This window comes from Microtus oregoni, unplaced genomic scaffold, assembly GCF_018167655.1.
Source record: "Microtus oregoni isolate MIOR12 unplaced genomic scaffold, Mior012 000036F_ref0000092, whole genome shotgun sequence".
NCBI lineage: Eukaryota > Metazoa > Chordata > Mammalia > Rodentia > Cricetidae > Microtus > Microtus oregoni.
The window spans coordinates 2,202,435-2,345,926 of NW_024543095.1; the positions used below are offsets into that span (position 1 = coordinate 2,202,435).

Here is a 143,492-nt window from a genome sequence, read left to right on the forward strand (position 1 = left end):
ATCCTTCACAGTGGTTTTCCAGCCTTTCTTCTATGAGGTAGAACCACCTTCGGTGAGTGAGCCATGCGGGGCATCGCGAGTATGGATACTAGATGGTGAGGAAGCCTGGGCCGCACACCTGCCCCTGCCTTCTCCCAGCCCCCTTTCCTCCACAGCCTTCCCTGAATACCGGGTGTGCAGTCTCCGGAACAATGCCACCATAGTCTCTCACCCTTTCCCATGCGGTTCCCTCATGGGGTTGCAGAGTCCCGTGAGGCAGATTCTGAGAGGCAGGGCCTTGAGGCTGATAGCCTGGCCTAAAGCCCTGTGTTGGGAGTGGGCCTACTGTGTGACCTCATACAAAGAGTTTGACTTCCCCATGCCTTGGTTTCACACCTGTAAAACAAGGACTGTTATTAATATCCCATCCATCTGGAGTGGGTGTCAGGACTCCACAAGCTAGCATGTGGAAGATTTCGGGGCCTGGGGCTTGAGGAGCCCTGGGTACCCCCTCCCACCTTTGTGATTACAGAGGTTGCTGTTTTCCAGACCATTCCCTCTAGCTTTTCCTTCTGTGTGCTCCTCTACCTCCATCCCTGGAGAGAGGCATTTGCGTCTTCCTCCCCAAGGGAGGAGGATTGTATAGCTCTGAGAGACGGGCATGCCTGCCTAACGGGGTCTCTGTAGCCCCTGAGCCTTCAGGGCTATGTGGAGGAACAGCTGCCAGCTCCTACCTGTTGGCCTCCCTGTGCCACCTCCAAGACTTACTTGCTGTTTGAAGTCACGGTTCATAGTGGAAAGGACTCCCTGCCCGTGCCTCCCTGCCCCAGTGGAGTCACCTCCCAGTCACCTGCTCCTGGTCTGCGTACAGTTTTGAAGGCTCTATAACAATACAGAGAAACCAGAGACTCACCCTGTTCCTGCCAGCCCTGACCTCCAAACCCTAACCCCAGACAGCACTCCTATAAGTGTACTGCTCCTTGAGGAAGGGCTAGAGGACAGAGCTGGATGGGCCAAGGCCCTGTCCACATAGGTGTACAGTATCATATCCTTGGGGTGGGGGTGGGGTGACAGTCCTTTCTTACCTCATTATCCTCCAGGAGAGGTCCTCGCCCCAGGATCCCAGCACGCTCGCCCTCAGGATCTGGAACAACATGGTGAGTGTGGAGATGTGTGGCCCGTGCCAGCCTGTGGGCTGGTTCACAGAGGGACAGCCTTGACTTACCAATGGCGAGCTGGTACAGAGCTCCATCCTGCTTTCCCCAGAGGCAGGGCGGGGCCCCTAGAGTTGGGTAAGTTGACTGGCTTCAGGTTGCATTCAGGGCACAGGCTCCCTGAGGTTCCTACTCGTTTTCCTCTCTGAAGTGGCACCATGCAGGTTTAAAAGGTGTAGGTGGTACCTGGAGCCATCACAGTCGTCAGAGAGATGGCCTGGGCTCGAATTAGATCCTGCCTTTCATGCCTGCATCAATTCAGGTATCAACCCCCCACACAGGAAACACATCACCCCTGACCCCACGCGTTCAGTGATTCTCACCCTCCATGTCTTAGATTGTGTTACTCTCCCTAACAATGATGGGCTTTCCCGGGTCCCCAAAGGTTTCCCAGGGCCTTTGGGAGGTACCCCAAAACTTGGTGCCCTTTCAGGGTGCTTCTTTTGCCATTGTTTGCCCATCCTTGCTGCCGTATCCTTAGAATCCCAGCAATATGCATTGGGTTTTCTTCTTCCTTGGATTAGAAGCATCTCATTCTTTTCCTCCAGCTGGTGAGCTGCATGGAGTATACTGAGTTTCAGTTATTCCAAGGTGACCCGTGGAGATTGGATCAGGGAGGTTAGGGGACGGTGGTAGTGACCCCATGTGTGAAACACTTTGACCTTTGGCAGTGAAACCCAAGGCCTTTTCCAAAGGCACTTGCTGGTGAGGCAGGCACTTGGGTGGCATAACCCCTAACCAGTGGTTCTCAACCTTCCTAATGCTGTGGCCCTTTAATACAGCTCCTCATGTTGTGGTGACCCCCAACTATAAGATTATTTTTGTTGCTACTTCATAACTGTAATTTTGCTGCTGCTATTAATTGTAATGTAAATGTGGGTTTTTTTTTTTTTTTGATTTTTGGAGGTAGAGCTTTGCTAAAGGGATTGTGATCCACATGTTGAGACCTTTTATTCCATTAAGGGCAGAAAACAGACCCCGGGCTTCATGACCTCCTGTGACCTCCCAAGGAGACAGGGTTGACTGTACCAGCTCAGCCTCAGGCCTCTGCCACACCATGCTTCCTCGGCCAACAAGTGTCTGACTTTGCTCTGCCCTGCCTCGTGCTAGAGGGTACAGGAGGACCAAGTGTAGCCCCTGTCTTCATGGAGCTCAAGTTATAGCTGGGAGGGTACCAGTCGTTAGAACAGGGCACAAGTGTCCTGGCCGGCAGGGCTGGGCTGGCAGATCCTCAAACCCAGTATGGACCATGAGGTCAGGAGGGGCCCTGAAGACGGAATTTGAGGTGAGTTTGAAGTGATATACAGGAGGAGGGCAGGGCAGGCACCCTTGGCACCAGGGCCTCTCAGCAAAGGGTGTGGGGATAATGAGCCAAGTGCATCGCCGAGTGGCAGGAGGGAGGCTGGCCTATCTGAGAGGCAGTATGGGGATGATGGGACTCAGAGTGCCGACAGACAAGACCTAGAACTCAGGAACAGCTGAAGAGAGCACAGCAGGGCGGGACCCTTTCCCTTTCTCATCTCCTCAGCGTTGGTGGCAGTAGTGACGACATCCACTTTTTATCAGGCGGTCCAGTGGCATTCCTGGGCTGCTGACCCAATTTCCTCTGGCCTGCTCAAGGGTCACAAGGAGCGAGTGCCCAGAGGGAGATAAGAGTTTGGGGTACAGCAAGTGCCAGGAGGACTTCCCAGAGTAAGTGACAGTTGTCCTAAGTGGCAGTCACTGACCTCTCTCCAGTCCAACACCGGCAAACCCACTAAGTTTCCCATTAAGTCCTTCCAGGCACCTACAGCCCAGAAAGGGAGAAAGGAGTGTTTCAGTTCCCCCGTTTCCCCACTGGCAAAATACCAGGCCACCCACCACTCTGCTGGAACCCACCCACAGCTCCTGCAGGCTTGAATCTGCCCATGAAGGATCTGGAATGTGACAGGTTAGGGCGAGGCAGAGGGTGTCAGAAAGTGGTTTTGGCTCCAGTCCCACATCTGGCTGCTTCTTGACAGAGTCATGTTATTCTCTCCCCTGCCAAGAGAGTACAATGACCTTCAGCTAGGGGAGCCTGTGGGCTCCCTTCATGTCTTTCAGTTCTGTGGTCCCTTAGAGTATGGGGAGGCTGGAGCCCTTGGTTTGTATGTTTATCTTACCCCAAACCATGGAGGCCATACCCAGGGTTACATGTTCTATGCCACATTCAAACACAGAGCCTCAGGGGGAGGGCTTTCCTCCTAGATAGGTAGCGGCGGGTGTGGGGGTGGTCAGAAGTGCTATAATCTCAGGGACCTTCACCTGCCTTTCTCCTGACTACCAATCTATGTTGAAAGGGATCTCTGCAGCCCACAGAGCCATGTGTGACTACACACGGGCCACATCAGCATCTGTCTTCTGTGCCCTCAGAGGGCAGGTGTGAGCTCTAAGCGCTGCACATATGCAGAGGTGGTGAGTGGTTTTGTCTGCGCACACCCGGACTAGAACTCTGCTAGGTTCCTGATCTCCCTGGTCCCAGCCCTGGCTGCAGCTTGCGCCCCCTCTACTAAGCTGAAGATTTGTGTTTGGGCAGAACTCATTCTCTCTGGGTCCTTTCTGCTTCTTCTTCAGCAGTTTCTGGAAATTCTTGTACTGAAGGGACACACCCTTGGGGACATTCAATCCCAGGTCCTCCCAGTAATCTCAACTCTAAGCTGAGTCTAGCGGCGAGATGCTAGCGCTACCAGGCAGGAGGGGAAACGTGGGAAGTAGTCATACTTCAGAGGAACTCATTCCAGATCCGATTTCTAAAAAGTTATTTATCGAGGGAGGGGTGCACTGAGCTACGGTGTGCGTGCCGAGGCCAGAGGACTGCCCGCCACACTCGCATCAGGCTTGGCGGCCAGTGCTGAGCCATTTAACCAACCCCCAGAGATGATTTTCTTACGATCACCCTCATCCGTCCCCATGTAAGCTAATTTCACAGTGGCAGAGCAGAGTGAAGGAGACCAATGAAGAGAGTGGAAGATGAAGCAAAAGCAAAGGATGAGATCAGGGACAGATGTTGGGGGGAGGGGAAGGGAGCCGGTGCCTGTGGGTACAGCAGCCCCGGGGGGTAGAAGAAGGAAGGAAGAGGGGCTATTTGAAGTAATCAGGTTTTCTCTCTTCTCTGAGGATTCAGAGTTAGAACCAGTGTAAGAAAACTGTATGACTGATATGGGAACATTTAACGTGAGGCTTGCTGTGGCCTTGGCCTTGGCCTTGAGACATGATCTCAGTCTGTAGCCAGGCTGACCTCAAATTTAAGCAGTCCTCCTGCCTTGGCTTCCCAAATGTTGAGATTACGAGTGTGTACCGTCATGCTCATTTAAGATGAGGTTCTAAACAAAAGCAGGTTTAGTGGGCAAACCTATAAACTGCCCTTCTCTGGAGCCCTTGAAATGGTTTGCAGGGTTTTGTTGAATTCAGCCGTCAGGATAGATACAGTTTCTTTCCAGATTCTCTCTGGATTCTGACATTCTTGAAAGCCTGAGGGAAAAATGCAGAGCAGTTGACCCAGCCCTTAGCCAGGTCCCATGAGCGCTCCCTTTTTCCTAGGATGGGCCAGCATCAAAATAAAACTGAAAGGAGTTTGAGAGCCCATTTCTTCCCTGCCACTCCTCCAGAACTGACTGTAATTGTGTCCCTTTATCTGCCTCCTCCCACCAGATCAGAACAAGCCACAAGTCCTGAACGTTCTTCTGGCTTCCGGGTATCTGGGGCACAAATGCAGAATTACTAGATCTTGAGGGGCATCTGAATCATTGTGGTTTATCTGTGTGACAGCTAGAGGGGGTGTCCAAGCCAGTAACCAACCACATCCCTGTCAAAGTCCTTGTCAGGGGGGTGAGGGACAAAACTGCTACCAGGGCCTAGCACTGTGGTGCGGCAGGGCTGAGAGCAAAGCAGAAGGCTCCCAAACAGGAGGGAAAGGCATGGGCCGAAGACCCTTCAACCACTGCAGCAGGTTTTTAAGTTCCCGGCTTCCTCCCTCCCCTCCCTCCCTCTTTCCCTCTCAACTCTGAACTCTTCCTCTTTCTCTTCCTCCTTCCTTCCCTCCCTCCCTCCCTTCCTCTCCCTCTGTGTCTGTCTCTATATCTCTCTCATCTCTGTCTCTCTCTCTCGATCTCTCTCTCATATCCAGGATCTCACGTAGCCCAAGCTGGCCTTGAACTTGCTACTTAAGAACGACCTGGAGTTTCTGATCCTCCACCTCTGCCTTCACAGTACTGGATCACAGGCATGCATGACCACACTAGGTCTTTATTCAGGGCTGGGGATCAAACCAGGACTCAAGCACTCTTCTGAGATACATTCCCCAGTCCATAAAAAGAAGTTTTAAAAACAATCGCCCACCTTGGGTTGGGGATGTGGCTCAGTAGTCGAGCATCTGCCTGGCATGTAGAGGGCCCCGTTCTTGACACCCAGCACTGAAGAAAACCTAAACAAAACCCTTCATCTCGTTCTTCAGTGGCCTTCATCCCCCTTTCTCGGGTGCTTTTGCTGCAGTTCTGAGCTGTTGGCTCCACCTGCTGCTCTCAGTACCATCTGTCTGCTGTCAGGTGGCCTCTGTGATGGTGGTACCGATGCCATCAATTCTCAAGTTGCTAGCCAGTCTGTTGTCTGCGAGTGTGGAGGCCAAGCTGCATTCCCTGTCACTCCATCTGTGTGGCCCAGCCAAACACTGGGGCCTGTTTGACTTCATAGGCAGCTGTGTAAACTTCAATCCAGACTTGTTGGTTGTTTTTTTTTTTTTAATTGAACCTGGGTTTGTGTACATGTAGATTGATGATTCTCAACCAGTGGGTTACAACCCCTTGGGGGGGGGCACATTTCAGATATCCTGTATGTCAGATATTTACATTACAATTCATAACAGTAGCAGAAATACAGTTATGAAGAAGTAATGAAAATAACCTTATGACTGGGGGCCACCACAGCATGGGGAACTGGATTAAAGGGCCACAGCATTAAGGAGGATGAGAACCACGCTGTAGATTATAGCCTCAAGAAGGGGAAAACTGGGGCAAAAGATACAGGCTTTTCCCACACTGCTTGGGCTTGTCCTTCCTCCCTATCTCTACTGTCCTTGACATGGAAATCTTTATCAGCGTCCAGCCAACTGGACACTGAGGGGAGGACACAATGCCAAGTATGGTAACCACCCTAGGGAAACCACGTGACCCGCTGTGATAATCTGGTTGGACTCCGAATAACAATGTTTGTCTGCCTTGGATACCTGCTCCAAACCATGTTCAGTTTCTCCTACTGCACTCCTGGGGAGGTGGGCTAGGAAGTCCCATCAAAAGCCACCAAAACCCACCAATCTCACACCATGGTCTTCAAACGAGAGTACTACCACATCCCTAGGAAGATGTAGGCCACACTTCCCTGAGAGTTGAGCTGCTCACCCCTCGGTCTAGGACGAAGCTGGAAATGCCCACAAGGGCTACTGACCCAAGAGTCAGACTCGGAGAGCTCCCTGGCTGGAGGAACCCATCTCAGGAGTGCCACGGAGGGCTGCTACCTACACAAGGCCTCTGTTTCAGCTGTCACCTTCTCTTCTAGATGAAGCCAGTGGGTCACAAAGATGAACTGTTTGATGCAACGGAGAGAGAGAGGCTGGAATGTCCGTCTCAGGTAGGAGACACTGGGCTGGGTGAGGTGAGGTGTGGGTGACAACGTGGACTTCACTGAAAAGTGGGGTGTTACTGAGACTTTAGCCCCGAGAGTCTTGGGCCTGCTGTTCTGGACCTGAGCACAGGTTGTCCTAAAACTGATTCCTGTGCACTGTGAGAGCAGAGTGAAGACCCTTCATACCTGTGGGCATCATAGGAACAAGGCCACAGCTCACCTGGCCTCCAGTTATGGTCCCGCTAGCCTTCTTGGGGCCCCAGGTGCCACATCAATGCCTTCCTATACCTCAGGAGGCAGAGCTGATGAGGTCCTAAGGAGTCTTGAAGGCTGTATCCTAAATATGTGCCCCAAATGTAATAAATCTATAGATAATCTTTCCAAAGACATGGATGAGGAAATAACCAAACATCAATGACTGAAATTCCTTCTCTCGTGGAAGGCAGGTGGATTTGGGGGGAGGGTTGCTTTCTTGATAGCAGAATTAGTAAGTTTATTGTGATTAGGCAAACCTCCTTTCCTCTTTGTTCTGACTTCTGAAGCCTAAAATGAGGTCCTCTTCTGTCTGAGATTCCTGTGTTTAGCTGGGTAATACAGACCACTGAGACAGAGAAGGAGAAAGTATCAGAGATGACTAGCTTGCAAGTGGGCCATTTCAAAGCCCCAGGGACTTTCTTCAGGAGGCCATCAGGCAACAGGAAGAGAAGGGGCAGGGAAAGGTCTGGATTCATGGAGAGGATATGTGTGAAAACTCAGTGTTAGAATCCAGCCACTGCCCAGGCCACAACACCCTCGGCAGCCTTTTCCCAGTCACAGAAACTGACAGATATCTACCGAGTCCCTGGCTAACAGACCCCTGGGGCCAGGGTCTCTGCACTGGAAAGAGAATTTATATCCAAGGGGGTGGGGATATTATCACATACCTTCTTCCCCAGCCCTTTCCCTGGCTCATGTCCAGTTCACAGACTTCTACTGTGAAACCAACCCCCAATCTCATTCTGCACCCAGGCTCTGTACAACTGTTCAGAGACCCCACCAGGCTGCCTCTCTCTGGGCTCTGTGCTGTCCTTGGAGCCCTCACCATGTATGTTTTATCTTTCTGCTTGTCTGTGACACTCCTAACTTTAAAAAAAAAAATAAACTCCTTACTCCCCAACACCCCTCCTCAGTGTCTCTCTTGAACTCTGCCCCCACCTGAAACCTTACATCATGAACGTTTCAGTTAACCATATCAACGATGATGGGCTTGATTACTATGGGATTGAGAGCTCTGGGTCATGGCTATATGCTACCTTTCTCTGCAGGAGAGCCCCTATCTGTTCACCTACAGAAATAGCAACTACCAGGCCAAACAGCTGAAACCCATAGGAAGGCTTCAGGTAAGGAAAGGACAGACGTGAGTCTTTGTAACCTTCCACATGGTTCTCTGTGTCCTGAAAACTCCACTGGCCTCTGGGCACACCGAGAGCTGTGGAGTTCTGGAAACTGCAACAGGTACCCGAAATTTAGCCAGGGCAGACTGGGGGGTAAAGGACCTCAAGTGTGTGTGTGTGGCTTGCTCTTGGTGGCCCAGATCAACACCATCTTAGACCTGACTCCGTGTAGCTCTCAGAGCTACATGAGGTAGTTGGGGTTCCACGGCACTGTGGCAGTTTGACAAGAGACCTCGGATCCTCCACAAATCTTTGGCTAGTCCTTGAGCCTTTAATCTGAGAAGGAAGAAGATAGAATTGTCAGGGTAGAGGGAGAAGGGAGCTGAGGTCTGGAACCAGGTAGTTTGGGGACCAGATAGCCTTAAAGTCCAACCTGACCTGCACTGTACACATCTGGATTGTGGCTTATCATCTCAGAGTCACCTGGATTCTTCCCGCTGAGATTAGATAGGGCACTTTGCACTCCTCAGGGCTCAAACACCGAAAGACTGACGTCTTTGCTCTCAGAGAACCAGGACAAAGGTGGATAAAGATGACTTGGTCCTTCCCTTCCCATGGGAGCATTCGCTCCAAGTGGTAGAGTGAGCTTCTACTCTTAAGAAATGCAATGAGAAAGATTCCTGAGTCACCAACGGGCCCCATATTTTCTAATTTTTACACCTAGAAGAAAGCAGGCACAGCGAAATGAAGCCACTGGTTCTACCTTCAAATCCAGAGTCTTCCAGATCCTGGCTATGTGTGGATAAGAAAGGCCCTCAACCTCCCCGCGCCTTTGGTTTACATTTGGGAAGTTGTAACTGTGATAGTCTCACCATATGGAGTTACAAAGTGTGTTAAGAAAGAGAAAGCATTTATTCCAGTGTCTGGAATGTAGGGAATCCTATCAAAGCGTTGCTATTTGTTTCTATATATTGCTGTTTTCCCTTGGATGCATTATTAAGTCTCTCCTATACCTCTAGAACGGAAGCTCAGAGGGGCAAGGACTCGGGGCCAGGGCCGAGTCGTGACTGTGAGCTGATGAAGAAGATGTATAGGTGAATCCTAGACATGAGATTTTAAAACATGAATAAAGCACACTGCTAGTCCAAAAGGACACAGTTTGGTAGAGAAATGGACACACCAGCCAGCAATTACAAACACTATAGTAACTGGAATTAAAATTTTGTGTTGGGTCTTCTGGGACTACAGAGGAAGAAAAACCAACTCAGAAAGTTAAAGATAACTTTCCTAAAGATGATCTCAATTTTGAAGGATGACTAGGGGTGAACCTGAGAGGCAGAAGGGTAAGAAAATGGAGAAGGAAAGAGTTGGAGGAATGTCTTAAGCAAAGGCTCAGAGGTATGGGAGGGTATCAAGACTTTGGTCAAGGACAGACTAGAGTTGGGAAATGTTAGGATCGATGGATTTTATGCTGAGGTTGGTATATGGCAGCAATTTTTTTGTCCAATCAACGAATAGTATTTCCTAGATGCTTGGCACCATTGTCATCTTGGAGGACACAACAATAGACAGCATAGACAGAAGGGCCTGGCTTGGCTGAGAATCTAGGCAGGGGAAGGTCACAGTTACATCTTCCTGAGAGAGAGAGAGAGAGAGAGAGAGACCCCATTGTGAAGGGAGAGGAGGGGACCTCCAGCCTAAAGGAGGTGACACTGTTGAGGACCTGCAACACTGTAGACAGGACTATTAACGGCTTGAGCTCAGGTGAAGGAGAAGGAGGAGGAGACAGATCGGAGCAATGTGTTATGGACAGTGAGCTATGAGGTTGAAAGAGAGAGAGATCTTAACAGACATAGTTCTGTTCTGTTTTAATTGTGAGTGGTCGTTTCCAGTATATAGGGCCAACCCCCAATCCTCTGCCCCCAAGTTCTAGTCCAGTTGGTGAGTTTATTCATCCCCTGCGTGTCTCATTTCAGGTGAGAGAAGGCACAGAATTTAACTGCTTGGACAAAGACCCCTCGAACACAGTACCCACCACAGGTACATGGTTATTTGTTGGTGGGTTTTCCCCTCACTGGAGGGCTGGAATTCAAGTCAGAGCAACTTTAAGATAGCAAGGACTCTCCCAAGATCAGGGTGAAGGTGGGTGAGAAGGTCCAGGACAGGTGTTTATGGCCCTGCCCGAGGCCAGGAGGTCATGTTTATGCATGATTATTATTTAACTAAAATAATAGCATCCTTATCAGAAAGCTTTGACTGAGCATTGACCCCATGTCAAGCCATGTTATGTAAGGAGCCTAAGGGTTGCTGAATGCATTGTTCCTATCTTATAATCTTGATGGGTGAATTTGTTCTTTAAAAAAATTACTTGTAAACAGAAAGCAAATTAGCCAGTCCATACTTCTTACCCAAGGAATGTGCAGAATGTGTTCAAAGTCCACACAGAATGGGGATGCCCAGCAGATTAAAAAAATTGTCATTGCTCTCTATGTTTCCTTTCCCTTTCTTTCTCTTTCCCTATCTCTGTCTTTCTCTCACTCTCTCGCTCTTTCTCTCTCTCCTTCATTCCTGCCTTCCTCCCTATCTTCCTATTTCCATTTCTCTCAAGACAGTGTTTTATCTGTATAGCTCTGACTATCTTAGAACTCACTCTGTAGACCAGGCTGACCTCAAACTCAGAGAGCCACCTGCCCCTGCCTCCCAAGTACTGGTGTCAAAGGTGTGCGGCATCACTCCTGACTTCACTATATTTCTGAAATGCTGCTGGACTCTGAATAGGAGCCTCACAGAATGTTCTAGGCAGTCATTAACATCTTCCTGAAGAGGAAGCTACTTAAGCACTGCAGGTTTTTCCGCGGGTGAAGCAGCTTGGGAACCGATGCCCATACATATGGGAAGTCACGTGACGGTATTAGTGGTACCCTTGTGACTCAGAACCTTAGCTAAGACATTAGTGCTGTAAGCTCTCATGCTGGCCATTGGAGGATAATTAGATATGCTCATTTCTCAGTCTGCTTGCTTGTTGATTTGTTGGTGAATTGTTGGGTAGCTCCTGTAAGCCGTTCAGGAGTATCTATCCTGGCTGATCTAATTTAACGTCTGACCTGGATTACTGAAAAGGGAAAATTGAATTTGGAGAAGTCACAATACCTACAAGGAATCTTACATCTGTTGTAACATTGTCTCCTTGTGTTATGAGCAGAGCAAGTCAGGACCATGGCTTAACTTGCCTTTTCCGAGCATCTTGCCTTTTCACAGGCAGATTAAGACATATAATTGTCAATAAAAAAACAGAGCCTGGATACAAAACATATTCTTTTTCAAAGCTGTAATGTAACAGAATAGGCGTTCGTGTTTATTCTGGTATCTGAAGTACAAAGTACCTGAAGCCAGGACCTTAAGAAGAAATCTATTTAGCCCATGGTTTTAGAGCCTGAATACCCAACATTAGATGGCCTGTCTCTTTGGCTATGCCCCTTGTGGCAAAGTTAAAACATGGTACAGAGATGGGAAGAGAATTGATAAAATGAGTCATGTGTTGGGGTCACCTTCATTTGTAACTGCCCACTCTCATGAGAACTCATTCACCTTGCAAGGCAAGCATTAACCTTGTCCAAGGGCAGTCCCCAGCCCCCAGGGACATAATTACTTTGCATTAAACTCAGCTCTTCAGTTTCTACCTCTTCCCCATCACTATATTGAGAACCAAGCCTCCAGAACTTGAGTCTTTGGGAGACCAAACCACACCCAAGCCCCCACATTAGTGGTGCAGATCTTACATGAAGATGTTTAGTCTTTAGACTTCTTGCTCCTATGTCTGATGGCCCTGCATTCCTATTGATTTACTTGCTGGGTGGACTTTAACAGCAGAAATAATCATCTTTATATGTGTACCCTCCCATGGTAAAAACCCTTAGTCTAAGACATAGATAGAGGTATATGTATCGAGATATGCATATATCTAAATAGAGATAGAATATCAATTTGAAGGTTCTAATAGCTGTGTTTTAATCTTATCACTCTGAAAGGATGTTCTGTAAAGCATCTTGCAATCTCCCTGAATTGTGTTTCTGTCATGGCAACCGTCCATCAGAGCCTATCTCTACATCTAGAAACCAGATAGACAGTCTCTTCCTTGCTCCCTGACCCTAGTGACCATTGTGTTTATGAGTGCTTGAAGGAGTCAAGAGCAGGAGATCTCAAGACTTTACAATCTGAGATACCTTAGTGATAGGCACTGTTTAAGTACACAGATCCAAGCCTCCAGTGAGCTACCCCAATGACGTAGGACTGAACCATGGACGCTCGTCAGTGAAATTCATGCTCATTTAAGAGTGTCAGGCTAGACCTCCGAGTCTAGGGAAACAAGATAAGTGGGCAAGAAGAAAAACACACTTCGTTTTTGTTTCACTTGCCTGTGAGCATTCTAATCATATTCATGACGGAAGTATTTTCATGTTTTAAAAAAAAGGAAAACCTCAGCAAAAGACCACACTACTATTTTCCTTTGATTGTTACCATGTTTCTGGAAAGTTCTTCCCCCCTCTTCTGGAGACCATGATTGCTGATTGAAATGAGAGCATATGATACACCCCCACTGGCTTAGCAAATGGGAGGAGCCACTAAATACTTACCGAGCAACTCTGAATGGCTGAGAATTTTAAATTCATCCAATGAATTCGCAGAGTCAGCCAGGCCACAGTACCACCACTCGCACATTGTCTCTAAGAATGTGGTGTAAAATAACTATTTTGCCTCTCAGAGTATTTTCGAACTCCTTTTTGTAGTCACAGATGCACAGATGAAAACTGATGTTACACAAGAGGACAGTGCTTGTCTTCTCAGGCCGTGGTCCCTGGTGCCTAGGTGCCTAGTCTTACCTGCCAGAGCTCGTGGGTGATAGACTGCCTCAGCTGATCTATGGGGCTTCAGGGGTGAGAGGCAGAAACTTGGTGCAAGTCACTTTTAGAACCAATCAGCATTTGGAATTCAGTGATCAAGGCCTGCCTGTACACCTGTAGGGTTTACAAAGCACTATGGTTTTATAAACACTGATACTCTGATATTTACTGCCCCTTCCTCTCATATAGCCTGGATGAATTAAATATCTATCTAGGGGTCTGCTGGTGACTTAAGTTTTTTCCAAAAATAAGCGGCATTGAGGAGTGCGAGGGGACGTGGCTCCCTGGCTGTCCGTCGAAGACTAGCTGCTAATTCTGATTTCATTCAGCAGCAACAACCACAGAAGGCATCCATGCGGTGCTGCCTGTGTGTGGCTGCGACCAGCCGTGTGAAACAGAAAAGGACATTCACTCAAGTCACTGATTCTTAGCTCCCCAGACATTTGTTTACCCCAGTTGGCTACACTGAACTCTCCTAGAGCTAAGGTGAGAGATGACCATGTTCCAGCAGTAGGCAGTCGGTCACAGACCCAACAACCAGTGCTCAGTGAGGCTCTGAAGCCACCTACCTGTTCTCGGGACTTAGTGTGGCCTGCCATCAGCAAGCAGTGTTGCCCCCTTGGGACTAAGAGTCTGCCTGTCCCTCAGTACATCCAGCCTAGGAAGCAAATTCAAGTTCTCCCAGAGAGGCTCCTTTAAGTATTTTCCTCCCCCAATGTTATTTAAAAAAAAAATACATTTAGTGTTTTAAAACAAATTGAGGATTTGATGAAGGAACCACCAAAATGCTGAGGAATTGAGTGCAACTTTGAAATATGAAAATAGGACCATGAAAATTGGGACCCTAATTAACGTGGGAAAATAGTCATTGAAATTGGGACCCCTGTTGATATGTAAACAGCACAGACAGAAAGGGTAGAAAATGGAATTAGTGAACTGGAGGGTAGCTAAGAGGACATCATCTGGAAGTCAGCATTCACTGAGGTCTAATAATTGTAGGAATGAGGACTAACAGATAAGTCAGTGGAGTTAGCCTTCTATAGCCACAGTTTCCACGTCAGCAGATTCAAACAATAATGGTTCAAAGATGTTAGTCTTCTCTAGCCACAGTTTCCACATCCGCAGATTCAAACAATAATGGCTCAAAGATGTTTAGTGGGGAAAAAGTCCCAAATTACAGGCTTTGTTTTTATTATTTCCTAAATAACCCATTATCATTTTTTCTTTTCTTTTGAGATAATTACTTCATTTCTCCTTTCTCTTTTTCTCCCTTCAAACCCTCCCATATATCCTTCTTTGGTCTCCAAGTTTCTTATTTAAACTTTTGAGATCTGTAAAATCACCATCACATAACCTTTCATTCAATCTAATATGTTTTATTAATATACTTATAGCAAATACATAGTAATCATCCACACTTTTGCAGTGCAATGTGGCCTTTAAATACACAAATACAACATATAACAATCAAATCTGGAAACCCAGCATATACATCACATCAGATCTTATCATTTCTTAGTGAAATTAATATATTTCTCTCACTTCTCGTGTGTGTAAGGTACCCATTTATCCTATATATGTAGATTAAAATCTCCAAAGGCAGAAATGGGGTTTTATTCTAATGTCAGTAAATTACCATCATTGTAGAAATCTTTTTATAAAAATCCCTAAAATTGCAGAACAAATGAATTGAGAAGCCCAAGCTAACAAAGAGAGTAAATTGATTTTTTTTTTTAAGATTGTAGCATCGAGTGGTTCAAGTTGTTGGGCTACACAAGAATAAAACACCAAACTGTTAATCGCTACTCCTGAGTATGGCTTTTCGTGGGCAGAGGCCATTTCTCCATGTTTACTTGTGTAGGCTGCTCGCTGCTCATAATACCGCCCAAAGCTTGGATGGCCTTCTGATAAAGACTCTCTGTAGAAACATCCATAAATTAATCATGAGTGTCAAACTTCTCTCAAGGCAGTGAACAGTGTGTTCCAGATAATATTTATCTAATCAGGCCACATAAATTTAATCTTATCTTGAAATAGTTGCCTTTCCAAAGGGAGCAATTGCTAAAGTGTTTTTATTAAATTTCTGATTCTTTATCAGTGTGATGGTATTAATAAATCTCCAGCCAAGGTCTACAGAATATTAAACCAAAGAAGTGTATGCGCCGTAACATGACAGTAGAGTGCCCGATAAGCCAACTCCCAGCAGGCCTCGTTTCATACGGCCTGGCCTCTCTGGCTGAGAATACAGAGCGGCAAACTAGAGAAACCACTCCAGAAGCAAACTGTGTGCATGTGTGCACACATGGACACACGCACACATGAACACACACATGCACACATGGACACACACACGCACACATGGACACACACAGGGACACACACATGGACACATGGACACACGCACACAGGGACACACATGGACACACACATGCACACATGGACACACGCATGAATACACACATGAACACATGGACACACACACATGGACACCCACATGCACACATGGACACACACAGGGACGGACACACAAAGGGACACACACACACAGGGACACGCACACATGGACACATGCACACGTGGACACACATACACACATGGACAACACACATGGACACACATGCAAACATGGACAACACACATGGACACACGTGCACACATGGACACACATGCACATGTGGACACATGCACACATGTGGACATACACACAGGGACACACACATGCACACACACAGTAGAGGAACAGAGGATATATATATATATGTGCATATATTCTGTCTCATTTCTATCCACCAAATTTAAGAGGTAATTATGGTCTGTTTGAGTTGCTTTTTACATTTTTTAAATTTTACATTCACATAAAAATAAATAAATGTAGGTGGGTGTGCTTGTGCCATGGAGCATGTGAGGAGGTCAGAGGCCACCTTACAGGAATTCTCTTTCCACCCTGTGAAATCTGGGAACAAAACTCGGGTCTTTTGGCATGGTGGCAGGAGCTTTTTACCCACTAAGCCATCTGGACTTTTCTCAGCCTATAATAAATGTAGGAACTGTGGAGGCAAATCTGCCCATCGCCTTCACAAAGTCTTACCCTAACCTTCGCATACCAGTTGGCATTCAGAGAATTCACTATTATGGCCCTGAGAATATAGTAATTGACTGTCGTCAACACAAGCTAAAATAAACCACTTTGGAGTTGAGGGAATGGGTCTCATTTTCTGGTGTGCTTTCCCCCCCTCCTTACCCTCTATAGCCTGATTTCTTTGGGAAAAGGTCATTTTAAAGTTTCCATGCTTAGCCCTGTAGGCGTGTGTTAATGTGTGCAGCTGGGTTTGTGATTTGATATTGTTCTGCTAACCACGCAGAGTAGCTGTGGAAGGCTGGGAAAGACCACGTAGGCTGTAATCACGTAAAAGGGAATGTGTGCGTGTGTGCGGTGAATTCAAGGCATGATGATGAGGGAAGGAAGACTCTAAAGATACTTAAGTGACTCTAGGGTCTCAAAACAAGACGTCAAAGCCACCGTCAGGCTTTGTAATGGCAGCCACAGTCGTGGGAGCCAATTTGTACCTAGACCTGGAAGGAAACAGTTATGGTCTCTACTACAAATGCAGAAATGGACCCCTGCCCATGGCTTCAAAACAAAAAGCTATTTCTCAAAATGTGGTACCCAGACAGACACCAGGCCACGGTGCCTGAGGATTAAACATGCAAATTCTTAGACTCACTAAAGACCTACTGAATCCGAAGCTCTAGGGAGTGTGTGTGTGTGTGTTGGGGGGGTCATGTGTGATTTAACAAGTTCTCCAGGTGATTCTCGTGCACAACCCAGTTGAAGGACCGCTAATCTGTATACTCTCACAGCCTACATTCATGACCATACATGTGTTAGTTTACATCCTAGGAAACATCAGGGCCTTTTCCTTCCCAGTACAAGTCCTTAGTGGGAGTGGCAGCTGCCACTCTGCCAGAAGCATGGAAGTGGTAGAGGTATTTCCGTGGAAGGGGAGCTGAGATGGCTCTGCAAATCCTGTCCAATTTCTCAGTCACTGAGTTGGCTGCTGGTGGCAGCAAGGTATGCCATGGTGAAAGCTAAGTTTCCCAGCCACTTTCCTGAGGCACAGGGAACCAGGTCCAGAACCTTCCTGAAATCCCCATTCTCCGTTCACCCGAGATTTGCTTTTTAGTTCACAGGCTGAGGCCGGCTGACATCAAGGTGATTGGAGCCCTGGGTGACTCTCTCACGGTAGGTGACCTCAACTGGAGAAGGAATAGGAGATTTCGGTTTTGCATTTTGTTTGTTTGGTTGGTTTGGTTTTGCGAGACAGGGTTTCTCTGCATAACAGTCTTGACTGTCCTGGAACTCACTCTGGAGACCAGGCTGGCCTCAGACTTACATAGATCCACCTGCCTCTGACTCCTGAGTGCTAGGATTAAAGCCATGTGCCACCACTGCCTGAATTTGTTTATGCTTTTTAGACCAGGATTCATGTAGTTCAGACTGACCTCAATTCATTATGTAGCTGAGGTTAGCTTTGAACTACTGGTCTTCCTGGGTCTACCCCCCAAGTGCTGGGGTTACAGTTGTGAGCTACTGTATCCAGCTGGGAGAGGAGATTTTAGTGAACATGAAAATATGGATCTGAAAATTGAGATTTTAATCCTAACCTGTTTCTGGTCCTAATCTCCAAGCCCACCACATCTCCCCTCCGTGCCCAATATCTAGCGAGTCTTATACAGTGTGATATTCACTCCAATCTCTGCATTCTTTGCCAATGGGGGAAAAGTGGAAGGACCCTGAGGGCACATGTCTGTGGTGAGGCAGCATCTCCTGCCATGAGTATCGCCAAAGATTCAGTCAGTCTAGAAGACTACTACTACTCAGGCAGGCAAAAGAGATGATGACCTAGGAGCTAGGACTGATGGGTATGGAGGTAGGAGTGAGAAGTGAGGGTCAGTAGAAGACGTAGAAGTTCCAAAGATGAACAAACCTGCCTCTGGAACTGTCCCATAGTGATACCCCAAACAAACTACCTGTTTAAAAACAAAACAAACAAACAAAAAACCCCAATCCCATAGAGAGCCTCAGGGGTGGTCCCCAGAGGATCACTCCTGGTGGAGTTCAACTGTCGTCTCCAGCTTCTGTCCCCTGGATCAATTAGAAGGCAACATCTCCAGGTTTGAACTCTCCAAGGACAATTGTGTTTTAGCTCGCTCTGCAGCCCCATGATAAAAGTCCTATGAGGGATGGCGTTCCTCACGTTCGATGCAGTGAGTACCCAGTTGCTCAGCTGCTGGCTCTAAAAGCCCTAGGATTCAGAATATTAGTTATCCCTATAGCAACCTCCGCTGTGAGACCCCAGCAGGTGCTTGTCCCAAAGGTCTTACTGTGTGTAACCCTTGGGAGAAACTGGCAGGATGGTCCTTGGCATCTTACTAGCTGTGTGTCTTAGTCATTTCCTGCTGAGGGAGGCCTTGATCTCACCCAACCCCCTACCCTCCTCCGTGGTCTCCTAGAAGATGCCCTCAGGACAGAGAGCCATAGAGAATCACACAGGTGCTAGGGACTTCTAGGGGAGGCAGCAAGTGTGCCATGGTGGCAGATAGAAAAGGGAATTTGGTACCAAACTGTAGTAAGCATAACCTGGGGATTCCACCTGGAGTTCAGAAATACGTGCTTCAGGGGAGCAGATACCCCCAAGTACATTTTACGCCATGTCTCACCTGCACATGCGTAGATGTGATGAGGCTAGGCTTAGCAAATGCTTCGTTTGATTATATGTTTCACAACTTTTAAAAGTGGACACAGTACCTTCAAGCATGTGCTTTTGCAAAAATATATGCTATCAGCCTGTGCATCTCTCAGTTGCAGTCTAGACAGGGTTTCCCGGAGGAGGGATTAGCTGTGGTTGGCACCAGGCTCTCCCAGTGGGAGCGCACACTAATCCCAGAAAGGACGGGAGAGGTATCCATAGCAGGTTCCATCTGGATTCGAGAACTTTCCAAGGCATCCTGCCCAGGCTAAGGGCCTGGACATCAATAGGTGGACAGCTGTGGTACCCTGAGAAAAAGCAGTGGTGCCCACCCGCCATTTGCTTTCTCTTTCAGGCAGCCAATGGGGCCGGGTCCAAAACTGGGAATGTCTTGGATGTCTTAACTCAGTACCGAGGCCTGTCCTGGAGGTGAGCAAGGCAAAGGCCTCCGAGCCTCCTAGAAAAACAGATCATCAAGTGAGGGTTGGGCTATCTTGTTCTTTTTATATCAAACTTCTATATTCAATTTATCGACCTCTCCAAAAAAACTATAATCCCTAGAACAGGAGGTGTGGACAGGAGTTTGGTGGGAGGTGGGGGGTGGGGGGAGGGATGTTGGCAGGGTGGGCGGGGTGGTGGGGGGATGGGAGTGGCGGGGTGGTGGGGGCAGTGAAAGCGCACAAATGTTTTGTTCATAGAAGTCGGTGCTATTTCGAGACTTTGGTGGCTTGGATCGGGAGACCCTGACAAGGGTGCCCTTTCAAAAACAGCTTTTCCAAGCTAATCAGGAACAGAAAGACCAGAGTAAGCTAGTGACAGTAATGGAGAATCTGCTTGGCACTGGGCTGGCCACAAAAGAATTCCTCTGGATTGGGAAAGGCAGTGAGAGAGACCAACTCCATTCTCCCTGCTCCAGCATGAGAGGGACTCAAAGCTAAAACTATAGGAGCCGCTGCAGCAGCGACAGTTTAAGTTCTCATGTCTGTTTGTTTGCTCTGGTGTCCAGGGAAAGAGGAAAAGAGTTGCGTCCTGATTTGGTTTTTAGTTTTCGTGAAGAAATTATGGGTGTTTTGAGTCCCTGGAGCTGTGATTCCGGAGGGAAATCTGTTTTGTTTAGGCTTGGCTGGCCCTTTAAACCTTCATTTTCTTTCTCCCTTCTCACCAACAGCATAGGAGGAGATGAGAACATCAGGACGGTGACCACCCTGGCCAGTGAGTTCCTTGGTGTTTTGGGGGCGGGGTGGCTACGCCTAAGCTCACTGCGCCCCCTACTGGCGGCCGCCAGCTTCGCAAGGCAGCAGGACGCAGCTGCGTGCAGTAGGGGGCACTGCTTCCCCGTGGCTGCCATCTAGGCTCGGTTCCTGAGCTAATCAAAGCCTTGGAGGGTTTTGTCAGCTTTTTAGTGCTTTTCAACAGGAAGTCGTCTTTATCCAATAAACGAGTAAGAAAAGGAAAGAGAGCTTAGACCAAATCTTAGGACAATCATTTAAAAGTGATCCGATAAAGAAGGGTTGGACCGCGGTTCTGGACTCAGAGCCTATCTGGGGAGCTCTCCACCTAGGCCTGGGAGGCGTGGGCATCTCTGTTCACAAGGACCTTGCTGTATGAACCCGTAGTAATTGCAGCATTGAGAGATGAAGTTACCTTGCTCAGGCTCATATTTGGGGCTCAACATTTTCCTTAAGGCTTTGCCAACAACCCACTCAGATTATTTTTTTTAAAGCCTGGCTACAATTTTCCGAGAGGGGGGTCTACCTTTAATCTTTTGGGCTGTGGCTATGGGCAGTGCTTTCCATTATGCTACTTGATTCATTATCTTTAGTGCTGCCCACCCCAGTGTTTATACTTAAAGTGCACTTTCTTTTAATAAGGCATTAGACGATATTTATAGTGAATTATTTTCTTCTTAGATACCCCTAAGAATTTTGCCCGAGGAGGGGGGTTAGGGGTTGGTTGGTTTCATTCTTACTACTTTTTCAGGTACGTATCCCTTTGGTATATCTTGAGCTAAGACACTGAGTTTTAAGCTAGCAAGGCTAGACAGTAGGGATACTTAAAGCCAGACTGGCATGCCTGATTCGACTTCATGCCTATTATCTATTTTAGTTCCTGGAAAACCGTGCTGAATTTAAATAAGTACAGTTCCGTGTCATGAGTACTTCCTGTCCCCTGTTGCTAGGAGGTGACTTAGGCTGCTTCTGAGAGTGTAATGATCTTGGCTTTGAGGTGGCCTGGCAAGACGTCATATTGTTCCAAGAACATCCACCAAAGTGCTTTACAAATGACTGAGACCGTGTCACCTCTCAGGCGGCCTCCCCTGATGCACTTAGCTTATCTGTTCAGCCTTCTTTCCTAGCGGGAGGAGATTCGGGGTAAATGGGTGTGTGGAATTGACTTCCTGTGCAAGGTCAGGACGTACCCCCATCCAGTGCAAGGTCAGGACGTACCCCCATCCAGTGCCCGGCTCGAGTTAACCCAGCAGGTGCTCCAGTACAGGGTGTGGGGGAGACACAACTCTGCCCCCATGGCATCTGCCACTCTTCAGCGCAGGGCATGCCACCCTAAAGACAGACGCAAGCACTGATGATCAGCAAGCATGGATGAACAGGTCCGCAATGTGGGGGGAAGTCAGCAAGGACGTTGAGACGTGGGGGAACCAGAAATCAGAAGGGAGAGTCTCGGTGAAATCAGGTTCCGTAAAGCAAGTGATGCCAATAGCTATAACCATAAAGAATATAAGGGATGGAGGACGAGGTTGATGAAATCTTTGATCAAATAGCAATAAAAAAAAACAATATGACCATACTGTCTAGGAACTCTAGGATATGATCAAGAGGCCAAACCTAAGAACAGATAAAATAAGCTGGATGAGCCAGGCAGTGGTGGCACACACCATTAATCCCAGCACTTGGGTGGCAGAGGCAGGCAGATCTCTGTGAGTTCGAGGCCAGCCTGCTGTACAGAGTGTGAGTTTGAGATCAGCCTGGTCTATAGAGTGGATTCCAGGAGAGCTAGGGCTGTTATACAGAAAAACCCTATCTCGAGAAACAAAATAGAAAGAAAGAAAGAAAGAAAGAAGGAAAGAAGGAAGGAAGGAAAGAAGGAAAGAAAGAGAATGGATAAGATAGGAGAGATAAATACTAAAGGAATACAGAATAATCCAATCTAATTAATAGCATAAGGTTTCTCAAATCTAGAGAAAAATACTCAAGGATGAGACATTTAGAATCCAAAATCCACCTGACCCAAGAACCACAATGTATTATAGACAGCATATCAAAAGTTAGAAAGTAAAGAAACAATATTAGCAGCTGTAAGGGGGACATGAAAACTTGCTCACAAAGGGAAATACATCAGAATAATAACAGGTCTCATTAGCCACCATAAAAATCAGAAGAATGTGGAATTATATATTTTGAGCCCTGAAAGTAAAGGACTGCTGATCAAAATTGCTATTTCCAGCAAAACACTCTCAAAATTGATGGAAAAGGGCATTTGAAGAAGAAAACGAGGAAATTAACTTTTAGGTGAAGAGAAAAGCCAGAATGGGACAGACTGACTGACTTCTACCAGACCTTTGAGGAAGAGCTAACAGTGGTCTTCTAACCATTCCATAAAGCAGGAACGCCTCCTACCTCACACTACACGGCAAGCATTGTCCCCACACCAACCCTGCTGAACACAGAGGAGCATAAAAAAGACCCATTTCCTTTGTGATTATAGATGCAAAAATTTTCAATTCTTGCAAATTAAATTCAGGAACACATTGAGACCATATGCAAGTCAGTTTGATTCCAGAGATACAAGGTTGCATTGACATATACAAATTAGTAAGGACAGAAATCACATGATCATCTCAATAGATGCAGGAAAAGACATCAACAGCCTTTCATGATAAAAAAAAAAAATCCCTAAAGAAACAAGGACCTGATGGGAAAATCTTCAGTGCTGCGCCTGATAACGCAGAGGTTCTCAACCTGTGGGTCGTAACCCCTGTGGGAGTTGAAGGACATTTCACAGGGGTCACCTAAAACCTTCCTGCATGTCAACTCTCTACATTATGGTTCATAATAGTAGCAAATTTACAGTTATGAAGTAGCACCGAAAATAATGGTATGGTAGGGGTCAGCACAGCATGAGACATTCAAGGGTCACAGCATTAGGGAGCTGAGGACCACTGCTGTAAAGTCTGGGGCACCCAACATTCTGTTCCGTGCTGGGCTGTGGTGCCGAGGCTATGCTCTGTCCTCCACAGAGTGGCCAAAGGAACTTGACAGTTGGCCATGTCATCCCAGCGCTCAACAGGCTTCTGTAGGAAAATCACCAGTTCAAGGATAGCCTGGGCTATACCTAGGTGACCCTGTCACAAAGCAGTAAGAAAGGGGCTTGGGAAGATTGCTTTGGGACCATTGGTAAACATGTCCCTTGTCTTTCCAGACATCCTCCGGGAATTCAACCCCTCCTTGAAGGGCTTCTCTGTTGGCACCGGGAGAGAAACCTCGGCCAATGCATTCTTCAACCAGGCCGTGGCAGGAGCCAAAGCAGAGTGAGCCTGAGTGTCTTGGGGGGGCGGGGAGTGCACGGTGGGGAGGGCAGAAGCAGGGTGCCTGGCAGAGCTTGCCTTGGCCTGGATTTTAGTGTAGGTGGAGAGTCTTGATCTGGGTAAAGAGTCAGGGTGAACAGCTGGAACGGGCTGTCTTAGGAGTGTCCTTTGCTGTCAGACACACGAATCTAGCCGTGGACACTCAACCCTGCTCTAGGAACCAAGAGAATTCCTCTGATGCCCTGCATGTATTTCACGTAGATCCCCTGGCCTCGTCTGTCACCTGATTCCCTCACTAAGCAGTGACTGTAAATGGGCCCACGGGGAGTTCCCATTGTTCGCTTGCTACTATTGCTTTTGAGTCTTCTGCTCCAGGCCTTCCTTAGGGGTTCATGTTGGGCTCTGCACTCTCGAGGCTTTCCTGTGTCATAGGAAAAACATTGACACGGGAAGCAAAGCCCTGAGTGTCCGCCACATTTTTTACTTGGTATCTACAAGAAACAAGACTATTGGAGGCCTCTTTTTCACAAACCATGGAGCTTGTGAGGTTGACACCATCTTGGAAGCAAAAGCTCTAAAGAGCTGTGCCCTTGCATGGATTGGATGAGGATGGTGGTCTCAGCACTAATTCAGCCTGGCTGCTGGGCTCCCCTGAGGGAAGGTGTAGGGACTCGGAGATCATGGTGCTGCTGACCTGACGATCCCTAACTAACAGATCAGTGTCCCTGGTCTTCCCCACCCCCATCCCTGCTTGCACACTATTCAAAGACTTGAGTGTTCCTTGGGGTCCTTTTCCTAGCCAATAACACACAAACACCGCATCCAATTAGGGAAATGTGTGAAAAGACATTTTCTATTTTACCACAGTTTTTCTCCCAGATTCAGCACACACCACACTTCTTCACATGGGTCTGAAGATTTTTATTTATTTATTTTTTTTGTAGTTGCATCCCGAGATTCCCTGGTGATTTCCTAGCTCTCAAGGCTCTCCTGGAGCTGTCGGCCTCCTCTGAGTAACTTTCGCATTTATTCCCCATAGGAAAGACAGCTCATGCCAAGCCTAACAGGTTTGAGAATGACTTTGAAGGCCGCTTCTTTCTTTGCTGGCCATAGGGTGAAAGGCTAGTGACCTGCCACTTCCAAGCCCAAACTGGCTTTAACATTTACAGAATTTCTCTTCAGCTGGTAGCGCCAGATGAAAGGCAGTTCTACCATGATTAGATCACGGAGACATGCAAGAGTGGACGGTCAGAGTCAAGGACCTGAGTGACCGCAGTAAGTGTGGCTCACACGGCCTTGAGTCTGTGGCCTCAAGAAAGACATTGGGTGGCAGAGAAAAGCAGGCGCAGGGAAGCTGTTCCCATATTATACACTTGAAACTACAGCACAAAAATATCTAGCCTGAACAGGTACAGCAAACTGACCCCAGGATCTGGCCCTGGGTCATACAGGCCTCATTTTCAGCTTGCTCACACCCTTTCCTGTACTCACAGCAGTGCCCACGTTACAGAATATCTTCATGGCTGGTATCCTTGTGTCCCACGCAGTAGCTCTTAAGATGGACAACATGGGAATTATTGCCTGTGTTTTTACCAGTGACTCAAAGCTAAGCCTGAGCCCTTGGAGTACCCATTCCAAACTCGGGTTCAAAGACAGAGGGGCTGCCCTGATAGCATCACATCCACAGATGAGAAGCAGGTTGAGTGACTGACTCCAAGGCCCCTCCCAGGTCTCTGACACCCAGTGTTCTGGGGCCAGGATCAGAACAATTGGGCCAGTAGTTAAGGCAGAGGGAGGACAGCGCATACTGCCTGGAGCATGGTGCTGGAGGACCTTTGCAGGTGGTGAATGTGCTAGTGACAATGGAAATTACTCTAAGGACGCTTGCTTTGTGTTAGGCACTAAATTCTTTATGTGACCCTCATTTGATCTCTCAATGCCTGTAGAAGGCAAGGCACTGATTAGTTGTATAAAGGAAAGTACTGCGTTTGTCAGGTAAATATTTCAGAGAAGTGGTCATGGTTAGACCTGGGAGTCCAACCCATGCTATCCAGCAGAATAGTAGCTCGTATTCAAGGGGCTACTGGAGTCTTATTTGCACCCGCAATGACTTTCCATAAGCAAGGTTGATCTCCGTGTTACAGTTTTTCTTTTACAGTGAGGAGGAGACTGAGGCTAAGGCTGTTCATGCTAAGCAAACACTCGGCCACTGAGCTTATTCCCAGCTCTGTCATCATTTTAAACTGAGATCACCTTGTCGGGAGGGAGGGCCATAGGCTTGAGTTGAGCGGCACATGACGTAAAACATTTACATGAGACCTATCTGCCTTGAACAAGCCTAGCTGGGAAGAGAAACTGGAAGTCTATCATTAAATACACCGACCTGATAAATAAACGTGCAAGCGTCTGTCCTTCTCAGCCGTCAGTCCTCCCCAGCGGAGCCTGGGTCGAGAAGGAGCTCTGTATGGTGGGGCTGCCCTGCCGACCCCCAAAGTTGACTGCCAGGTGTTACTGTCTGCTATGTTGCCCTCAGTCTCTGGTCCTCATTCAGCTCCTTACTGTGTGTTCCCACAGGGACTTAACTACCCAGGCCCAAAAGCTGGTGAGCCTGATGAGGGCAGACACGGTGAGTCTGGGCACATCGGGTGGGACTCCCTAGAGCAGGAGGGTGGATCCACAGACACTGGGAAGTCAGTAGTAGGGTGAGAGGAGACGCATAGGATCCAGGTTTCTAGCAGATCTGAACCCTGTACCTCTGTTCCTTGGCAAATAGGGTTCCTGTTCACTATATTAGCCGGCTGTACACAGTAAACTTGTATTACCGGCCAAGGTCTGTAGATGCGTGAGGACAGTACAACACAGTCCCATCCTCCAGGAGTTCTTAAGAGGAAACAAACATTGAAGGATCAAGATCATGAAACAGCTGACTTGTGCTTTGTAAAGATAGTTACGTATTACAGAGCAGAGGAGGGGATGACGGGAACAGGTCCCCTGCTTGGGAGAATTCAGAAGGGAGGCAGGTGTTTGAGCTGGGTTCTAAGAGATGAGTGTAAGATCCTCTCTCGGATAAGAGAGGGGCACAGGCTCCGTGCAGACCTGCTTAGGGAGGTGGTCTCAGGTGGATAAAATAACAAAAAGGGGGTCAAGATTGGTTATTTTTATGTGATGTAATGTACCCCCAAAATTCCATCATCGGGAGAGTTTCAGAATGTGTCTCTTCTCAAGCTTCCCTGCATCTTATCTCTCCCCTCCCATCGTTCTTCTTCCTCCTCATTTGGAAGCAGAAGCCAGAGAAGTGGAGCATGTGTGGGCCAGAGGCAATGTCAGAGGCTGTGAGTGCCGCAGCCACCTTTGGGCCGTGGTATGTGGAGTGTATGTGCCCACATGCCGTCAAACACGTCTCTAGCTCTCCTGCAGGAGGGTTGAGTCTAGAGGCGGCAAACTCTCCCGGTCATGTTCTTGAACCGCCGTGTTGCTCTGACCAGCTATTAGCTGGGACTTTTCTTTCTTTCTTCCTTTTTTCCTTCCTTCCTTTCTTTTCTTTTTTTCTGTTTTGGTCTCTCACAACAGGGTTTCTCTATGTAGCTCTGGCTGTCATGGAAAACTCTATAGCCCAGGCTGCCCTCAGACTCAGAGATCCACCTCCCTCTGCTTCCCCAGCACTGGGACTAAATAAAGGCATGGACCACTATGTCCAGTCCTAGCTGGAATTTTCACAGGTGCCTTAACTTTAATCTATATGAATTAAGAATGTTTCTTCTTAATGGAAGATGGTCTGTCTTCTGTGAAGCCAGTTGAAAACCGCAGAGTTTTAGAAGATTTAGAGCAACCTTCCCTTCCCAGGGCCAGGACCTATTTTCCTGTCTCCCACCTACTTCCTTGCCATGCTGAAGACTGAGAGCAAAACTCAGGGAGCTCGGCTACTAGGGCAGTGGAAAACAGACCTACATCCTAGTGTGCGAACAAAAAGTCTGAGCTCTCTGCTGCATGGCGGAGCTGCCCCTTTGAGAGTTTCCAACTGGACCCTGTTTGTTTTCTATTCATTTCAGACAATAGACTTTGAGAAGGACTGGAAGATAATCACTGTCTTCATAGGAGGCAATGACCTCTGTGCTTCTTGCAATGACCTGGTAAGTCCCCGGCCCCGACCCTTGGGAAGGATTTCTGTAGTTGGCCACTGCCTCCTGGAACAGCATAGCTAGGTAAGGACTCCGTTCATGGCTTGGCAGGGATCCAGTGAGGATTCATTAACACTGAGACCCATAGGACGTTCACCTGGAAGACTGAGGGAGCCTGCAAGAAAAGCTTTTGTTGTTTGGGAAACTCTTACTTGTTTTCATAGCTAATTATGGGCCCTCCACAGCACTTCCGGCCTTGCCAATGCCACCTCTATCCGTCTCTAGAAAAAGTGTTTTCCCACAGAGGTGATAAGGCAAGGTTCAGGTCTGTGCCTCTTGGGGCTGAGAAAACTCACAACGGAGGCTGTTGATCTTCGGTTGCCACGTAATCCAGAAAGCCCCCTGCAGGAGACCCCTTAGACCATACCATACCACCTGTGAGTCTCACACCCACACCTGTGCCCAGTGGTGAGCAGTGGCAAATGAGATACAAACTCTGCCCTTGGGGTCTCCCTGAGCCAGGGGCCAGAAACCAGCAACTCTTCATACCACAAGAGACATCACCGTAGGGCTCTGACGATATGTAAGAGAGTCCACAACCAAAGTAGGCTTGGTGTATGGAGAACAGGGAGGTTCTCGGCACATACTGCAGGAGACCTGCAGCTGGGATGCAGAGGTGCAGCCTGGGTTAGGGAGTCAGGGACCTGAGGTAGCAGGAGGGGATGACCTGCACCTTACCCTTTCCTGGCGTCAGAGTCACCAAAGGCTAGGAACTTTAAAGCTGAGGTTTAAGGGGCCCCTCAGGAGCACCGACAGGCTGCTGGGGACAGGTAAGGCTTGGATCTTGGTACCCCTCCCAACTTCCTCCCAGGGATCACAGCTTTACCCTGTTGTAAAGTGGGGTTCTCACATTTCATCCAGAAAAAGGGGTTCTACTTCCTTGCTCTGAAAATGAGCTTAGAGAGATGGCCCAGCCAGTAAAATGTCATCATGCAAGCATGAAGGCCTGAGGTTGAATCTCTAACACCCACAGAAGAAGTTAACTGTGTCTGTGCACGCCTGTAACCCCGGTGTGCCCGTCTCTGTGTACGCCTGTAACCACAGTGTGCCCGTGTCTGTGCACGCCTGTAACCCTGGTGTGCCCGAGTCCGTGCACGCCTGTAACCCTGGTGTGCCCGAGTCCGTGCACGCCTGTAACCCCTGTGTGCCCATGTCTGCCCCTGTGTGCCCATGTCTGCGCACGCCTGTAACCCCGGTGTGCCCGTGTCCGTGCACGCCTGTAACCCCTGTGTGCCCATGTCTGTGCACGCCTGTAATCCCCGTGTGCCCGTGTCTGCGCACGCCTGTAACCCCCGTGTGCCCGGGTCCATGCACACCTGTAACCCCGGTGTACCCTGGTTCGTGCACGCCTGTAACCACAGTGTGTCCGGGTCTGTGCACGCCTGTAACCCTGGTGTACCCATGTCTGTGCACGCCTGTAACCCTGGTGCTCGAGACAGACAAAGGTATTCCTGGGGCTTGCTAGCCTACCAGTCTAGTGAAGGTCCAGATTCAGTCGAAGACCCTGTCCCAAATGACAAGGTAGAGCCACTGAGGAAGATACCTGATGCCAGCCTCTGGCCTGTGTATGTATATACATGGATGCCCACCTGTATATATTCATTCTATCCCTCCCCACACACAATTCTAAAACCACAGATATAAAAATCAAAGTGTATTTATGTTTTGGGGCTCCACAAGCCCTTCTTTCCCCTCTCTGTATCCTTGAGGCAAAGCTTAGATGTGACCTATGCTACAGCCTAGGCTCTCTCTGTGACCACACAAGAAAAGGACAGACAGTAGAACCGGAGAGTATTTTACGTTGCAGAGCTGAGGTCAGCATCTGCCCCAACACCCCCATTTCTGAGGGGTTCAGAGAAGAGACATGGTGTAGCTAAGGCTCTACCCCTAATCACTACTAAATCAATTCCGAGTTTCCCCTGGCTCTGGGCAAAAGAAAGGACCCTTTCCTGAGAGCCATGGTGAGCTCAAGCGTTGTAGCGAGGGCCCCCAAAGACAAACCCCGTGTTTCAATTTTGCCAACTCTGACTGAAATACAGAAAGAGGAGAAGCCAGAATAAGACACAATCCTGCTTAGTAGGGAGGAGATGGGGTGGCTCATGGGCCTCAGGAGATTCTCCCTCTGCCTGCAGGATCACTATTCACCCCAAAACTTCACAGACAACATCAAGGCGGCCTTGGACATTCTCCATGCAGAGGTACGGAGCTTAAACCACCCGGGGCCTCTGAGTAGCTCCGTCATAGCCATCTCCTGTGGCCTCAGAGAAGCCTAGACACAGCTCTGGCTTCATTCTGAGACCTCCTTGGTCAAGCCTTTGTGCACTTGGCTCCTTGGAGAGCAGACGTGAAAGAGAAAGGAGCTGGGTGGGGCCAGGAAGAAGTCACATGATCTGAGCTCCACCCCGCCCCCATGTAAGCAGCTGATGCTGACCTACTCTGTTGACGTGGTGGCTGATTCTGTGTTTCTGCAGGTTCCCCGGGCCTTTGTGAACATGGTGAAGGTGCTTGAGATCATCGGCCTGAGGGACCTCTACAAAGAAACTAAAGTCAGCTGCCCGCGGCTTATCCTCAGGTCTGCTGGATGCTTCTCCCTTGTTCTGAAAGGGTTGTGGGGCCTAGCATATTCTTTAGAAAATTCCAGGGTAGAGTGTGGGGGTTGTTAGAACCACCCTACATTTTAACCTCACGGGGGACATCTCAGGATATTTGTTTTAATCAGTATCAGGCCTCAACAATCTCTCTGAGGAAGCACATGTGGCGTCTCTTCCTGTTTTTGTTGCCATGGCAGCCTCAGGAAGGGAAAAGAGGATGCTAGGAATGGGGTCAGGTCATAGGTAAGACTTGGGGAGCACTCAGCCCACTACTAAGACCTATCTCACAGAATAGCCAGAGCGTAGAGACCACCTCCCAGAAGCCTCCCCCCAGGACAGTGTTTCTGACTGGCATATGTGTGCTCCAGGTGGAACAGACACAGCTGTAGTCACCCCTTAGAAGAGAAAGAAGGGAGATCAGAATCCACAGGGTTCCGAGAACAGTCTCCTTCTTTCAGAAGGATGCTTCTAAGAGGCTCTCTTCAGCCTCCAGAACCACCCAAAGATGGCCTCTCTCTTGCTCCGTTTTAAGTGCATGCTTTGGAAGGAAGCTGTTCTTCTAACTGAAGCATGACCATTCCCCACAGATTCTGCCCTGAAAGCCTCCTCTGCACCCTTTGGCCAAGTCACAGGGGCTGTGCAAACCTCCCTCCCCTGCCCTCGGGCTCTGTCCTGACCATGGCCCTGAGCATACCTGAGCATACCACGTGGTCATTAGTCACCGCCTTGTGGTGATTCTCCCCCACAGCCTGTGAGCACTGAGTCACAGCCGGCACGGGGGAGGGGCTCAGGAGCCGTTTGCTGAATAACTGAAAGAATAATTCACAAGGGCCAGCCTTGTTCTTGGAAATTTAGGGGGCATACTGACTGATCCCTGGAGAACTCTGCCAACCGTTCCCTAGGGGAGTACGGGTAGACAGCACAGGTTCCCTGGAGAAGGCTTCAGGGTGCCACGGAGCAGAAGCAGGCTGCCTGCCAGGGCGGTGTCTATTAGCACAGCTATTTTCAGCTGCTGATTCATCCAAGGCTCCCACTTTCTCTACTCACTGGGACATGCGGGGATTCAGAACGTATATTCTCTCCACGCCAGAGCAGTGTCCCCCAAAGCCCCCTACTACCAATCGCTGTAAAGATTTGCAGGCCACCAAAACTCAATGTTCGGAAAAGGCATTGGCCAAGCCCGTTTGGAGAGGACACTGTCAGTGTTGACAAAATCAAGGGCTTCCTTGTCTTGTGACCACATCCTGCACCTCTCTCTGCTGTTCTGTCTCAGTGGCCAGGCTTCCTCTGTGGTGCGACATCTATGTTGAACCACCCCGACTAGTATTACCTTATCCCCCAGGTGAAAAGTCCAGATTTTCTGGGTGGTAAGCCAGAGGGGAGCTGCAGACTGACAGAGGCAGATTAGTTCAGAGACGGAGTTAAAAGTTCCTGCTGCAGTTGCCTCAGCTGTGTGACCTTGAGAACGTTACTTAAACTTGGTCGCCTCTCTATTCCACCCCCTTGGTAAACTCAGGACCGTGATTGTACTAGGGAAGTCCACTACCACTGAACTATACCCCTAGCCCTTTTTACACTTATTTGTTTGTTTGTTTGTTTGTTAATTTTTGGACAACATCCTGCGTATCCCAGGCTGGCTTCAAGCTTTCTCTACAACTGAGAATGACCTTAAACTTCTGATTCTCCTGCCTCCACCTCCCAGAGTGCTAGGATTACAGGCAGGGACCATCACACCCAGTTTGGGGGTGTGCGGGACAGAACCCAAGGTCTTATGCATGCTAGACAGGGACTCTACCAACTGTGCCACATCCCACACCCCGCTTTTCTTTTCTCGTTGAGAACAGTATCTTGTTAAGTTGCCCAGACTGTCTTCAAACTCGTGGTCATCTTCCTCAGCCTCTGAAATCACTAGGGTGGCGAGCCTGTAAAACAAGGTCAATAATGATTTCTGGAACAGCCGGGAGATTTAAACATATTAATGCATGGCGCTTGGCACCGTGACCATGCAGTGTGTACGAGCTGTTATTGCTCTGGTCACTGTTGCTGTTTAGGAGGAGCTGTGTCTCTCTGCATATCTTCACACAACCATCAGGTGACTCGGTTCCGTAAGACCTCTCCTCCAGACCTCAGGGAGAAGCGTCTGTTTCCAAGAGCAAGTCCATGGATGTCTGCTGTGGCTTGCTTTGACCCAGACTGAGATTCCTGATGCCTTCAACTGAAAAAGAAATACATCGAATCCCAAGCCAGAGCTTCTGAATGGCTCATTCAGGATGATGACCCTGGGCATCTTTTTGACTTTGTTGGCAGGTCTCTGTGTCCTTGTGTCCTGAAGTTTGATGATAACTCAACAGAATTTGCCGCCCTGGTTGAAAGGAACAGGCAGTATCAGGTAAGCCGGAGGAGGGTTCTGCCCCTGCATGGGGTTCTGGGAGGTCTGTGCCAGGCAGAGTTATTGATGCTAAGTAGCTTGTTGAGTGAGTGAATGGTGACAAGGACTGTGCCAATAGGACACAGTCGAGGGCGCGAGGGACCACAGGGAAGCTTCTTTGAAGCTACAGAATGAGGTCAGAGAGCACACTTCACGGGATCCCATTTTCCCCATTGCCTCTCTGACGAAGGAATTCAAGTGTTGGTTGAAAGTGGATGGTAAGACCCGAGACAGGTTTCATTTGTGTTTCTCCAGCTGTTTCAACCCCTGTCTCTTGTCTCCTCTGGCAGGAAGGAACTGAACAGCTGATCGAGAGCGGACGATACGACACCAGGGATGATTTCACTGTGGTTCTCCAGCCATTCCTTGAAAATGTGGCCGTGCCAAGGACCCCGGTAAGGAAATGATGCGTTGAGGGTGAGGGGAGCCCCCAGAGGGTGTGCGGCCGCATTTTCTGCCATCTGTAACTGCTCCTCCCTTTCTGCCTGGTGACTAGGAGGGCCTGCCCGACAACTCCTACTTTGCCCCTGACTGTTTCCACTTTAACGTCAAGACTCACGCCCGCGCAGCTGTTGCCCTCTGGAAGAACATGGTAAGAACTGTGGTGTAAGAATTCTCTCTCCCAACCGGGTGGTGGTGGTACACGCCTTTAATCCCTGCACTCTGGAGGCAGAGGCAGGCAGATCTCTGGAAGTTCGAGGCCAGCCTGATCTACAAGAGCTGGTTCCAAGACAGTCTCCAAAGCTACAGCAAAACCCTGTCTGGAAAAACCAAAACAAACCAAACCAAAACAAAAAAGAATCCTCCTTCTGAGTCCAGCTGCCTGCATCTCCCCCTCCCCACCTCTGCATCTTGACCAGTCCACCTGGTCCACATTCCCCATCTTCTTGCTTTATTCAGCTGGAACCTGTTGGCCATAAGACGAGACAAGAGAATTTTGAAATCAAGCTCCCTATCATGTGTCCGAACCAGGTAGAGTGGGCTGATGGGCAACACCCTCTGACTATAGAGACAAGAGAGTAGAGAAGGGTGGGGGATTAAAACGGAAGGAGGAGCTAAGAAAGCAGATCTTAACCAGTGGGGAAAACAGAATAGGACCCCAGTTTCTACTCACACATTGTCAGATTCTTGGAGTTTTATAGCCTTAGCTCTCAGCCCTGTGACTTCCTCTGGGTCCCCCAAAAGGGGCTCAGGCTTCTCACTGGGGACTACTAGACCAGGGCTTACATGGGAAGGAAATTGGAAGAGGAGGGATCTGCTTTTTCTTGCTTAAGCAGAAAGGATCCCAGGCTGCTGTGGGGCAAAGTGCCGGGTGGCAAGGCAGCCTGTTGGGAAGGGGCAGGATGGAGAAACAAGACCCGGCACCTTAGCCAAGAGGACACATACATTCCTGGTAGCTACTTAAGGGTTCATTCTGAGTCTCGGGGCTGGGTTCAGGTTGTAGAGAAGGCCCTGGTGCATCCTGGGTGGGAGCATATGGTGGCCAGCCTTTCTGGAAGGGTCTTAGCTCTAACTGTGGCCCTGGGAAGGTTAGGGAAGGACATGTGTCGGCTGACATGAATCCTGCCATGGTTCACTCCCCTTTTCCCACAGACCTTGCCGTTTCTGAGCACCTACAAGAACAGCAACCAGGTATCTACCTAAGTCCTCCTTTGGTTCACCAGGCCATGGCGTGGGCAGTTTCTGCTGATGCTTCCTGTCGAAAGCACAAGGACAGCTCGTCCCCTTCAGAAAATGATCTCTATGCCCACACCTTCCAGTGGGGAGGAGAGCAGAATAAACTCCATTCCCGTCAAATCGTAGCCCCTCTAAGCCAGAGGGAAGCTAGCCGCCCCTCTCACAATGGGCAGAGGGCAGAGGATGGGTGGGTCATTTTGGATGGCCTAAGTATGGCCCAGGAGGAAACAGAGATCAGAGTCAGATGAACAGACCCCAGGCTGGTTGATATTCAGAATTATCTAGGGTACCTTTTCCAGGTTTTTGAAGCCTGCTGAATGAACCCGATGCCTGTCTGACTTCTCTGCCCACCACCCCCTTTACCTTAAGATTCAGGGATTGGTTCTTTGCATTTAGGGTTATGGAACCTGGACGTTGTGCGAGGACAGAGCCCCTTCTGCCTCACCACCAAACTCAGGTAAGCTCCTAGGATCCCCAGGATCCAAGACCCCTCCACAAAGGCTCACATACCAGTGAGCCATCTCTAAGACTCCATATGGTAACCACACAACACAGTTCTGACCAGTGTTTTCTAGCCCAGGTAGGCTTTGGCCAGCTCTGGCCTTTGGCAATACCATGCCTGGTAAGCCCCAGTGCCTTCTGGGCCAGGAGCTGTTTCCCATCCTGCTCTCAAGATCTAAGCAGGGCTACACAGCAGACATGGAAGCTTGCCCATGGCTGGTCCAGCGCTGCAGGGTGGTGAAGTCTAGATACAGATGAGGCCAGGGAGTCCCATTAAATGAATAGCTCTGTGGAAATGTGTCCTCAAACTCTGCCTACAGGTCTAGAAAGTTCTCTGGGCTCTTGAGAGTAGGGAAAGTCTGGCATGACTATTTTCTGGATTCTTGTGGAAATCTAGAACCCAGTTCTAAATAGGCTACCTATGGGCCAGCGTCTGTCTGGTTGGGCGCTTAGGCCACCCTGACTTCTCACATGGTGCCTGGCACTAACGTGGACTCCTGCCTCACCTTCCCCTCCATCCTTCATGGTGCCTTGCGTCCTCCCTTTTCTCTCCCTCCCATTTCTCTATCTTCTAGCTTGATGAAAGTCTAAGAATTGTTTATCTCTTATAAGAAAGTGCTGTTATGAAACTTCTGCCAACAGAGTTTGGGCCCCCCAGCTCTACGTGGTCTGAACGCGCGTGGAATCTTGTTTGGGGCATTGGCATGAAGCAAAAGCCCTAGACGGTGCCTGCAGCTCCCTTCCCAGACTCAAGCGTGTCCTCTTATTTTTCAGTGCATGCCCTGAGACCTGCAGACATCCAAGTGGTGGCAGCTCTGGGAGACTCTCTGACCGTAAGGACTTTTGAGCCCCGGGGTGGGGGGGTGGGGGGGTGCGAGATAGGGGTGAGCGTAGGCAATGGGTGTGGTGGGGCCTTCCAAGTCCTTGCCCTCCCACATCTAAAACCCACACTCCCACCTTCTACAACCTTCTCTCCCTTCTGCCCCGGCTCTCTCTGTCCAGGAGAATGGCAACAATTCTATTTTTGCAACTGCTTTATCGAGTAGGTGTGCAGGGGAAAAAAAAAATCTTTTTCAGGAATGAACTGAATATTCTCAGTTGGCAGAGGTTTTGAACACCCAACACCACATTTTGACATATGCAAAAATATGTCATTTTGACTCAAAATTCTCCTAACGATGCCTGTGTGGGTGCTACTCTCCCTCCTTTTTGAGCAACCCAGACCCCCCCATCTGTTTCCTCCGCATCAACACAGAAGGCAGCTTTATCATCGGTGATGGAATAGGCTCTGCTCCTCACTTTCAGCGCTGGGCTGAGCCGCCATCCCAGGGCACCACCTTCTGGCAGCACAGCTGGGGCTTTAGAAATGCCTTCCTGGAGGTTGTAAAGGAAAAAGAAGAGAAATGAGAGGGACTCTGTTGGAAATCCCTCCTCACAGCGGCTCCCACCTAAGCGTTTTGCCCATGTCCATAAAGACCTGTGGTATTACTTGGTAATATTATCAGCATTAGTCCCATTTGTAAGCACTTGAGAATTTTCCAGTCTTTAAAAACTGTGATACCAATTGGGCCCAAACCTCTCCTGTGGAAGGGCATGCCATAGTGAAAGAAGCCATAGCTGGGAAGGAGGGTCTCAGACTGGTCCCCTCACTCCCAATCTTCATACCATTCTTGCTTCCACGAGTGCACTGGAGGCCATGCCTTCAGAACCCGTGTTCACAGTCCCCCACTTCTCTCTGACTTACTGGTTTTCTTGTGGAATATGATGTTCTCAAAGGCTGGCAATGGAATCCGCTCCCAAGAAGAAAACCTCTCGGATCTCGACACACAGTATCGAGGACTGTCATATAGGTAATGTTAACCTTTGACCTCCTCTTCCCCAGGGCTTAGTCTGCTTGTTGTTTTGTTATCTTCTTAGTTTTGTGGATTTGTTTTGTTTCCTTGTCAGGGTCTCCTGGAATTTGGGTTGGCCTTGAACTATTTATGTAAGGGGGGGAGGGTGACCCTGGGCTTCTAGCCCTCCTGTCTCTACCTCCTAGCTGCTGGGATTGCCTGCGTGCACTGGCTGGGATGTAGGTTTAGCTCCTATAAATGCACGAATCTCAAAGAGCAAGGACCAGGTCTAGAAGAGGCTTCCAGAGGAACAGCTGTATTTCTGCAAACTGTGAACATTGACTGAACAGAGAATAGAATTTTGCTGTTAATGATCCTTTTATCTTTAAATTATGCAGAAAAAGTAAGCCAAGGTTCTTACCAAACTCCTGGGTCAGCAAATTCATCACGAAATGTGCCCGAAAAGCACCAAATCCTTGAGTCTCCACCTGCTCATTTGCATATCTGTGTTCGTATGTTGACGCTCCTATGTTGGTCTTCATGTATGTATTCATGTCGTTTGTAGTCCCCCTCTGCTTGTTTGTATATGTACACATCTCTACAGAAAACTGCCAAGACCCAATACTCACTTCTGGAGGCAGCAATGGTGGCAAGTTGTAATCAGTGGGCATTTCTGAGCAACTCCTGTGTGCTGGCACAGGAGTAGAGCTGGCTGGCTGGCTGAGAGGTCTGTGTGTCAGCTGGCTACTCACTTGGCTAGTGTTTAGAAATAAAAACTTCCTGGACGCCATGGGATGAGAAGGGAGAGCAGGAATAGCCCTGCCAGCAAGGATGGAAGACTTCCCAGAGAAACTGGTACCCACATGTCTTTAGACAAAGTGAAGGGGTGAGAAGGGCACCCCAGATACAAACATAGAGAGGAGTCAGGCTTGGGGTGCCACGTGAGCAACTGAGTGTCCGTTGTGTGACGTTTCTTTCTTTCCTAATAAAGTCTGAGGTTTTGCATGCTTCGGAGTGATTAGCACGCAGTTAAGAACTAATCTAGGGAAATGCGACCACAGCTTGCCACAAGAGGGCAGAGCACTAAAGAGCAGCTGGCTGCCCAGAAGCACGCTTGCTTCTTCCTTTTTCGGGATGCATTCATTTCATGCATCCTCCCTAAGAAAGTGGTAGGGGACAAGGTGGGGTGAGCAGAGCCAAGGAAAGCCCCAGAAAGACTCATTTTCCAAGGTAAGAGAGAGGCAGGATCACAGCCGGTAGCCACCCACCGAGAAGTTCCAAAGCACCCTCAGCACAAAGGAGACAGCCTCTCCACTCAGAGCCCCCACATTCCCACAGCCAGATCAGTGTGTCTAGGGGTCTACCTGGAACAAGACAGAACCTCCACTACTGAGCACTCTCCTGAAAGTTGCTCAAGTCCTGAGGGGAAAGGAAAGGGCAGCAGAGAGAGCTGTGGGAAAGGCCTGGAGGAGGCAGTGACATCCTCATTGTATGAGGAAACTTTACACAAGTGTTCTCTCCAGAGGAGCACCCCTTGGGAGCGGAAGTGACTGGCACAGCCTCACAGGTAGTGAGATAGTGGGGCTCCCAGTCTAGGTACATAAGGCCTCCTGCTAAGAGATTTCTTGCACAGCCACGCAAATGTTCAGCCACTTTCTGTTCTTTCCCAGGAATGAAATGCCTGAACTTTCTAGTTATAACCCCAATGGCTCATGGTCAATGACTGTTGTCACTTTAAAAACCCTGGATTTATCTTAAATATCCTGACTATCTCCCCCCCAGTACACCTGTGCTGAGGACAGAAGTTCGAGGTTAGCGTCTGAGTGACAGTGGCAGACGACTAGACAGGTGTGTCTCAGGGTTGCTCCATGAGTATTAACTGTCCGAGAGGTGAGGTCCTTTGTGCTGGGGGTAAAACATTACCTGCTGTTTCCTTCCTGTACACGCTGGCATAGTAAGGACTCCGGGAAGTGGTGCAGCTAACGCCTCTCTTTCTGTTTGTTTTGATGTTTCCTTTAATACTAGAACAATTTTTCTTTGAAATATCTGTTAGCCCCAGGGGAAATGTCCATGAAGTAGACTGATGAGAGAGAAACAATTTTCTGGAGCCCACTCCACTAGGAATACTAGGCAATGCAGTGATTCCAGGAAATCAAGAAAGCACCTTGGGCCTTTTCCTCCAAGGACACAGTAGGAAAAGTGGGCCTTATATAGACAGGGGAGAAGGGGCCCTAGGGCTCTTTGGGGATGGGTGATTGTGAATAGGTTGTAAATAGGTTTCCAAGGTCCCTTGGCCCATGAGACTGTGCACCTATGGATGTCCTTGTCAGTTTATCAGTGGGTCAATCTGAGAGCTGTCTTTAGCATGAGCATCTCTCTCTTTGGTAGAAAGGCACTGGCTTGTGTGGGACTATTCTGTGGACCAAAATAAAATGCACTTAACCAAAGCAAAACGCATCTCCTTGTGTTTGTTTCCATGAGGACTTCAATCCCACACACATTTCTAAACATCTCCTGTACCTTTATGCATGCTGGATGACAACAGATGAAGTCTAGCCATTGGGCCCATGTGTCACAGATTACATTTCCTCAGGAGTCCAGTGTAGACCAGATGTTTGGCATCAGTGTCTCCTTTAATGTTTGGGTAGTTCTGATCAAAATGGTGACTTAAATACTTTGACTTTTCTGTGTTTATTTCTGTACTTGTCTTTTCTCCTCTTGGACATTCCATCCTAAAATGGCACTGGGAATACCTTTTGGTCTTGTTCTGCCTCCATCCCCCCCCTCTTTTTTAAGTACCTAGGTACCTTTAAGAAATGAAAGTGGGAAGGTACATAATCTATGTATGTGTTTGTATATGTTTTTCTGTTTATTGAGGGAAATGTGCAGAAGACAACAGATGGGACAGTACATAGATTCCTGATTTCCTTCCAAGTGTAAAATGCTTCAGTTTTGTGACTCTGGCTCAGAGAAGAAAGGATTCAGAGCAACATCTTCATGTAGAGCTAGAAAAATACAGAGTAGAAAAAAAACAAAAAACAAAACAAAAAAAAACCCAACCACTAGGCCAGGCCCAGACATGTGATGAGCCATGAGGGAGAAAACGGAGTGATGTGGAGGGCGAAGCTTAGTGACTTTAATTTATGGCCATCTTTGAGAAGTCTCAACCAGTGGAGTAGCTTCTAAGTATGTATTCTCAGACTCCCCTGGCCTGGAGTAACATGCTGGGACTAAGCAAATGGGTACAGAAGAAAAACAGTAAATACCAAATATCTGAACATCTAAATTTTTTTTGTTTTATTCTTGTTTTGAGACAGGGTTTCTCTGTCTAACAGTTCTAGATGTTCTGGAACTTGCTTTGTAAACCAGGCTGGACTCGAACTCACAGAGATTCACTTGCCTCTGCCTCCTGAGGGCTAGGATTAAAGGCAGGCACCACCACATCCAGCTAAATGTTTCTTTTTAAGATAGGCATACATATCTCCCCCCCCCCTTTTTTAAGCATGTGGAAGGAAATGACCTCTTATACAGTGTTTTGAGGTTGAGCCAGATAAAATGAGATGGGGCATTGGAAGGCAGCAAGCTCCCATCCTCTGAATCTTCCATTGGAATCTACTTGATACTGGGCAGAAAAAGCTTATCTGTGCTTCTCAAGGTTTCCAGCTCCAGCTGGGTTTTAGTTACCCTTAGTCTCTGTCACATGGAAATGTCCACAGCTACCTCCTGAGCCTGGGACAGGAGAAAGAACCATGGCCTACAGTCCAGTGCATGCTGGGCACACAGTGTCCTCAGATAAGTGTTCCCCACCAAAGTGGATGAGGAACATTCTTTTACCTTCAGATCCTAGATTAAGGGAAAAATAGTTCACAGGTGAATCTAGAATGTTCTTAGGACCCCTCTCTAAGAACAGTTGAGAATTGCTCTTTGGTAAAGTTTGTATACTGACTTGGGTTCTTTCCTTTCCTGCCTTGCTCACGCCCTACAGTGCTGGTGGGGATGCGTCCCTGGAGAATGTGACCACCTTGCCCAGTAAGTAAATTCTAGGGGCTTGGGTCGTACTGCTCAAGAAAAGAATAGCACATCCTTGGGGACTAGCCCTGACGTGGGAGAGGAGGCCCCCATAGTCAGCCTGACAGGGTGGAAAGGACATCAGATACCTACAGATCTGAGTTTAATTCCTGCTCTTTCTATGCTTTTGTGAGGTGACCTAGAGCAAACCACCAAATGCCCTAGGCCTTGAGCTTTTTTGGCTTGGTCCAAGAAATACTGAGACAAATCTATAGGGGCCTTCACTGCATTGTAAGTTGGGCAGAGAAAAGTGATGTGAGAAACTTCTGGCCTTACCTCATGTCATCGCCTCATTCCGACAAAAAGAGGCCCTAGTTTCTGTCAGGCATATGTGCAACCCACTTCCTGGCCTCAGGAAGTGTGAAAATTATGGTGCGGCCCGTGGTGAGCCCCTAGGACCCTTTGTAGTGAAGTATACACCCTGGTCTTCTATCTTGAGTTCTGTGCCTCAACTCTGCCTTTTCTCCTACAGATATCCTTCGGGAGTTTAATGAAAACCTCACAGGCTATGCAGTAGGCACCGGTGACGCCAATTCTGCGAGCGCATTCCTTAACCAGGCTGTGCCTAGGGCGAAAGCTGAGTATGACATTTGGGGAGCTGCAGAGAGGGGAACGGAGGCATGCAGTCAGTCAGTCAGTCCCTCAGAGATCCCTATAGAGGTCTACAAGGGGCACTTCACCCTTCTGCAGCAATGATTTTGAGAGCGCTCTTTCCTGTCCCCACCCTCATAACCAAAGTTAACACGTGGAGTTTAGAGTAGCCTTGGACATGGGAAGGACTCATGTCTCTAAGTTACCTACTCCTTGATTAGGCCTTTAGACATCTTGACATCTAAGAGTTGAACTGACGAAGCAGTTTTGCCAGTTTTTGAGGCTCACTCTGACATAATGCCACTAGAGAAATCCCCTGTCCCCAGAGTCGCACAAGTAACACTTACCCTTTATGATCAGGGAAGGCTTACTGCATCCAAGTAAAGATCTCCAGCCTGAGGGGGGCCCTCTGGACAAGTCTCTTGTCTCTCTAGTCCTGGAATAGAGCTAAGAAAAAAAACCAGACTGGAAATGTCCAGGGGGTTGCTAAGGCAGAGCTCCCTAACCTCCTGGGATGGTCTCTCAAGGAGGCACTAATTCTTCTAGAGACCCCAGAAGCCTTGAGTTCCTGCTTCTCATGGTTCTTGGCCCACCTACTGTCCCAGCCCACACCTTTACTTGGTGGGCGTGCTTCCAACACCTGTTTTCTGGGCTCTACAATAGCAGTAGCCTGTGACATACAATTCCAATCTCCTTCCCAAGGAGACCATCATGCTCAGGCTTCTACCCGCAGCTCATGTAGTGTTGGGAAAGCCTGGAGTGTGCAGGCCCTGTCGGGTAGGAGGACAGATATGGACACTCTTCCCCAACAGAAAGACTGACTTTCTCTCCTCAGGAACCTTGTGAGCCAAGTCCAGACTCTGGTTGAGAAGATGAAGAATGACCACGTGAGTCACATTGATGGTTACTGATAAATGTTAGTTGTCTAGCCCACTAAAGTTTTCCCCAAATGAAGTGGTCTGTTGTGAAAAGCAGGAGTGCCCTTTTGCTAGAAGCATTCGAAAGAGGTAGGAAAGGCCCCTTGTCTGAGACCTTCTAGAGGATATTTTCCCAGGGTGGGGCGGGGGTGGGGGGACAAATTGACCTTGAAGGTTCCTCCTGGTGCTAAGATTCTGGTCTATAAATAGAGCCTTTAAAATGACACCAGCTCCAAGGTTCTGCTTGTATTGTTTCAAGTGGACAAGGAAGTCACAAGGGACTGACTGGATTTCCTAGAGCTGTGAGGGTTTGTCAGAAACGATGAGCATTTTCCTCCCTTCTATGTAGAGAGTGAACTTCCTCCAAGACTGGAAGGTCATCACAGTCATGATTGGGGCCAGTGACTTGTGTGACTTCTGCACGGACACGGTAATCAGAGAGGGTCTGGGCCTGATCCTGACCTTGAACATTTGACTCACCCCAGGGGGCATCTAGCTCCAACCACATTGCCCACGTGTACACATAACTCACACATGCATTCACGTATGCATGTTCCTTACGGTCAACTTTGTGGTGACTGGCACCACATGCATGTCCCGGGGTGGTGAGGGGCCAGGTAGCACATGAATGGTGGCTGATTTTACAGCTCTTGAAAGAGAAGAAACTATAGATCCCAAAGCATTTCGGGAGAGCCTTCTCCATTTTCCACTCCATTTTCCACTCTAGTCAATGGCTCTGATCTTCTAGCCGGCTGTCAGACATTCAGCTCAGATTCTAACATGCTAATATGCTCACGGGTGGTGGGGGGAGGGTAACGAGTCCTTGGGGCTGGACCCAGAAGGGAAGCCCACACCTGCCCCTCTACCCTCTCATTGGAACCAACCCCTCCCTTGCCCTTGCCTTTCTCTTTCCAGAATCGATACTCCGCAGTCAACTTTTCTGACCATCTCCGCAATGCCTTGGACATCCTGCATAGGGAGGTGGGTAAGGGCTTCGGTAACTTGGTTACAGCTCTAGAATGGTGGAGGAGAGGAGAGGAAGGATGGAGCCAGCCAGAGGCATGAGCTCTGTCCCTGTCCAGAGGCTCCAGTCTTCTTCCCAAGTCAGCTGCCTTCTATTTGGAAGGCGCCCCAGAGATCTCAGGTATCAAGAAAGGAAGGCACTGGGCACTAACGTCCCTCTCCAAGACATTCCTTAGTCTTAGCAGCTGGCCAGTGCCCAGGCTTGGCATTGCGTTTTGAACACAGAGTGTGTCTTAAGTAAGCCTCTTTATATATATCCAGCCTCACTCCTTTCACCCCACTGCAACCTGTGGGCAGCCACACACTGCCAGGGAAATAGCATTCCAACCCCCAGATGTTCTGCTGGGTAACTGAGTCCCCATGTCTACTCAGAAGAAGTTGACCTGAGTCAAGCTGGCAGAAATTGGTCAGGAGCCAATGGCCTGGCAACAAGTTGCCAATCATGCCATGTTTTGGGTCACTAGATGATGGCTGAACGGAGCTGAGCTCTTAGCATTTATTGTCCTTCCTAGAGGTACCATCTATGCTGTGGCTGTGCATGCTTGGGCTGCAACCCTCTGTGAAGTAGTCCGGTATAGACTCATCTCTTGACCCCAGGCATGAGCTGAGCTCGAAGTCTAAAGGGAGCCTCTGTCCAAACCCTGGGAGCCCTTGTCTCACCTGCAGCCTTCTCTTTAGGTACCCAGAGCCCTGGTCAACCTTGTGGACTTCATGAACCCCAGTGTCATACGGCAAGTGTTCCTGAAGAATCCAGACAAGTGCCCAGTACATCAGGCCAGGTAGGCGGGCAATTGTCATCTCATCCAAGAGATCTGCTAAGGCTTGATCTGGCCTGCCCATTTAGCGGTGACTTCCCAGAAGCTCAGCGGCTTAGTTCTTCCTGTCTATAAACAAGGACTTGTGCTAGCCTCATTCTCTTCTTGGAGGTCAAGAGCTTTGATCCTGTTCCTATCCCAGGTGCCAGGCAGGAACTTCTGTCTATGATAGCAAGAAGCGTAGGGGCTACTACCCGAGAGACTGAGTAGCCCAAACTGGAAAGAGCAACACAGAATGGTATTTCTGGGTGGCTAAACTACAGTGGAGATCAAGAGACAGAACACTCAGCCCAGGCACCTTGTCAGAAGAGGGGAGCCGGGGGGAGGGAGAAAGACTGTTTTGCTTCTGTAACTGGGTGGTGGGTACACAGGTGTGTGATTCTTTATTCTCCACACCTCTTCCATGCACCTATTAACAAATCTCAAAGGGCTGTAGAGATGGCTCAGCGTTAAGGACACTGGCTGCTCTACCAGAGGTCCTGGGTTCAGTTCCCAGCAACCGCATGGTGGCTCACAACCATCTGTAATGAGATCTGGTGCCCTCTTCTGGCCTGCAGGCATACATGCAGGCAGAACACTATGCATAATAAATAAAAAGATTCTTTAAATAAAAAAACCTCACAGAATTTACTGTGCCCCAGGCACTATCTTGAAGGCTTTATACAGATGGTCTTGACTTGGAATTCTGACCTTTAGTATGGTACAAAAGCCATGTGCACTCATGAGAGAACATACTCAGAATACAGTCTTTTTCTGGACTGGAAATATGTAGTTCCATGCTCTCAAGTGACTCTAGAAAAGCCGCCCACCCCAAGGGGAAACAATCAGATCACTGTGTATGGGCTGCTATGATACACTATTTTCGTAGATAAGTATAGCAAATGATTTATTTTTCCTTCTTCCATTTTTTGAGGACGTGGTGCACATGTGTGTATGCATGTTTGTATGGGGAAGCACACACATGTGTGTGCACATGTACAGTTTGTGCATGCCTGTGAAGGCCTCAAGTTGATGCCAGGACTCATCCTTGACTGCTCTTCCACCTTATTCGAGGAGGCAGGGTGTCTCAGTCAAGCCCAGAGCTCACTGATAGGGCAAGACTCGCTAGCTGGCTTGCTCTAGAGATCCTTGTCTCCTCCTCCCTCGGGGGTACTTACAGGTGGACGGCTACGCCCACCTGGCATTTCAGGGGAGTCTGGGACTCCAAGCTCTGATCCTCCCACTTGCACAGCAACGCACTTAAACCACGGGGCCCTCTCCCCAGCCCAGAAAATGAATTTTAACAGACAGTCTTATAAAGTTACCATGAGCTTATATTGGAATGTGACTGCCACCGTATGTCAAAGGTCATCTTTAACTTTCCTCTTTATGTTAAGTGCATGTGATTGAAACTAACTCATAATCAAAGGAAGGCATTGGGATAGCACTAGAGGAGGGGTCTCAGAACATGAGTATCAGAGTCCTGGTGTGCCTGCTCCAATCCCAGGATGCATTGCCATTTTATGTTTTAATTAAACATTGCATTCTCGTTGCCTTAGTTCATTTACTGGATAGACTGTGCCAGGCCTGGCCTCTGAAGTCCAGTTCTGGAGCTTGCTAAAGTAGATTCATTCAAACTGCAGGCCCACCCACCCCGCACCAGTCGCTTTCTCTAGGACCTAGGACAAGTGCCTCAGAACCTTCCGGCACTTGTGCTCCCAAACCAGGGCTTGACTTGACAAGACAGAGCGAGCCTTGCTACCCCACCCAGCTCTGGGTGGCCAGAAGCAGTCCCTGAATGGAGCTTCATCTATGGCTCTTCTTGCCTCCCCCTTTTATACAGTGTTCTGTGCAACTGTGTTCTGAGTCCGGGGGAGAATTCCCAGGAGCTGGGGAGTCTGGAGGCCTTCTCCCAGTCCTACCAGGTAAGGTAGAGGAGAGCCCCCTTTCCATGTCTTCCTCCTCTCCCTTTCCATGACAGCCCAGAGCCCCCACCAGGCAGGGAGGCATGAAGAAAATAGAACAAGACATCAGCCATCCTGGGCCCCTCCCTCTGCCCCACCTGACTGAGGGTCTGTTTCCTTGATTAGAAAAGCCCCAGTAGCATCCAGGTGACATCGGTGTGGCCTAAGCAACTTTGGGGGTGGGGATGTGAAACCTCCTTCTTAGTCAATAGGCCTGGGGTATCCCATGAGGCCACACTGGAGACCAGCTTCTCCTCATTTCCCTGGACTCCACACTCAACACCAGTCCCCACAGACAGACCACAAGAAAAGGGATTACAGGCTAGTAGCCTGACGAGCACTGGAGTGTCTCCTCTGGTTTTTATTTGTGTGTTTTCTTTTTTCTTTTTTTTTTCCCCTTGTGGGACTTTCTGCCAGCCCTTTAGAGATGGCATGTTTAAAAAATAAACCAAACAAAAACAAACAAACAAACAAAAAACTAAAACAATATGCCCATTTCCAAACTCTTTGGAACGGGATTTGCCATCAGGCTGAGTGAGCAACCTTGTCTAAAGGGTCTGGAGACAGGGACGGGGACAGAGATGCTGTGTGCCACTTGTCCTTTCCCACCCCTGTGCTAATGGCTGCTGTTTGCATGTATGTGTGTTTCCAGAATAGCATGCGGCAGCTGGTTGAGTCAGGCCGCTACGATACCCGGGAGGACTTCTCGGTGGTGCTGCAGCCTCTTTTCCGCAATGCCAAGCTCCCCATCCTCGAGGTATGCTCCCCTCATCTTGAGCTCGAGTGGGAGAACTGCTCAGGGCATCTGGAAAGAAAGCCAGTCATCCAGGCAGGAATGCATGAGACTGGGACAGATGCAGAGAACCCTGCAGATGCTCCGCTAGCAGGCACACCTGAACACAGGCATTCTGCATCCCACAGATAAGGTTGCCACAGCTGCCTCTGGGAATACCGTGAACCCCACAGAACAGCAGTGAACAGACGTGCTGTCTCCTTCCTAAAATCAGATAGAGCATGAAAGACAGGCAAGACTTACAGGTATCCAGGTCTACGTTAGTGACTTGGGGCCGTGTATGTGGTCTCTCTCACATGTGGCCCACCCCAGGGCCATGCTCTTTGTGGGACACAAAGTCCGTGTGCCCAAGAGCTCTGTGGGCAGAGCAGGTAAAGCCTCTATCCCAAGACCTCAGACAACTTGGAAAAAAGCTGGAAGGAGAACAGAGTGGTGTATCCAGACCCTACAGTGAGAAGAGCTGGCGTCAGGTGACCTGCTGGCCTCATGTTAGCTCTGGACAGGCCCGCTTGGTGTGCCCTTTAATGTCCTCTGCCTAATTATGGAGGATATGCCCTGACCCCATCCCCCACCCCACCCTAGCTAGTTTGGTGTTAGCTCCTCTTCTCTTCAGTGTGATAAAACGCCTGACAAAAGTTTGTTTGGGCTTGCAGTTTAGTTTAGGAAGAGACACAATGTATCCTGGCAGGGGTGGCCCAGGCAGGAGCATGAGGCAACCGGTCACATTGCATCTACTATCCGGAAGCAGAAAGCTAGGAATGCTGGTCCTCAGTTAGCTTCCTCTCCCTGGGCAGTCCAGTAACCTAGTCCATGTGGTGTAGATCCTCCCCCCCCCCCCCCATTCTCCCAGTCTAGAAAATCTCTCACCAACATGCCCAGATGCTTGTCTCTTTGGGGATTCCAGATCCTGTCGGGTTGATGTCAATATTTACTTGTCAGGACTCCCCAAGACTCCCTGGGGAACTAAGAAACACCCTTTTCCACTTCCAGCATGAGTGGGGCATTATGCAAATGTGCCCAAACAAGGCATTTTTAAAATAAGACATGGAAAATGTGGAGGCCAGAGAAGGTGCGGCTTGAGGTCCCCCAAAGCTATTTCTCTGTAGGAATGTCATTATGTCCCTGGCATGGTCCCAAAGGGAAGAGAGTATGTTGTGATCATTCCCGAAAATCACATGGCCTGTGGCTCCCTTGAACCCCACAGGACCTTGAGGAAGTATGCTTGTGTCTTTCAGAATGGGCAACCAGACACATCCTTCTTTGCCCCAGACTGCATCCTCCCTAACCAGAAGTTCCACTCCCAGCTCTCGAGAGCCCTCTGGTCCAACATGGTAAGATAAAGGACTGCTTCTGGCCCTGTAGTCTTACCCCACAAAGGGCCCGAGGAACCACAGCTGGCACAGCTCTAGCCGTCTACAGCTTGGCCCTAGAGAATCCTGGATGACGCAGCAGCCAGGTTGCACTGCCAGCTGTCCTCTGTGTTAGAGCCCCCCGGGGAGGCGGCTGAGGGGGTAAACTGAGTTCAGATCCTTAGGGCTCATGTAAAAGCCTGGCTTGGGGGCGGGCATACCTCTATAACCCCAGTGCTGAGGGACGGAGATCCCAGGAGCTTGCTGGCCAGCCTGTCTAACCGGAACAGCACACTCCCAAGTTCAAGTCAGAGTCCCTAACTCAAACAATAAGGTGGAAAGCAGTGGGGGAAAACCTTTGACACACTGATCTCTTACCTCCATACAAGTACAGGCACCAGTTCATAAATGTGTGTGTGTGTGTGTGTGCGTGCACACACACACACACACACACACACACACACACCAGAAACCCCTCACTTATCCACCCTTTGCGGTACACCACTACGTCTGCTAGGCGCTGAAACCATGTAATCAGTCTCCTTTAGCACCTCCGCAGTCACACAGGAAGTGTTTTGAGTTTCCAGGGAACCTAGCTGACTCTGGATTCTACTTGCCAGTGCCTGACAGAGCCTCAAGTCAAAGCCACACCCCCAAAATGAAGTTCTGATGTTCACTTGAGCAGAAACAAACTTGGTGTGTTTCTCTTTTCTTTCCTGATCAGCTTGAACCTCTGGGAAAGAAAACAGACACTTTGGACCTGACAGCATTCATAGCCATGGCCTGCCCGTCCCAGGTAGTAAAGGAGGGACTGCTTGGTCTGTCCTCAGAAACTGGCCAGACCTGCCCCTCCTCTGCCTCTTCCTGTTCCTCCTTTTCCTCCCCCTCCTTTTCCTCCCCCCCCCCTTCTTCCTCTTCCTTCTCCTCCTCCAACTCCTCCAACTGAGTTTGCTCCGTCCCTAGGCTGAGAGATGGACTTCGGGGCAGGGGAAAGGGAAATTTGGCTGAGCTGCTTCTTGAAAATGGGTGATGAAGTTGGGTCCACACAAAGAAAGAGGAGCCTGGGTAGCAGAAGCCAGGAAGGCAAGAGAGTGTGGAGCGTATGGGAATGTCTGGATGTGGGTGAAAGAGCTGAGAGAAGGACCCCGGAGTCCAGAGCCAGGACTGGGTGTTCTCCCCTTGAAGAGGGCCCGCAATAGGGGGCACAAAGGGAGAGATGGAGCTGCCATCAGGCAGGGCTCAAGAGAAGCAGCCTGAACTGGCATGAGGAACAGCTCAGAGCTCCTTTTAAGGAGGAATATGTTAACTGTGATTTCAGGCCTGGAGTGGGGGCAGGTTCACGTTCCCATTGCCTTCAGCTCCTGTTTCTGGTCTTGTCTTATGGCTTTTTAACCAAATAAGGCCAAGGCTAGAGAGCCCTTGGTGGCCATAAAAGCAGAGTGCCTGACCTAGTGTGGGAGGCTGGGTTTCCAGTCTGGGTCAGGCTGCAACCAGCCTCCCCCCCTCCCCCGCCCCACCCGATCTACTCCTTGCCAGGCAGAGCCTCAGAAGGCTTGCAGCTCCCTTGGGATAGCTGCTGGGGATCCCAAGAAAAGGGGAGGCCCCGATCCTGCCTCTTGCTCCCGTTCAGCTGTCTTTTCCATCTGTCATATATAATCTAATATACCATGATCAAGACTGGCAGGAGGAGGGGATAAGAGCAATGGAGCAGAGGGCTCAATGGCTGGATCTAGTGCCCCAAGCAAAGAAGAAAGTCAAGTCACGTGATTATCAGTGTGCCTGGGTAGCTCGAGTGCCAACGATTGATCAGATGCTGGGTAAAAGGGCTTGGGTGAGGCCCCTCTATGCCATGTGCGAACATATTCACAGCCACTTCCTGAGGCTGCCCAGGGGCACTGAGGTGGAAGAGCCTGGACAATCTGGGCAGTAAGGGGCATTTGAGGACTTAAAGCAGTGATCATGCCATAAGAATTTCATTTTCCTTCTGTTTATGTGGTCTTGTATGTATGGGTGTGTATGCATGCATTCACTGAGGCCAGAGGTGGATGGTGGATGTTTCCAGCTGCTTTTCACCTTAGTTTTAAGACAGGCTTTCCTAATGACCCTGGAGCTAACAACTTGACTAGACTGGCTAACTAGTAAGTTCCATGATCCTCCCGATTCTACCGCCCCGGGGGTCTAGGACTACAGGCTCAAACTTTGACATCTGGCTTCATGTATGGGTTTTGGGTCCAAATCCAGGTCCTCATAATTCATGTGGCAAACACTTTACCAACTGGGCCATCTCCCCAGCTTATAGTTGAGCTTTTCAGCCCTTTAATAAGCTATAGGACAACATTGAATATCAACTACAAGAGTCCCCTCCAAAGTGTCAAATCTCAGCCGTCATGAGCTCTTCTTCCCCACAAATATATTAGATGCTAAATTGAGGTCCCAACTCTGGGTCAGGGAGAATTTCTTCACTGTGAGCCCCAAGACAAATTATGCCCCTCTCTGTCCCGGTTCAGGCAGGGTGCCCCCAAAAGGAGATGCTTTACCTAGAGTCTCAAGCTTACCTTCTTCATTCTGCAAAGAATCTACCCTAACTATTGATGAGGTGAGGTAAGACCCAGCCTCCTAGAGCCTGTAAAAGCCCAGCCCAGGAGAAGCTGTTGCTAAGCAACCCTGGAGCCCGTTCCAAAAGGGCCCATCTGTTGGCCAGCCCAGCCTCACTGCACAGTGTCTCAGGTGCCATCTGCTTGCTGCCATGTGCTTCAGAGCCATGCACAAGTCCACCCATATCTCAGTGTGAACTGATGGGAGGCCAGGCAGTGAATATTTTCATCCAGGCTGTATCTAAACATAGAAGCAACAAGCAGGACCTGGGGGATGAAGGCGGGGCAGAGGCAGCAAGTTAGGAGTGAGCGCTTCCAGAAGTGCCCTATTCCTCCTCCATCCCCAGCCTCACGGCTACCACATTCTTCTGTGCCAGGCAGGGTGACATCACAGCGCACCGCACTGCGGTTTGGGGATGGGTTTGCAGGTGGGGTGAACTGTGGACTGTTCGCCATTCCCTACCGTAACTGTCTCCCTGCCCTTCTTTCCCCTACTGAGCCATCTGGAAATAAGCTCTGTCCTTATTTATTAACCTGTCACAGTTACGTTCCTCTTCCTTGGAATCCATTCCTCCCTGACTTGGGAAGGCTTAGGCATCTTCTTTTTCTTTTCTTTTCTTTTCTTTTTTTCTGGTTGCCTCCCTTCCTACCTCTTAGTGGCATTCCTATGTCTAGCCCTGAAAATGAGGCCCCACTCAGACTTCCCTGTCCATCTTATGGTCTTCTCTGGGTATGTGGGCATCCTCACTGGGAAGCTGATCTATTTGTAGAATCCCGCCCCGCCCCCCTTGAACTTCATAGCTCCAGCTTCCTCAGTCTCTCACTCTACCTCTGTTTTTTTTAACTTCCCAGACACCAATCCTCTATTTCCAGACCCTTAAAACACATTTCCTCTTGGAAGCTACATATGGTATTCGCTTACTGCTCCTACCAAAGAAAGCAGGGAGGCGACTGATGTATCCAGAGCCCACCAGAAAAGCCCCCTTCCTTCTCCGCAGACCTTCCCATCTAGCCGTGCAGCGGGGTTCGCCAGCCCCTGACTGAACCTCTGGCTCTTGCCTGGACTCTTCCTTCTTGACAGCCCACGGAAACCGTGGGGCAGCGTCCCCTCTACCTGTTCAGGCTGGCAGCCAGGAATCGCTCATGGAGTCGGCTCCACCCCAGGCCTTTAAACCAGCCTGACTCATGCACACCAAGCAACCAAAAGCCAATAAAAGCAAAATCCCAAGGTCCCTTTGTCCTCAGATCCCTTCCAGCACTTTCTCCTCTCCCCCAACTCATGGTTCCTAAGGTCAGATAAATAGTTACAGGACTTCTAGCTCTTCCAGAAAGATAGAAATGAACTGTGTCTTCTGCTCTTTCTATACTGGCCACCCTGGGACCAGATCCAGCCAGGACTTCTCTGTGGAGAGAGAATCATAATTAGCACCCACGCCCAGTCTTATCCCCAGGGATGTTCATCCCCACATCTTGCGTCAGCTCCCTCGACAAATTCCACACTTCAAGGTCTGCCGGTCTTCATGGCCTAGGAGTGTCTCATGTCCTTCTCCCTTGTGCCGAGGGGACAGGTCTTCCCCTGCCCTCCTCTCAGTGTTGCTCTGGGTGCAGGAACTGGACGCCTAGGCTGCACTCCTGGGGTGACTGTTGAGGGGGATACTGACGACGCTGGTCTGAGACGGCCTAATGAACTATGCTGCGTGCTATTACAGGCTTCTCTGTCCTGCACTGGCGACACTGCCTGAGGGCCCCTGGTCTCTGGTTCAGATCGGAGTGCTGAGACTGCGAAGAAAAGGGGAAACAGGCCTTAGCATCAGGGTTCTCTGTGCAGCCCTGGCTGTCCTGGAACTCGCTCTGTAGACCAGGCTGGCCTCGAACCCACAGAGATCCTAGTGCTGGGATTAAAGGCGTGCGCCACCACGACCACCCGGCTGGCCCCCAGCATTTTAACCTTCCTCCTTTTCTTCTGTCCTATCTCTTCCTCTTCCTCCTCTTCCTCCGGCTACCCCTCCTTGGACCAAAATAAAGCCTCTCCTACCTGGGTTTATGGTGGAGAGTTGGTTTACATCTCCTGAAATTGATCTCTAAGGACATCTGTTCCACCAATCTGACTTTCCCCCTCTAGTCTCCCCAAACCTCTTCCATTTGGTTCCCATTTTTTTCTAAGCCTTGGTCTTTCTGTTCCACCGGCATGTCCTCTGAGTCTACCTTGCTGTTTCCTGGTCCAGACCTTAAGCTGACCTTGCTTCGCTTGGTTTGTTTTTCTCCTGGTTCTCCCCTGCTGCCTCCTCCTTTCTTTGATTAACCCATCATCTTCACCTGGGTGGACTGGGGGTGTTGACAGGGCTTGTATCAGCACTGATTGTAGCACAGATAGGTGAGGAGGGCCTGCCTGGAGAGCGGGTTAGTCAGGGGGGAAAAAAATGACTGAAAATACAGGAAGCCACCTTAAAGGAGGTAACACACGCAGCACAAGGGGAAAAAAAGAACAGGTGATAAAATATATTGATAACTATATAACCCTTCTTCAGAAGGAAAAGTGCTGAAATGTGAGTCTTTTGCCAGAAAAAAAAAAAAAGAAGAAGAAGAAAACAGGTAAGACTGAGTACTGCGGAGATGTGTAATTGTTCCAGGTCTTCATGAGGTCATGGAGCCCAGACCGCAGGATGTGTAGACTCTCTCTGAGTCTTTTATTTGTGCCTCCCTGGTTAATAAGGGTTTACAAAAACCCTTCCAGAAATGACTGAAGTTCTGTCTGTGCAGCTCTTTGCCCTTCAATGCAGAACCCTGATAAGTAAACCTAGAAGTCAGGGCGGTTAGCTCATGCACAGCCTCCATGCTGTTAAATAACCTCTCAGTGTGATTTCTGTTTCCTCCTAGGATGAGCCCTTCCTGAGAACCTTCCGGAACAGTAACTACACGTACCCTTCCGAGCCAGCCATTGAGGTAACCTCTGACTCATGTCTGTGTCTCTCAGACACAAGCCAGTCCCACCTGCCGGGGACTCGGGGCGTGGTGCAGACTTCACTGTTAGCTTAAGCACAAATATACCCTTCTTACATACTGGGAATTGGAATGCACAGAAAAGGGTCCGGAACTGAGGCCCCAGGATGCTCCTGACGGGTTCTCAAGTTGCCTACCTGACGTCAGCGGCCAAGCAGAGGAAGTGCCTTGACCTTTGCCGTCCTGGGCTTAGCGACATTGTTTTAATTAAGCATCTCAGCCTTGCAGAGGTGGACAGTGGAGGTGGTGGGGAGGGGTGTCAGGGTGGGGCAGGGGGCATGAAGTGCCATCAACATCCTGAATGTGGAACCCTAAACCAAGTGGGAAAGAATCTCTGTGCCAGGGGTGGGGCCTCACAGGAAGCTGACGCATATCCACACCACACCACACCCCCAGTCTTAACTGGATACAAGTCACTTGGCCCCGCTCTGAACTTTCAGAGCTCTGTGGCTTTCAGGATCGACACCCCAAAGCTGGCTCGCCTGATCCTGTGCCATACCGCACCGTACACATCAACCCTGGTCCACCGGGACAGGCATTTCACGTTCATACTGAGGGCTGGTGGGGATGTAGAGAGGCATGTAACACGGTCCTGACCTGGGTAGTTAGAGCCCAACAGAGTTCACACCTGTGATCCTATAACAGGTGTATACTGTAAGTGTATGCTATGTGCCATACGCTAATCTCAGGGAGTTAGAAACCGATGGGACTCCACTCTTACAGAGTCCCATCCGCTGAGTTGAGACGTCTAGGCCATAGTTAAGTGATCATTTCCAATAGGGACAGCCATTGCCCAGAGAAGGGAGATGGGACAAAGACTCAAAGACTGAGGGACCAATTCTGTTGCATGGTGGTTGCTGAGTCTGTCTGAGAAGGAAAGACTTGAGTTGAAACATGCAAGTCAAAAAGATGTCAACTGCCCAGAAGACCAGAAAAGGCCAAACCAAAGGGCCAGAAAGCTTGGAGGCTGGGGGCAGGAGGGGAAGCACACTGAGCATAATGAGGAAGAGAAGGAAGGTCAGAGTGGCTGGAGTCAGGGCATGGGAAACGTGGTGAGAGAGGGGAGTGGAGGATGAGATCAAAGCAGTGCTGGGGGCCAGATCACAGCCCCAGTGACTGGGCATGAAGGCTGGGGTTTGGATGAAGAGCTAAGGGAAGCCATGGGAGGTTGGAGGATCTGGTACACACCTTTAAGAGACTTCTCTGGCTGCCGCAGGGAGGCTATATCAGACATCAGGGACTGGGGGGGACTTGCTTTTTGAAATAGAGTGACGAGTAGCTCAGGCTGTCCTAAAACTCCTGTAACCAAGGATGATCTTGAGCCCCTGATTCTCTTACCCCACCTGCCAAGTCCTGGGGTTACAGGTGTGCACCACCACACCTAGATTTTGCTTAAGTCTTTGTTTGGTTTTTGAAATATGATCTTGCTCTATAGCCCAGATGGGCCTTTAATTCACAATGATCCTCCTGCCTCAGCCTCCTAAATGCTGGGATTACAGGTGGGAACTGCCACACCTAGAAGAAAGATCTTTTATAAGCCAGCCAAAGCACTGAGAATAGACTTAGTGGAAGGTGCCAAGGAACTGTCAAGTGTGACGTCCTAGTACAGCCGTGTGGCTGAGAGCTGTGTCATCTTCAGGCTCCCTGAATTCTCTATGACTCATGTTAACCCCAAGGAAAAAAGTCCTGCTTGAACCAGTGACTTTTCCCTGTCCTGTGTGACTGAAAAGCCTTGTCAACCAGGCATTCATCTGTTCATGTTCCACTTCCCTATCGGATACTAAGAGGAGCAACCACTACGCTAAACGCCGGATGGGCAGTAGAGAACAGAGTGGGTCTCTGCCTGTTCTCATGGACCTTTATTCTCAGGATCTTTTCTTTCTCTGTTAGAAGAAAGCTCAGGCTAGAAGGGTATTGCTTGTTTTAGCAGACTGCTGCTTAAAGTGGGCAACATCAACACAGCCTTTGTTGCAAAGTCCTGGTGGTATCCTGGACCTACTCTGTGTACGTATAGCAAGATGGCAGGACCCTGGGCAGTCCTAGCTGAGGTCACGGCATGGTGTCCTCCCCTTTGTAACAGATGTACACGCTCGGATCTAATCTGTATGTGTCGTATAGAACACGCTCAACTCTCAGAGATTTCCATGGCGTGGTAACTCTAGAACTTTCCTTCACAGTTGCACTTTTCCCAAGTGGTTGTTCTTTACTTCATAAAACATCTAAACAGATGGGTGAAACCACTGTGACCCATTGAGGAGACCCTTGGGATAAACGGATCTACTGGATTAAGCAACTGTTTAGGAGAGAGTTTGGTGAAGCCCCCCTCCTTCCCCACCCCATGAAAGCCGCACTTATGTCAAAGATTCTTCAAGGTTGATTGATGAGGATTTCTTGAATGTTACAGATCCAGAGCCAAGTTGTTGTGTGCTGTCTTTAGTCTCCTTAGTAGCTGTTCATTGTCCAACTCTGTGCCCAACCAAAATCCTTGTGACTATCAGGGGAAACTTTTTAAAAATACATTAACCAAACAGATGAACCACTAGCATCCATCAATGCCAAAGCCCAAACTGTCACCAGGTAGCATCAGAGAGGGCATTTTCCTTGTTTCCTGTAACCCAGATACCTGATGTCTCCATCAGTGGACTTCTTCTGTTCTGTGACTATAAAAAAACCTCACAGAATCATTTCTACGTTGGAACAGATTATCCGGGGAACCTAAATCTATGTTCTTGAGCCATGGGTACTCTTTTATTTTTTTTTTCCTGTTTTTCTCTCCCTTTAAGGGAGAGTTGTGTTTTGAGTGACAGTTTATCCTCCCTCTCACTGAGATGAAAACTATGTTTTGATTGACAGTTCTTGCTTGCCAAGGAGGGATGTAGGAAAGTTTGTCTTTAGATAACCTTTCTGAGGCTCTGACAGTTACTCACCATCAGTCGAACCATTGTGGGGAGGCTTTCCGGCACCCCCAGTGCACTTCTATTTGGGCAACGTTAGTTCTTCACCAAGTCCTCTTGAATTGTCATTTCTGTACCTTCTGCCTCTCACCCCACCCTGACTCCCCCTGGCACCTGGAAAATCTACCCTTTATTAGAGACAAGGACAGTTGACTGAAAGTGTCCAGTGTGGCAGATGCCCGGTTTTGCTCGTGGGAGGGAGGAGGGTTGATGGCTCTGAGTTAAATAGGCCAAATAGGAAAGATGTGCAGGAACCAGAGGCTTTACAATTACGAAACTTCAGTATTTTCATAAAAATATTTTAATGGGTGGTTGTTTAGACTCTCGCGTCATAATTAATGTCAATCAGCTTGGTGTTAACAGCACACACCAAACACCCCAAAGCACGCCTGTGATCGCTCATGTTAGCCATGTAAAACCTGTATCCTATGCAGAACCAGTTGTAAAAATTCCCTATTTGCTCTCCTCGTCTTGTGGCTGCTGACTCCATTCAACTGTAGATGAGTTGGGAAGAAAAAGGCTGTGCTCTGTGTGTTTGTCTCTGTGTGTTTATGTGTGTGCGTGCCTACTTCTCTCTAATTTCCTTTTTCCACACCTACAGTTACTATGCCTACTCTTCTGACACCCCCCCCCCCCCCCAGTATATCCGGCCAGTGATGTATTTCTAGGTTCCTGGGCTGACTCTTCTCGGGCGCACTTTGCCTGCCCGTGAGTGATTGACTCTCTGTTTTTCTTCCTCCTGACTTAGAACTGGGGCAGTGACTTCCTGTGCACAACGCAGAGTCCTTCCAGCAGTGTGCCCAGCTCAGGTAAGTGCAATCATCACACACCTGTAGGTGCACCCTAGAGTGGTCCTTGCTGGTCTCATTGTAAGGCAGAGTTTCAGGCTCAGAGACAGAGACAGGGAAGTAGCTACTGCAGGGTTCCCTTCCATGTGGAACGGCTCAGGCCTCCTCCCCAAGTACTACTTACTCTCAGTAACTTTCACTCTTTGGAGGTTCAACACTGCTCCTCAGGCCTCCCTGACTGGTGCGACAGGTGCAGCCAAGGATGTGGCCCTAGCTGCCTATTCCGTGTGACCCACGCTGGAACTCTGCTAGGCCACCCATAGGGTGCCTGATGGCATCACGCACTTCAGAGCCTTAGCGTTCTGAATGAATGGAAGAGGCTGCGCTGGTGAAGCCTTGGGCTAGAAACAGCCCAGGAAGTTGTGGGCTGTGGCGAACTCACTGGTCTTGTTTACTTCATACTGTAAAAGGCCAACACCCTTTTGCCCTTCTCTCCTAGTCCATGAGCTCCGACCAGCAGACATCAAGGTGGTGGCAGCTCTGGGTGACTCTGTGACAGTGAGTACTAAGCCACTGGCCAGGGTGGGCCCCACAGGGTTTAGCCTGGCTTCGCAGAGCTGGTTCTTCCTCTGCCTTCAGTAGGGAGTCCCCTTCCAGGCATGAAGCATGGATCCCAGCCCACCATCTTCCTTAGCCCTACTTAAACTTCACCCCCATGTAACCCCGCACCCCACCCCACTCCCTAACATCCCATCAGTCCACAGTTGCCTGAATTCAACTCTGTCAACACAGTCCTAAAGAGTGCCAGGTCTTCTCTACACATTGCCCGGATCTCCTGGCCCCACTTAAGGGCATGTTCCTTAGGGACAGAGGGAAACACTGTCCTGGCCCAGTCGCATGAGACCACTGGTTAGCTACTGCTCTGTGCACCATGCTCTCTCAGCATTTCTTAAAAGGCAGCGTTAAACAGTCATAGCCCTCCGGCTAAGGCAGCAAGAAACTTATGGGGGAGGAGCGTCTTGAGGGAACAGGTGACATATACATATGGGACTTTGAAAATGCATGTCCATTCCTGTGGGAACAAAGCCACCCCACAGTGAAGGACGTGAAGAAATTTTCATCGTGGTCCAGACAAGGGAAGGTAATGAAGAGCGCAGACCGGGCCGACAACTATGACTTCACCCGGGGGGAGGGTGTGGGGTGGGGAGGGCGCATACACGTGCAGGGGAAGGAGGTGATAGAGTAGAGGAAGGAGACCATCAGAGCCACGAGTCTTTCAGTGTTGCTTTGTGTGTTGGGATCACAATAAATAGCCCTGACTGGCTCCAAGATGCTCCGTAGCCCAGGTTAGCCTCAAACTCCCAGCAAACCTTAGGTTTTCAGCTGCTGGCATTATAATAAAGCATGAGCTACCAGGCCCTGCTGAGGCAATATTGGTTGTTTTGTTTTGTTTTGTTTTATTTAAGACAGCAAGTAGCGCTGCCTAGGCTCAGACTTCCTGAGGATGACCTTAAACTCCCAGTCCTCTTGGCCTCCGTGACTGGAGTGCTGGATTATGGGTGCACACCACTGAACCCCATGTATTTGGTTCTGAGAACTGAAGCCAGGGCTTCATGCAGGCCAGGCAAGCACCCTACAGACTGAGTTGCATCCCTAACCTTGGGGCAAGATTCATGTGGTGATATTAAATTGTTTTTTTTTCTTAATTTTTTAAAAAATAACTCATTTTAATTTATCTTACGTGTATTGGTATAAAGGTGTCAGATCCCCTGGAACTGGAGTGACAGACAGTTGTAAGCTGCCATGTGGATGCTAAGAATTGAACCCAGGTCCTCTGGAAGAGCAGCCAGTGCTCTTAACCACTGAGCCATCTCTCCAACCCACTATTTTTTTTTAAAGTCTTTGTTTAATTCACTGATTATGGCAAACGTGTTACTTTGGTAAATGTCAAAGATAGACTGCTTTTTTTAATTAAAAAAATATAAGATGGCAGCTTCAGAAATCTTCATAGAAAAGAAGTTAGAGACGAGGAAGGAACACAGGGAAGTAACTGCAGGGTATGATGTCCCCACGGGGTAGGGTTTGACTTTGGCCCTGCCTTGGAGGGGATAGCAGGGAGAATGTGGTCAGGGAAGGGTGAGAAGGAACTAGGGGTTCCTGGGGATGAGGAGGAGGGGGTTCAACAGTCTAGGAACAGGGTGGAGGAGGGAGGCAAGGACAGCAGAGCAGCTGAAGGCCTTGGGGCTTTGGAAGTAGCAACCGGTCAACATGCTTCCATCTGAGGTGTTGAGTGGTCAGAAATGCAGGAAGCAAACGTTGGGGTCAGAAAGTGAATGCTGGATTATGGCATCCAACACCGGGGTCTAAACCCTGAAGCAGGAAGAGAGACACATGGAAGTGTCAGAGTCAGAGGCAAATGACAGAGATGCAAGAGCTGTGGCCTTTCAGGTGGCAGGAAGGGAACATGGTGGCACCTATGAGGTCAGATGCGATACCAATGTAGTCTGTAGCAGGCACACGAGTGCCTCCAAGAATATGAACAGTACAAATGGAAGGACCTTCACTGGGGAAGGGGAGGGTGTCAGAAAGGATTGGTGGGACCTTAGATGTGGAGAAACAGAAGAAACCTTAGATGTGGGCCCCTTCCCTAGAGAAGGCCACGCTGAGTATTGGCTGCTACACAGGGCCAGAAGGCCTGCCCGAAGGCCCTCTAACTCATCGCCAGGTCACAGATGCTTTCATAAGCATCTCTTGGCTTTTCACAGACAGCCTCAGGAGCGCGACCAAGTGAGTCCAGCAGTCTAACCACCTCCTGGAGGGGGCTGTCCTGGAGGTAAGAGTGTCCATGGCTCACGTCCGACAGATCATATTCTATAGGGGCATAAGAAGTGGGCTCCCTGCCACCTGCTCAGGGCCAGGTCTAGGTCCCCATGGCCCTACTCTGATATCCAAGGAGACTCTGTGATGTTTGTATTAGCCCTGAGGGTGGTAGGAGCAATGCCCCAAGGACAAAAATCTCTCTGGCCTGACTCCTACCTGTGACAACTCAGGAGGCAGCAAGTCTGTGTGACTTTGACAAAGTTACTTTTCTCTTCCCCAGCATTGGAGGAGATGGAACGTTGGAGACCCATACCACACTGCCTAGTAAGTAGCCCACACCAAGAGATCCCAGTACCACAACCATAAATAACCCTCACCAAGGCCAGGGCCTTTTGCCTAGAGTTGGAGAAACAGGAAATTATCTGCCGGGAAGAGAGTTAGCTAGCACCAGAAAGATAAGGACCCTCCTGCCACGCACTTGGGACCCCAATAGGCCCACCTCAGTTCCTTTCACCTGTGTTCTCTGCTTTCTTTAAAGACATACTGAAGAAGTTCAACCCTTCCATCCTTGGATTCTCCACCGGTACCTTGGAAGAGACAGCAGGATTAAATATGGCCAGAGAAGGGGCCAGAGCTCAGTGAGTTGATGTGGGGACCAGCAGTGAGATCAGGGTGGGAAACAGGAAGTGACAAGGGGCACGGTGTCTAGTACCCAGTTTGTCTGTCAGGGGCATGAACCACCTGTGTAGAATGGCTCTCAGCATCACAAACCACTCGGTTTTCTTCCTCCTTCGCTTTTTCTCTCTCTGTCTTGCCTCATATCCTTGAATCTAAAAGAAGAATTTTTCTTTAAAGCTGTGTTTTGACACTAGAGAGTTAGATGTCAGAGTCCCTCAAATAGCATTGGCCGTGGTTTGTTTTCACTAGGATCTCTTGTTGACAGCAACCCAGGTAATTAAGGCTGAAATGCCTGACCGGGTTCATTGATTTCCTGCGTGGAGCGTGCTGGGCATTTGCTTTGCAGAAGGCTTGCTGCGTTCTTGTCCCCAGGGAGACGGCACAGGCTTGACTCACACGCCACTTACAGAGAACATTCCTTTTGAAAGCCTCAGCTAGGCCCAGGGCTCAGCTTGAATCTTGGTGCCACAGAAGTGTTGATATCCAGTGTCACAAGAGGAAAGACTTATTTGCCTACAAAACACTGGCCCTGTGCGCCGTTGTGCCAGCACCTACTTAACTGTTAGGATTACTGGAGTCCAGACTTTGCTTATCAGAAGCTGGCTCCTCAGTCTCTCCCTCTTCCACCCCTTCATGGGGATATGGGGTACGGACACACGTGTGGGTGTGTGCATTCAGGTGCATGTGCACACATATATTCCTACAGCTAGAGGCTAGAGGACAAGGTCACCTTTTGCTCAGGAACTCGTTACCTTAAATTTATGCTTTAAAGATTTACCTCGTGTGTGTGCATGCGTGTGCACACACCCGTGCCCACAGAAGCCAGGAGAGAGGACTGGAGATTCAGGTGGTTGTGAGCTGCCTGGCATAGGAACAGGATGATTGTCCTGTGTAAGCATTTTTTAACTCTTGAGCCATCTCTCCAGTCTTGTAATTTTATTGTGTGTGTGTGTGTGTGTGTGTGTGTGTGTGTGTGTGATGTGGGGTACACACGAAAAGAGCATGTGTAGAGGTCAGAAGTCATCTTTCAACAGTCGGTTCTCTCCTTCCATCATGGCTTCCAGGACTCGGACTCAGGTCGTCTTGCTCACGTATAGCAAGCATTTCCACCCACTGAGCTGACTCACTCACTGCTCTCTCCACCTTGTATTTTGAAACAGGGTCTCCCTATGAACCTGGAGCTCACCAATATGGCAAGGTTAGCTGGCTGGTGAACTCTAGGGGTGCACAGCCTACACCTCAGCACTGAGATCACAGGTGTACACTGTCATACCTGGATTTACGTGGTCGCTGGGGATTCAAACCCGAGTCCTCATGATTGGACAGCAAGCGCGTTACCCACTGAGCCATCTCCCCATTCTCCCACCTTTCCCTTTCCTTACTGTCATACTTAGCATCTCTGCCTGAGCAGAGGCGGTGGTAGGATGGAGCTGGCACCCTCAGGTGTCGCTCGTGTCCAGTGTTGAGGGGAAGCGACAGGAAGCCGTTGGCTTAAGTAAGGTTTGAGAATTGTTCTTTTTCTCATTTTGACCCTGTCATTTGTCAGTGTGGGTAAGTGGAAGTTCATCTGAAGAGAAAGATAACACATGAGAGACCCGAGTTTGAATTCCCAGCACCCATGTAATTGCCAGGTCCGCAGAGATCAGACATCCTGTGTTCAAGTCTCTACTCAGAAACGCACTGGCTGTGTGACCTTGGCAAGCTGCTTAGCATCACTAAGTCTTAGTTTTCTTCTCTCTAAGGAGGTCATCATAGAACTTGTCTCTGAGCTGTCATGGGATTAAAGGAGATAAATAAGTCTTGGAAAGATTGCATATGGCATATAGTCCGTGTGCATACCAAAGCTTGCCATTCTCAGGAAATTTAGTTTCAAATTTTTATTCAGTAGCTAATTAATCATCAAGCGACAATGCATTCAATGTCTGCATTACTGAGTGATAGCCACAGACTCCAAAGGTAAAGTCCGGGCTCTGGAGGAATTAGTCCAGCCAAGGAAGGAGACAAAGAGCAGCTAACTTTGGGGGAAGGGGGGGGGCTGTGTACAGCAACACTGCAGACTGGGACCAGCTGCTTCTCCTAAAGTACTCGGGGAGCCAGGATGATGTCAGGACATGTGTCTCAGGCCTGGAACCTGTGCAAACAGCTGCAAGGAGAGACCCCAGACTCTGGAAGGAAGGGAGAGACAAGATGGAGGACTTGTGGCTAAGGAGGCAGGAAAAGAGGAGCGTGGTGAGGGCCTGATCTCTGTTTCACTCTGGAGCCTGACTTGGGCCTGTCAGGAGTTACAGCGTATCTGTGGTTGCCTTTACTTTATAGTGACAGGGACAGAAGTTAAAATCTCCGTGAGGAGGGCAGAGATGGCGCCAGTATCTGCCCGCTGTGTCCACGCTCAGCCTGTAACCATCTCGTGTTGGCTCTTTATGTTGTCTGTGTGTCCTTTGCTCACCTAACTTCTCAGATCATCTTGTTGTTTTGTGGCAGGGTAAGCCCAGGCTGGCCTCTCAATCACCATGTAGCCAAGGCTGGCCTTCAACTCCCAATTCTCCTGCCTCTACATCCCAAGTGCTAGGATTGCAGGTGTGTGCCACCACACCTGGCTCACCACATGTCTTTTTAAGGAAGCAGCGTCACTGAGGTGTACCGACCCACAGTAAACCACACGTATTCAAAGGCATACAATTTGCGAAGCCTGGATACCTGTCTACCTGCGAGACAATCGCCTCTCTCATGCAGTGAGCATGCCTGTCACTCAGTTACCTGAGGCCCATCCCTGCTGCCAAGTACAGCAATGCCTCGTTCCTTTTCGTTGCTATGTGCTATTCCACTGCCACACATAACTGAGTATCTAGAACTTAACAGTGTGCTGTTATTTACAACAAACAGTGGGGAAGACAAGGAGTCCCGATCCTGCCCATAATGTCTCTCCTAGCCTGTCTTGTTGGACGGGAGGGGGGAAATAATGGTGTCGAAATCCAAGTAGCAATGGAGAGGACTACAGGGATCAAAGGATTGGCTGTTGGGGCTCAGACGTAGCAGTGAACGGAGCCATCAAGCCTGGAGAGGAGAAATCCGGGGACTAATTTAGGAATGTGACTTTTTTCAAAAATAAAAAAGATTATTTTTAAAACAGGCAACCGAGTAAGAATCAAACAGGCTCGGCTTGTAGTGAAAAGACTTGTAGATAAAGGGGCGGGTAGCCGAGAATGTTGTCCAAATCCTAGATCAGAGACCAGCTAGGCCTTGGTCCCTTCCCAGGGGCAGCAGGGTCTGGAGCAGTGTAGACTCAGGTTCCTGATGAGAACAAGCCTGTGACGCGTCTGCAGAGCAGAACCTCACAGGCTGACTGGGAAGAGCGGCTTTCATGGAGTCAAGCTTCAGGCCTCCATGCCAAGCAACTCTGATGATAGTGACGTGTCTCCCTTCTAGGGACATGCCGGCCCAGGCCCGGGCTCTGGTGGAGAAAATGAAAGCCACACCTGTGAGTACAGACCCCCCTAAAAGGTGTTCTTCCCTCTAGCTGGGGAGAGGCAGGGCCTGATGAACCCCTCAGCTTGTCTTCAGCCGATCTTCAAGGGGCTCACAGGCGCTCTGCCTGGCACCCTGCCCCGAGACTGGCTGCAGGAGGACAAGGTGGAGCGGGGAGTTGGCCAAGATCACAGGCCTTGGGCTCTTTATCCCAGAGTTGGCTTCCCAGAGCCCTCTTATATAAACACAAAGCACTAAAAATAGGCTGCCTGCTCCAACCCCTCCCCCTCCCAGCCCCTCAGAATCTCACTTGCGCTTTCTCCTACGGCCCTGTTCCTGCACTGTGGACTGTGGCTTCTGGAGGACTCCTTTTATGGTGGAGGCTGAGTGGGGCGCAACAGCTCCTGGGCCTTCCTGCTATTTCCCCACCATACTACCCTGCCAGGCTCTCCCTCCATGAACCCAGGCCATAAGAGCCCCAACTTTGTCCCCAAGCTCTGTCTTTTGACACAAATTCCTTTGAAGGAGCATGGTGATCCGTGAGGCCTTTCGAGAGCTTGGGGGCAATGTGAGACACAATCATTCTAGCACTTTAAGAGGGTTGGTGGTGGGGAGAAAGTGGCCTGTCACCTGTGTATGAGAAGACCCGCCCCCCCCCCCCCCACACACACACGCTTCTCACAGAGGAGTGCCCATCTTCTGGGCACCATGGTGACGGAGAAGTCCTCAGACTCTTGTGTGATACAAAAAAGATTCCTGAGGAACTGACTACGTAGCATGGCTAGCATCACCAGCAAGTGTCCCCAAACCCTAACCTCAGGATCTGTCCCCTCAGACAATCAACCTGAAGGAAGACTGGAAGCTGGTTACACTCTTTGTTGGGGGCAATGACCTGTGTCATTACTGTGAGAACTCGGTAAGTAGCTGACTAGCCCCACTGGGGGCATGGAGTGAAACTGCTGACCCCCGTCCTCCTCACCTTGGGCTCTGAGCATTTGATTCCACCCCAGCAGCCTCTGGTTCACACAGAGCAAGTGATTCCCCACTCAGAAGAAAGATCTAGAAGGACCCAATCTTCACGCGCTGGGGGCAGGGCCTCCTTGGGACATACAGATGGCACTTTCTGGTAGATAGGTGGCCAGTGATTGTCTTGTGCCTGCTTAGAGTCTGCCCTCTCTTGGAAGGGAAGGTAACACAATCTTCTAAATGTAATTGGAAAAAATAGAACCAAACTTGAGAGTGTCCTTGCTGTCCTTCAGGACCATGGTAAGTTAACCAGCCAGCTGGCCTGGGAGCTGACCCCATTCCTGATGTGTCTCTGTGGGGACACATGTCTGGACTTATAAGCATTTGGAAACTTTCACTTTTAGAATACATCTTGTTCTAAGCTAGGGACATCCTGTATTTTATTTGGCTGGGTAAAGGTAGCTGCCAGGACTTGGAGGATGTGGTAGAGTGTTTGATGGTCACTGTTGGGGGTGGGCGGGCAGCTCTTTGCTCCTGGTGGATCACAGAGAGCAACTATTCCAGAACCCAGTGTGATTATCTTCCTCACACAGGCTCAGCTCTTCTAGACTCTTCCCTCAGTCCTTTCCCAGAACTAGAGACCTGGGGTACACGAGAAAGACTTAACCCTTGGGGCTTTGTAATCATACTGTTTTGTCTGGATGGCTACTGCAAATAATAATGAAGACTTATTATAAAAGCTTGGTCTATATCTTAGGCTTATTCCTAATTAGCTCTTAAAAACGTAACCTATTGATAGTAATCTACATTCTATCATGTGACATGACCTCTCTTCCATCTTGCACCTCCTGTTTCCTCTCCATCTGCCTGACAACTCCACCCTTCTTCCCAGAGTCCTCTCTGTCTCCAGAAGTCCCACATAACTTCTTCCTAGCTGTTGGCCATTCAGATTTTTATCACACCAATCACAGCAATACATTTTCACACTGTGTATAATATCCCACAACGGGGCTTTCAGCATAGCTGGGTCCTAGATTGTGGGGCTCATTGGAAACCAGAGGGTAGCAGAGCTGCCCGTGGACACATGGTGTGGGAATTGCCCTCATGGAAACAGTGTTGTCTCTGCTCCGTAGAGCTTATGTTTATGAAAAAGAACACCACCAGGTCTCTTGGGAATGCAAGAAGGCAGAACTTTTGGGGACAGGAGTAGCTCAGTTCACTCTCTGATTCTTCCTCCCAGAATAGAAAGCTCCAACAAGCCTCCTTTTCCCTTACAGGAGAACCAGTTAGTCGATGAGTATGTCAAGCACATCCAGCAGGCCTTGAACATCCTCTATGAGGAGGTAGGAGTGGGTAGCGAGCAGCCTGTTCCCTGGTCCTGCAAGCAACCCTGCTTTCTTTCCCACTACTGCCATGTGTGGAGGGCCTTGGTTAGCATCTAGGCAAATTGAACCCAATTCTCTGTGGGACAGCTTCTAACTGACTTGGAAGCCAGATAATGCATAGCAAAGAGCTCCTGATAGAGCGAACTGCCCTGGGTTTGAGGGCAGACACTGTGGCGTTCATTTGTGCTGGGTATCTGGGTATCAACTTTTCTGTCTGATGAAGGGAGGCACTAAAGAGTCGTTACGATTACACAGGCCCCTCCCTGGGCATCCGTTTCTCAGATGGTAATCTCAGGTGGGCCAGGTTAGATTGAAGACTGTTCTCTAGGCTTCCTAACCTCCACTACCTTGAACTCATAAAATCCATGCCTCTGCGTCCCACAGCTTCCCAGGGTTTTCATCAATGTGGTGGAGGTCATGGAGCTGGCTGGCCTATACCAGGGCGAAGGTGGGAAGTGTGCCATGCCGCTGGCGGTTCAGTAAGTGTGCAGAACATGGTTGCTTGGGGTAGGCAGAGCCAGGAGCCAGGGACTTAGAAAACACTTGGAACTGACTATAGAACCCAATGCCTACTCCATTCCCTAGATGGTAGTTTCCTTTTCTACACAGTGAGATACACCAAATAGCCCATAAGCCTCCCCAACACTTCCGATTCCAAAGTCCACCCCTCCCTGCAGAGGACAGTGAGCTTCCAGGACACCTCCAGTGTTCTTAGAATCCTGGCTCGGCTGCTGGGGAACAATTGGACCTGAACCCACAATCTCTCTGGACTTCTGAGTACTTGCCTATAAAATAGGGGTAACTCCTCCCCCAAAGCAACATCAACAGGAAATACACTCATGGGCTTGAACAGGCTCTAGGAAGATACCTTTTCTCCCATCCTCAAAATCAGAACTTGGAGGCCAGCTACTCATGGGCATGAAGGTTCAAATGATTCATCTCGGGGACTCAGTTTCTGCAGCTGTGGCTAAGGGGTCCTGTCTGATGGCAAATGGGTGCCCTGTAAAGGTAGCTAAGGAATCGGGTCCCCAGGTGGAACGGTCATGGTTAGTAAGAGAAGTCCCTCTCATGCCTCAGGTTCTGGTATCACATTCCACCCTGTCAAAGGAGTTTCAGGCTTTCCGATAGCCGTCACTCACCTGAGCTGAGAAGCCTCAGGGCTGTGGGGAGTGAGGCTAGAGCTGTCAGTTTCCCCAAAACTCCCCCTCTCCAAGAGTTGAGGAATAGTCATCTTGGATGACGGAGGGCCTCCATGACAAGAGGAAGAGACCTTGCCGTAGGGACCTATCCTTCCAACTATAAACAAGTGTCTTATAAAGATCCCAGTGCCTCAAAAAGCTTCACACAATCCATGAGAACAGAGTTGTCTTGGCTGTAGGTCTCAGGGTTTTCAGTCCCTGGTCTCTTGACCCTATGGCGAGACAAGTTTTTGGTGGGAATATGGGGGGAGCATGACTGCTCACTTCATGGAGGCTAGAAGGCAAAGTGGAGGGAGAACAAAGGGCATGACCTCTGTGACTACTTCCTTCGAGTAGGCTCCACCTCCTCTTCGATCTACCACCACCCACAGTGCCAAAAGTTGGGACCAAGCCTTCTTTCTGCACCCGAGATTTTAGGGAATGTTGACAGTCCCAACCACGACACACCTTTTTTGACCTCATTCCTCAGTTAGGGCTCTATGAAGTTGGATGCAAGTAACATAGGGATACTAGCCTCCCCACCTTCCACATCCATTGAGCAGCACAGGCAGCTCCCTGTGGGCAGAAACTCCCGTTGGGGGCACAGCTGGGCCTCCCCCAAGGAAGCCTCAATGCAAGATCTTTTGTCTCCTAGGAACTGCAGTTGCTTTGAGCGTATTCACAATCCCACAGCAATGCAGGAGCTGAAGAAAGTGAACTGGAACTTCCAGGTGACTTGACGCTCTCTTCCTCCCGTCCAGGATGGGGGTCCATGCTGTGCTCTCTGAGGGCACTCAGAACGTGTGTGTTCACCAGGGGTTGACTGATAGGACCTGCGTTTGAGGGAATCACTGGCTATCTCTCAAAGTATTTAGCCAGGCAAATTGGATGTCACGGTCAGGGAAAGATGGAATAGCGATTCCAAGGGGACAGCTGGAAGAAACCCTGCCTCCTGGCTCAGGGTCAGCCCCGAGCTAGTAACGGCATTAGCCATCAGAGTAGATGTCACACACAGAGGCCTCTTTCCTAGAACCATTACGAGGGGAACAGTTAGTGTCCCTGGCTCCCACATCCCCCTCCCTATGAGCAGAAAGCTTAGCCCCACTGGCTTCTGCTCCCCTAACACTCATACACATACCCTTTATGATCAGCCCACCCAAAGCCTTGTTGCAAACCAATCCCTCTTCATGAGGCCAATGATAAAGTAATATTCCTTCTCGAAGCCCCTATGACTCCCTCTTCCTTCACCGCGGCAACCTCCCCAGATCATATACATGCAACTAATTTAATCCTTTTTTGTTTTGTTTTTTGAGACAGAGTTTCTCTGTGTAACAGCCCTGGCTCTCCTGGAACTTGCTTGTAGACCAGGCTGACTTTGAACTCACTGAGATCTGTCTGCCTCTGCCTCCCAAGTGCTGGGATTAGAGGTGTGCACCACCACCGCCCAGCTTAATTTAATCCTTTTAATAGCCCACGTTTTTGGTACTTAAGTCCGAAACCCATGGGCTCTCTATCCCTGCCATCCTACATTCCTAGGCAGTCTTGAAGAGCTGATGAGATTCTCCCCATGCAGTGAGGGCAGCTGGACCCGTGGCCAATGTAAGGCCATCAGCGACTCACAGTCTCAAAATGAAAGCAGTAGAGCCTGTGAGTGGAGGACTTCTCTAGCCAGGGCTCTTGATGCGGGAACTCGTTACAAGCAGGAGGAATCCATGTGTGGGCCTGCATAGCCCCTTTAAGTTCCTTTTGTCTAGCGTGGGTTCACTCCCGTCACAACCAACCCATGACAGCTTAAGTAGACCCTGTCTAGCCTTGCCAGTCGGGTTAAGCAGCCTCTTCATCCACAGAGTGGCATCTCCGGGCTTTCCTACTGGCCCCAGTACATGCAGCGTGAGGACTTCGCAGTTGTCGTTCAGCCTTTCTTCCGGCAAACCCTCATCCCACTGACTGAGGTAAGCTTCAGCTGTTTCGAGGAAGCCTGTGGATGCTGCCCTCATTTTTATTGCCTTGCTCTAGGAAGACTCCCAAAGGTACTTTTTTTTTCGTGTGTGTGTGTGTATGATTAGAACTTAGACCTTCTTAGAAATGGTAAAATGAATAGTGACCAAACGTACCCCCACCAAGTTACCTCCCACCCCAGAGGAGAATCATTACCTCTTCATTTCCAGGACAGAGATGAACTGGGAAAGCTATAATTCATGTTTGCTAGGATGCAAATCCAAAACCTAGGAGGTTTTCCACAGTGTCTGAAGCTGGAGGAAGCAGAATGGGAAGGAGGGGAAGTGCTGTGTCGCCTGCTGGGGGAAGGGATTCAGGCGGCCCCCATCCCGATGATAACCTCCCTGTCTCTGGTCACAGCAAGGGAACATGGACCTCACCGTCTTCTCTGAAGACTGTTTCCACTTCTCAGAACGTGGGCATGCTGAGATGGCCATTGCCCTCTGGAACAACATGGTAAGTGGAGAAGGGAGCAGCCTAAGGCTATTGGCTTAGTCCTTCGAGAGGACAAACGGGTGTGTGTGTGTGTGTGTGTGTGTGTGTGTGCAGGTGCACAGGCTAGGACACTGGTTACCCTGCTCTATCATTCTCTGCTTATCCCCCACAGTGCTAGGGTTACTGGCACAAAAAACCCATGCCTGGAATTTGAATTCAGGTCCTTGTGCACAGCATGAGTTAGCAGAAAGTTCTTAGCCGCAGAGTCATCTGCTCAGCCCCTAATCTATTGGGGTGTGGGAATATGTGAGGATCAGAGGACAGACGTGGGTGTCAGTTCTGTCCTTCCCCTGAGTTCCAGAGGTCAAGTTCAGGTTGTCAGACTTGGATGGAAAGAGCTTTTCTTGTCCCTGAGCTATCTCACTGGGAAAAAAAAAAAAGTTTTATTTACTGTGTGTGTGCACAACATACCGCAGCGGATATGTGGAGGTCAGAGCAACTTGTAGGAGTCAGTATATATATGTACACACACACACGTTTGTACACTTACAACTCTTCCTAGGCATTGCTAAGAGAACAGCTTTGCAATCAAACTGAGACTGAATGGAAGTACCAGCTGTGCATCCTTGAGCAGAGGGTCTCTGTCCGCCAGTCTCAACAGCTGTGCAATAATGATAGGATCAGCACAATACTCAGCTTAGGCAAATGTCAGTCCCAATACCCTTCAGTACCCAGTCTTTAGCATCTCCAGCAATTATTTCCTTTTTTAAAAATTGTTTTTACCGAGCTATATATTTTTTTCCTCTCCCCTCCCCCTTCTACCCTCTCCCATGGTCCCCACGCTCCCAATATATTCAGGAGATCTTGTCTTTTTCTACTTCCCACGTAGATTAGATCCTCTTTGTTGTCTAGGTGCTCTGAGATTGTGAATTATAGGATGGTTTTTCTTTTCCAGCAGTTATTTCTATAGACATCAAAAAGGCAACACCACCTAGCCTATTCTCCCAGGTGGAGACCTAGTTCGGTCCTTTCTGCTCGAGAAGGCAAGACCCTTGTGAAATGGACATGCAGTCCTGGGCCCACAGGGGCAGGTGTCCTTGTGCCTCGCCCATCACCCCTGATGTCTACGTCATCTAGCTCAGGGCAAATGAAGTGCTTTCCCAGCCTTTGATCTAGGCTCCACTGCAATTCAAACCCCACCTGGCCATGGTGACTGAACCATCTACACCCCTGCTCTTTATTGAAGTCTCAAGCCTAGGGTGGCTGTGCCAACCACCACTGGGCAAACATTCCCACCCCTGTCAGCAACTTCACGCTGCATGGTGCCTTCCTCAGCTGGCTCATAATATTGACTTTCTCCTTAGCTCCATCACCTCCTTCTCTCTAGCGGCCAGCAGCATGTAAGCAAGCCTATTTAATTGCAGACTCAGCTTTCTTCCCCTCCTGCTGTCTTGGGGTTTTCCTCCCATTGACATCATCTGTCTGCCCAGTTCCAAAACTTTCCAGCATACTCTTTTTCAGCACAGGACTCTAAATTGCCATCAAAGATACCTTTGTGTTTCCCTCGACCCGCTTCCTCAGGTTATCTTGATTTTCTTGGTTCTCATAGCCTAGGTTGACCTGATAATCTATCTCAATTCAGCCTCCCAAATGCCAGGATTACAGCTGTATCGGCTCTGTGTGTGTGAGAGAGTGGGAAAGAGAGAGAGAGTTTCATTGTTTTCTTACTGCTATAATATATATATATATATATATATATATATATATATATATATGTCCTTCAATAACTAAGTCACATGACTTTTTTCCTTTTAACATCTCTCCATGGAATGGGAATCTGTTTCCTGTCTCATGCTCCTCCAAAGAGGAGAAAGCCCATCTCTTGCCTTCCCAGCTTTCCTATCAGGCCACATCTGCTTACAGCTGGGTTCTCCTGAGGCTCAGTAGTCAGACTGGTGTTTACACACGACCAGGTCCATTGTTGTCTGCTGTGAGGACTAACAGCATGGCTCCTACCTTCACTGGGGGCTTTGTCCATGAAGGCAGGAGGAAGGGGTTTAAAAACAAAAGCTAAAAACACAGGTAACACAAGAGAGCCTTGGTTCCCCAATCATACTCCAAATTTACATAAATAAATAAAAGACACTAAACTCAGCCCGGTGGTGGTGGCGCACACTTTTAATCCCAGCACTCAGGAGGCAGAGGCCAGGCAGATCTCTGAGTTCGAGGTCGGCCTGATCTACAAGAGCTAGTTCCAGGGCAGGCTCCAAAGCTACAGAGAAACCCTGTCTTGAAAAACCAAAAACAGCAACAACAGCAAAAAAAAAAAAAAAAAAAAAAAAAAAACTCAAACCACCCCAGTGTCAGTCCCTTGTCCTGTATAATTTGGGGAAATAATTACAGAGTCCCATGTCAAACCATCTCAGACATATGGCTCTACCATCCTGCCAACTCTCCAGTCGTTGTCTTATTGGAATGTCACCCTAGAGTCAGAGCAGATAAATAGGCTGTTAGAGCTGGAACAGATCTATGGGGTCATCCAGCCAGAACACTGTCACTAAGATCTAGAGCCGTGAGCCAGTTCGCCTAGCCTCACAGAACCAGTCAGGGGCACAGCAGAAATGTCTTTCTCTGGTGGCCCAGCCATAGGCCAACCGTCCTCCCTCCTGCTCCTGGCCCGATAAGCACATATACAGCCGGTGAATTCATGTCTCATGATTAGAGTCCTATGACATAGTGTCTGCACTTTGGCTGATGGTCCCAGGGCACCACATACACTTTAAGTCACGAGACCGCTTGCCTCTCCAGGCTTAATAACCCACACTTCTTCCTCTGGAGACTTAGTCCACCTCTGCTTCACAAAACCCTTTATCCACAAACCCTATGTCTATAGTAGTTGTATCTCTTCTTACTTAGCTGCCGTCTTCAGACTCACAGCCCCCACACAACAGCTTTGGTCCTGACTCTGTATGGGAATCCTCCAGAGCCTTTAATGGCTGAGCCATCTCCCCAGACCATCCTCTGGTGACTTTTAAATATAGTTGAGTGTTTACAACCACTTGGCAAGCTCTTGTGTATCTAACAACGCTAAACCTATGCACTTCCTGAGACCCAACAATTCTATCCTGGAGAGAAGAGTAAACACTACACACAGTTAACCCCAGGTGTCCATCAACAAACTGGTGTACATCCATAAGCTAGAGTATTTTCACACACCACGAGTAAGCAAACGTCAACAGCATATGTTCACACTCATGTGTGTGTGTGCGTGCACACACACACACAGAGACACACACACCCCTACCTCAAAGGCAAGCAGCTAAGTGTTAAGGTGTTGAAAGTCCGTGTTGTCTTTCGCGATGGTCTCTCTTTGGGTGAACAGGATTCAGGGAAGGTGTAGGAGCCGCCCTTCTGAGTACTGACCATGTTCTTTTCACCCAAATGATCAGCTGGAAACTTTGTGAGTTTCCAGAAGTACTTGTAAAATATAGCAATGGGACTGGGGACATCTTATCGTCTTGTTTTAGAGTGCACACCTTTGACTTCCCACAGGGCAGGGAACCCTGACTGCTCTTTAGACTGGAGAGGGAGGGGGAGAGGAATGGGGGAGAGGGAGGAGGTGGAAATTTTTAAGTAAAAATAAATTTAAAAAAAGAATTGTAAAAAAAAAAAGAGTGCATACCACTCTTGCAGAGAACCCAAGTTCAGTTCCCAACTATGTCAGATAGTGTCTTAGTTAGGTTTCTATTGCTGCTATGATTATCCCCCAAAAGAAACTTGGAGAGAAAAGGGTTTGTTTGAGCTCACAGTTCCATAGCACAGCACAGTACAGCACAGCCCAGTCCATCAGTGAAGGAAGCCAGGGCATGAACTCAAGCAGACCTGGAGGAACACTGCTTACAGGCTTGCTCAGCCTGCTTTCTTATATCATCCAGAGGCACAGCCCACAGCAGTCCTCCCACAGCAGTCACCCATTAAGAAAATGTGCCATAGGCTTACCTCCAGTTCAATCTCATGGAGGCATTTTCTCAATTGTGGTTGCCTCTTCTCATGTGTCAAATTGACGAAAACCTATCCAGCCCAGAGAGTTTACAATTGCCTGTAACTCCAGGAGATCCAATGTCCTAGTCTTTGAGGGTAATAACTGTGTGTGTGTGTGCGCGCGCGCATGCGTGCACACATACACACACACACATCTGGAGTAGGTTTTAGAAGACTTGGTGCCCTTTTCTTTCTTCCTTTGGAGATAGGGTCTCACTATATATCCCTGACTGACCATAGAAACCAAGTTGGTCTAGAACCAACAGACCTACCTGACTGCTAGGATTAGAGTCATGTGCCACTCTGACAGAAAGGAAGGAGGCAGATTAGACCCCTTTGGCATAGCATACAAGGCTTTTGGGAACTTGGCCCCAATCCCTTTCTCTCGCCACTAAGCTAGGGAGCCCCTGCCCCTACTTTTCAGTTTTACACTAGCCTTTTACCTTGGATTTTCTTTCTTGCTTCCTTGCCTAAACACTCAAGGGGAAGCTACCCTAGGGACCTCTTTTACCTCCTAGGGCCATGCCAGTGGCTGCCAGCTCCACTGTACCTTGCCAAGCCCTGAGATCAGCTGAATCATTGGTACCCCACAGTGCCTGTGTTAGGAAAGGTTGGTTCTAGAAAAACAACTCCACTTCCTGGGGCTGTGCCAAGCCTTTTTCCTTCTTAGTTTTTTCCATTCAAGTCCATTCATCAACCAACCAGATGCCAAAAATGTAACAAAGTGAAGAATACCCCTGCTGTCATGGAGTGAGAATGGTGTGGCCAGGAAAAGGCAGGTGATGATCAAGTTAGATCAGCACGAGGTCACATACGACTGACTATGGATGGCAGTGATGGCATGTGAATTGAATGTCAAGAGGTCGCCAGGCAGGCAGAGGTCTGGGCCACAGTGTTCCAGGGAGAAGAAATAGGAACCATGCGGCGTGGAATCAGGAATGAGCTGGAAGCTTCAGAGGCGCATACAGGCCAGTGCGATGCTCCAGCGGTCAGGAACCAGAGTCAGAAAGACAGGCAAGGGCCACGTCCCCAGCTGTTTTAAACAAGGGGCTGGCATGTTCCCATCTGTTCTCTAATCACTGTGCAGACACGAGCTGGGATTCCAGATACGAGAGAAACGATAGCACGATCGGAATGTGGCCGGGTCCAGGGTGACAGCCATGGAGGAGACCTGTGATCACAGGATGTATTTAAAACTGGCTGAGGGAAGTGACTAGGGAGGGGCTTTGGGGTCAGATAGCAAACGAGATAGCTACTTGGAAACTGTGTCCTGTGTTGGACATGGGGAGTGGGAGCCGCCTCCTAGACATCTACACAGAGGCATCAGGGTCTGCTACGGGCAAGAGCTCAAATGGGAGCAGCCAGCTGAGATTCGACAACCACAACAGAAAAGTGACCTCAGCACACCAACACAGGATTTGAAACCACAGAAATCACCGAGATGCCCTAGGGAGGAGTAGGTAGCAGGGATCGTAGGGCCAACCACCAAGGGGCAGGTCATGGAAGGACTTGCCGTGAATTTAATATAGCTGACTGGGGGAAAAAAAAACCCTCCCAGAGAACAACAGCCCAGGTGATGGAGGGGTGAGGATGCACTCTGGTGGGAAGCAACAGAAGAGGAAATTGATAGAGGCTCGTTGAACCCACAGGGTCACAGCTGTCCTCTGTGCCAGTTCTTAGAACAGCGCTGGGAAGCGGCCAACCTGACCTTTAGTGTCCATTCGGTCTCTGGCATTTCTGTTTGCTAGAATGCAGTGGTGTTTCCTTGGCTCTAAGAAAGCAGAAATAGATCTACATCCATAACCCATCCCGGTTCATGCCTGCTTCCCCGTCATCATTTCTCTGGAAGCCCTAAAATAAATGTCCTCACAAATGTGCCACGGTCAGTATCAGTCATCCCGCTGCCTTGGAGCAGGCACTGTCTACCCTGCATGGCCATTGTTGACCAAGCGAAGGCTCAGATATGTGCTCTTGGTATCTCTCCCAAGCCCAGAGCCATTCCCCTTCCTCTGAGTCCCGAAGGAATGGGTGTGGAAGGCATTTAGACAGAAGACAGTGAGATCAGGGCCCAGGCCCGTCACCAACATGGGGAGAGTGTTTACTTCCTGCATGGTCAGGGCTTGGTGGCCAGGAACAGACCTGAAACAGATTACACAGTAAATGAAGGCCAGACTAGTTCAAAGTGTCCAATCTTTTCCTCCCCATGGGGCACAAGTCCAGGACAGACTACTACCTAAAGTCGCTGGGGTTGGGGGTATATCATATTTCTACTACTTCTCCCAGAGTCTGAAATGGAAGCATTTAACAGCACCCCACTGAGCCACAGCTGCTCCCTGGGATATTTCAAGTAAATGTTTTCCTCTGTGTGACAACCCATAAAGCAGTTCCAGTAAATTCCAGTTTCTCAAGGTTGGCAAGCCAAGTGTAGTAAGGATGTCATGGTAACCAATATGCTTTTCAAAGTTCTCCTGAAACTGACTAGCCGCACACGCTTGGACAAGTTGGTAAATATGATCACCATTTTATAAAATTGAAGATAACAGTGTCTGCAATCACTGCCTCCCACGAGTGGAGAAGCAGTGGGCATTCTGGTCCCAGATCTTTAAGAGATTCACTATGGACTGATGGTTCTCTCCTGGGGCCCTGGTGTCCTTTTCTGGGTAAGTCTAGAGGCATCGGCTCAGGGGTCCTGCCTGATTCAGACAGACTTTTCTCCCTGGAAGTCAAAAGTCAGCTCCAGCCAGCACTGCTGTGCTGCACAGCAAATCTTAACAAGTGGCTGATTTGAACACACCCTTCCAAGAGAGCATCCTAGGTAAGCCAGACCCTAGCCTTCTTCATAGTCACTGTATCCTTTTTTTTCTTCCCAGCTGGAACCAGTGGGCCGTAAGACAACTTTCAATAACTTCACACACAGCCGGACCAAACTCAAGTGTCCTTCACCTGTGAGTGAGCAATGAGTATCCTACCTGTCCTAAGCTGACCGGATGTGTGGGGGCGGGACTTAAACACACTGCCACTCAGTGCCTCACCACTTTCCCTTCTGACTACCACAAAATAGGGGAAGGAGAGGAGTCGTGCTAGGCAGTGCCAGCTAGATGCCTTAAACTGCTTTACTGCAGAAGGATTTGAGGATCTTGTCATGCCCAGCCCGACACCAGGAGCTCAGGGATAGGAGGTGACAATAAAGACACTGCCCCACCTGTCCCTCCAACTCTCCAACATCCTCCACTTGCTTCTAAACACTGAGTGACTGTCCTGGAAAGTAAGTCCCTGTCTGGTCGCCACTGCCCAGGGAGACCTACCTCCCGCCATTACATATCTGACACCCTAGGCAAATGGATCCACTTCCAGAGGAGTTTCACTAGTGTGCATGTGGATTTTACATCTGTTCACAACTGACTTGGCCTGTGAAAATGTCTACCTCCTTTTGACCCCACTGGCCCCTTATTCCCTGGGCTTCTCTCCATCCTGTCATATTCTACTGTTCCTACCTCCAAACACACTCCTGTGCCGGGCACCCTCTTCTGTTTGCACCTTCCCCTTTATACTGTGGTTGTTTCTGTACATCTTCCTCCAGGACAATGAGAGAATATCCTCAGTCCTCGGGTACTTATCGGAGCTCCCAACCCAGGGACACACAGCTGTGCAAAATGTTTGTTTACTAAGAGAGCCCTCCCATCCACTTCTCACTCCAGTGCTTGAATCCACTGCAAGACCAGGGCTCCTCTTGCCCTGACTTTTCCTCAACCCTAGGCACTACTGGGATGGGAAATGACCAGAAGACCCAGAGGTGGCAGATCAGCCAGCACCCCAAGACTCTTCCAACAGTAGCTTACCAACTCCCCACCTTTCAGAATCACATTTGAAAGGAAGTGTTGGAGAAAAAAACAAAGGGATTATAGCTGGGTGGTGACCCCTTGACAGACCCATTCCCACAGGAAGGTTCAGGTACAATGTGAAGGAAAGAGATTTACAACAGGGACGCGCAGTAATGAAGTCACTGCACTCTTTTAAGAGATGGGATTTGGGCAGATGGATGGATGGGTGGAGAGCGCCTTTAACCTCTGATCGTCCTGCCTCCTTCCCTAGGAAAGCCCGTTCCTCTACACCCTTCGGAGTGCTCAGCTTCTCCCAGCCCAGCAGGCTGAAGTATCCTCCAAGGTGCTGACCTGGGCAGTGCCAGTGGCAGCAGTAGGTGGTCTGGTAGTTGGCATCCTTGGCATGATGCTGTGGAGAGCCATGAGACGCCCCCGTATGGAGGCTCCTTCCACAATTTTGAACGCTACCCACCTCTAGGACCCTGCCTGAGTGCGTGGATCTTCATCCAGATTCCAAGCTACTCTCCTCACCAGGCCTTCAGCTGCTACAGCCCTGGACACTGTGGCCAACCTTGCTTCTATACCTGGTGCCCTCAGAAGCCAAAGGGACTGTCACAACTTCTTGGGAATTTGGCTGCTCCCAGGTTTCTGGAAGGCCAGAGCCTTTACTGAAAGACTATTTTATTCTTAGCTTAGCCTGGTCCTCGCCCTTGCCCTCCATCTGATGCTCATCCAGGGTGGGAGCCAGAGTGTGTTCGGTCCTATACCAGGCAAGGTTGCCTGGGGAATAAGACCAGAGTCCAGGCTGGCCCTGACCAGCTTCATCACAGTATTATGACAAGTGGATCTCGTCATGCACCAAACCCATAGTTTCAAAAGAAATGAAAACACTGATTACCTGGTGGTGGCTGGAATCTGGGGTTGATTGGTCACTGTGCTATTCCACCCAGCACCTGTTTTGCCACGTGCCCAAGACAATGAAAGCATTGTGGTGGCTCCTGAGCTGTGCATGTCACAGCCTGGCTGGGAAGACAAACTCCTTCCAACATAGAGGAGGCTCCTTGATAATGTAGTTGATTCCAGGTAGATGCGTCTGATTGCCCGGTGAGTTTCCCTCAAAAAGACGATACCATTTTGGAAGAAAACTAGATTGGGATATGAATTATGTCATGTCCCCTCAACCTGATTTTCAAATGATTTTCAACACTAATTTCAGGTAATTCCTAGTTCTATATTAGCTGGTATCTGAGAGAAATCTGAATCAAATCTGAAAATCCAGACCACTGGTCTGGGACAAGGCCAGAGCTGCGTGTCTCAAATGCATTCTTCCCTTTCATCCTGCATAAAACCTCAGGGAGGACACTCTGAAAATGGTGGTAATCACTGTGAAGGCACTAAATGCCAATGAATTCTTTTTAAAAGTGATCGTACGCCATGCGGATTTCACCTCAAAGGAACCTAATAAGAATCCAGCAGTCCCGTGTCATCATTTTGTTAAGCATCCCTATAATCCCTAAGCATGGGGTGACAAAGCATGTTAGAACCCCATATATTCAAACCCTGTTCTTGCGCTCAGCTTCTCGGATTCTACATCAATAAAATTGGAATGCGAGCTCCCCTCTTTCTCGGCTCCAGAACACTGTGCAAATGAAAACATGTTCACTGTGTCATTTTCAGTAAAGGGTTGAGGCAAAGCCCAGAGATGGGCCCTTGGTACTGGGCAGTGCTCTCAAGGGATGGAGACTGACTGCATTCCTCTCCTGGGAGTTCATCTCTTTTCGGGAAGATCCCCAAGTAGGGCCATGCTCAGTGTCTGTTTCCTCCTGGGCTTCCAGGTCTGAAACTGTGAATAGTGCATCATGCCCTGCTCATTCTGCAAACTGTGTCAACACCTCCCTAGGCGCTTCTCATCTGAGCTGACCTCACCACAGAGACAGCCTAGTTAGTCTAGGAATTCCAAACCATGCACCTTCCATTTCTTCCAATTCCCATTCCTCTTTCCATCCCAATCCCAGAGAACACCTGACACACTGAACACCAACATGGCGATTCAAGTGGAAAATTCCATACCTGACCCCCATATGATGGATGCATTCAAACCTGTGGAGTTACCTGCAGAATACTTGTAGTTGGTTTGTCTGAAACAAAAGTGGGTCTCATTTTTAGACTTCAGTTCTATTCTTAAGGTATCTCAACAACATACATACAAATATTCAAAAAATGCAGAATCCGCCAGGCGGTGGTGGTGCACACCTTTAATCCCAGCACTCAGGAGGCAGAGGCAGGCAGATCTCTGTGAGTACGAGGCCAGCCTGGTCTAGAAGAGCTAGTTCCAGGACAGGAACCAAAAAGCTACGGAGAAACCCTGTCTCAAAAATAAAAAATAAATAAATAAAAATGCAGAATCCAAAACACTCAGATCCCACGCCTTTTGGATGAGGGACTCGAGACCTGTGTGCACTGAAGGTGTACCGTGTCCTTTTTGGTAAATAGTCTCCTTAGGACTACGCCCAAAGCCATACCATTAAAAAAGCCTATCATTTCCAGGGACGCTACCTCTGTGTACACCTCATAGAGGCTTTCAAAGTCATAAAGGAAAGATTAGGGTGGATTAAACCCAGTCAGAATCCTTCAGTGAGGCTTTGGGAACATCAATGGAGCTCTGAACTATGGAGTGATGATTTGTTAGAGGCCCAGGGGGAACAATAGAGCCATTAAGACTGGGATTTCTGCATAGGCTGAGAAAAGGATGTGCCTGGTCTGTATCCGGGGTGATGTCTAGGGAAATGGGGCGAAATGATGAGTCAATCACTGGGAGAACTGTGGAAATGGCAAGGGGGTAGCAGTGATTGTGCTTACAATGGTGGCAGTATCAGGCTGCCTCTGATTTGGGATGGTACGTGATAGTGAAAAAGATTCCTTCAAAGGAAAGTTCTCAAGAAGATTGAGGGCCACGGCCATTGCTCAGATAGCAGAGTGCTTGCTGGCATGAATGAAGCCCTGGGTTGAATCCCCATGTACACCCGAGGTGATGCCACACACCTATAATCCAGCACTCAGGAAGTACAGGCAGGGGAATCAGAACTTCAAGGTCATCTTTGGCTGCATAGTGATTTCAAGACAGGCCTGAGCAACATGAGACCCTGAAAGGAGAGGGCTGGGGAGTAAGAAAGGAGAAAAGAAGACAATTGACATCCTTCTAGCCCTTGGGTCAGACCAGACAGCACCCTCGTCTGTAATAACGAAACCCCACTCCTTCCTGTCATCACTCACTTTGTACAGAGAAGGAAACCGAGATTCAGAGAAGAGGGAATTGGCTCAGTTGTGTTTTCTTTACACCGAGTGCAAGACTAATCCCATGGGAGAGGAACAACCTCCAAATAGAAAAAAAAATGGCCGCCAAGTCCAACCATGAATCCAACCCAGGTGCAAATGAATCATCTATAAAATCAAATAAAAATCTAGACTAACATAACGACAGCCCTGACAGTCCCCTGGGTAAAGAACTCACCTGATTAATGAGCTGCGATTTTAAAAATTAGCTTCAGTTAAGATTTGTAGCCAGTCTTTTCACAAGCAAAGCCAAGCAATCCCGGAAGGTGAGAATCAGACGTCACAGCTAGACCCGTGACGTTTTCCTGATGCGGCTCTTACAAAGGAGCACAGCCTGGTTAGCTATGACAGCCAGGTGCTGAGATGTATGTAGAGGGGTGATTGTGTCTCTGAGATCAGGGAACGTGCTTACACAAGCCTAGATGCCATGGGCCAACCAAGAAATGCAACAGAGCTGCCCATAGTGCTGTACAGCTCTAGCCCCAGCCCTGGGGAGGCTGAGGTAGGAGGACCCAAGTTCCATGCCAGCCTGGGTAACTCTATAAAATGAGACACTTTCTCAAAATGAAAGAGTGAGAGATGGGGCAAGGCAGGGAGCCACAATGCATAGGTGCCTCCTAATGTATCATGGCATACTGTTTATAACAAATGTTTTGTTTATAAATACAAAGAATACACTTCAAAATAATAAACAGTATAGTGTGCCACTCTTCCCAGCTCTGGTGAGGATGGACTCCCATGCCTCAGGAACCATAAGCACAAATGCACCCTTCCTTCTATAGGTTGCTGTCTTCATTAGGGTTGCTATTGCTATATGAAACACCATGACCAAAGCAACTTAGAGAGGAAAGGGCTAATTTCACTCAGTTCCACATCTCAAGTTCATCATTAGAAGCACTGAGGGCAGGAACTCAAGCAGGGCGGGAACCTGGAGGCCGCAGCTGATGATGCGGAGCCCATGGAGGGGGCTGCTTACTGGCTCACTCCTCATGGCCTGCTTTCTTATAGAACCCAGGACCTCAGGCTCAGGGGTGGCCCCACCCACAATGGGCTGGGTCCTCCCCCATCAATCACTAATTAAGAAAATGCCCTCCAGGCTTGTCTGCAGCTCTGTCTTAGGAAGGCATCTTCTCAAATGAGGTTCCCTTCTCTCTGATGATTTCAGCTTGTGTCAAGTTAACATAAAACTAGCTAGTACAGCTACCTTGGCCATAATGCCTTACACAGCAATGGAAAAGTAACTACTACTACTACTACACACACACACACACACACACACACACACACACACACACACACACACAAAGGACAGTTAGGACGTCACTACATGATAAAAAAAAAAAAAAACTTCAACTCCATTATAACCTATGGAAGCCCTATCCTATAGGTGGTCCCCTGTCAGCAAAAATGTCACCATACAGCAGTACATGAGCATATCAAAGTGTTTTTTTAATTAAGGAGTGGCGTGGAAAGATGGCTCAGTAGTTAAGACACTTGTCCAGAGGACCTAGGTTGGGTTCTCAGCATCCACGTTGGAAGCTCAAAACCACCTGTTACTCTAGTTACAGTGTGCGCCTGTCTGGCCTTTGGAGGGACCTGTATGCACATGTGTACACTCAGGCACATACCCAGAAAATAGTAAGTATTTTTAGAGATAAAAAATGTAAAATGAAAGAACAAGGCAGTTTTTTTTTTTATGGAAGAACTGAGAATCAAAGAGAGCTTCCAGAAATGAAATACATTGTTACTAGAGAAAAATAAACCAGTTAACAGTTCAGGCAGCAGGAGGGGTAACTCGGTTAGATAACTGGCATGTCTTCATGTGGACTATACCAGTACTTTCCGTAGCACTGACACTATGAAATCATGGTGAGTTACAGATTCCATCTTAAAAAGCCAGCTATAGTGGCACACAGCCAACGTGTAGGAGGCAGAGACATGGAGATCTCTGCGTGCAAGTCCAGCCTGCTCTGCATAGTTCCAGTCAAGACGATATAGTGAGACTCTGTCTCAAAAATAATATTTTAAATAATAAAACCACCTGGGCAGTGGTAGGACATACCTTTAATCCCAGGTAACAGGAGGCAGAGGCAGGTGGATCTCTGAGTTAGAGACCAGCCTGGTCTATAAAGCAAGTTCTAGGACAGCCAGGGTTACAGAGAGAGAAACCCTATCTTGCCAAAAAAACAAAACAAAACAAAAAAACACCCCACATTATTTTTTAAAAGGGACTGGAGAGATGGCTCAGTGGTTAAGAGCACTGACGATTCTTCCAGAGAACCTGGGTTCAATTCCCAGTACTTACATGGTGGCTCACAGCTGTCTGTGACCCCAATTCCAGGGATTCAGACACCTTCTCTTCTGGCCAGGCATATACAGACATATAGGCAGACAAAACACCCATATACATAAAATAAATAAATAAAAATTCAAAAAAATAATGATTTAAAAACAACAACAATAATAATAACCAAATATATCCTTGTGGTGACTGTTTCAGTGCCCATAGAATGCTAACAAGTTATGCATCTGTTGGACCAGTCAGTTTTGCCACTGTTGGCAAAAGCATGGCAGCTTGTCAGAGTTCAGCAAAAAGATGTGTCCCACCTCCCTGCTCTCCAACAATGTGCAGGAGACTCATCACTAGAAGCTTGTCCCACTGGCTCCAGGCTCTGCCTCCTGCCCAGGGCCTCTCCATCCTCTTGGAGTCTGCTTCTTAACTCCCTGCCTTCACCCCCAGCAACCAAGATACTGCTAGAGCATGGGATTCAAGGAACTGAGACGTGAAGAAACGCAAGTGTCCCTAAACGCATTCCACACCGCGGTGTTTGAATCATCTGGATTTGATCTCTGACCAAGTCCAATCTCCAACATGGTCAGGCAAGATGACTGAACAACCACACGTCCTGGCAGGCGGGGCTTAGATGGGGTGAAAGGGATTCTAATCCTGAGGTATGAGGAATGGCCCTATTTTTTCAACTGCCATAAAAAGCAAGAACCTTGTTCCTCTACCCCCTCTCCCATAAAAAAAAAAAAAGTAACCCAGTTATTTGGGGGTTAAATGAGAAGCTGTATGAAAAGGGTGTGGTGGAAAACATGTGTGATCAATAAGAACTGTGATCATTCTCCTATGTGCACGCCTAGGGAAAAAAAACATAACTACCAACCCACTCTCTGCGCCCTTTGCACCACTGCCTACACTCTCCATGCGTCTCTAACATGCCTAGAATAGAGCTACTGGCCCTTTATGTGGCTAGCAAAGGCCCCTCTGTGGAGTGGAATGGCTGAAGCCACAGCTTGCTCCCCTACCACACACCACACACACACACACACACACACAGAGTTAAAATTCAGTTTGGACTGGTCTGCCTTTGCCGAGTCCCAGAAGGCCAAAGAAAGAAATGGGTTGTGCAGTTCTATGTGCTAGGATGTCGGGTGGCCAAACTCAGGGTCAAGGAATAAAGAGAGGATGGGTTCTCACTCCCCAGCCCCCAAACCTGGGATTTAGCGGCATTCCGTGCCCACCTTGCCAAGGCATTTTGTAATACAAGCAATCAAAGTCTGGTTTGAAGCTGCGTTTACTTCTAGACTTTGTTTCCAAGGTAGTAACGGAGTGACGGGCCTTGGGATTGGCCACCAGCTCAGTCAAGTGCTCCATACGGCCCACTCCGTCCTGGTCTAGACCTAAGACCAACTATGTAATTCATAGCACTTAGTGCAAAATTAAAGTACTGGCCACCTTTGTGAAAAACTGATGAAGATTTTTCTTATGTTTTGTTTTTATATTTTTTGAGACAGGGTTTCTCTGTGTGGCTTTGGAGCCTGTCCTGAAGCTTGATCTGTAGACCAGGCTGGCCTTGAATTCATAGAGATCTGCCTGCCTCTGCCTCCTGAGAGCTGGGATTAAAGGTGTGCACCACCACCACTGGTGTGATGGATTTTTAAACAGCTACGGTATTCAGCCAAGGAAGCTCTTTTGAACTGAGTCACAGGCCAAACACCCACAACACTAACCATGCCTAGACCATTTAGCACGGGAGTGACAGGCCATGACTGCACCTCCATCCCCTTTATATAATCAGGATGAATTGCTAACTGAAAGGTGTTCATGTTCTAGAGGGTAAGATACCTAGCCCAGGGCAGAGCCCAGGAGGCAGCCAGGAGGTAAGCCTGCAGGGCAGCTAGGATTTTTTCCCACTTGCTGGGAAAACAGCTCAGAGTACATCTCTGGGGACCAGTAAGGACCAGCGATGATGTCGTTATGTGTGGAGACTCCGTTTTGACCTTCCTTCTCTGGTTGTGGTTTTGTAGTTTTACACAGCAGGATACAGAACCAGGCTCTCTATGGAACTGAAATCCCCCTGACACCCGAGGAGACCTAAGCAGCTTCCTAAATTGTCCAAAACTTCCAGAAGGTGTCATGGGTACTTATGAAATCAGCCCTATGGGTAGTCCCGCCATGACTCAGACCTTGTGCCCTGGGGATAAGATGGTCTGGGGTCGGCACGGGGCTCTTCTTGGCACAGAGAGCTCACTCGGGAGATTTAGCTATTCTTAGTACTGTTCATGGGAAGCGCTTCAATTTCCTATTTTATTTGGTTGCCTTTGTTGCTCTGCCAGTGTGCACTGGTCCAGCACTGCTATCCTCTTTAAGCTGATACTGATGCTGTTTCAATAACAGAAATACCTGGACCACTCTGTGTTCTACCCCTTCCTCCAGACAGCCACAAACCTGCCATCAAAGGGAGGAGAATCTGGTTTGGGGAGCCTAACTTTTCCAGTATGTACCACCCAGCAAATACTCCTAACAGGTGTACCCCAACATAAAATTTGTAAGTATCTCTATATCTAGTATATGATTTTTGTAACAAAACTAGGATTGGGGCTGCTGAAATGGCTCCGTGAGCAAGGCACTTGCTACTAAGCCTGTGGCCCTGAATTGAATCCCAGGAACTCATGTTGTAGGAGAAAACTGACTCCAACAAGGTGGCATCTGACCCCTGCCCATATGGTGTTACATGTGCGCCCACGTATATACACTACACACAGACACACATAAATATATACATATTCATATACATACATATGCACACACAAATAAATACACATAAATATATACACATATATGCACAAAGGAGTATAATTTTTAAAAGAAAAATAGATTTAAATTTATAGTTACAATTATAATGATCACATAATAGTTACGTTATAACTAAAGTTACAGATAAAATAAGCATTTGGCTCTTGCCAAAATAGTACTCTTGTGGGGAAAGAGCATTTTGATGGGATAGATTTCACTATGTTTTAAAACCATCTAACCTTTCTAAATTTGATTTAGAAGATTATTGCATCTGGAAAGATTCCTTACAAAGATAGGTAGCCACAGTTGTTCCATGGTTGGCACCATGTCATGCAGCTCCTCAAAGATGTGCGTTAGGTCACCTCTGTGAGTTGTTAGCCTTCTGCCCAGGATCTGCTTGCTTGGGAGGAGGGGTAAGTGAGCCAGTTGGAAGATTTCTCACTTCTGCTAAAGCTTCACCCCTACAGTTATTCTTCCTTTTGAATGTTATTTTATTGTTGTACGGGGGATTGAACAGAGGGCTTTGCATTTGCCCGAAAAATTCTCTTCCACTGAGCTATATGACTAGCCAGGTTTTGTCCCCTTACCTTTTTGACAGTCTCTGTTGTACAGACAGGCCTTGAACCCACACTGTAGCCCAGACAGACTGCCGTTATGATCCTCCTGCCTTGGTCTCCCAAGCAGCTGGGGTTACAGGCCTGCAGAACCAGGCTCCAGCATAGAGCAGTCTCAGAACATTTCCTCCCGAGTTGGTTTGAATGTGCACAGATGGCATTACTCTACACAGACCCCATGTCTCCTGCTGTTATATTATGTAACAGTAGCATCTCCAAACACCTCTTCCAACTTTTCCTAAAAAAAAAAAAAAAAAAACCTCCAGGGGCTGAGCACAGGGCTCGGTGGATAAAGCACTTGCCTGGCAAGCGTGAGGACCAGGATTCGAATCTCCAGAACTGCTGGAAAAGCCATTGCACCTATCTATCAGCTTAACTTACCTGTGTCAAGATGGAAGGTCACACAAGGGTGAATAACAAGAGGGAGTAAGAGGACAGATGCCCAAGATGTCATCTGTCCACGACATATGTGCCATGGCAAGCCTGTACCCATGCATACATGTCAAATACACATGAACGTGCACACACAAATCACTTTCAGGGCTGGACATGCAGCTCGGGTGGCAGGTGGGGTACCTCTCCTAACATCTGTGAAGCTCTGGATTTGGTCCTTAGCACTGCATAAAACTGGGTGTAGGGGCACTTACCTGTCACTAGCATTTGGGAGGTAGAGCGGGGAGGATCCAGAGTTTAAGGTCATCCTTGGCTCCTCATGTGTTCAAAGTCACCCTGGGATATATGAGACCCTGTCTCAACAAAAAAAAACCTCTAAATAAATAAAAATAAAGACACCATATTTTTAAAAGAATCATATTTATATATGTCAGCAACTTGAAGATTGCCATACACATCAGCTTTCAAAAAGGAATAATTTCTTCTCCTTTCCTATGAGCCGAATTTACATTTTGGTAAATACATCCTGTGTGCCTTGCTACTGACACCCAGTTGTCAGCAGTGCAAAGGAAAGCAAATTTGGAACAAGCTACTGATTGAAATGCATAACTCATCTCCACGCAGGGTGGCTCTTACAAATACTTGGCCAAAGCACTTTGGAGGTGACACTTCTCATTACCAAATGTCGTAAGAATTCTATGATTCTGCAATGCCTGTGTTTGTGCACCGCTGTGTGGATGGTGATGGCCTGAGATGCTCTAGATGCTTCGGGCTGTACTGCAGTAGCCAGTAAATGATGCAGCAAAACAATCTCATTGGTGGGGCTCTAGTTGTATGCTTACATAGGGATCTGCTTCTGCACGCACAACCACACTCACTGGTCCAATATGGACTATCAGCACTATAGGAGAAACACACTTCTTAGAACATTTATAAAATGAAGTCCCAGGGTTCTAACCCAGGAATCTTTGTTCATTTTTTTTTTATTATTTGGGAATCTCACATCATGCACCCCAATGGCACTCACTTCCCAGTCTCCCCATATCCACCTCCCATTGACCTTCTCTCCCTCGTAAAAAAGAAAAATTCATTTCATGTTGTTCATATATTCACTGAAGCGTGGTCAACTTCCTAGTGGCCATCCCCCCACCCCCAAGGGAGAATGAGTCTTTCTCTGCCTGTATCTGCACCAGAAGCAATCCGCTGAGGAGAGGCATGGGGGGGGGGGCACTCTACTGAGCCCAAGGCAATGCAGGCAACCCATGCATCAGCAGGCAAGGGCCAGGGCCACTGACCCAGGAATCTCACTTTAGCTAAAGAAGGAACTTTAACTGTGAGGACACATCCATGACTTTTCCAAAGCATTACTTTTTAAGATGTATTTTTATTTGTTTTATTTATATGGGTGCTTTGCCTGCATGTAAGTATGTGTACCACATGCAAACCTGGTGCCCACATAGGTCAGGAGAGGGCATCAGATCCCCTGGAACTGGAGTTAGAGAGTACCATGAACCACTATATGGATTTGGGGAAATGAACCCAGGCCCTCTGAAAGAACACGTGCTCTTAAGTCCATCAAAACATTTGTTGTAAAACAGTATGCCATGATACATTATGAAGAGCCTCATACATCATGTGGGTTGTTTTTGTTTTTCTTTTTGAGAAAGTCTCTCATTTTATAGAGTTACCCAGGCTGGCATGGAACTTGGGTCCTCCTACCTCAGCCTCCCCAGGGCTGGGGCTAGAGCTGTACAGCACTATGGGCAGCTCTGTTGCATTTCTTGGTTGGCCCATGGCGTCTAGGCTTGTGTATAAGCACGTTCCCTGATCTCAGAGACACAATCACCCAAGCGCTTGGCTGTCATTTTTCCAGCCCCAAAGCATCATTTTTGTTTTGAGTTTGGTCCTGGGGATTGAACTCAAGAGCCTCTCACATTCTAAACGCATGCGCTACCCTTCCATCCCACAGCATAGCTTGAATTAAAGACTATCCCGCTGAGAACAAATTCGCGGGTACATTTCCCTCTTCAGTGGGACACACACACGCCTGCAGAGGCACTCCATATTTCATAGCCAACACAAGCCATAAATATTATAGGCTAAACATATGCAGTGTTTAGCATATAATTTCTTCTAATATCTGACTGTGCATTCCAGCATTTTCCACCAGTGTAAGAAGCGAGTTTCTGCTTTCTTGGCTGCTGTGCCACTTCCCTTATTGCATCTAAACATGATGATATATGGGGACGTTTTATCACTACAAGAAGGAAACCTAAGTGGAGAGGTTGGGGGAGACAAAAATGAAAGCTCCTAAATATTTGTCACATTTATGTCATATTCATGAGACTTTGATGAGACACCGAGCTCAGAGCCCTGGGATTTGAAACACTGCTCTGTAGAGTATAGTGATGATCACTATGGACCCGATGCCTCCTTCAATGTCCTGTTCCTCCATGTGCCAGGATGTCACTAGTTTAGGTCTGAAGGTACCAGCTGCACATAAAGGGGGGGGTTGGGCAGTATCAGGGTGCAGATCAATCTCTATCCAACACAGACTCCTGGGTTGGTCCAGGGTTGGCTCTAATTAGATCATCATAGCTTGGATTTCATCATGTAGCTAACAGGAGTCCTCCCTGTCGGTGGCCAGCCAGCATTGCTGGTTAGCCTTATCCTGTTAATTTATCTGACAACTTGTTGCCAGCCACCTTTCAAATTTTGGTACAGCCAACTCTGACTTTAGGGGACAATCACCATAGCACATTAAAAGAGGATTCTGCCCCTAAGGAATATGGCATGTGACACCTGAGTAAGTTCACCAGCATCCGTCCACAAGTAAGACAGTTGGAAGGCAGCCAGGCGGTGGTGGTGCACACCTTTAATCCCAGCACTCGGGAGGCAGAGGCAGGCGGATCTCTGTGAGTTCGAGACCAGCCTGGTCTACAAGAGCTAGTTCCAGGACAGGCTCCAAAACCACAGAGAAACCCTGTCTCAAAAGAACCACACACACACAAAAAAAAGACAGTTGGAAGGCAAAATTCTTCCTGACCTTAGACAGAAGGCATGCAAGCTGCCAAGTTAGTGTTTGTTTCCTACAACCTGCTGCACCCTCCTGTGTTGGGGTTGGCTTCTCCACCAAAAACTGCTCTGTCCTGGCAAACAGTGCGTGAATGTGTCACAAGCATGTGTCAAGCCTTCACTCTGCACTTGCAACCGACTGAGTCTCCAGTGAAAGAGAAGGTGTGAAGCTTGAGTTTGTCTCAATGAGCGTGACGTGATGGTGGGGGTAGCTCCAGAGCATCCCCTGCCCAGGATGGCAGTCATAAACAGAGGGGAATATCTGGGCTGGTTGGAGAAACTGACATCCATCAAAGCAGGTGCCGTGATGAAAGCCTTCTAAGATGAGGAAGGAGAAACAAGAGCAACCCGGGGCTTCTCTGCCTCTTCCCTGGGGTCATGGGGCAAACCAAGAACTCTTTGAGGAACAGCATAAAGTTCAGAGCGGATCAGGTATCAAAACAATTTCTGCCAAGGACAGGATGTTGACCTCTTCCCACTAACCTTGCATGGTGTTATCTTCTTTGTAAGATTTTTATTTTTTATGTGGGTGAGTAGTTTGCCTGCATGTATGTATGTGTGTGTACCATGTACATGCTTAGTACCTGTGGAGGCCAGCAGAGGACATAAGATATCCTGAAACTAGCCGCGCGGTGGTGGTGCACACCTTTACTCCCAGTGCTTGGGAGGCAGAGGCAGGTGGATTTCAGTGAGTTTGAGGCCAGCCTGGTCTACAAAATGATTTTCAGGACAGTCAGTACTGTTATACAGAGAAACAATGTCTCGAAAAACCAAAGAAAGAAAAAAAGATACCCAGAAACTAGAGTTACAGATGGTTCTGAGTTGCCATGTGTGTGCTGAGACCAGAACCCAAGTCCTCTACAAGAGAGGCAAATGCTCTTAGCGTCAAGCCATCTCTCCAGCCCCATCCACAGCATTTTCGTAAGAGCCAATAATGTGGCTGCATCTCCTCGGTGAGACAGGGTCTCTACTATTTTCCTCCCTAGGATTTGGGTCTAAGAAACCGTGAAGAAGCCTGAAGAGCTGGCCTCCATCCATGATGCGTCTGACTATTATCTTCTCGGCAACAGAGGGTTCTTTAAAGCAGGGTGTAGCACGGGGCGCCATCTTCACAGCTATGTTTTAATGTTGCCAAAGTTCCCATCATCAGATTGCCTGGCAAGCTCTTTAGAATGGCAGATTGCTGGGCCCACCCCCGATCTTCAGAACCTCCATTTCCAAGGATGCATACAGACAGCAATTTGTATTTCAACAAACTCTCTGGCTCCTTTTCCTACATTAACCATAGCATTGCTTCATCCCCAAATGACTTAGGAACATATTCAATGTGGTGGCACATACCCTTAATCCTAGGATCTCTGTGAGTTCGAGGCCAGCCTGGTCTATAAATCAAGTTCCAGGACAGTTAAGGCAGTTACACAGAGAAACCCTGTCTTCAAAAACAACAACAACAAAACAAACAAAACTTCTTGATAATATTAAAATTGAGTTCATGTAAGGACAGCCACGTCCAGGTGGATGCATGCATGTGTACATGCATGCTCATACCCCCTACACACATACGTACCCCAACACAAAACCTGCCAGTAGGAGTACAAGTCAGGAACTGCGGCCAAACTGCCACCCACCCTGCCTCTCCCGGTGGACCGGACAGGTCTCTAGAGGACAGGGAAAGACGCCTCTCCGTTCTCTAGAACTCTACATTTTTCACTCAGATCCAACGTCACATGAAGCCTTCTCATGACTTAACCTCTTACTTCTCCCGGCCAGGGTTTCTGCTCTGCTCTCCAGCCCTGGAATTCACATACCTCCCCGGCTGTCGTTTAATGCATAGTCCATGGCACATACTACTGTCTTGTTCTCAGACTGCTCTGGGTGGGTCCCTGATGTCCGAGTGCGCTGTTTTCACTGCTGTTATCACTAAGCAGTGGAGATGTAGGGGTGGGCTGGTTTGATCCAGTGTTTGCCTCTGAGCCAACACCCGCAGCAAACTCAAATGCTCTGTCCCTCTAAAACGCTAAAGTCGTAAACTAACTTTCCAAACCCCAAGGGGCTTACATGTGTTCTTGTGACCACACACACACACACACACACACACACACACACACACACACATCTCAAAGGGAAAAGAATTACAAGCTGTCTTAGTAGACAGCTTCATAGAAGATCCTTTTCCCAGAAAGGGGACCTATGAGGGGAGATCTAGGAGTGAAGAGTGGATATGATCCAGAAACATTGTGTACATGTGTGAAATTGTCAAAGAATGAATTAAAAGATGACTAAAAATACATTTTAAAAGAAGCTTTCCTTTCCTTGGTAGCAGAATTGTAATTGTATTGACATAAATTAATTAACTTACAGGGCTCTTCTTGCCCTTTGCCACCTAAGGATATGTTCCTAAGTCCTTTTGTCAATGTTCCTAAAGGCAGCACAATCAATGAGATACCTATGGATAATTTCGACCCAGACAATGAACTTTGGCCCATTCTAGTAACTCATGGGCAGTAACTAATCAATGGATGAGTTAGATCACTGAACTGCTGTCTCTGGGGGCTTTGGTGTTAGCCCCAACTGGGAGTGGAAATCTCTGATGGCTTGGATATGCGGGGCCTTGGTGCTGGAGTAGCAAGACATGCTTGGCCCCATGGCACAGAGGATGTACCCAGAACAAAGGCAAGTTAGGTTTGAGAAGAGACTGTAAGTCTGGAGAAACTGGCCAAGTAAGATGGTGAGAAGCAGCAGTGAGTGGATGGCCAGGTGACAGAGAGTAACCTAGAAATAAAGAGATAAAGGATGGGAGAGAGACTAAGGGAGACCAAAGGCAACCCCCTGGGGGCTCTGTCAAAACCATCCTAACCAAAATGCTGGCATGCCTAGCGGCAGCTAGATTCACTAAAAAAAATACAGGATACTCAATGAAATGTTCCACTTCAAATACATAGCAGTGTTTAGATGTGGGTACTTGTTCGGGTATGTGCATGTGTATACAGGGTATAAATGTATTAGTGTATGCATGCATGTAGAGGCCAAAAGGTCAACCTTGAATGGCTTCCTCAGTCACTCAACATCTATTTTCTGAATCAGGGTATCTCACTTTTATCCGGAGCCCGCAGATTCAGCTGGACAAGCTGGCCAAAAACCCCAGGGGTCCTCCTGTCTCCATCCTCAGTATTGGGATTAGAAGCATGATTCACCATGCCCAACTTTGTTTTGTTTGAGACAGTTGTCCTTCTGTATAGTTCTGGCTGTCCTGGAACTTGCTATGTGGACCAGGCTGGCCTTGAACTCAGAAATCCACCTGTCTCTGCCTTCCAAGTGCTGGGATTAAAGGTCCTCGTGCCTGTGCAGCAAACACTTAACCAGATCCCCAAACCCAAGTAACAATATTTTAACAAAGCATGTCACAAATACAGCATAGGGCATACACTAAAAACTTATGGAAGGCAGTAGGCTAGCACACACCTACAACCCCAGTTCTCGGGATATTAAGGAGGGAGACTCTAGAGTCCACGGCCAATCCTGACTTTACATAGATTCACATAGAGATGCTATCAAACCTTAACAATCCTCCGCCCAAATATTTGTTGTTTCTTCTGAATTTTACATTTCACTGGGCATCTTGCCATTTTAAATCAAAGAAAATGTTTGAGAGAGAATCAAAACTGGCAGAAAGTTCCCACTCAGCAATAAGGTGTGAATGCACACAGAGCAAACTGGGAAAGAAGCCAGAGACAGGGCTTAAAGCAAGCAAATAGGAGCATTCACAACCAGAAGAACAGGACAGGTAGAAGAGCTAACCAGCCAGCACTGGACTGGAAAAGCAGTCAGGCAAGACCGTGTCCTCTAGCAATTGTGAGGCAGTAGGCCTGAGGTGAGCCCCAGGAACACACATTTCTGTGGTAGTTAATATTGTCAGATGGGTAGGATCTTACCTAGGGGATAAGCCTATGTATGGGCATATCTGGAAGGGATTATCTTAATTATAGTCAATTGAGGTGGGAAGACCCACCTAAAAATGGGCAGCACCATTTCCTAGGCTGGGCTCCTAGACTGACTAGAAAAGAAACCCAGCTGAACAAGGAAGGGCAAGCAGATGCAATGTGATCAGCATTCTTAAGCTCCTGCTTCCAGAACTTCCCTACCATGATGGGCTGTGCCCCCAAACTGTGAGCCCCCAAACTGTGAGCCCCCAAACTGTGAGCCCCCAAACTGTGAGCCCCCAAACTGTGAGCCCCCAAACTGTGAGCCCCCAAACTGTGAGCCCCCAAACTGTGAGCCCAAGTAGACTCTTTCTTTCTTAAGTCTGGGGTATTTTATCACGACTGTTAAGTAACTAATACAACATTTCCCAACCATCTTACATGTGGAAACTGTCAATCTGCAGTTTTCAAAGCATGACCCTTAGGCTGACAGCACTGGAATCCCACAGAACTTACTAGAAGGGCAATTCTAAGGTTCCACCCCATGCCTCCTGATAATTCTGGTGGTTGCCTAAGTTTGCAACCCACTAGGAAGCCGTAGCAGATCAATGGCCATTTGGATCTTTCCATTACAGGAGGGATAAGGTCAGAGGAAAGGAGCAAGTAGAGACCAGACAGAGGCAGAGCTGCCAACTGGGCACGAGCAAGAGAGCAACAGATACAAAGGGACAACAGAACCTGGCAGAATCTGATCCAGGCTATTCTTCTACTTCCTGCTCACCTGGGCAAACAAGGTGGGCAGAGTGCAGCCTGGGGGCCAGAGAAAGGTGGAGGATTTCCAGGCTTTGTTGACCTTTAGTTTGTCACATAGTTGGAACAGGTGGGCAGCCCCCGTTGGACAAAATGCTGGACATTAGCTGGAGGCAAATGAGTCTGTGGCAACAGCCAAGTTATAGCAACGCTCGGGGAAAGGTTCTAAGGTGAAACAGCAAAACAGGCAGGAGGGAGGAGAAAGCAACAACAATGTCTTGTCATATTTAGGTGCTCAGCCCCCAACATGCCTCAAGATGCCAGGGGCCAGGTGTAAGGCACAAAGTTCTGTGGGTCTGATCAATGGCCAAGCTGAAAAAATGTTGGATTGTGTTCCAGAAGATTTTAACATGTGCCAAGACTGGAGAAGCTTGGAAGGCTCTCCATTCCTCTCACTTGCAATAGGTTGCATGTGTACTTCTTCAAGGCGTTGTGGAATCTTCACTTAAGGTGCCCGTTGTGTTCACGCTATCTTTACTGAACACAGACCGTCCTCTCTCCCTCCCAGAGGCATCCTAAAGAGTACCGCTTTACTGAATGTTCATTTAAGAAACAGAGCCTTAAAAAAAATCATAGTAGGGGCTGGTACGTGGCTTTGTTGGTGGAGGACCTGGCTAACATGCACAGAGACCTGGGTTCAATCCCTAGCACCACATACATGGGGTATAGTGGTACACGCCTCTAATCACAACACTCAGGAGGTGGAGGCAAAAGGATCGGTTGTGCAAGGTCATCCTCCGTTTCATAGGGAGTTTGAGACTAGCCTGGGTTAGTGACCCTTTGTTGTGGGATATTTGTACACGGTGTGAATATATATTGCTGTGATTTGGTTTAATAAAGAGCTGAGTGACCAATAGCGAGGCAGGAAGTACAGATGGGTCTCCTGGGCAGAGAGAGAAAATAGGAGATGAATATTGGTGCCCCCAAGGACCCCAGAGAGACACTGAAGAGGTCAGATGTTTGGTACAGAGTAGAGGTAACCGAGCCACGTGGTAGAATATAGATTAATGGAGCAGGTTAATATAAGTTATAAGAGCTAGTGGGACCAGTCTAAGCGAATGGCCAAGGTTTTATAGTCAATAAGTCTCTCTGTGAGCTGGTGCCAATGAAAAAGCAAACCACCACCCTTTCTCTAGATAGATAAATCATGCCTAGAGCATCCATGGCCTCCACCACACTACACTGACAGGCTTACCTTCCCACACATCCCCAGTCCCTCTGAACACATGAACTCAGCTCTCTTGTGCAAGACGTCTAAAAGCATCTCTACTCCGCTCGACTGTTCCTCACATCCTTGTTCTCTTTTCTTTATGCCTCCCCCTCCTTTCTTGATACCAACTCTCTGTTGCCAGACATGAGTCCCTGATAATTTTTTCTCCAGAATTCTGGTCTTTGGCTCTTAAAACCCGGACTCTGGATGTAGCCTGCCTCCTTCCCATCTCTTCTAGATTTGACCCTGGCCTACCAGCCAGCACACGCCTACCTACCACTCTCTACACACCAGCTATTGCTGGGTGTGAACACCAGCTATTGCTGGGTGTGAACTCCGATCGGCCAGCCTCCAGCTCAGGTGCTTTGCCGGTGCCTTTCCCATGCAGAAGCATTCCTGTCCCTCCCTGGGTGGGACATCTCCTGGCCTCACTTCGATGCCAGCTCAGTCAGCTCTTGAGCACTTCGTTGGGCAACTTTTGGGTGTTTTTCTAAAGGCTGGATTTTTCCCCTCTTTGGTAATAAGCAAGTGATATATTGCTGGTAATAAATCTGTCAGAGCTGAGACAGTCTCTGCCGCATGGTGATAGGCAGGCAGGCAGACAGGACAGTGTATCCCGCATGCTCTAAAGAATGCCAGGCGAGCCGGGCCGTGGTGGCACACGTCTTTAATCCCAGCACTCGGGAGGCAGAGGCAGGCGGATCTCTGTGAGTTCGAGACCAGCCTGGTCTACAAGAGCTAGTTCCAGGACAGGCTCCAAAACCACATAGAAACCTTGTCTCGAAAAATAAAAACAAACAAACAAAAAAAAAAGAATGCCAGGCCATTTTCTTCTGCGTCTAGGTCTATGACCTTGGCCAAGCCAACCTTCTCGCTGAGTCTTTGTTTCTCATCTATAGTGTGGACATAATAATATCTGTCGGGCCACCTTAAAAGGAGGCCAGAAGGATGAAGATAAAAGGCAGCATTAAGAGTGCTTTGAAAGCCTACATCACTGGGACAGAACCAGGCATTTATTATCATTACTTTACGGCCCAGCATCTTTCTGACACATCACAGACTCAGGGGATGGGGTGTGGCAAGGGGCTTCTTACTCTGTTTATGGAGACACACATAAATGCCTTTCAAAGGCTGACTCTACGAGAATTCACGTTATGGAGTGGAGGCGACATCCCTGACCATACATATCCCCATGCATCTCAGTGAATTAAGAGTTTGGCCCATTTCAGTCTGATACTTTGGCACCTAAGCTTGGCCGCAAGCCAGGCAAAGCTAGCCATTGGACTTGGCTATCCCTTTCTGGTGAAGAGAAACTTGGGCCCTACTGTAGAAGGGGTCTGCCCCTCTGCACAGAACAGGTCCTCCCACCAGAGTTCAGGCCACCGGCATGGAGAAGAGACGGAGAGATTGAGGGCTGACATCAGCAGTGGCAGCGTCTGCTATGGAGCCAAAGACCCGGATCCGAATTCCAACCCTGCTGCTTCTCACCGTATGACCTGAGACATCATAGGGCTTAGTTCCTTTGGCTCGTAGAGCTCCTTCAGGTAGAGTTCATTGTTCCTGGGCCACACAGCTCAGCAGACGTCAGATAAGGCAAGACCCTTACTGTCCGAGTCCTAAACAACCATCTTCCACTTCCTTCTTTTCTTAGGCATGCATGCATGTATCTTTGTATGTTTGTGTATATGTGCTCATTCATACATGTATACAGAGGCTAGAGCTCCTCAGACATTCCACACCTTGTTTTGTTTTTTTTTTTGTCATTTATTTGAGATATTGTCTCGCGATTAGCCTGGAGCTCACCAGTTCAGCTAGGCTGGCTGACTAGAACGGTCCAGGGAACTACGTGTTTCCACCCTCCCAGCACTAGGGTTATAGGTACACACCTAGCTTTTTCATTGTGTACTGGGGATCTGAACTCAGGTCCTCATATTTACGCGGCAAGTATGTGGCCAACTGCACCCTTTCCCCAGCTCTCCACCCCCACCTTTCCAACAGCCTTCCAGGTGAAGTCCATGTGGGATTTAAACAAGATTCTCAGGACATTAACAAGCATACTAAACTTCAAAGGTATCATTTACCATGTCTGGGCTGGAAAGTCCCTCCTTGGACTCTGATGATTTTTTTTGTTTGTTTTGCTTTTTTTTTTCCCCCAACTGAATCTCCATGCCTGGTTATTCAGCAGATCCTTGGGACGTTAATTTACTGTGCCCTTCCCTGCCAGGAGACTGCAAAGTCAATAGTGACACTGTCCAGGTCTTCCACGAGCTTCCGGTGACATTTTCAAAAGGAGTAGAAGCCAAGGTCACAATCACAGACAGTCCTTCTGAGCAGATGCTTTCCAGGTTACATTCAAGGAGCTTGCCCAGAACACTGGCTACCCCTGGTGACACCTGCCCCTAAAGACTATCACCTTGCTGAGTGGCTAAGCACTTTGCTGGGAGTGCTGGAAGGGTGGTTATGTTCATACCTGGTATTCAGAAGAGGCACAATATATGTAGGACTAAATTCCTTAGCATGACTGCCTGTCTTCTGACCCCTTCCTGTTGTTCCTTTCCTAGAGTTTTCCATCCCCTACAATACCTCCTTTAACCTTTCCTACTATTTCCTTTTCCCGCTTTCTCCAGAAATCTCCATGTATGAGTCTACCAGCCTAGGTAGCAAAAAGCATCGAGGACTGAACACTCCAGTTTCTGCATGTGCCTCGATGACAGGCACACAGCACATCGCTTCCACAAAGCCCCGTGACTGCGGGGAGAGTGGCTTTCCTTCCTGAGCCCTGGGTAGCTCAGATGCTTAGTTGGAGCAAGCCAAGCAACCATCCACGGGCACCAGTCTGCATAGAGAGACCTCCAGCTGCTCTGGAAGATTGGCTGCAGCTGCCATGCTGAGCTGTGAAGGCACTCTGCAGCTGGATTACATCATGAGAGCCAAGGGGCTTCCCCTTCCTCTGGCAAATCCTACCTAGAGCAGAGCTCAGACTCAGTGACAACAAAAGGACCAAGGACAGAGTGGGACCACTCAAAATCCCTGTCTTGGGTAAAGCAAGGACATCTGAGATGTAGTTCAATAGAAGAGGAAGAAAATACCAGGTTGGGGAGTGGAGATGTAGCTCAGTTGGTAGAGTGCTTCTCTAGCATGCACAGAGCTGTGAGTTCGATCCCCAGCACCACCTAAACCAGAAGCGGTGGCACATGCCTATAATTGTGCCTTCACCTCCCAGCTGCTGGGAGGATCTGAAGTTCAGGGTCCATCTTTGGCTACAGAGGTTGTTTGAAGCCATCCTAGACTATATGAGGCCCAAGGAAAGAGAGACAATTATCACTAGCTGTTCCAAACTAGCGACACAGAATGAATGTCCTGCCATATGCCTGAGCTCACATGCCATTTTGATCCCAGACATGAAACCACATTCTGTCTGTGATCAGTATTAAGACAAACCCATATCCAGCCTTTCCTGTAATTGTGACAGGTATCAAAGCAGCCAAGCACAGAATTTGATCTCTCGGATAGAATATCTGACATAGATTCTCTCTAACAGGAAAGGAACAAAAAGTGTTCCTGGATTTTCACAAGAAAGGAAAACTGGACTCCCTCACTTAAAACCCCAATAGCTGCTCTGACATATGTAATCTAAGGTGTGTTTACCCCAAAAATGAGAGGCCCTCCAGCCTGGGCAATACGTGCAGCCAGGCAGGAGAGGCAAAGAAAGAAGCAAGAGCATTGACTCCAGGTCCCGGCCTTTTCACTGATATGGTCAGCATGTGACCTTCATCACCTCCACACCTTACTGGAATGATTCTCTTAATGCAGGGTGCAGCCCATTTGGCAGACAGACAGGCCCGGCGAAGTGAAGAGACATTTCTACAAAATACCCAAATTCACATCTCACACCCAAATGGCCTGATTTCAAATGCTTTCTTCTGTAACCTATTGTGTCTCAGAGAGACAACAAAGGTCTGGAAGCTTCCCTCAGGGAAGCGAGGGCAAGGATGTAGACACAGAAGATAAGCTGGTAATTAAAGCTTGGAAAACCCATGACGTCCCTGGAAATTCCAGGGCTGAGAATTCGGTTTGTTTGCTGATGGTGCAAAGGGACGCAGGTGGGAAGGTGTTCAGGCATGGAGAGCCAGCCTCCAGCAGGCCCAGCCGCTCTTCATCTCCTAAGCCTATCCCAGCTGGTGCCCGTGCCCTGGAATTGTCCTTCTAGACACATCCCTCTTGCATCAGGCACTCCTATGTCCACCAACATTTTCGTGCCATTCCCAGGTCACCGCCCTCTCTCCTGAAGGGCTCCTTTCTCTAGCTGCGGAGTTGCTGGCCATGCCCCACCCAGCTCCTGCTGGGACAGACCTCTGGGTGGTTGCCTACCCATCCACCCTTGCTCCATACCAGTGCCAAAGATGCCTCCTCCTGCCTCCCACAGCGAAGTCCCGAGAACCCACTTTTGTCAAACTGCTGTGGACAGCGATTTGATCGCCCCTGGATTTGAATCCAGCTCCACGAAGAGCTTCCCTCTCGTCCTCTCCATAGCCACCTTCGTGACCCCTTTCGTGACCTCGTCCTTACCTCTGCTGTCACTAGTCTATCCTGTCAGTCACACTGTCTCACTGATGGCCGAGTGCGCAACCCAAAGATGCAGACGACAGAGGTGCCGTTCACCGGACATGCGCAGCAGAACTTTCTCTGCCTGGCGGGACAAACCAAGTTACAGAACTGAAACCACCACACTGGGGACAACCCATGACTTCTCACCAGGAACGTCATAAAAGGGCTTATGACTTTACTGAGACACACCTGTGGCAGGCACTCCCTGGCTGTATATCACATGGCCAGCTCCCTTTATTTTTGTCCCCACAATGACTCCACGCTGTAGGGAAGAGGAGCTATGACACAGAAGCCTGAAAGTCCCTTCAAGTGCCCGGGGCATCACATCAACCTGCACCCCTTTGGAGGACATGCTGCCTCCCACAGCCACGGCAAGTTACCAGTAGGAGATGAAGAGTACAAGGAGGAGCCCAGCCATGAGCAATGGAGAGCTCCGATCGTCCGTCTCCCAAGTTTTACTCACGCAAGCTAGTCCAGAAGTGCTCTCCTCAGTACCAGTAAGGAACCCAAGGCTTCACAGACAGCAGGACGGCCTGTGACAGCTCGGAAGAGAAGAGAATGCTGGCCAGGAGACCAGAGTCCACTCTGTCCTTACCTGCATGCTAGCCACTGAGAGGCCTCGCAGGGCCCTCCTGTCCCTGCTTCTGCGTGCCTCTGTGTCAGCAACTCCCTCTGGCATCCTCACCTGGTATCCCTTGCTGCCCACGACTCCTTCTTCCAAATATACTCCTTTTCTTCCCAGGAAGCAGCACACAGCTACAGGAGGCCCCATGACCTGCCAATCCAGCACTCCAAAATGCTGAGACGCAACTCCGGGGCCTTTTACCTAACCCTCCCGGCCGCCCAGCCTCCTGCCCTTTTCATCTGCCACCTGGACCCCTCCTAGAGCAGCGAGTCTCAGAATCACCTGAGAAGCAGCTTAAAACACAGGTGGCTGGAATCTACCTAACTCAGGCCCCATCACTAGCAAGTTACGAACAGGTGCCGGTGCTGATGCTGCCGGTGCTGATGCTGCCGGGCCAGGACCACCCTAGGAAAACCACCAAGCAGCAGTGTGCCTGAGGGGCCTTTGAGTGCAGCTTTGAACTTGATAGCTCTTGCCAACGCCTCATCAACTTGCAAGGCTTGATTTCCATGAACCCAAAGGAGGAAGGAAAATACCTTAAAAGGTCTATTGTCTATCAATTACAAGGTTTGAGGGACTAGAGAGATGGCTCAGAGGTTAAGAGCACTGGTTGCTCTTCCAGAGGTCCTGAGTTCAATTCCCAGCAACCATAGGGTGGCTCGCTGCCATCTACAGCGGGGTCTGATGCCCTCTCTGGCATAGGGTTGTACATACAGACAGAGCACTCATATAGATTAAATAAATAAATCTTAAAAAAAATAAAAACAACTCTGACTTTCTCTTTGTCTCTAATGCAGCTTCATCCTCCTGGAAGCTGCCAAGATCTCCAGCTTACCTGCCCTATTGTTTTAAGTTCAGATGCTAATTAAGTTTTCCTCGAGTTTAAACAAACACACACACACACACACACGTGGGGGGGAGTCACAGGAACATTGTCCTGAGTCCCCCTCCTTCGTCTCAGTTTTCCCCCCAAAGGCATCTGTTTATCAAATCCTGCCAGAACCCCTTCTCCTTGCCAGGCCCATCAAGTCCCACAGACCACAGATGAAGCCTCAGACAACGTCCTCAGCCCCCAAAGGCTGCCAGTGTCGTTGAGTGACAGCAAGCGAGAGAGAATCCCTTTGAGAGGCTTTGAGTGGCTGTGTCCTCTCATAGGCAAGTTCACCTGAACACAGAGACGGAGGAGGCCTGTGGCAGAGAGGGCTGCTTCTCATCTTCTTTCTCCCTTCTTCCTTAGAACCAGCGCTCCCAACTTTCCGTGTTATGGGTCCACCTAGAAAACAGACTGAAAAACAGTTGGCGTGTGCCGTTTCTTACCACTTCTTCTCTCCCAATGCCTGGAATTAAGATGTGATGACCGGAGCTTCAACCACATTTTATTTATTAGTGACTAGGGTGGGGGGCAAGAAAGTGAGAATGAGAGAGAGAGAGAGAGACACACACACACGGGGGGGGGGGGGGGGGGGGGGCACAGGTGCCAGGGAGTGCCTGGCATGTGAAGGTCAGAGGACAACCTTGTAGAGTTGGTTCTCTCCTGCCACCTTTATATGGATTCCAGTGATTAAATTCAGGTCACCAGGCTTGCAAAACAAGTCCCTCTGCCTGCCATCTGGCCAGCCCTCCAACTGCAGTTTAAACTATGAGAGTAGTAATGATCTTGAGATGATAAATCAGGGACCCTGAAGAGGTCTGGATCCATAACAGCTCTAGAGTGGTTCTAAGCCAATTCCAGGCTATCTCAAGAATTCATTAACACAGGAGAAAGCAAACTTAAATGCCATCTTAAAAGCCCATTATTTTGTGGTTACTGACACATGGCCTGATCGTAATCTCAGCTACTTTCAAGGCTGCGCTGTGAGTGCCTGAGGTCTTGGAGCTCATTAGTAGGTAACAAGGAGCAAGAGAGGGTTTACAAGCTGTAGACTAACTTGATGTAGAGAGAAAAGAAGAGACGGAAATGGACTGAGAGTAAGAGAGACGTTGGAAGCATATTTCCACTGATAGAGATGAGGGCTCCGACAATGCTACGCTACTTCCCTGGTTGTAACCAAATACCTGACAAGAAGCAGTTTGAGAGATGGAGAACTGACTTCGGCCCAGTGGCGGAAGGCAGGGAAAGCTCGGTGACAGGAGCAGCATCCAGCTGTGGTGGTAGGAGGCTGCTTGCTCACATCTGGGAGGATCAGGGAACAAGGAAAGGAGGGTGCTGATACTCCCCCCACCCAGCTTTTTGGAGAGTGGGAGGGCTTGAGACCAGGTATCTCCACATAGTCCTGGCTGTCCTGGAACTCACGCTGTAGACCAGACTGGCCTCGAACTCACAGAACTCCACCTGCCCCTGCCTTCCCAGTGCTGAGATTATAGGCGTGTGCCACCGCCACCTGGCTCATTTTCACCTTTTTAATTCAGTCCGGGACCCCAGCACCTGGGATGGTATCGTCCACCTTGGCCTGGGTCTTCTCTGTCAGTTACAGTTCTTAGGAAACACCCTCATAGGCACACACAATCATCGAAGTGGTTCCAAGTGCAGTCAGGCTGGCAGTGAAAATGAACCTTCACAGGTGGCACACATGGCTTTAGGTTTGTGACCTTGGAGGCAACAGGAATACTTGTGTTTTGAAAAGCGTGGGTATGCGTGTACAAAGCTAAAGACACAGAAGCAAGCCGTCAGAGGAAGGCAAGTCCCGGAACTACAAATCTGGGGCCAGATTCATGTAAAGGCGATCATGGATCTGTCCCAACGGGGATAAACCTTGCTGAGTCCAAGTGAAATAAAAGCACAGAGACCGTTTGCTTCCACATCTGTGAAGTACCTGTAAGTCAAATTCACAGGAACAGAAAGTAATGGATTGTGGTGGCCAGGGGGTCATGGAAGCTGGGGTAGGGAATTACCTAATGGGGACACTTTCAGTTTTGCAAGATGAATGCCAGTGGTGGAGATTTCAGAACAATCAAGAGGTGCCTAATGCCACTGCTAAGACGCTTTAAAAAACCACATACATACACACACATACATGAATAAATAAGCAAATGAAAATTTAGTAGCTTGAAAAATAGTCACAGCCCCCAATGTACACGAGGGGTCAAAATGAGATAGAAGGACATATAAGAGACAGAAGAAGATGTTAATGTAAAGAAAAAGAGAGGGGTCAGGAGGTCAGGGGAGGAGGCGGAGAGGGAGGAAGACCAGCAAGAAAGAATGTACAGTATGCTTCACAGGCTCTTGTAAAGAGTGGTGCCCGGCACCGGGTCTCTGAGTGAGACCCCAGCACCCCAGGCAAGGTGCCTTGGTAGCAAGCGTCTTGGGTTAGCGCAGAGCACAGGCTAAAAGCACTGTTGAGGCCGCTGAAACTGGAGAAAGCTAGACAAAGGAAAGCCCCTTGCCACAGCACTGGGTGTGCAGGAAGAACGGCCTTGGCAGTTCCTCCTTCTGCAGCGCTTTCAGAGTCAAGGGCTGTTGCATGAATAACAAGGGAAGCGGCATCGCCTCAGAAGTGAATGTGTTCGCTAAGAACTGAGGCAGCCAGCGTTTACCTGAGAGAGGCTCAGAGGACAAGGCTCTTGCTGCAGGCCATTGTGTGTGACTCTTTAGGAGAGACTGTAGTGAAATGGAGCCATCTGGGCCAAAAGTAAGGTACAGTTCCAACTCTACGTTGGCAGAAGAATAATTTAGCCATAAAGGTGGCTCCAACAGAGCACAGTGGCACACACCTGCAGTCCCAGGACCTGGGAAGCAAAGGCAGGAGGATCAAGATTTTATGGTCGTCCATGAGACTCTATCTGAAAATAAACAAATAAAAGCAGGCAGCTCTAGAATACAAGAGCTCGCCGGGGACAGAAAGTGCGAAGCAGAAGCAAGTGTGGGACAGGGGCCAGGGTGACCCTGGACAACACCCAGGGAAGACTGCCTCTGTGGTTTGGATGCCCCTACTGGTGCAGGTTGACACTGAACGGTCACTGAGACAGTAGTAGGAGGCACATCTATAAAAAGTGATTAAAGTGTGGATGGTGCTCCCCTCGTGAGTGCAGGGAGGACTAACGCTGTTCTAGAGGGAGTAGGTGCTCAACAAAAAAGGTGGGTTTGGCTCGTGTTCCTCTTGCTTACTCTCCAGTCGTGTTATAGAGCAGTGCAAAGCCTTTGCCAAATACTGGAGTCATGCAGCTAGACCCCTCACTCTCCAAAACCACGAGCCAAGTAAGCTTCTCTCGCTGAGAAAAGACCAGCGCAAGGTATTCAATTGCAGCGGTAGGTGAGAGACCAAGACTGCCTGAGGAATGACCAGTTTGGCTCTGCTAGGGTTTACTGTCACAACGGCCAGGACTTTTCAGCAATATGCCACCTGTGAAGTTGCTCTGTTCCTGCCGTTTCCCACAATCCTACACAGCAGGCTGGAAGGATACGGGAGCAGTGCACAGTGTCAAGTGAAGTTAAGAGAGGAGAAGCAAGAAAGTCGCCAGCTAGCAAAGTAGCAAGCCACTGCCAACATTAGAAGAGGAATTTTAAGGAGTGGAGGCCTGTGTGCTGTGGATTATGCTCATTGGTAAATAAAAGCTGACTGGCTGATAGCTAGGCATGAGGAGATCGAGCATGAGAGCCAGACTAGGAGAATTCTGGGAAGAGGAAGGGTGGAGTCAGAGAATACAGGGATGAGAATGCCATACTGAGAAAAGGTACCAAGCCACGTGGCTAAACATTGATAAGAATTATGGATTAATTTAAGTGTGAGAGTTAGCTAGCAACAAGCCTGAGCTATCGACTGAGCACTTATATGTAATATGAAGTCTCAGTGTGTTCATTTGGGAATTGCTGGCAGGACAGAAACTCCCACCTACACCTGTACTTCATACAGCTGCAGACTGAGCAGTGGACAAAGGCAGCACCTCTGACCTCTGACCCTATTCATCACAGAGGGGACGTTTGTGACAACTTCTCAGTCAGAGCACCTGAAAGAATGGATATCTTCTTAAAATTGACACAAAGGTCTCATCTAGACTAGAAACAACTCCAACAAGGACTTGAGGCATGTGGAAGGGAGATTGTGGGGGAGTGAGTGAAGAAATTTAGACGGTGTATCTCGAGTGCCAAAATGGAGACATGCATTAGGTACTTTCTGCTGCATAACAAATTGCTCAGACATTGACTCTGTGTGTCGCCTCTTGGTTCTGTGAGGGAGTCTAGGCGCAGGTGACTAAGTGATCCTGGCTCAGAGCTTCTCCTAAGACTGCAGTCATTATGAGATTTCATAGACTATAAAGGGTCTAATTCCAAGCTTGTCACAGGGAAGCTGGGAAGTCCATGTTCCCTTCAGGCTCCTGGGATAAAGGTCTCAGTCCCATCATCCCCTTTGCTGGATTCTGTTATGGTTTAGAGAAAATGCTGCAGTAGGCAGTGGAGAGAGAGAGAGAGAGAGAGAGAGAGAGAGAGAGAGAGAGAAAGGGAGAAGGGGGAGAAGGGAAAGAGGCAGAAGCTACCTCTTTGGGAGGGAGACAGAAAGGAAGGAACTCAGGCTAGAACCAGAAGGAAGATCTGCTTGCCTTGGTGGACAGTGGAAAAAGTGGGCAGGGCTTCTCTCTCTCTCTCTCTCTCTCTCTCTCTTTCTCTCTCAGTTTTTCGAGGCAGGGTTTCGCTGTAGTTTTAGAGCCTGTCCTGGAACTATCTCTTGTAGACCAGGCTGGCCTCGAACTCACAGAGATCCCCTGCCTCTGCCTCGCAAGTGCTGGGATTAAAGGCGTGCGCCAACTGTCTCTTAAAGGAACAGGCCAGGCCATTACATTCCCATTTTTTTTTTTATAATAAAAAGGCAAGAGGCTAGGAATTGGGACAGTGGATTCTCAAGACCACTTCCTGCTTATTTGTGGGTATTATCTTGGCGGAACCTGAGAAAGCTGGGTGCTGGTCACATCCTGGGATAGCTGGTCTCTTTGCTCCAGTTCAGTGTTTGTGGTATGGAAATATCTGGTGTCCCTTACACCTGTTTAAGGTACTGGCAGAACAGAGGGCAAAGATTGGGAGAAAAAAAAAAATTAGGACCAGGGAATTAAGAAGAATCTGACCTGTTTGAGGTGGATCCTTCAACTCAGCTCCCTGGAACTCACAAGAATTTTGGGGGTTTGTGAAAATTTGAGCATATTTATATCAGAATAACTGTGATGGATATTTTTGCAAATGAAAAGTGTCTTTAAGACTATAAAAGGCAGCATAAGAGAGAAATTTGATAGTGTGCACTTGTCCTCACACCTTTATAACTTGCAGGTACCCACCTTAATAACATGTATTTGTATTTTGCTGAAATTTGTTTGGTAAGGCTGTCTTTTTAAACCAACAAAACCTTTCAGCTGTCAAACTTCATCAGAGATCTTTGAGAAGGATAAAATTTTACTTGAGTTATTAATTAAAAACGACAGAGAACTTTCTTGGTTGGCACCTAGAGCTACTCCTCAGGGTCCTCCATGGTCCCTGAGGGTTGTATTTGCCTTTTGCTGTTTAGCACAGGGCCTGCCAGGCTCCAGAAGATCCTGTGAGCTAAGAAATCTGTAGGAAGACAAGCCTACCTTGGCCTAAGCAGCTAGGTTGTTGATTGCAGCGATTCTGTCCACTGTCTGGAGATGTTTAGTTTAGATGAAAGGCAGTTTTTCCCAGTGGTCAGCACTTGGCAGTTGAAACAAATTATGGATGGACATTGTGTTGTGTCCACTTGTTTTCTGTCTTCTTTGGAGGAAGTAGAGTGCTGCTGCTAGGAGCCAACCTGTCTCTTTTTGTTATGAAAGGTTTTGTTCTAATAATTAAGCATTTAAATGCCATATTCCCCAGATCTCTAAGTAGTTGAGGGCTGTTTACCAGGTATAGCTAAGTTATAGAATCTGCCTGGAGAGCAAGCTTGGCTATACTGGCTCTCAACTTAACAGGTAAGATTTATACTTGTAAAAGACAGAAGAAACTGTTTGCAATAGAAGGTTAATGGCGGAACTGACAATAGTAGAGAACAGCTTAATATATTTTATACTGTATTTTTGTAAGACTTAAAAGTACATACCAATTTAAAACATGAGACTTATTGTTTTGTAGTCTGATATGAGATACAATGAACAGACAATTATAACATTTAATAGTAAACATAGGTACATTTAAGTAGTCTGTTTGCACATGTACACACACAGTGAACAGGAATTGGGCAAAGTGGATGCTTTGGTGGGCACTACCAAAGGCATGCCATTGCACAAAACACACATGCAACAGAGTCAGCAAGAGGAATTTAGAGACAAGAATGTAAGTAAACTGGGGGATTAGGAAGGGTATACCTCAGTAAAGATGGCAGGACTCGGTCACCTGACCTGGCCATCAGTTAAGATGGCCGTGAAATCACCTGACCTCGGTTAAGATAGTGGTAAGATCACTTGACCTCAGTCAAAATGGCGGCGGTCACATGTTGTATGGAGAAACCACATTTTTTGAGCCATGGGAGTTTTAAGTATAATAACAAGAGAAACCTGGAGGTTTGATATGCCTTGTTGCTGAGTTGTGCCACAAGCTGTGGCAGGGAGCAAAAGGTTGGAATTCGTAGGCAGGGAGTCGGGTAGTGGGTGAGAGACAGAGATAGATAGGCATGCCATGCAGAGTGAAGTTGGATATTTATTTAGCAGGTTATGGAGGGAAGGGGAAAGGAGAGAGCAAGGGAGAAGGGGGTGAGGAGAAAGAAACAGAGAGAGAGAAAAAGAGAAAGGGGGGAGAGGAGAGGATCACGGCAGCAGCTACCTCTTTGGGAAACAGAAAGGAAAGGACTCAGGCTACAGGCAGGAAGGAAGATCTGCCTGCCACAGTGGTGGACGAGGGGGGCAGGGCTTGTAGATCCCCTGGAACTGGAGTTAGACAGGTGATTGTGAGTCACCCAACATGGACCCTGGGGACTGAACTCCTGTCCTCTGAAAGAGCAAGAAACACTCTTAACTGCTAAGCCATCCTTCCAGCTCTGCAAACTGTTTTTAAAGAGGCAAAATTGTTCTCTCATCCTATAGGAAAAGTATTCCAAATACAAAGGAAGAATTCAGGGAAAGTTCTGTGTAGATGGATTTTTCTTTTTGGGCCACCAGCTCAGAAAAAAAAAGACATGGATACATTAATTATGAAAGCTCTCTCTAGCTTATGCTTGCTTCTAACTAGATCTTAAAACTTAAAATTAACTCATTTTTTTATTTTTTTAATCTACATTCTTCCATACACTGGTTACCTCATCTCACTTCATCTTGATTATACCCGTCCTGGTTAGTCCTCATCTGGCTGGCAACTCTGCCTTTCTTCTTCCCAGAGCTCTCTCTGTCCAGAAGTCCCACCTTTACCTTCTCCCTAGCTATTGGCCAGTTAACTTTTATTAAACCAATCACAGTGGCACATCTTCACACAGTGTAAAGAAAAACGGACTTTCCTAATTATTAAAAACATGTATTTCCAAGGTTTGGAAATTTTACAAAATAGAGAAAAGTGTGAAGAAGAAAATTAAAATTATTCTCCTGTCAACATAATAAGAATTTTCTGTTTTCCCTATGCAGGCACACAAACAAACTAAACAGTTTGTTTAGAACAAACAGTTCTAAACTGGCTTTATAAGGTAAATGCTCAAGGACTAGCATGGTGGCTGAACTCAGCAGATAGCCACTGGCTTGCCCCTCAAGGAGGGCCTGGCCCTCTGCTTATAGAGCTTTAGCGTTGCTGCCCCAAGTGAGTTTTCTGAGGCCACCTTAATGTGAGCACCTAAATTCCAACAAACATTTCAAATCTAGAATGAACAGCCCCACTTAGGAATAATACAGAGAGGAATTTCAAAGGAAAATGAACAGCGTGGTGGTTGTATAGGAACATCCCCATAGGTCTATATACTCCACTGCTTCATCACTGGGGAGCGGAGCTGTGTGGGAAGGGTTAGAAGGAATAGGTAGTGTAGCCTTGTTGGAGGAAGTGTGTCACTGGGTGTGGGCTTTGAGGTTTCAAAAACTTACAGGCCCAGTTTCTCTCTCTCCCTCCCTTCCTCCCTCTCTCCCTCCCTCTCTGCCCCTCCCCTCTTTCTCTCTCTCTCTCCTTCTCAGCTACTGCTCAGATGCTGTATGTGCCTCCAATGCTCTCACCATGATGATAACGAATAATGGACTAACCCTCTAAAACACTGTACGCAAGCCCCAAATGAAACGCTTTCTTTTATAAAAGTTGCCTTTGTCATGGTGTCTCTTCACGGCAATAGAACAGTGACTCAGACAGTCTCAAAGGCTAGCTCTGCTTCTATCTTCTTTGGGGACAGAGTCTGTTATGCAGAAGTAGGGACGTAAGGACACCCTCCAGACCAGCCAGTGACAGGTAGGACCTGTGTCCAGCTCCCGCACTTCCAAATGCAGGGCTGGACAGACATGGGACAAAGTGCTAAGCTTGAGGCTGCTGAATACTGCTAGATGCACAAGTCACATGTGAAAGACTGTTCCCATGCTCATCATGGTGCCCCTATCAAGACATCTGCATTTCTCCCAAACTTCTGAAGCAAAGAGAAGTACAAGGATGGATGAGGGGCATTTTCAACATGGAATAAACCATTAAACCCCAGACAGGGCCTCTGGATTATTTTAGATGCTCCTGGAATTTCTGAACCACTCCTGAGTTGATTCAACTTTATAAATATTTATCTAAGGTCTGTTAGGATGATGTGTCAGCTACAGGCCATGGACTGCCTCAAATGAAGTAGGCCAAGAGGAGATAGAACTAGAATAGGAGGTGCCCCAAGCTGGCGGCCATGAGGGCAGGAAGTTGCCTTGGTCTGAGGTTGCAGTTGAAGAGATGTCATTCAGGGAGGAGATATACGCTTACTGTGGGTACAAATGCCAAAGCCAAAGTCAGATACTGACATGAAATCAGATACTCTTAGGACTTAGAACCAACTGATGCTTAAAATCCCAGAACTCTGGAGGCAGGAACAGGAGAATCAGGAGTTCAAAGTCAGAAAGTTCTAGACCAGCCTGACCTACATGAGACCCTGTCTGAAATAAGACATCAAAAAAAAAAAAAAAGATTTAGAAGTTTAGATTCAAAGCCGATGTTCAGGAAGATCACATGAACACAAAAACAATGCCTAGTCCTGGCCAGGGCAGAGGCTAGACCAGGCAATCATTCAAAAGCAGGGTGATGTTGGTTTGTTCTAAGTGTTACTTCCAATATCTAGTCAATTCAGGTGCTTAAACCAGACAGGAGAATGTAGGTCTAGTTGTCCATCTAGAGATACCTATAAATCAAGATTTGGAGTCCAAGGAGGGTCACAGGAAACAGAGGGAATAGTTTTAGGCATAGATGCTAGGAGAGTCGATTCAGGATCCCGAACAGGTGATGTAGGGGAATGTGTTACAGTTGTAGTGTTGCAGAGACATCCTGACTATTGGGAAGTCAGGCTAAACTTAGAGCCAGAATCGGACAGCCCTGGAGGCTAGAGCCAGAATCAGACAACTCAGCCCTGGAGGGTGGAACCACAACAGGAGAGCTCTGGAGGTTGGAGCCGTGCTAGAACAGCTCATCCCTGGAAAACAGGTAGCCTGACTTCCAGATAGTCAGGGAATCCCTGAAGCTGGGATGGGCTTGGCGATGGTCTCCCCAAAGATATAACAATCCAGCTCTTCTCCTGGAGAGCGGCTACAGCTGCACTCTGTTCTCTTCCTTAAAGGGAACGTCCTAGCAGAGCTATCTGCTTCTTCTCCCTCCCGAGATGTTTCTTCTTTTGCTAACACCCTGCTAAAGCAGACATCCTTGAAGAAATGCAGCCATCTCCTCCCGTTCTGGGGAAAAGTTGTTACTTTTTTTCTGCTCGGCCTTGCTCAGCCTTCCTAGCAAGGTTCTTCTGTTCTGCTCCACCTTGCTCAGGCCCCTAGGGGAGCATCTCAGCAAGGGTTTTCAGCTCGGTCCCCTGAGGGACATCCCAGCCAGGTTCTTCTATTCTGTGCTGGTAAATGAAGATTGTTACCCAAGACTCTTTTGAGAAAGAGATTTATTTGGGAAGGAGGAGTCCAGGGAGATATAAATGGTGGCCCCTGATGGAAGGGGCAGAGAGACTTATATAGGGATTCTTAGGGGCGGAGTTTTCCCAGGGAGAAGAGGGATTGGTTAGTTTTCCCTGCTTAGGGATTGGTCAACTTAGTTGGTCAGGGGCAGAGTTGGCTCTGATTTTATGCCCAAACTGTGTTTCTTTCACTGGTACTTTTAGCTTTTGACTCTGATCTTATAACCAAGGCATATTTCTTTTACTGGCTCTGATGCTAGAGACAAAGTGTGTTTCTTTAACACTAGTTTCAGAGTCAGGGTGTGTGTCTTTAATCCTTGTTTCAGGGATAAAAATGTTTCTTTTCTATGAGGGTCAGTGTGGCAGGCTTTATGTTGAGGTCTTTGATCCATTTGGACTTGAGTTTTGTGCATGGTAATAGATATGGATCTATTTTCATTCCTCTACATGTTGATATCCATTTATGCCAGCATCATTTGTTAAATATGCTTTCTTTTTTCCATTTTATATTTTTTGCTTCTTTGTTAAAAATCAGGTGTTCATAGGTATGTGGATTAAGATCTGGGTCTTCGATTTGGTTCCATTGGTCTTCCTGTCTGTTTTATGCCAATACCAGGCTGTTTTCAATATTGTAGCTCTGTACTAGAGTTTGAAGTCAGGATTGTGATGCCTCCAGAAAGAAGTTCTTTTATTGTACAGGATTGTTTTGGTTATCCTTGGCTTTTTGCTTTTCCATATGAAGTTGAGTACCAGAAAATGGAAAGTACACTTGAACATACTGGCACAGGAGACCACTTCCTAAATATAACCCGAGTAGCACAGACACTGAAAGAAACAATTAATAGATGGGACCTCCTAAAACTGAAAAACTTCTGTAAAGCAAAGGATATAGTCAACAAGACAAAACGGCAGCCTACAGAATGGGAAAAGATCTTCACCAACCCCACATCAGACAGAGGACTGATCTCCAAAATATATAAAGAACTCAAGAAATTGGTCATCAAAAGAACACATAATCCAATAAAAAGAAAATGGAGTACAGAGAGTTCTAAACAGAGAACTCTCAACAGAGGAATCTAAAAGGGCTGAAAGACACTTAAGGAAAAGTTCAACATCCTTAGTCATCAGAGAAATGCAAACCAAAACAACTCTGAGATTCCATTGTACACCTGTAAGAATAGCCAAGATCAAAAACACTGATAACAACTTATACTGGAGATGTTGTGGGGAAAAGGGAACACTCCTGCATTGATGGTGGGAGTGCAAGCTGGTACAGCCCCTTTGGATAACAGTATGGAAATTTCTCAGAAAATTAGGAAACAACCTTTCTCAAGACCCAGCAATACCATTTTTGGGTATATATACAAAGGATGCTCAATCATATCACAAGGACATGTGCTCAACTATGTTCATAGCAGCATTGTTTGTCATAACAGAATCTGGAAACAATCCAAATGCTCCTCACCTGAAGAATGAATAAGTAAAATGTGCTACATTTACACAATGGAGTACTACACAGTAGAAAAAACAACAACATCTTGAATTTTGCAGGCAAATGGATGGAGCTAGAAAACATTATTTTGGGTGAAGTAACCCAGGCCCAGAAAGACAAATATCAAAAGTACTCACTCAAAAGTGGTTTTTAAACATAAAGCAAAGAAAACCAGCCTACAAATCACAATCTCAGAGAACCTAAACAACAATGAGGACCCTAAGAGAGACATATGTGAATCTAATCTACATGTGAATTAGAAAAAGACAAGATCTCCTGAGTAAATTGGGAGCATGGGGACCATAGGAGAGGGTTGAAGGGAAGGGGAAAGGAAGGGAGAGGAGCAGAGAAAAATGTAGAGCTCAATAAAATCAATAAAAAAAAAAATGTTTCTTTCCCTGGCCCAGGTCTCAGATCCAGGACATGGTTCTTTTACTGGCTCAGTGATTGGTTGGTTTCCTGCTCCAGTTGTTCCCTTTTACCCAACAGGTAGTTCTAGGATTATTCACACAAATGATAATTCTGGCATTCATTACTGTAAATAAGCTTCCAGCTTCTGTTAGCTGAGGCCTGGAATTCTGCCTGTTTTATTAGATATAACTTAGGCTAGCATTTAAATTTTTTTTTAATTTTTAAATTTTTAATCTTTTGATTTTTTTTAAAAAGGGTGCTTGGTGTGTGTATGTGTTGAGGGATCAACACTCCCAAAGGAGAGTGGAAATCTGCAAAGAATAGAGGATGGACAAAAACAAGATCAATTCGGAAGTAGGGTTGCTTTTATTCTCCCAAGCCACGGGGCATCCAGACAAGCCCCTGGAGCCCAGCTTCCAAGGTAAAAGCAGCTGACACCACACTAGCAAGTTCAGTAGGAGACCAGACTATTCCCTCCACCCATACCTAGGTGGGGTGGCCTTGAGCAAGTAATTCCAAGTCTCCCTGCCTTCGTCTGTACACCGAGGGCATTTGACCAGATGGAAGCTTTTCTCTGATAGTCTGTGACTCAATTATCCTGCTTTGTTTTGGGGAGACTATGGATCAGTATCGGCCACCGTGAAAACACGCAATGTGGTTCAGCAGCTTCTAAGGAGAACTGGAGTGTGCCTAGAAGAAATGCCATGCACACGCCCGCTCCTTGCTGTTTCCATGGAGTCTGTGGAGGAAGCTACAGCATACTTCCTGTAGGCAGTTGTGTCTGTTTCCCTCTGGGGAAGAATCTGCAGGATAAAGTTGAAAGCACATCAGGTTTAAAAGGGACAAGACGGGGACTCTGGTCCCAAACCAGTGTACTAGGTCACTATCAACTTGTCTGCAATGGATAGGATTGCTGGGACCCACCATGAGAAAGAAAAGGCCTCATCCAAATGTGAGGAGCTGAACTGATTGTGTAAGCAGTTAGGAGAATCCAACCAAAGAGGCTCATGGGACCTGAGAAAATGTGGAGAGAGAATGGGCCCTTCCGTGTTAAAGGTGAATTATTCCGATATTTTGTTATTTCGACAAATACCTGATAGAAATAAACGAAAGGATACACGGTTTATTTTAGTTCACAGTTTCAGAGACTATAGTCCATAGCTCTTGGCATCATGGCGGCAGGACCATGTATGCTGTTCACCCAAAGATGAACAAGAAGCAGGGCGCAATGGAGGGGCTGGGGACCAGGCACAACCTTCAAAGCACACCTCTAGTGGTCTACTTCCAAGTAGGACCTACCTCCTAAAGTTTCCAGAAACTCCCAAGACCGTGTCACCAGGGAACCGAGTGCTGAGCACATGAGCCTGTGTTCATTTCATGCTCAAACCCCAGCAGGAAATATAAAGGCCTCACTAAAGGTGTGTGTACGTTATCAAATGAAATTTAAAGCTGGCTGAAAGCAGCAGCGTTGTCAAAACAATAAAACCAGAAGGTTGCCGTTCCAACCCTGTATACTACACTCTACCTTTCTTGTCTGTTTTTCCTCATCTATAAAATGTATATGAGCTCATTGCCCTGGCTACTTGCCAGTTGTCACATGACAACCTTGATTAACCAAACATGATCAAATAATCCCAAAAGTCATGTTGCTAAAAATATGGTCCACTGCAAAGGCCCACAAAACCTAGGTGGTGTGGTTTGTTTCCTGTTGCTATAACACAATACCCAAGACTAGGGAGCCTATAAAGATAAGAAGTTTATTTTTGCTTACGCTTCTGAATACTAGCAAGTTCAAGAACATGGTACGAGCATCTACTCAATATCTGATTTTGGCCTCAAGACAACAGATAACAGGGAAATGTCCATGTTCAAAAGAAACAGAACGAGAGGGACAGCCTCATGTTATGGCAATCCCATGAGTGAGACATTACTCCCTCTTGAAGACCTAGTCAATCTCTTGTTGGTTCTGCATTCTAACACGGCCACAATGATAATCAAATTTTAGCATGTGTTTCAGAAGGGCTCAACCACATTCAAACCATAGAATCAGTTATGCTATGTTCTTGTAGAATGCTGGGCTCTTTGACAGGTTTCCTAGCAATGGATTCTGCTAACCCAGCCTAAAGCTGAAGCCCTCAGAGTACTTGAAAGAGAAAGACATCTACATGATCTGAATTGTGGGCAACCTGGAGGCTTCATCTGTTCCCCAGATGTCCCCGTCCTCCTCAGTTTCATGTCCTTCCTATTAGGCTCCTTCCATAATTTCCAGAGAGCTTTGTGGAGAGGTGTTCAGGCACTGGGCAAGTCTGGGCTGGAGTCCAGCTCAAATTCCACCCAAGGCTTGTGACAACCTGGAGAAAAAAAATGCTTTTCTCCACCCCCAAGGGTGGCCTGCTGTGGCTGCCAGCACATCCCTCACTCACCTGGAGGTCAGAAAACAAGCTGCTGGGGCTGAGGTAAACAAATGTTTCCTGGAATGGAAAGGTCACCCTGTCTGTCGTTAGTGTATGAGACCTGGCACTGGAATTCTTCCCCCCTCCTCGTGTGTGTGTGTGTGTGTGTGTGCGTGTGTGTGTGTGTGTGTGTGTGTGAGAGAGAGAGAGAGAGAGAGAGAGAGAGAGAGAGAGAGAGAGACGCAGAGAATATACATGCATTGGCCCACGTATACATGTTCAGTAAATGTATATAAACATACTCATTCATAAGTTTTTTGTATGCGTATGCCTTAGTTTAGTTCTTAAAGACAGGGGTCGGTGGTGCTGTAAGAGAATCTCAGCCCAGCCCAGGAGCTGGGTGATGTGGTTGATGTTGGACAAGACCCAGGAATGGCAAGGCTACCATACAGGTTCTAGGGAAGAAGAATGAATAGCAGAGTGGCCAGCACACCCTGGCCTGACCTCACAATCCTGCTGAAAGTCAGCCCTCCAGTTTAGACCCACGGGGGAGTGAATACAGCAGGTGGTGCTTGGTGAGGAGACGTGGGGACTCTGTGCTGAGGTTTGGCATCACCTGAAGCTCTTGTCAGAGCAGGTTCCATCCTCCTCTCGGCAGCACAGTCAGAACCCTGAGCTTTGCAGGGTGGCTTTAGTCAAACAGGAACACACAGTCGTTTCAAGGTCACTTGTGGAATTGTGTCCACAAGAACTTAGGTGACTCCTGCACTCTTCCTTTTGCTCTGAATGAGATGCCTCATTGAAGCTGGAGAAGATAGGAGCCAACCTGGCAGAACAATAAACAGAGGTGAGAGACTGTGCCCACGGTGGGAAGGAGGGGGAAGTTTGCCTGCAGGGCAGACAGCATCATAGCCCTCGGTATAATTTTCTATAAACCTTAGCAGCTTAAGCTATAGCGACAAGGACACAGTCACCTACAGCAAGAGGGAGGGGCCAGTGGCCAAGCAGCATCCAGCTTCTAGACCAGAGGCAATAGGACCATGAAAAAGCTCCATCCTACCCTTCCCCGTGGACTCCATCCCTGGATCTTCAGAGCCTAAGAACGTCTCCAAGGGAGGAGAAAAAGGAAGGCACCCATAGACACGACAGAGTGCTTGTCTAGCAGACCCGAAAACCTATGATACTTCCTGTGATTCCAGCCTAAGAGGGGAAAGCAGCAGGAACAGAAACTCAGTCTTCAGCTCGTGAGTTTGAGGCCAGCCTGGAATACATGAAACCCTGCCTAAAGCAAAGATTGGGAGAGACAGGCAAGCATTTGAGAACAAGGTTTCTCACCCTATCCCCATTTGCTTACGTTTCTTTAGAGCTTTGGGGCCCTCACTTTGTGAAAATATTGCCTCTAAATACTTGAGGTCCATTGCCCATGCATTTCTCTCTTCAATTAGTTGGCCTTCCTACCACTACCGTCCCTAAACCTTGATTACTATTTGACTCGGAACAACTTCACGAATTCCCCAGGCCTCAGTTTGCTCAACAAAGGAGATGATAGCTGTCCCAAAATAAGCAGCAGTAATTGGCAAGTGATAGCATTGTTTTCCTCCCAAATAAGAGAGCAGGAGAAAGAAATGGCCAGTTGGGAGCCACCTTATTGTCTGCCCCGCCAGGTAGTATACCATTCCTGAGGACACCAATGTCCCTGAGGACAAGGGACCTTGGCATGCCACACAAGGCCACGCCAAACTTGCAATCACACAGTTGACCAGCCAACCAGACAGACCACACCCGCCCCAGGCCTCATTAAATATTGATGACTTCTATAATGTCTTTCGAACACAATATGATGCTTCTCATACATGACCTTCCATGATCCTATGGCACCAAGAGGAGGGACAGCTTTTCATAGCCCTTGAGCAGCTCAGCCTCTGGGAAACTTTGCCATTGACTCGGGGCAAACTAACCTACTTGGAAAACTTTCCTAAAGTGTCCTCCCTGCCCCCTGCCCTGCCCCAGAAAGAAAGGAAATGGAAGCCGACTGTCTGTGGTTTATGGGTGAGGGGACTAAAATGGAAGGAGCTAATCCAGTGACGTGAGCGAGTGGGAGGATGGGTGGACTTGAAAACTTAGCCATGCCTGAGATGAAGGGTTCCGTCCAGCACTACAAAAATCAGCGGGTGTGCTCCTGCTGAAGATAGCTCCTGAAATAAAAGCTAGGGCGTTTGCCCCCGCTCCGGGTACATGCCCAGGATCGTACCTGGGGTCAGGCCCTCAAAGCTCTGCTCCTTTGCATCGAAGTTTTCCTGTTGGAAATGAGCAGTCATAAAGGACTCGGCCTCATGATTTGTCACGGTCCTGCCAAGTCAAGAAGATTGGGAGGCCTCCTGGCCCCTGCCTGCCAAGCAATCTCTGATTAAGGCCCTCATCCTGCCCCTCAGAGGCCACACCTTTGTTTCTTCCTTTGCCCTTCACAGAGGCTGGGGGAAGGGAGGGGCTAGGAGAATGGAGTACTTAGAAAAGAAAGAAAAGTTTTTGATTCCTGTGGAAAACACTCAACAGCAGCACAGGCACACACATCAGAGAGGGGGCCAAGAGAACAGGTTTAGGAAGATTTCACTGAGCTATGCCCCCAGCCCTCTGCCTTAGTCTTAACCCTCAGGAAGCATGGGAATCAGACTTTTCCCACAATATGAACTTGGATGGGAAGGGATATCTGGGAGCCAGCATTCTCCGGGGGTGGGGACAATTCTAGTTAAGGTCTGGCCTTATTTGAGGAAAGGGTTACAAGAGGTGAGCATCAGCCAGCAGAGAAGAGAGAGAGCTACCCACTGAAAAGCTGAGGGACGGCAGCACCTTTCAGATAAAATCAGATGAGGTAGTCTCCTTCTTGCTTAGGTTAACCCTGGGACCTGAATTCATTTATCGTTGGTGACCCTACTCCATGCCTAGTACTGGGGACTCAGCCCAGAACTACACAGACATTGAGGTAAATCAAGTCTAGGATGGCAAGCCCAAGAGGACAAAGGAAAGAAGTGAATATAGGGCAGCCTCCAGGTCTACCCTGATGGACCAGCTTCCTGTGATGCTGAGGACTTCTTGACCTGGGACGCAGTGTCCTCTCTCAGTCTCAGGTTTGTTTCTGAAGGTCAAGTGATGTGAACAGGACAGGGACTGGATGGCCGCTTTGGTCACTGAAGGAGATCACAGAGAAACAGCTAAGTGGCGTGGCATCTGTGGCCTGGCCTTGAGTTTACCTGGCTCTGCCATTAAGTTGGGTAATTATAGCCAGGTACTTAACCTCCAAAAGCCTCAAAAAAAAAAAAAAAAAAAAAACCAAAAACAAAAACAAAACGGAGACAAAATATGCCTACCCCAGAATTCAGGCCAGGGCAGGAATCTGACACGCCGTCAGCCATCCATGAGCAGACGCTGTGTGCAGGCTGTGAGCTTGAGGGCCACTATCCAGGTGGATGCCACGGCCATGTGTCCCCTCCCAGGGGAGGAATGGACAGGAGGTCATTCGTGAGGAGTGATTGGCAGGGCGCCTGCTCACCAGGAGTGCTCAGCTCCAGCAGCAGTTAGGAAGATTAGCACTATTTTAAGTCTCTCCCCTTAGGAGCCAGGTTGCTGTTTCCACCCGAACGGGCCCCCTCGACAATAGACGGAGGAGTCTGTACTTCAAGTTCCGCGACCCTGAGGACCTGTGTCTCCTTGGGTCTGGACAGCAACAGGCTTTAGTCTTGGCTCCACAGAACAGTGAAAAACCTGTTTCCCAGCAGGGATTCCACATTCCTTTTGGGTAGAAAGCCTTGGCAGCAAACTCCCTGAGGGCTGGAAGTCAGCTCCTCCGCAGACTTCTGAGGGAACTCTACTAGGAGGAACAATTTCTCCTCTTTCCTTGGAAAGCAGCTCCACTCCCAGGGAAGGCTTTTATATGGTTATTATCCCGTGTCCTCCTGGTGAGACCCTGGCGTGCTGAACAGACTGCGCCTAAGACAACAGAAGTGAGTTCACTGTGTTGCTTTTGAAGTGGGCAAGAAGGCTGCTTACTTGTGGTGTGCAAAACACAGTGTGCATGTTTACACACTGAGGCGGTGGATTCCTCAAGGTAAGTCCCCTAAAACAAGAGCAAATAAACAGAGGTGAACATGAGGGTGCAAGAAATCTGGCAAAAGGGTGGGAACCACAGACCCCTGAGCAGAAAAGCTTTGGTCTGAGAGCAGAGGCCCAAACGGGGAAGGAAAGAGACCCAGGGCAGCTATGTGATCCTCTCCCCTCCCCCAAAGAGGTTGGCCTAGGATAAGGTCAGACTGGACAAAGGATCCCCCTTAAATGTAACATACCTTTTGAACTGCCGCTGTCCACGGCCTAGCCTGTGTAACCTTGCCCTCCTTATCAGAAGTCCTGTCTGGCCATACAAGAAGGCTGGGGAAGAAGGTTGAAGGGCCCATCAGGAAAATGAGCTGCTCGGGTCGTCAGGCTGGAGCAAAGCCTCCCAGGTCTCTCTCTCCATAGTCATTCCTGCCAGATAGGACTTTCACTCTGAAATCTAAAAGCCAGTTTGAACTACACCAGTGCCGGTTTGTCCCTCGTCCCCTACCTTCATTAGCTATACCTCACTGTCAGGTTATTTGAACTTTCCCAGCCAGCACCCGGTCCTTCATCGGCTAGCTGGCTCCAGTTTCTACCTCCAGCTTCACTCCCGAACTCAAGTCGGTGCCTGTCGCACATTGCCCTTGCGGCAGCGTTATGCTGCCCACTCTCTCAGGTCAGGTTCACATTGTTTCCTTCATAAAAGCGTCCCAAATCGACCTACGATCAGCCCCTTGCTGGTCACCCCACTCTTGAGGTGACCTCTGACTTCCTGCACTGTGTTGCTGCCCTGTGTCCCTTGTCACAGTCCATCTAACTCAGGCCTTAACTGTCATCATCTATTTTCCGTCCCACCCACAAAATGTTCGGTCTTAGAGGGTGGGCTCACTGCTAGAGCTGCTGGTAGCATCCCTTCCTGATTGTGGGCCTCTGGACTCTAAAGCTCAGGTCCCTATCTCCCAACATCCTCTGAGCTTTAGAACCTGCACGCGTAGTTAGCATCTCAGAATCGTCATTCTGTAGGTCCCTGAATGCTTGAAGTACTTTTGCATATGTGAACCCAAAAGTGGACTAAGGGCTTCCCAGTCTCTGCCAAGTGCCAATCAAAACCTAGGCTCTCGAATGCTCAAAAACACTTGGAGACGGGCTCTCTTGGAATTCATCCCTGATACTCACCGGGATACTTGAACATGCCGAGTCTCATCTGAGTATGGAGGCTAAACAGAGCTGGACCTGGTCAGCCCTATGGGAGGACCCATCTCCAACTGCCATCTTTCACTGCTTTGCTTTGTCTTCTGGGCTTGACCTTCTGCTCACCCATCTTTTTCAGGAAACTTCTCTAAATCTCGCCATAGAAGGAGCCTCTTCCCTGACATCCCACCTTGCTTCCCAGCCTAAAACCCAGGCCCTCTCCCTCCCCAGCAGGTCTGCCAGTGATGATAGAGAGCCGCACCTCTCTTTTAGCAACATGGTAGTGCCCACACTGTCCCCTCCTTTGGACTGCTCCTAAGATACTCAACACGTCTCCAGAAACTACATGTTTCCAGCTAGAAAGCCCAGAATCTTCCTGAGCATCTCCCTGTCCTTCATGGCTTCATTCTGGTGGAACACCATCAGAATTGCCCTTGCTGGTTCCATCACCATCACCCCCAGCCATTCCTCAAGTTCAGTCTTTTTCTCCTGCTTAGAGTCCTCTGAGTGTGGTCCTTCAACTAGGAGGGGTCTGGTGAGGCACCACTTGCCCAGCTCCTTCATCTTGTCACCTGCCCAGGAGCATGCCCAGATCTGACGATCATAAGACCTCTACTCAAGGGACTGGGCCATTTTGTGTCCTTAGAGCCTATTTCTTTCTCAGAAACTCAAGAGACAATGACGAAGAAGCTGCTGAATGACCGCCAGGCTACCAGTATGGGGTCCCTAGACCCAGCAAGTACCAAAAGTAAAGTATTGGAGGAGAAAGGGACGTGGGATCAAGTGCAAATCTGAGTTCACCTTTCAAATTTTCTGTTCCTTGGCCCTGTCTCAAACCGGAAGAGGATCGCCAGGTCTTAAAGAGAGATAAAGACAGAAACAAGGAAAGATCTAGAAAGAAGATCTGAGGCTGAGCACTATGGCCTCCAAGGAAGCCATCGTCCCTAGAAAAGACTCGTATCCTGAGAATGAGGAGGGACTGGAGAAATCCCAGTCTGGATGTGTCCAGCAGAATTTAATAGTTACACATCTGGAGACCATGGGAGTATTGTGGCTCAAGCAACTAAGATGGTGATATTTATACATCTACTTATTTCTTTATTTATCTATTTATTTATATAGTCTCCCGGAGCTGTGCTCAGGAGGACTAGAGGTCAGGAAACAACTCAGAAGGCTGTTGTCATAGAGAGAACTGGAAAGGGCAGTTACAGGAACAGAGGCCAAGCCCTACCTGACTTTTGCTGGGCCGTGAACCCCACCTTTCCCCTCTAGTTCCTCTGTTTAGTTGTTCCTTGAACCAATATTGACTGAGCTACAGCATACAGAGCCTGTGCTGAACACAGGCTCACCTGCTGTGGCTTCCCTTTCCCTCCCTCTTTTTCTTTCTCCATACCTGTCAGCTCTCCTTGCCAGCCCCCTGCTTTCTCCATACCTGTCAGCCCTTCCCGCCAGCCCCCTGCTTCCCCCACATCTCTCTCTCTGTTACTTTTTCATTAGGAATTCAGTGAACTAAAGCCAAAAACTCCAGCTCTTCCCTCGTAGGTGAGAGGCACAGTGCAGACAAGGCTCTCCCCTCCCTGAGACCCCACCTTTGCACAGTGAGCCCTCAGAGTGCCAAGCGAGCAGCAATAGCACACGCCCAGTTCAACCCACGTGATTTAATGTAAGTATGTAAACCTCTCCACATAACAAATTAGGTATGTGTTGGGAGGGCACAGCACTCAGGAGGCAAATGCAGGAGCATTGCAGGATCAAGACCCATGTGGAGAGAGGGAGAAGGGGAGCATCTCCTCCCAGGTAGACAGTGACCCCACCTCTGAGCCACCAACATTACTCAGGGACCATCAAGGAAAGGGGGACCACTACAGAGCTTTATGATTGGAAGGATTTAACCAGGAAACTGGAACGTGGGCTGCAGAAACCACTGGGAAATCAACTAGGAGGTGAGGTGGCCACCCAGAGCGGTTAAAAGCAATCCCCTTCCATAGTAACTGGAAGAGAAAGAGCTAGAGGCAGTGATGGATGCAAGACCAAAGTCGTAGTCCCTGCCAAACGTGGGAATAGCGGCCAGGCATGTCCTTGCAGGAGTCAGAGTAACGCTCCCAAGGCACGGAAAACACCCACCCCCTGCTTTCCCACGAGCACTTCTTACTGGTCAAGCCCAGCCTGATGGCATTGCCATAGCAGAGGTAGCCTTCCCAGGGTACCGGGCAAGGGCTGGAACAGGAAGGAGCAGATGAGCCCAACTGATCTGGCCCTTACCATATGTCCTGGTCCCACTCCAGAAGCTGCCACTCTGCTTCGGGCCACAGGTTGGAGCACTTTCATCCTGGAGCATATATCCTCAGGACTTCATCCTCCTGCCCGCTTCCAACATTGGCCTCTGGATGCTCACACTGGCTTGTTTGTCTTATGGTCCTTCCCTCCCTCTCTTCAGCCCTCCCTTCTTCCACCTCCCTCCCAACTTCCTTTCCTTCCTCCTTCCTTCCCTTCCTTCTTTCTCCTTAACTTCCTCTTCCCTCCCTTCTTCCCTCCCTCCTCCCTCCTCTCTCACCTCCCTCTCTCCCTCATTTCTTGCTCTTTCCTACTTCCCTCCCTTCCCTTTCTCTCCTCGCATCTTTGGGTTTCCCATTCGCCCTTCATGTCTAGTTCACTCCCTGTATGTCAGCTCCTGGGCCGAGCTCTGGAAAGTTGTCAGAGGAAGAGAAAATCTTGCTACCCTCAGAAGGAATTCCTCCAATGACAATCTCCTACAAAGCAATGTATGCAGTACAAGCCCACCAGTATGGCCCCCAGAAGTAGGTGGTGGCACAGAAGAAGGTATGGCCAGTCCTGCCTAGTTGATGCGGGAGAAAAGCTTCCCAGAGGAGCCCATGCTGAAGTTAAATCTTGAAGATTATCTCAAAGCTAAGTGAGCAGACAGGGCATCCCTGGCAGAGGGACAATATGCACGAAGACATGGGGACAAAGAGAAGAACTGTAATCGGGAGGGGCAGAGGCCCAGCATCCACAAGAAATAGAAAGACAGGGCTAGTTGCTGAAGGGTTTTTCAGGGTATTTCTTTTGGGAGCTAGCAAAGGGTTTGAAGCAAGATAGGAGTGTGTCAGGGTTTGTAGCTCAGGCCTGTAATCCTAGCTACTCAGGAGACTGAGGCAGGTAGATGGAAACCTCAAAGCCTTCAGGGCTGACCAAGGCAATTTAACAAGATGCTGTCTCAAATTTAAGAAGAGGGGCTGGCCGGGCGGTGGTGGCGCACGCCTTTAATCCCAGCACTCGGGAGGCAGAGGCAGGCGGATCTCTGTGAGTTCGAGGCCAGCCTGGTCTACAAGAGCTAGTTCCAGGACAGGAACCAAAAGCTACGGAAAAACCCTGTCTCGAAAAAAAAAAAAAAAGTACTTAGTAGTAAAGTGCTTGACTAGAATGTCCATGCTCCATCTGCGGTATTCAAGAGGCAAACACAAAGGACATCTATGGAAGGGTTGCTTGACAACCTACATGTTGAGAACCGCTGCTCTGGAGCCTGGAAACCCAACATAGAGACCCTGGCAGATCAGTGCCCCCTTTAAAGGAACCAGCTTCCTTGTGCACAGAACACCTGTATCCTCATGTGGGGGAAGGGAGAGCCAACTCTCCTGGGCCTCTTTATTCTTATTTCTCCCCAAGTTCCACCTCACAAACTATTACCTTGGGGTTAAGGGTCTAACATATGAATCGGGGGGCTGATCATAGCAGGAAGCTCATTAGAACTGAGTGTTAGCAAGGTCACTCTGTCCATCACATAGAGAAGGGACCAGAGGTGTCACCTGAGGATGGAGGGTGGGAGAGAGGCCACGTCCACGAGATTGAAGGTGAAATGATCATCCTCCCTCCTTCCTCACAGTCAAGGATGAGAGAAGAATTTAGGGGAGTGGAGCTAGCAGGGGTGGGGAAGAGAAGGGATGGAAGGAAAGCTAGGGGAAAAAAAGCAAACAAACCTTGGGGAAAGTTAAGCTTTTTCCAATAAATCAGTTGTCAGAGGCTGGGGTTGCTAGGCTACAGGAAGGTGGAACAGCCTGCGCTTACTTGCTAAAAGGAGCTTTGGGGGAGGCCAGTGTAATCAGTCAAGTTTTCCCTCCTCCAGGCCCAGATCCCAGAGCCTCACCCTAGACAGGGTGATGGGGGCAGAGAGAGAAATGCTGCTCTAACTCCAGGCCACGCCCACTTGTTCAAATAGTGCAGCCCTGGGCAGCATCAGGGAGGTTTGGGGCCTGAGCTTGGATAGAGTACCCTAAGCCCAGGCAGCCTGTACATCCGTGGGTGTGCAGGTCAGCTGGGTGTGCGTCTTGTCTATCATTTACCAAGGCCACACAAGAGGCTGCTGGGCAAAGGATCCTTCTGCTATTTGGGGTAGCAAAATGCATTTAGATCATAGTTCTGTTCTTGTTTTTTCTTTTTGTTTTTTTAGATCTCTACTGTGCTGGATTTGTCTTGTGTAACCAAAGTAGCTTCTTTAAAAAAAAATATATTGTGCCAGGCAGTGGTGGTGCATGCATTTAATCCCAGCACTTGGGAGGCAGAGGCAGGTGGATCTCTGTGGGTTTGAGGCCAGCCTGGTCTATAGAGTAGACAGCCAGGGCTCTTACACAAAGAAACCCTGTCTCAAAAAAATATGTATATACATATATGTTTTACATATATATGTAATTTACATTACAGGGGTGGAAGCATGTGTGGACAATGCTGTATGTCAGAGGACAACTTTCGGTACTCAGTTCTCTCCTTCTAATGGGGGGTCTTGTGGATTGAACTCGGGTGGTCAGGTTTGGCAGGTGCCTTTACCCACTGAGTCATATTTCCCAGGCTCCTGTTTTGTTTTGTGTTTAATCATTGCTTTTTAGGTAAATTCATATTAATGTTATAAGGAGAGTTACACGATAAGAATTCCTACCAGGCAGTGGCCTCTAATCAAGGTACTTGGGAGCTAGAGGCAGGTAGATCTCTGAGTTCATGGCCAATCTGGTCTACAGAAGGAGTTCCAGGACAGCTAGGGCTACAAAGAGAAATCCTATCTCAAAAAACCAAAAAGAAAAGATTGAACGATGGAAGGAAGGAAGGAAGGAAGGAAGGGAGGGAGGGAGGGAGGAAGAAAGAAAGAAAGAATGAATGAATGAATCCAGGAATGGTTACTCATTTTGTTTTCCAAGACCATGAATGAGTGAATGGAATACTTTGAATATGATGCCACGTGGCCTTATGCTCTCAAGTGTATGTTGGGGCTCAGAACTGTCTGGGACCAGTAGCCTCCAGATGTACACGTCTTCAACTTTGTCCTTATGGGTGGACAAACACACACAGAGAGAGTCTGGGGTGCTGTATGATACATGGTTTTTACAGAAAAAGCCACCTAAAGGCCATCCATGTCAAGTCTCCTGCCTTCTACCCTGACACACACTAATTCCTACAAGCTCCACTGAGGCCCCCTGGGCCCAGGGCTCCTGGAGGCAAAAGTGTGGGTTGCTGAAAGACATGCAAACAGTCTTGGAGGGTCTGCCTCTAAGAAGGACAGGAAAGAGGTAAGACACCAGTGGAACACAAGACAGGTTGTAAGGATGGTGAGGTCTAGGCTTGAATGAAATGGTGCAGTATAGCGGGTCAAAGGGAACTTCCACACCACCAGCAAGTCTTGTTTTTTGTTTTTCAGTTTTTTTCTTGATATTTATTGAGCTCTACATTTTTCTCTGATCCCCTCCCTACAGCTCCCCTCCCCCTTCAGCCCTTCCCCAAGTTCCCATGCTCCCAATTTACTCAGGAGAGCTTGTCTTTTTCTACTTTCTACTTCCCATGTAGATTAGATCTATGTAAGTCTCTCTTACTGTCCTCATTGTTGCCTAAGTTCTCTGGGATTGTGGTTTGTAGGCTGGCTTTCTTTGCTTTATGTTTAAAAACCACCTATGAGTGAGTACATGTGATAATTGTCTTTCTGGGTCTAGAAATAATGTTTTCTAGTTCCATCCATTTTCCTGCAAAATTCATGCTGTCGTTATTTTTTTCTGCTGTGTAGTACTCCATTGTGTAAATGTACCACATTTTACTTATCCATTCTTCAATCAAGGGGCATTTAGGTTGTTTCCAGGTTCTGACTATGACAAACAAAGCTGCTATGAACATAGTTGAGCACATGTCCTTGTGGCACAATTGAGCATCCTTTGGATATATACCCAAAAGTGGTATTACTGGGTCTTGAAGAAGGTTGTTTCCTAATTTTCTGAGAAATAACCACACTGATATCCAAAGGGGTTGTATCAGCTTGCATTCCCACCAGCAATGCAGAAGTGTTCCCTTTTGCCCACAACCTCTCTAGTATAAGTTGTCAACAGTGTTTTTTATCTTGGCCATTCTTACAGGTGTAAGATGGAATCTCAGAGTTGTTTTGATTTGTATTTCTCTGATGACTAAGGATGCTGAACTTTTCCTTAAATGTCTTTCAGCCATTTTAGATTCCTCTGTTGAGAGTTCTCTGTTTAGGTCTGTACTCCATTTTCTTTTTATTGGATTATGTGTTCTTTTGGTGTCCAATTTCTTGAGTTCTTTGTATATTTTGGAGATCAGACCTCTGTCTGATGTGGGGTTGGTAAAGATCTTTTCCCATTCTGTAGGCTGTCATTTTGTCTTGTTGATCGTATTCTTTGCTTTACAGAAGCTTTTCAGTTTCAGGAGGTCCCATTTATTAATTGTTTCTCTCAGTGTCTGTGCTGCTGGGGTTATATTTAGGAAGTGGTTCCTTGTACCAATGTGTTCAAGTGCATTTCCCACTTTCTCTTCTATAAGGTTCATTGTGGCTGGCTTTATGTTGAGGTCTTTGATCCATTTGGACTTGAGTTTTGTGCATGGTGATAGATATGGATCTATTTTCATTCTTCTACATGTTGATATCCAGTTATGCCAGCACCATTTGTTAAATATGTTTTTTTTTCCATTTGATATTTTTTGTTTCTTTGTCAAAGATCAGGTGTTCGAAGATGTGTGGATTGATATCCAGGTCTTCTATTCCGTTCCATTAGTCCTCCTGTCCGTTCTTATGCCAATACCAGGCTGTTTTCAGTACTGTTGCCCCGTAGTAGAGTTTGAAGTCAGGGATTGTGATGCCTCCAGAAGTTCTTTTATTGCCCAGGATTGTTTTGGCTATCCTGGGTTTTTTGCTTTTCCATATGAAGTTGAGTACCGTTCTTTCAAGGTCTTTGAAGAATTTTGCTGGGATTTTAATGGGCATTGGGTTGAATCTGTAGATTGCTTTTGTTAAGATTGCAACAAGTCTTGTTCTTAATATCTACACAAAGGGATTGAAAGCAGTGTCTCAAAGAGATGTGTGTATACATATGTTCACAACACCTTTACTAGCAATAGCTAAAATATGGGATCAATCGAGCATCCATCATTGGGTAAATGGTGTAAACAGAGACTGTGCTTTCTTTTCCCAGCCACCCAGACCCGAATAATCACACAAAAACTATATTAATTACAACACTGCTTCACCAATGACTCAGACATGTTCCTAGCTAGCTCTTACATCTTAAATTAACCCATTTTTATTATTTTATATTTTACCACAAGGCTCGTGGTTTGTTACCTCATGTCTTGCTTCTTGGGGGGCTACATGGTATCTCCTAACTCCACCTTCTTTCTCCCTGTATTCAGTTTAGTTTTCCTTCCTATCTGTATTCTGCCCTGCCATAGGCCAAAGCATCTTCTTTATTAACCAATGGTAATAAAACATATTCACAGCATACAGAGGGGAATCCCACATCATCTCCCCTTTTCTGTCTAAATAAAAAGGAAGGTTGTAACTTAACATAGTAAAATTACATATAACAATACAAGTATCAAGTAAAAATTAGTTACAATATTTAGTCTATTTGTATCTAGCAAAATTAAAGAAAATATTCTATTTTATCTTTGTGAGTCTAAAGTTTCATGTCTAATTTATCTTTTTTTTTTTTTTTGGTTTTTCGAGACAGGGTTTCCCTGTGGCTTTGGAGCCTGTCCTGGAACTAGCTCTGTAGACTAGGCTGGTCTCAAACTCACAGAGATCCGCCTGCCTCTGCCTCCCGAGTGCTGGGATTAAAGGTGTGTGCCACCATCACCCAGCTAATTTATCTTTTATTATAACTAAAGAAAACTATAACTATTTGTCCTCAACTCCATCAAAGACCCTGGAAGGATATAATATTACTGAAGTAAACAGGATGTGCATTGTAAGCAACTTCCAAAACTGTAGAATTGACAGAGACATCTTGATGCTCAAATAGTCACCCAAAGTTCTTCTGTTACATTGGGGCATCCATCTTCAGCCTACAGGTCCACAGTATCTGGCAGACTTTTCCATGAAGCAGGAAATTTCAAAGACTGTTTCAGTTATATTGTCAGTCAGTTTCTTCTGTGTCCTACAGAATGTCTGGCAGACTCTTTATGAAGCAGAAACCCTGAAGGACAGTCTCACCTTCTTTTGTCAGGTTCAGCAGTCATTTTTTCTGTGGGTCCTGCATGTCTAGTTTATACAACATACTATCAAGCAGTCTAGGCAAGAGCAGTTTCTTGCCCAAATGGCTAGCCTTGTCACACTGAAGGCAAATTCCATAAGGAGTTTCTTAAATGCCCATCAAACTCTCTGAAGTAATTGGTGCTGCCAGAAGCAGACATGCCTCACTAATGAGAAAAGTCTAAGTTCTTAGAACATTTTAAATACCATATTCTGCAGGTCTTTCAAGTGTTGAAGATTATATATCTAAATAAAATTTATCTCTGTATATCTAGAAACCTAATGTAATTAAGTTTGATTATTATAGATTACTATCTATTAATCTATGTTTCCTAACTGTACATTATATTTTTAAATGAGCTGCACAAACACAATACCCTAAGCAAGAACAGAAATACATATACACAGTGTAACAAAATTGACCTTAAATTTATATCAATAGACCAAGACCCATACCAATGCAAAGTATTTATCTCTATTTTATATCCCCCTTATTATTTTTTGAAAGTTATTGTGCTCATTAACTATTTATAACAAACTCTTAAAATTAAAAAAAAAACCTTTTACCATCATTTTGAGAATTTTGGCACAGTTTTCTCCAAACTGTTTCCTGCTGTTTGTTGGGTGAAGTATTTTTAGGGTTCATGGAGACCTTTTGGGGGTCTCGTTCCATCAAACCACATTAATCTGGAAGGAAAGGTTCACATCTTCTGTGGAAACAAAAGCAAAACTTCTTTTCCAAAGTAACATATACTTAGACTTAAATTTTGAAGTCAAGATACCTTTAAAATACATATGTAGGTTTCGCATAGCATCCTCCAGAATCAAATGTTTTTCAGCAGTTAACTCATTAACCCTCAAAAAATCAAAGAAAACACAATAATATACACAATCCAGACTCTGTATATTCCATCTTTACATCTTTTAAAGTTTATTTTATTATCTTTACTCATTTAATCTATGACTGTCTATAGTCTTTCTTCTCTCCTCTTCTAAACCCATGTATAGCGTGGGAAGTCCTGTATATGTGTTGCTTTTATTAATGAATAAAGAAGCTGCCTTGGCCTGTGTTAGGGCAGAGTAGAGGTAGGCAGGGAAAACTAAACTGAATGCTGGGAGAAAGAAGGCAGAGTCATGAGATACCCTATAGCCACCAGAGGGGTAAGATGTGAGCTGCCAGCTGGAAACTTGCTGGTAGGCCAGGAGCATCATGGTAAAATATAAAAGAATGGAAATAGGTTAATTCTAGATGTAAGAGATAGCTAGCAATATGCTTAAGCTATTGGCCAAACAGTGTTGCAAATAACATAGTTTCTGAGTGACTATTTCATGGTCTGGGCAGGCAGGAATGAACAAGTGGTCTCAGCCTACAAATTGGCACCCAACCATGACCCATTCAGAAGTCCTTTTGTCTGAACCTGTCTTATTGTCTATCTGTAACCATTTTCTGGCCAGGAAAGTTTTTTTTTAATGCTAAGCAGGCCCACCGTGGCATAGGTATGTTCACTGCCTCTGCAAGTCATGCTCACTGCCCCAGTTCCAGGGATACAGTGGCTCTGTGTCACCATTAAGCAACTTATAGCACTCTGCTCACAAACCCCATTTAAGTGCTCCATAGCAAGATCTCACAAAAGAGCCAGAGCCTTTCATGTTGCCAGTACAAACCAGGAAGCTATCTTTTAAAGAAGCTGCACCTCTGCTTACAGCCAGCAGGCAGAGCCTACCTATCTGGAAAAAAAATGCAGCTATCAAGAAGCTCCAATTGACTCACATTTCTACGGGTCTAGAAGTCCCCCTTTTTAGCTTTCTTAGGCTTTATGTGGATGTGCATTGCTGAACATTGGGTGTGATTATGTAAATGGGGACTGTGCTTTCCTTTTCTGGTCACCCAGACTCAAATAATCACACAGAAACTATATAAATTACAACATTGTTTGGTCAATTGCTCAGGCATATTTCCAGCTAGCTCTTAGATCTTAAATTAATCCATTTCTACTACTATATATTTTATGAGGCTCGTGGTTTGTTACCTCATGTCTTGCTTCTTGGGCAAATACATGGTGTCTGCCAGACTTCACCTTCTTTCTCCCTGTATTCAGTTTAGTTTTCCTGCCTAGCTCTATTCTACCCTGCCATAGGCCAAAGAAGCTTCTTTATTAACCAATGGTAATAAAACTAATTCACAGCATACAGTGGGAATCCCACATCAAAATGGATAAGTAGATCATGTATAAATGCACAATGGACTATTACTCAGCCTTTAAAAGGGAGAAATCTCTGGCAATACAACAATAGAGGTGAACAATGAGGATACTGCATTGAGTGAAATAAGCCGGTCACAAAAGGACAAACACTATGCATCCACTTATATGAGATACTTAGAGTATCCAAAATCAATGGACAGAAAGTAGAAAGGTATTTTCCATGGGGCTTAGGAAAGAACAGAGTAAAGACTTATTGTTAAAGGGGAGAAAGCTTCCTTTTCCAAGATGAAAATAGTTGGATAGTGGTAATAGACACATAAGAGTATTGCATTTAATACTACAGACCTGTTCACTAATGATGTGGGAGTGTCATATATCAATCTGTTGATTTCATTGGTTAAGCAATAAAGAAACTGCTTGGCCCTGATAGGTTAAAACATAGGTGGGAGGAGTAAACAGAACAGAATGCTGGGAGGAAGAGGAAGTGAGCTCAGAGAGACGCCATGCTCCCCTCTCCCAGGCAGATGCATAGCTCTGCTCTCTGAGGCAGACGCATGAAGCTCAGACCCAGGATGGACATAGGCTAGAATCTTTCCTGGTAAGACTGATGCTACACAGATTATTAGAGATAGGTTGATCGGGATATGAGAATTAGCCTGTAAGGGCTAGAGCTAATGGGCCAAGCAGTGTTTAAATGAATACAATTTGTGTGTTGTTATTTTGGGGCATAAGCAAGCAAGGTGGCCGGGGTGCCGGGGACACAGCCCCGCAGCTCCTATTACAACACACTAAGCTTGACTATTATGGGGCTGGGACGTAGCTCAGCTAGTAGCATGTCTTCCTAGTATTCATGAAGCATGGAATGAATCTATAACACTACCTAAAGTCTCACACACACACACACCTGCAATCCCAGCACTCTGGAGGTGGAAGCAGGAGAACCATTGAGAGTCTAAGGCCAGTCTGTGATGTGTAAAGCTGTCTCAAAAGAGACAGGGAGGGAGGAGAGAGAGGAAAATGTTTAAGATGGATTTATATTACATGCAATTTACAATTAAAATGCAAAGGAAAAAAGCTTACCATGTGTCAAGTTGGGATCATAGGCCCTCACATCTATCCCAGCCCCCAGGCCTGGTCTGGACTCCAAATCCCAGCAGTCCAGGTCCTGACCCCATCCCCAGGGAGGGGTCAGGACCACTCCCCAGGGTATTTAAGTGATCTCCCTAAAGAAGAACACATGATCTCCCTTTCTTCCTCCTGGGGGTCGCATTTCCATGGCTTCCCAGGTTCCCCCTCAGGGCTACCCGGGAGTGTAGATCTCCCATTAAACCTGGATATTTCTTAATTTGGCTTGTTTGATTTGGCTTGATTGGGAATTTGGTGTTGGCAGGGAGCTCGCGTTAGGAAATATTCCTAACATCGTGGAAAGTAAATTGAGTCACAAAAGCTATGAGGAACAATGTCAATGTAATAAGTCTCTCTTGACAAGGCCTGAGACAAAGGAAAGGTCTGGGTTGCTGAGTGAATTGTGTGCACGAGTGACTAACTGAATCCCTAAAAATGCATCAGTGTCACTTTAGGGGAAAGAATAAAGTACTTCCCCTTGGAGTCATTTAACCAAAAGTGAGTCCATATTTGAATTCTCTGTTTCATGCTCCCTGTGTCATCTGTCCTCTGTCTGTTGCAGGAGTCTGAATTTATGTCTGCCTGAGGCAGTCATGTGAATCTGAATGTTCCTGTGTATGACTATATCTGTGTGTTCTGTGTGTGTCTGTCGTGTGACCGCGTGTGCTTGTCCCTTACAAAGGACTTTGTTCTGTCTTTATTGAATAACATAGAAAGCATCATATGGGGAAGAAATAGGCTATTTTACAGAAATCATTAGCAGAGTTTTACAAGGCACAAGTCAACTGGTTCTAAATAATCTCAATTGACCCAGACAGACAGTTTATCAACTCAGAACCACAAATGGATGTTTTCAACCTTTACGGCAGAATTTAGGCAGCTGTTTTCAACTTTTGTTCTTGCTGCTTTCAGTAAATGATAGCCATGCATTGCTCTGGGCCAGTGGCGTGCAAGAGTACACAATTGAAGATCTCAGGTAAACATTAGCTTGGGTTGTAAGAGTGGATCACACGGAAAATACAAGGCAAGTGAGGTTGTCTGTCACATTGTTCTCTGGAACAGGCTGAGTACACAGTGTGAGGGCAGCCTTAAGGTTTTAGTGAACTTGGGTGTATTACTAACTCTGGCAGTGAGGTTCAGCAAAATATCTCTTAGAATGTAAGAGATATTTTCTATGATATTTGCATCGCCACAGGTAGAGGAGGGAGAAAATAAGACAGGGAGGACTCAGAAGAAACCAGTCTCTGTCCTCAATCTCCACTGGCCCCAAACACTGTGTAACCCCATGGAAGGCACAGAAGTGGCCAGAAGCTAGCCTTCTTCAGACGTTATAGGTCTCCTCAAGCCCAGAGAGATTTCCTGTTCCTCTCTTAGAGAATGTAACTGACCAGTTGGTATCTGTGGGGTCCAGTACTACGTAACCTCACTGTGGGCCTGGTTCCTCATCAATAAAATGAGGGGACTCTAGCAGCTTTGTTGCAACAATTAAACAAATTAATAGTAGCCAAGTGCTTCGGACAGTATCTGGCATGCAAGCCACTCAGAAATGGTAAACGTGATGACTTCCATCAGTATCGTCATCACCTGCTCATTATTTTATCCTCAAAGTATGAAACAAATGGAAGAATGAAGTCAAAGGAGGCCAAGTCCTTGCTTGAGGCCACACAGCCATGTACGGGAGCCAAGAGTCTGACTCAGACCTGCTCGGCCTAAAGTCTGGTGTATCAAATTCATCTCACTTGACTCCTGGCATGTTCTTGGATGTGTGTGGATGTGTGTGGAAAGCTCAGAAACTTTGCGTATGGGTAGTAAAATTCAAAATGTGACACTGGGTTCCAGGTCTTCACTGCTAGTTATGTGACCAGGAATGTAGTAAGAAAGAGCGGCTGGGTGGTGGAACCCCAAAATAATTACACGGAAACTGTATTCTTTTAAACACTGCCTGGCCCATTAGTTCCAGCCTCTTATTAGCTAGCTCTTACATATTGATCTAACCCATTTCTAATATTCTGTGTAGCGCCACAAGCTGGCTTACCAGGAAAGATCTTAACCTGCATCTGTCTGAAGCGAGAGAATCATGGTGACTGCCTGACTCAGCTTCTTTCTCCTAGCATTCTGTTCCGTTTACTCCATCTACCTAATTTTCTGTCCTATTAAAGGGCCAAGGCAGTTTCTTTATTTAACCAATGAAACAACAGATAGAAAGATGACCCTCCTCCGTCACAGGAACATGCCCGCTGTGTCTCTGAAACTTAGTGTCCCCCCAGCCCCCCGTGAAAAGGATAAGACACCCACTTCTGAGGGTTGTATCTAAATGGCAGCGAAGTCTCTAGAAGGGAAATGTCAGTTCTGTGTTTGAAGCAGATTAGATAGGGCTGGAGACATGACTTACTGGAGTGCTTATCCAGTGTGCATGAAAGCCTGGGTTCAACCCCCTCCCCCAACAAAGAACAAAAACAGGTGTGATGGGCACACACCTATAACCCCAGCCCTTTGGAAGCAGAAGGATCAAAAATCCAAGGTCATTCCTGTTACCTAATGAACTTCAGGCCAGCCTGGGTATAGTTTAGCAGGATAACACATGCTTAGCAATGGACCAATGCTCAATCCACAGAACCCAACAAAGAAAAAGTAGAATGTTCTAAACCTCATTCCCAATATCTATAAAACTCTGGTTGCTTCCTCTTGGCTGTGTCCCATGCCATGGGGACTCCCCTGTTTCCATCTGTTTCTAAAACACCTTTCTGCCTCTTGCTTGTCCCTTGTGCTTCTGATTCCACCCCTATGTGACCTCAGGCCCCAACTGCTATTTAGTCCCTGTCTATGCCTGCTAGGCAAGTAAATACCATCACAATGTAAGGTCCAATCCCAAGCAAAAGCGTGACTTTGGGGCAGGCCTGAGGCAGTGAACTCCACAGGCACAGGAATGAGCCAGCAACCTGGGCCAGAGAAGGCCTGAGGCAGTGCACTTCACAGGAGCAGGGCTGAGCCAGTAAACTGGGCCAGAGTGGGCCTGGGACAGTGAACTCCATGGGAGCAAGAGTGGATTCAGACCAGGGACATTTGCAGAGGCAGGACTGAGCCAACGACCTGGGCCTGAGCTGACCTGAGACAGCAAGCTCCACAGGAACAGGTACAGGGAAGCAACTGCTGAGTGAGTGGGCCAGAACCAGAGACCACTGTGGGTCTGGGTGTGAATCTGGAACATTCAAGGAAGTATACCTGAGCCAGGACCCCTGCTATAGGTCTGGGTGTGAGTCTGGGACCTCTGAGGAACTAGGCCTGAGCCAGAACCTCTGGGGGATTGGGGCATTGGTCTGGGACCTCTGAGGGAGTATGCAGGAACCAGAAAGATCTGGGACCTTTGAGGGAATAGGCCTGAGCCAGGTCCTCTGCGGGTCTGGGCTCACCTGAGTCTGGGACATCTGAGGGAGAAGATCAGAGTCAGAGACCTTTGCAGGACCAACCCCAAGCCAGGGACCTCTACAGGAGCAGATCCAGACCAGGGGCATTTACAAAAACAGGTCTGAGCCAGCATCATAGACCAGAGCACACTTGAAACAGCAAACTCCACAGGAGCAGAGCAAACCCCAGGAGTACTGAGTGGTCTACAGGAACACAAAGTGACCAACGGGGTAACTAGAACCCTAGCACTGACTGTACCACAAGGAACAACCATCTGAGCCTTGGATCTACTGGCACCTAAAAGATTAATCACCAGAGTTACAGAGAGCCCCAACCACACCAATTAGAAGAAAAGATGAGTAGTCAAGGTAAGAACACACAACATCACAAAGAGCAACATGACACCAGTAATATCTAGAGACCTTACAACAGCAAGACTTGAACAAGCAAATATAAATAAAGCAAAAGAAAATGACCTAAAAAATAAATTCAGGAGAATGTTTGAGACTCTTAAAGAGGAAATGAGAAATTCCCTCAGAGAAATTGAGGAAAAAACAAACAAAAAATTGGAAGACATCAGCAAATCCCTTAAAGAAAACCAAGAAAAAACAATCAAACATATGAAAGAACCTATTCAAGACTTGAAAACTGAAATAGAGACAATAAAGAAAACATAAACCGCCGGGTGGTGGTGGCGCACGCCTTTAATCCCAGCACTCGGGAGGCAGAGGCAGGCGGATCTCTGTGAGTTCGAGACCAGCCTGGTCTACAAGAGCTAGTTCCAGGACAGGCTCCAAAACCACAGAGAAACCCTGTCTCGAAAAACCAAAAAAAAAAAAAAAACATAAGCTGTGGGAATTATAGAAACAGAAATTATGAGAAAACAATCAGAAATCACAAATGCAAATGTAAACAGCAGAATACAAGAGATGGAAGAGAGAATCTCAAAGCACTGAAGATACAATAGACAAAATAGACTCATCAGTCAAAGAAAACATTAAATCTAACAAAGACTTAATACAAAATATCCAGGAAATATGGGACACCATGAAAAGATCAAACCTAAGAATAATAGGTATAGAAGAAGGAAAAGAAGTTCAACTTGAAAGCACAGAAAATATATTTGACAAAATCACAGAAGAAAACTTTCCCAACCTAAAGAAAGATATGCCTATGAAGATAGAAGTGTCCAGAGCACCAAACAGACCGGATCAAAAAAATTCCCTTGCCACATAATCAAAACACTAAACATACAGAATAAAGAAAGAATATTAAGAGCTTCAAAGAAAAAAAGGCCAAGTAACATATAAGGGCAGACCTATCAGAATTACACCTGACTTCTCATTGGAGACAATGAAAGCCAGAAGGTTATGGTCAAGTGTTATGCAGACATTAAGAGACAACAGATACCAGTCCAGACTACTATATCAAGCAAAAATTTCATTCACCATAGAAGGGCAAAACAAGATATTCTATGACAAAACCAGATTTAACCAATACCTTGCCACAAACCCAGCCCTACACAAAGTACTAGAAGGAAAGCTCCAACCCAAGGAAGTTGGCTACATGAACAAAAATACAGACAATTGATGATCTCATAGCAGCAAATCCCAAAGAAGGGGAAAACACACAAATTAACATCACCAACAATGAAAACTAAATTAACAGGAGATAGCAATCGCAGCTATCCTAATATCTAACAAAATAGACTTCAAACTAAAATTAATCAAAAGAGACAAAGAAGGACATTTCATATTAGTCACGGGAAAAATCCAACAAGAGGAAATCTCAATATTGAACATCTATGCCCCAAATACAAGGGCACCCTCATATGTAAAAGAAACACTTCTAAAGCTTAAATCACACATTAAACCCCACACACTAATAGTGGGAGACTTCAACACTCCCATCTCACCACTGGACAAGTCTGTCAAACAAAAAATTAACAGAGAAATAAGGGAACTCACAGATGTTATGACTCAAATGGATTTAACAGACATCTATAGAATATTCCATCCAAAAAGAAAAGAATATACCTTCTTCTCAGCACCTCATGGAACCTTCTCAAAAATTGACCACATACTCACTAACAAAACAAATCTCAACAGATACAAAAAATTGAAATAACCCTATGTATCTTATCAGATCACCATGGTTTAAAATTAAAAGTCAACAGCAATACCAATTCCAGAAAGCCCACAAACACATGGAAATTAAACAATGTTAACCTGAATCATCAATGGGTCAAGGAAGAAATAAAGAAAGAAATCAAAGACTTCCTAAAGCCGGGCGGTGGTGGTGCACGCCTTTAATCCCAGCACTTGGGAGGCAGAGGCAGGCGGATCTTTGTGAGTTCGAGACCAGCCTGGTCTACAAGAGCTAGTTCCAGGACAGGCTCCAAAACCACAGAGAAACCCTGTCTCGTAAAACCAAGAAAAAAAAAAAACAAAGACTTCCTAAAATTCAATAAAAATGACCACACAACATACCCAAATTTATGGGACACAATGAAAGCAGTGTTAAGAGGAAAGTTCATAGAACTAAATGCCTGTATAAAGAAGCTGGAAAAATCCCACACTAGTGAATTAACAGAACATTTGAAAAATTTAGAACAAAAAGAAGCAAATTCACCCAAGAGAACTAGACGGCAAGAAATAATCAAATTAGCTGAAATCAACAAAATAGTAACAAAGAAAACAAAACAAAGAATCACTGAGACAAAGAGTTGGTTCTTCGAGAAAATCAACAAAATAGACAAAGCTTTATCCAAACTAACCAAAAAGCAGAGAGAGAATATTCAGATTAACAAAATCAGAAATGAAAAGGGGGGGGGGGAACATAAGAACGGACATGGAGGAAATCCAGAATCATCAGGTTATATTTTGAAAACCTGTACTCCACAAAATTGTAAGACTTAAAGGAAATGGGCAGCTTTCCAGATAAATATCACTTACCAAAATTAAATCAAGACTAGATAAGCAAATTAAACAGACCTATAACTGCTGAAGAAATAGAAACAGTCATCAAAAGTCTCCCAACTGAAAAAAGCCCCAGGATCAGATGGTTTCAGCTCAGAATTCTACAAGATTTTCAAAGAAGAACTAATATCAATACTCCTCAAATTGTTCCACACAATAGAAACAGAAAGAACATTGTCAAACTCTTTCTGAGGCTACAATTACCCTGATACCCAAACCACAGAAAGACATTACTGAGAAAGAGAATTACAGACCAATTTCACTCATGAACATTGATGTAAAAATACTAAATAAAGTACTGATAAATCGAATCAAAGAACACATCAGAACCATCATCCACCATGATCTAGTCAGCTTCATCTCAGAGATGCAGGGATGGTTCAACATATGAAAAAACCAGTCAACGTAATTCACCATATAAACAAACTGAAAAATAAAAACCACATGATCATCTTATTAGATGTCAAAAAAGTTTTTGACAAAATAAAACATCCCTTCATGCTAAAGGTCTTGGAGAGAACAGGGATATAAGGAACATACCTAAACATAATAAATAATACACAGCAAGCCAACAGCCAACATCAAACTAAATGGAGAGAAACTCCTAGTGATCCCACTGAAATCAAGAACAAGACAAGGTGCTCCACTCTCTCCATATCTAGTCAATATAGTTCTTGAGGTCCTAGTAAGAGCAATAAGACAACATTAAAAGATCAAGGGGATATAAATCAGAAAAGAAGTCAAACTCTCACTATTTGCTGATGATATGATAGTTTACATAAGTGACCCCAAAAATTCTACCAAGGAGCTTCTACAATTCACAAACACTTTCAGTAATGTAGCAGGATACAAGATTAACTCAAAAAAAAAAATCAGTAGCCTTCCTGTACACAGATGATAAATGGGCTGAGAAATAAATCAGAGAAACATCACCTATAAGAATAGCCAAGAACAAAAACACTGATGACAACTTATGCTGGAGAGATTGTGGGCAAAAGGGAACACTTCTGCATTGCTGGTGAGAATGCAAGTTGGTACAACCCCTTTGAATGTTAGTGTGGTGATTTCTCAGAAAATTAGGAAACAATCTTTCTCAAGACCCAGTAATACCACTTTTGGGTATATATCCAAAGAATGTTCAACCGTGCCTCAAGGATATGTGCTCAGTTATGTTGATAGCAACATTGTTTGTCACAGCCAGAACCTGGAAACAACCTAAATGCCACTCGATTGAAGAATGAATAAGGAAAATGTGGTACATTTACACAATGGAGTACTACACAGCAGAAAAAATAATGACATCTTGAAATTTGCAGGCAAATGGATGAAGCTAGAAAACATCATATTGAGTGAGGTAACCCAGACACAGAAAGACAAATATAATATGTACTCACTCATAAGTGGTTTTAAAACAGAAAGCAAAGAAACCAGCCTACAAATCACAATCCCAGAGAACCTAGACAACAATAAGAACTCTAAGAGATACATACATGGATTTAATATACACGGGAAGTAGAAAAAGACAAGATCTCCTGAGTAAATTGGGAGCATGGGGACCTTGGGAGGGGGATAAAGGGGAGGGGAGAGAAAAGTAGGGGAGCAGAGTATGTATAGATCAATTAAAAATAAAGAAAAAAGAAAGATAGATGACAGACCGACAGAAGATGATAGATGATAGATAGATAGATAGATATAGATAGATAGATAGATGGCAGATTAATAGATATATAGTAGATGATAAATAATTAGGCAGATATATTAATGATTGATAAATGATATATAGATGATAAATAGACAGATAAATGGATATATATACAACAAATAGATATACAATAGATACATAGGCAACTATATAGATAATAGATTGATCTAGTGGGAGAAAGTTTACTTTCAAGATTTCCTGATTGTGGTTTATTTTTATTTAAGAAACCTAAGTAAGTATAGTCAAAATGGCAGCATGTTGTTTGGAGAAACCACGTTTTCAGAGCCGCGGCAGGAATTTTAGATATAAATAACAAGAGAGACATCGAGGCCAATATAGAACATACATTTAAAACAGAATTACATATGTGTGGCCACACTACTTACACATTCTTTCATACATGAAGTAGACAGGAAAATTACTCAGTGCCGCCAGCTGCCACCAGCCACCATGCGCCAGCCGCCGTGGGGAGCAAGAACTGGGAGTGGAACAGCCGCCTGGGATCTGCCAGTTTTGCCAGTTACTGCGGGACCAGTAGTTGTAGCGGTGGCAGAGGCAGAATATGAGGGAGAAATGGAATAGGAGTGAAAAAAAGAGTGTTCACAGGCAGGTAGGGGTGGGGCTGTCCAGAGAAAGGAAAAACGGAGGGGCATGAAATGTTGGTGGGACACTGGCAGTGCGGAGCCTGGCTGGATAGGAACAATGGGCAAGTGGTTGACCAGTACTGGACTATTTTTTACATGGAGAAACCACTGCCAAGTGATTACACACTCATGGAGGCATGGCCAGATGTGTGGGAAGAACCTACCATTTGATGTTGGGTGTAGAATTTCAGAGATTTTAAGTTGGAAAAGTGACCGTATAGAAGAAGAGTTGGGAGATTACAGGATCCCTAGCAGTCCTCAGCGGCACCTGAGTTCACAGCACCAATGTTATCATCTCCAGCTTTGTGTTCCAAGCAAATTGTGGTGGCCTTCCCACTGTGACCCCTGAGACCTAAGGCCCTTAGATTTTCTTCCCTCTGGTCAACCCCAAACCTAGAATTTCCTTCCCACTCAGATGCAAGTGATAATCACCA

The 143,492-nt window shown here is 47.5% G+C and overlaps 1 protein-coding gene and 2 long non-coding RNA genes across 5 annotated transcripts; 1 reads left to right on the forward strand and 2 right to left on the reverse strand.

The window, feature by feature from the left end:
• Positions 1 to 812: 812 nt before the first annotated feature.
• LOC121432932 lies at positions 813 to 1,245 on the reverse strand. Its single transcript, XR_005972257.1, has 3 exons — positions 1,205 to 1,245; positions 1,065 to 1,123; positions 813 to 861 (listed from the first exon to the last, which is right to left on the reverse strand). It is a non-coding gene; the product is annotated as an uncharacterized LOC121432932 (long non-coding RNA).
• Positions 1,246 to 6,481: 5,236 nt separating this feature from the next.
• Positions 6,482 to 79,846, forward strand: Plb1 (phospholipase B1). 3 transcript variants are annotated; one of them, XM_041631104.1, is made up of 44 exons: positions 6,482 to 6,833; positions 8,132 to 8,206; positions 10,177 to 10,240; positions 17,286 to 17,344; positions 19,207 to 19,280; positions 20,020 to 20,063; positions 23,289 to 23,397; positions 25,969 to 26,020; positions 27,444 to 27,524; positions 29,705 to 29,770; positions 30,044 to 30,144; positions 32,471 to 32,552; positions 32,882 to 32,986; positions 33,088 to 33,183; positions 33,492 to 33,563; positions 34,185 to 34,223; positions 34,665 to 34,725; positions 35,544 to 35,602; positions 36,546 to 36,619; positions 40,587 to 40,630; positions 41,142 to 41,250; positions 42,096 to 42,147; positions 42,527 to 42,607; positions 43,093 to 43,158; positions 43,879 to 43,979; positions 45,838 to 45,919; positions 46,611 to 46,715; positions 47,987 to 48,082; positions 48,825 to 48,896; positions 53,572 to 53,637; positions 57,397 to 57,457; positions 57,936 to 57,994; positions 60,202 to 60,269; positions 60,537 to 60,580; positions 60,795 to 60,894; positions 64,361 to 64,412; positions 65,235 to 65,315; positions 66,643 to 66,708; positions 67,135 to 67,229; positions 68,584 to 68,659; positions 69,776 to 69,880; positions 70,287 to 70,382; positions 77,273 to 77,347; positions 78,495 to 79,846. In XM_041631104.1, exons 1-44 carry the CDS (start codon positions 6,762 to 6,764, stop codon positions 78,699 to 78,701), a joined length of 3,444 nt encoding a protein of 1,147 aa, XP_041487038.1. In that variant the 5' UTR covers positions 6,482 to 6,761; the 3' UTR covers positions 78,702 to 79,846. The 3 variants fall into 3 exon arrangements, with proteins under 3 accessions (XP_041487038.1, XP_041487040.1, XP_041487039.1); XM_041631106.1 differs by having other exon boundaries at positions 70,291 to 70,382; positions 78,495 to 78,696; XM_041631105.1 differs by lacking the exon at positions 8,132 to 8,206.
• LOC121432931 lies at positions 62,803 to 101,375 on the reverse strand. Its single transcript, XR_005972256.1, has 3 exons — positions 101,228 to 101,375; positions 87,898 to 87,996; positions 62,803 to 64,385 (listed from the first exon to the last, which is right to left on the reverse strand). It is a non-coding gene; the product is annotated as an uncharacterized LOC121432931 (long non-coding RNA).
• Between the last annotated feature and the right edge of the window lie 42,117 nt (positions 101,376 to 143,492).

Excerpts from the sequence above, each read along its gene's own strand:
- Plb1 (XM_041631104.1), top strand. The coding sequence starts at position 6,762 with ATGAAGCCAGTGGGTCACAAAGATGAACTGTTTGATGCAACGGAGAGA. Across the intron at positions 30,145-32,470 it reads TGCCCGCGGCTTATCCTCAG|GTCTCTGTGTCCTTGTGTCC; the intron begins GTCTGCTGGATG and ends CTTTGTTGGCAG. Across the intron at positions 43,159-43,878 it reads TGGACATCCTGCATAGGGAG|GTACCCAGAGCCCTGGTCAA; the intron begins GTGGGTAAGGGC and ends CCTTCTCTTTAG.